Source organism: Nycticebus coucang, chromosome 3, assembly GCF_027406575.1.
Source record: "Nycticebus coucang isolate mNycCou1 chromosome 3, mNycCou1.pri, whole genome shotgun sequence".
Taxonomy (NCBI): Eukaryota; Metazoa; Chordata; class Mammalia; order Primates; family Lorisidae; genus Nycticebus; species Nycticebus coucang.
In genome coordinates, this window is record NC_069782.1 from 59,833,080 (window position 1) to 59,954,975 (window position 121,896).

Below are 121,896 nucleotides of genomic sequence, written 5' to 3' on the forward strand. Positions count from 1 at the left end.
CAGTTTTTTGGAATAATTTCTGCAGTACAGGAATCAGCTCTTCCTTGAAGGTTTGATAGAATTCTGGAGTGAAGCCATCTGGACCAGGGCATTTTTTAGTTGGAAGCTTTTTTATTGTTTCTTTGATCTCAGTGCTTGAAATTGGTCTGTTCAGGAGCTCTATTTCTTCCTGGCTAAGTCTAGGGAGAGGGTGTGATTCCAAATATTGATCCATTTCCTTCACATTGTCAAATTTCTGGGCATAGAGTTTCTGGTAGTATTCAGAGATGATCTCTTGTATCTCTGTGGGATCAGTTGTTATTTCCCCTTTATCGTTTCTGATTGAGGTTACTAGAGATTTTACTTTTCTATTTCTAGTTAGTCTGGCCAATGGTTTATCTATTTTATTTATTTTTTCAAAAAACCAACTCCTTGTTTCATTAATTTTCTGAATGATTCTTTTGTTTTCAATTTCATTGATCTCTGATTTGATTTTGGATATTTCTTTTCTTCTACTGAGTTTAGGCTTAGATTGTTCTTCTTTTTCCAATTCCATAAGATCTCTTGTGAGATTGTTGATGTGCTCTCTTTCTGTTTTTCGAATGTAGGCATCTAAAGCGATGAATTTTCCTCTCAAAACTGCTTTTGCAGTATCCCACAGGTTTTGGTAGCTTGTGTCTTCATTGTTGTTATGCTCAAGGAAGTTAATGATTTCCTGTTTTATTTCTTCCTGCACCCATCTGTTATTCAACAGAAGATTGTTTAATTTCCATGCCTTTGGGTGGGATCGAGCATTTTTGTTAGAGTTGAGTTCCACCTTTAGTGCCCTATGGTCTGAGAAGATACAAGGTAAAATTTCAATTCTTTTGATTCTGTTGATATTTGTTTTGTGTCCCAGGATATGATCAATTTTGGAGAATGTTCCATGGGGTGATGAGAAGAATGTATATTCTTTGTCTTTGGGGTGGAGTGTTCTATATGTGTCTTTCAAGCATAGTTGGTCTAAGGTCTCATTTAAATCTCTTATATCTTTGTTTAATTTGTGTTTAGAGGATCTGTCCAGCTCTGTAAGAGGTGTGTTAAAGTCCCCTGTTATGATGGTATTATCAGATATCATATTGCTCAGACTGAGTAAGGTCTGCTTCAAGAATCTGGGAGCATTTAAATTGGGTGCATAAATATTTAGAATTGAAATGTCTTCCTGTTGTATTTTTCCCTTGACCAATATAAAGTGACCATCTTTGTCTTTTTTGACTTTAGTTGCTTTAAATCCACATGTATCTGAAAATAAGATTGCAACTCCTCTTTTCTTCTGAATTCCATTTGCCTGAAAAATTGTCTTCCAACCCTTGACTCGGAGCTTTAATTTGTCTTTTGAAGCCAGGTGTGTTTCTTGCAGACAGCAAATGGATGGCTTGTGTTTTTTAATCCAGTCAGCCAATCTATGTCTCTTCAGTGGGGAATTCAAGCCATTAACATTTATGGAGATAATTGATAAGTGTGGTAGTATTCTATTCGTCTTATTTGGTGAGAGTCCATTGCTTAGTTTTATCTTTTGCATCAGTGTGGAGGTTAGGTTCTGTCCTTTGATTTCTGAGTTCTTAATTTGCTGCTGATCCATTGTGGTGGTCAGTGTGCAGAACAGGTTGAAGTATTTCCTGTAGAGCTGGTCTTGTTGTGGCGAATTTCCTCAATGTTTGTATATCCGTAAATGATTTGATTTCTCCGTCAATTTTGAAGCTTAGCTTAGCAGGGTACAGAATTCTGGGCTGGAAATTGTTCTGTTTAAGTAGATTAAAGGTAGATGACCATTGTCTTCTTGCTTGGAAAGTTTCATTAGAGAAGTCTGCGGTCACTCTGATGGATTTGCCCCTGTAGGTCAACTGGCGCTTACTCCTGGCAGCTTGCAGAATCTTTTCTTTTGTCTTGATTGGACAGGTTCATCACAATGTGTCTTGGAGAAGCTCGGTTGGAGTTGAGGCGACCTGGGGTCCGATATCCCTCTGAAAGCAGTGTGTCAGAATCTTTGGTGAAGTTTGGGGAATTTTCTTTTATAATATGCTCTAGTATGGCTTCCATTGCTCTGGGGCATTCTTCTTCCCCTTCTGGAATTCCTATAACTCGTATGTTGGAACGCTTCATAAAGTCCCATAATTCTGACAGTGAACGTTCTGCTTTCTCTCTCTTCTTTTCTGCCTCTTTTACTATCTGAGTTATCTCAAAAACTTTGTCTTCTACCTCTGAAATTCTTTCTTCTGCATGGTCTAACCTGTTGCTGATACTTTCCATTGCATCTTTAAGTTCCCTGATTGACTGTTTCATTTCCTTCAGCTCTGCTATATCCTTTTTATATTCTTCATATCGTTCATCTCTGATTTGATTCTGTTTTTGGATTTCCTTTTGGTTATTTTCCACTTTATTAGCAGTTTCCTTCATTGTTTCCATCATTTCTTTCATTGTTTTCAACATGTGTATTCTAAATTCCCTTTCTGTCATTCCTAACATTTGTGTATAGGTGGAATCCTCTGCAGTAGCTACCTCATGGTCCCTTGGCGGGGTTGTTCTGGACTGGTTCTTCATGTTGCCTGGAGTTTTCTGCTGATTCTTCCTCATGGGTGATTTCTTTTATCTGTTTCCTTGCCCTAATTTTCCTTTCACTTCCTCTTGCTCTTTAAGTTCTCGTGCCTGTGGACTGTGCTTTCTGTAAAAGGTCAAGCCTCCTCCTGGTGGCGCCTGCAGCTCAAAGGAGTAGGGCGCCAGCCCCATATGCCGGAGGTGGTAGGTTCAAACCCAGCGCTGGCCAAAAACCGTTTACACAGCAACTTCCATCTCTGGGATGGTAATATCAACCATAATCCTTCTCACCCCATATGCCTTTTGTATTGATACAGAGTTCCCTATTCAGGACTGGACAGGGACCCACATTTTCTAGGCCTGAGCAAACAGACTATTTTTCCAAACTGCACTCTCTGGACACAAGCAGGATTTCCTTAATGGAGATTCTTAATTTCAATATAGTTAAATGCATCTTTTCTTCTTTGCTTGTATATCAATCTTAAGAAATTTTCCTGGTGGTGCCTGTGGCTCAAGGAGTAGGGCGCAGGTCCCATATGCCGGAGGTGGTTGGTTCAAACCTACCCCTGGCCAAAAACCACAAAAAAAAAAGAAAGAAATTTTCCTGTGAGTGGGGCGCAGTGGCTTGTTCCTGTAATCCTGACACTTTGAGTGGCTGAGGTGGAAGGACTGCTTGAGCTCAGGAGTTTGAGACCAGGCTGAGCAAGAGCAAGAAAATTTTTAAAAAAATAGCTGGATGTTGTAGCGGGCATTTGTAATCCCAGATTCTTGGGAGGCTGAGGCTGGAAGGTTGCTTGAACCGAGGAGTTTGAGGTTCCTGTGACTTATGCTGATGCCATAGCACTATATAGCCTGGGCAACAGAGTGAAGCTGGGTGAAAGAAGGAAGGAAGGAAGGAAGGAAGGAAGGAAGGAAGGAAGGAAGGGAGGGAGGGAGGGAGGGAGGGAGGGAGGGACGGAGGGAGGGAGGGAGGGAGGAAGGAAGGAAAGAAGGAAGAAAGGAAAGAAAGAAGGAAGGAAGGAAGGGGAGAGAGACAGAGAGAGAGAGAGAAAGAGAAAGAAAGAAAGGAAGGAGACATTTTCCTACAACCATGGAACACAAAGATAATTGCCTACATTTCCTTTAATTAGCCTAATTATCTTTCATCTTTATCTTTGAGATACACCTGAGTCCACCTCTGTACATGGTGTAAGGGAGGAGTTTGACATATTTTTTCTTCATATAGTGAATCAGTTTTCCCATCATTGTGTTCTGTATCGTCTAGTTATGTCTTTTTGTTTTTTCCTATTTAACCTGGTTGCCTCTTTCTTCAACAACTCCACACTATTTTTTAAATTAATGTTTTGTTGTAGTATGGTTTACTAACTGGTAAGGTGAGTCTTTTTATATTTATCCCCCCCCACAAAGTTGGCTTACAATGCATAGAACTTTATATTTCCATATAAATTTTAGAATGAATTTACTGAAATCCTCAAAAGTTTTGAATTGGAATTCTTTTTTAAATAAGTCATTTATACATAGATCATAAATACATTTATGCATTATGGGATTCAATGTGTCGATTATTTGTACAAATTGTAGTGCTTACATCCTACTAATCAACATAGCCTTCACATTTACCCAATTACAGCATTAAGATATTTGTATTCTACACCTGATAGATCCAACTTGTACTTGCAAATGCTCCATAGGTGTGGTCCCCCTACTAACCCTCCCTCTATTGATCCACCCTTCCCTGTTCCCCCTCCCTCCCTTTCCTTCCTTCATCCTAGGCTATAGTTGTGTTTCATTTTTTATATGCAAGAGTGAGTGATTATAAATTGGTTTCACATAGTACTGAGTACCTTGGATATATTTTTTTCCATTCCTGAGATACTTTACTAAGAAGAATATTTTCTGGGGTGGCACCTGTAGCTCAGTTGATAGGGTGCTGGCCCCATATACACAGGGTGGTGGGTTCAAACCCGGCCCTGGCCAAACTGATAAAAAGAAAAAAGAAGAATATTTCCCAGCTCCATCCATGTAAACATAAAAGAGGTAAAGTCTCCATTTTTTTAATGTTGCATAGTATTCCATGGTATACATATACCACAATTTATTAATCCATTCATGGGTCAATGGGCACTTGAGCTTCTTCTATGACTTGGAAATTATGAATTGAGCTGCAATTAATGATCTGGTGCAAATATCTTTATTGCCAAATGATTCGAGAACACTCAGGGATCTAAATGTAGACCTGCTGTTTGATCCTGCAATTCCTCTTCTAGGTGTATATTTAAAGGACCAAAAATCATTTGAACTGGAATTTGTATTATGGCTTGTAATGAACTTGTATATTAAATTGTGAAGACTTGGCACTTTTACTATTTTAATTCACCTAACTTCTGGGACTATTAGATATCACTATTTATCTAAATGCTTTCTAAAATAGCCTTTAATATAATTTAATTTTTTTCTTGGCAAAGGTCTTATACCTTCTTGATTGTGTTGGTTCTTAGATATGGTTTGAGTTGCTAGTTTAGAGGTATTCTTTTCTATTATCTGTCTAGTTTATTGTTTCTGTTAATGTTAGTAAAATGACCACTCAAATTATATTAAACACTATTTTTAGTTGCAATGTTTACATGCATACTTCAATGTTACTGATCGTACTATTTAAAAATAATAATGGTTTTCTCTCTTTATTTCTGATTCTTACACCTTTTACACTCTTTTCATGACTTATACCTTTTGCTAGGATCTCAAACACTATTCTAAACAGTAGTGGTCATAATAGCTTCCTGATACAAATCCTGTCCCACTGTGCAGTTTGCAGGTAGAGAGAGATTGGGGTTAGCCCAGCTCTCAAGCAAATTTCCTTAGAGTTGGTGCCTGCCTATTGACCCTCAAGTGTTGTAGAAATCAGAGCAGTAAACAAAGTTAAGAAAGTGGTAGAAAGGCCAGGTGCAATGGCTCACGGCTGTAATCCTAGCACTCTGGGAAGCCAAGGTGAGTGTATTGCCTGAATTCACAAGTTTAAGACCAGCCTGAGACCTCATCTATAAAAATAGTCTGGAATTGTGGTAGGCATCTATAGTCCCAGCTACTTGGGAGGCTGAAGCAAGAGAATCATTTGAACCCAAGAGTTTGAGGTTGCTGTGAACTGTGACACCACAGCACTCTCCTGAGGGTAACAAAGTGAGACTCTGTCACAGAAAAAAAAAAAGTGGTGGAAAACAAACTAAGACCTCTCCAGTCAACTGGAGAGTTGATATCAAAAATCCTGAAGCAATATAAAACCAGGAATCTAGGAATCATGGAGAGACTATAACACTGACTGGGCCATGTGCCTTTTTTTGAACATTAGTTCTTCTATCACCTTTGTATTGTCTTCTTGGTTATTGTCTGTTCAGACTTTCTATTTTTACTTGGGTTATGTTTTGTCAAAAAAAAACCTATTTCTTCCAGATCTTGAAGTTCATTATAAGCACTCACAATGTTTTCTCAGTGTTATTTTATTTAATAATTCCTGCACTGTTTTCCTGTACTTCCATTAGATTCTCTCCAGCATCTCAAAATTACTGCTGCTTGAAACATGCTAAAGCAACTCCAGTCATGGTGAAAATCATTTGCTTTGAATTCAGGCCACCAGCTTTTACTAAAACTGTGCCCGGCCATGCAGTCATATACCCTTGACATACTGGCAGAAAACCATACTGTAGTTATGGAAATTTTCATGAGGACTTGCTCCTACATGTCCTCAACAATGCTTTGAAAGAATTCATTGTATGTCACCAGGTATCTGACCTTATTTCCTGTTGCAACAAGACCAGTAGATGTTTTTATGGAATCTGGTCCCCTGGTCTGAATTTTGTTACAAGCCCAATCTGTTAGATTTATGTTCCCATCCTTACTTTCATTTCTACCTTTATCTTCCTTTTATTTTTTTTTATTAAATCATAACTGTATACATTGATATGATCATGGGGTATCATACACTCGCCTCATAAACCATTTGACACATTTTTATCACAGTGGTTAACATAGCCTTTCCGGCGTTATCTCAGTTACTGTGCCAAAACATTTACATTCTACATTTACCAAGTTTCGCAAATACCCCTGTAGTATGCACCACAGGTGTGATCCCACAGATCCCTCTCCCTCTGCCCACCCCCCCTTTCCCACTTCCCCCTATTGTTAAGTTGTAGCTGGGTTATAGCTTTCATGTGAGAGTCCCAAATTAGTTTCATAGTAGGGCTGTATACATTGGGTACTTTTTCTTCCATTCTTGAGATACTTTACTAAGAAGAATATGTTCCAGCTCCATCCATGTAAACATGAAAGAGGTAAAGTCTCCATCTTTCTTTAAGGCTGCATAGTATTCCATGGTATACATATACCACAATTTATTAATCCATTTGTGGATCGATGGGCACTTGGGCTTTTTCCATGACTTAGCTATTATGAATTGGGCTGCAATAAATATTCTGGTACAAATATCTTTGTTATGTTGTGATTTTTGGTCTTCTGGGTATATGCCCAGCAGAGGAATTACAGGATTGAATGGCAGATCTATTTTTAGATCTCTGAGTGTTCTCCATATATCTTTCCAAAAGGAATGTATTAATTTGCATTCCCACCAGCAGTGCAGAAGTGTTCCCTTTTCTCCGCATCCACGCCAACATCTCTGGTCTTAAGATTTTGTGATATAGGCTAGTCTCATTGGAGTTAGATGATATCTCAAAGTAGTTTTGATTTGCATTTCTCTGATGATTAAAGATGATGAGCATTTTTTGATATGTCTGAAGGCCGTGTGCCTGTCTTCTTCAGAGAAATTTCTCTTCAAATCCCTTCCCCAGCCTGCGATGGGATCCCTTGTTTTTTTCTTGCTGATGCATTTGAGTTCTCTGTGGATTTTGGTTATTAAACCTTTGTCAGAGATATACCCTGCAAATATCTTCTCCCATTCTGAGGGCTGTCTGCTTGCTCTGCTTACTGTGCTCTTAGCTGTGCAGAAGCTTTTTAGTTTGATCAAGTCCCAGTAGTGTATTTTTGAAGCTGCTTCAATTGCCCGGGGGGTTCTCCTCATGAAATACTCACCCAGACCAATTTCTTCAAGGGTTTTCCCTGCATTCTCCTCTAGTATTTTTATAGTTTCATGTTTTAAGTTTAAATCTTTAATCCAATGAGAGTCTATCTTAGTTAATGGTGAAAGGTGTGGGTCCAATTTCAGTCTTCTGCAGGTTGCCAGCCAGTTCACCCAGCACCATTTGTTAAATAGGGAATCTTTTCCCCACTGAATGTTTTTAATTGGCTTGTCAAAAATCAAATAGCGGTAAGTAGCTGGATTCATCTCTTGGTTCTCTATTCTGTTCCAGATATCTACTTCTCTGTTTTTGTGCCAATACCATGCTGTTTTGATCACTATCGATTTGTAGTAAAGTCTGAGGTCTGGTAGTGTGATTCCTCCTGTTTTGTATTTATTTCTGAGTAATGTCTTGGCTATTCGAGGTTTTTTCTGATTCCATATAAAATGAAGTAATGTTTTTTCAACATCTTTAAAATATGACAGTGGAGCTTTACTAGGGAGTGCGTTGAAATTATATATTGCTTTGGGTAGTATGGACATTTTTATAATGTTGATTCTTCCCAGCCATGAGCATGGTATGTTTTTCCATTTGTTAACATTTTCAGCTATTTCTTTTCTTAGAGTTTCATAGTTCTCTTTATAGAGATCTTTCACGTCTTTTGTTAGGTAAATTCCGAAATATTTCATCTTCTTTGGTACTACTGTGAATGGGATAGAGTCCTTAACTGCCTTTTCAACTTGACTGTTGTTGGTGTATATAAAGGCTACCGATTTATGAATGTTGATTTTGTAACCTGAGACGCTGCTGTATTCCTTGATCACTTCTAGGAGTTTTGTAGTAGAGTCCCTAGTGTTTTCCAGATACACAATCATATCATCTGCGAAGAGCGAAAGTTTGATCTCTTCTGACCCTATATGGATACCCTTGATCGCCTTTTCTTCCCTAATTGCGGTGGCTAAAACTTCCATTACAATGTTGAAAAGCAATGGAGACAATGGGCAGCCTTGTCTGGTTCCTGATCTGAGTGGAAATGATTCCAATTTAACTCCATTCAATATGATATTGGCTGTCGGTTTGCTGTAGATAGCCTCTATCAGTTTAAGAAAAGTCCCTTCTAGACCAATTTTCTTGAGTGTTCTGATCATGAAGGGATGCTGGATATTATCAAAAGCTTTTTCTGCATCAATTGAGAGAATCATATGGTCTTTGTTTTTTAATTTGTTTATGTGCTGAATTACATTTATAGATTTACGTATATTCAACCAGCCTTGAGACCCTGGGATAAAACCAACTTGGTCATGATGTATAATTTGTTTGATGTGTTGCTGGATTCTGTTTGTTAGGATCTTGTTGAATATTTTTGCATCTATATTCATTAGTGATATTGGTCTATAATTTTCTTTTCTTGTTGGGTCTTTTCCCGGTTTGGGGATCAGGGTGATGTTTGCTTCATAGAACGTGTTGGGTAGTCTTCCTTCTTTTTCTACATTTTGGAACAGGTTGAGTAATATAGGTACTAATTCCTCTTTAAAGGTTTGGTAGAATTCTGACGTGAAACCATCTGGTCCCGGACTTTTCTTTTTAGGGAGGTTTTGTATAGTTGATGCTATTTCTGATCTTGATATGGGTCTGTTCAACATTTCTACTTGATTCTGGTTAAGTCTTGGAAGGTGGCGTGCTTCCAAGTATCGGTCTATTTCCTTCAGATTTTCGTATTTCTGAGAATAAAGTTTCTTGTAATATTCATTAAGGATTTTTTGGATTTCTGATGAGTCTGTGGTTATTTCGTCTTTGTTGTTTCTGATTGATGATATTAGAGATTTTACTCTTTTTTTCCTGATTAGGTTGGCCAGAGGTTTATCTATTTTATTGACCTTTTCAAAAAACGAGCTTTTTGATTTATTGATCTGTTGTATTATTCTTTTGTTTTCAATTTCATTTAATTCTGCTCTAATTTTGGTTATTTCTTTTCTTCTACTGGGTTTGGGGTTGGAATGTTCTTCCTTTTCCAGTTGCGTGAGATGTCCCATTAAGTTCTTAACTTCCTCTCTTTCCGTTCTCTTGAGGAAGGCTTGCAGTGCTATAAATTTCCCTCTTAGAACTGCCTTTGCGGTGTCCCAGAGGTTCTGATAGTTTGTGTCTTCTTTGTCGTTTTGTTCCATAAAATTGGCGATTTCTTTCTTAATCTCATCTCTGACCCAGCTATCATTCAGCATAAGGTTATTTAACTTCCATGTTTTTGTATGGGTATGCAGATTCCTGTTGTTACTCAATTCAAGTTTTATTCCATGATGGTCTGAGAAGATGCATGAAATAATTTCTATTCCTTTAAATTTACTGAGGTTAGACTTGTGACCTAAAATGTGGTCAATTTTGGAGTAAGTTCCGTGGGTTGGTGAGAAGTATGTGTATTCAGTTTTGTTTGGATGAAATGTTCTGTAGATGTCTGCTAAATCTAAATATTGGATGGTTAGGTTTAAATCTAAGATTTCTTTGCTCAGCTTCTTGCTGGAGGATCGATCCAACACTGCCAAGGGAGTGTTGAACTCTCCGACAATTATGGAGCTGGAGGAAATCAAGTTACTCATGTCTGTTAGAGTTTCTCTTATAAATTGAGGTGCATTCTGGTTGGGTGCATAGATATTAATTATTGAGAGCTCATCATATTGAGTATTACCCTTAACAAATATGAAGTGACCATTCTTGTCCATCCTTACTTTTGATGGTTTAAAGCCTACTGTATCTGCAAATAAAATTGCAACACCTGCTTTTTTCTGATTACCATTTGCCTGAAATACGGATGACCATCCTTTCACCCTGAGTCTGTATTTGTCTTTTAAGTTGAGATGTGACTCTTGTATGCAACAAATATCTGGCTTGAGTTTTTGTATCCAGTCAGCTAACCTATGTCTCTTTAAAGGACAGTTTAAGCCATTCACATTGATGGAGAGTATTGATAAGTCTGGTGGAATTTTGGGTATCGAGTTTTTCAAAGGTCCAGTGGACATTTTCAATCCTTTCGCCAGTGTGGAAGTTGGAGTTTGATCCGAAGTTTCTGAGTGAGTTTACTTTTGTGGTGTAGGATTGGGTTGGTCATTGTGGAAAATAGGTCTGAGAACATCCTGAAGAGCTGGTTTACTTATGGCAAATTTTTTCAACATATGAATGTCATTGAAGTATTTAATTTCTCCATCATAGATGAAACTCAGTTTAGCTGGATACAAGATCCTGGGTTGAAATTTTTTTTGCTTTAGGAGATTAAAAGTTGATGACCAGCCTCTTGTGGCTTGAAAAGTTTCAGCAGAGAGATCTGCAGTTATTCTAATATTCTTACCTTTGTACATTATAGTTTTCTTTCGCCGGGCTGCTTTGAGAATCTTCTCTTTCATGTTAACTTTAGTGAAGCTAATTATGATATGTCTGGGGGATGACTTATTGGGGTTGAATCGTGCTGGGGTTCTGAAGCTGTCTGCTATCTGAATTTCAGATTCTCTAGGCATGTCTGGAAAATTTTCTTTCATAATTTCATGCAGAAGGGCCTCTGTGCCCTCGGAGGCGACTTCATCGTTCTCAGAAATTCCTATAATCCTTATGTTGATTTTTTTCAAATTATCTGAGAGTTCTCTGAGTGAGTGATCCATTTTTGCTCTCCATTTCTGTTCCTCTTTGAGAGATTGGGAGCGTTCGAAGACTTTATCTTCAATGTCAGAAATCCTTTCTTCTGCTTGCTCCATTCTGTTACTGAGGGATTCTACTGTATTTTTCATATCTTTGAGGGCTGTAAGTTCTTGCTTCAGTGTGTCTAAGTCTTTGGTGGTTTTGTCTTTAAATTCGTTAAATTCTTGAGACAATTTTTGAATTTCTCCTCGGATTCCTAATTCCATTTTATTAATCTTGTCTGCCATCAAAATTCTGAATTCGATTTCTGACATCTCAGCCAATTGTTTATGAATGGGATCTTCAATCACATCTGCCGTATCTTTTCTTGGGGGGGTTGATCTATTCTGGTTATTCATGTTACCAGAGTTGTTCCGCTGATTCCGCCCCATGGTTATTTTACTCCCTTTGGTTTTTCCCCTGGGGTTTTATCGAGGGCCCGTACAGTGTTGTGGCCTGAGAAACTGGGGCCCTGTCTGGTGTGGTGGAGCAAAGTGGTTCTGTCTTGTTTTCAGCTGGTTTCTGTTCGATCCTATTGCAACTTCTACTCTGGCTTGAAGTCTCAGCTGTGTGGAAAAATCAGCAATTAAGTCACCCCGCCTGCCCACCTCTGGCCCCAGTTGGAAAAGGAGAATCAACCTTCCTACAACCGTACACCCAGGGCACTGCCTGAAAATTCCTCAGTCTATTAGCCCAGTTCAAAAGGTCCAAATCAACTGTCTCAATTAGCACTTGTCTCGGGTGAAAGAGTTCAAGAGGTCTCTGGGAACTGGATCACAGGGGCCTGGTGACTCCTCTGACACGGCTCACCCCAGTGCAGCGTGGAGTCAGGAGGAGCCACCCAGCAAACAGAGCAGTCTAGGAAGGTTGACATCTCCTTCCCCACTTTGCCCCTTCATCAGACCCAGTCACTGGTATCTCTGCAGATGGCTAACCCAGTTGCCTGCAGTGAACAGACACTCCAGGGGTTTGCACCTGCCTGAATCGCAAGGAAGTCTGCCAGGCCCCCGTAGACTGCCGCTATCTAGCAGGAGGAGATGGGGCCTGACATATATGAGTGTTTGAGGCAGGTGATGGGAGGGAGGTGTTCACTCAGGCTTAGCCCCGTCCCTGATGGATGCTGCTAACAGAACAGAACAGAACAGAACAGACAACTTTGCGGGGTTCTGTCTCTGTTCCTGTCGAAATCGCCTACAGAAGACGAGCTGTTTTGAGTTCAAACGTCTTTGGTGTTGGAGGTTTGAGTCCGATCACCTCTCTGGTTCGGCCCCGCCCTGGAAGCTTCCCGGGTTTGTGAGCGGTGTCAGGAAATCCCCCGCTCACCGGTGGCCTCCTCTGGTTGCCCAGGGAGACAGGGGGTGTGGCCTCAGAATATCCAGAAGTGAGCGTTCTGCCGTTAAAGAAAAAAACGGCTGTTGATCTACCTCCAAGGGGGTTCCGAGCCGTAGGGAGCCCGGTCGACAGCGAGCAGATTCAGTTTCTCCCAGTCTCTCGCCCGGTTGTACTGCCGCAGCTCAAGCCTTCAGGCTTCAGAGTGGGGGCGGGGTGGGAGGGAGCGGCTGGAGCCCAGAACGCTGGGCAGCGGACAGACTCGGCTATCCCCAGTTCCCTGCCCAGCCACATGGCAGGCGTTCAGGTCTCCAGACCACAGAGTGAGGGTGGGGGAGCGCCTGGAACTCAGAGCCAGCAGGGACTCCAAGCCGTAGGTAGCCTGGTCGACAGCGAGCAGATTCAGGTTCTCCCGGTCTCTGCCCCGCAGCTCAAGCCTTCAGGCTTTAGAGTGGGGGCGGGGTGGAGGGAGTGGCTGGAGCTCAAACCGAGCAGTTCTCCGGACCCCAGAGCGAGGGCGGGGTGAACGCTGGGAGCCTGGAGCCAGAACCCAGTCTGCAGCGAGCAAATTCAGATTCTTCTGGTCTCTTGCCTGGTTATACCGCTGCAGCTCAAGCCTTCAGGCTTCAGAGTGGGGGCGGGGTGGGAGGGAGCGGCTGGAGCCCAGAATCCCTGGGCAGCGAACTATCCCCAGTTCCCTGCCCAGCACACGGCAGGCGTTCAGGTCTCCGGACCACAGAGTGAGGGCGGGGGAGCGCCAGGCACTCAGAGCCAGCAGGGGCTCCGAGCCTAGGGAGTCCGGTGGACAGCGAACAGATTCAGATTCTCCCGGTCTCTCGCCTGGTTGTACCGCCGCAGCTCAAGCCTTTAGGCTTTAGAGTGGGGGCGGGGTGGAGGGAGTGGCTGTAGCTCAGAACCGAGCAGGTGTTCAGGTCTCCGGACCACAGAGCGAGGGCGGGGTGAACGCCGGGAGCCCAGGGCTCTCGGCAGCAAGGAAATTCAGATTCTTCCCGTCTCTCGCCTGGTTGTACTGCCATAGCTCAAGCCTTCAGGCTTCAGAGTGGGGGCGGGGTGGGAGGGAGCGGCTGGAGCCCAGAACCGCTGGGCAGCGAACAGACTCGGCTATCCCCAGTTCCCTGCCCAGCCACACGGCAGGCGTTCAGGTCTCCGGACCACAGAATGAGGGCAGGGGGAGCTCCAGGCACTCAGAGCAGCTGGTAGCGAGTTCGACTCAGCTATATGCCTGGAGGTATTGTTGCCCAAGGAGGGCTGCTGCACCTCGCCTCAGGGAAGTGCCACCCTGGTGAGGGTCTCCCTCCGCTGACTGTCCTAACCTCTCTCCCGTGCCCCAGAATCAGCTTTGACCAGCCACAGCTCAGGGACTGTCCTCTCCCCTTTAGGAGCCACCCAAGAATCCGAACTCCTGGGGGACAGGCTTTCAGACCTCAGAGAGAGTGGAGGGAAGTGCTGGGTACTCAGAGTCACCGGCAAAGGAAATTTACAGATTTATACAGTTTTATGCCAGGCAGGATAACGCCTAGGCCTCCTAGTAAGGGAGGTAGGTCTAGTTTGTAGTAGGTCTTTCCCGTGAAGTGTAGTGGGATGGCCTTTGATTTCTGCCCTTTTGTTTGTGGGGCCCTTAAGCCGATCAGGTGGGGAGGGGGGACTCCCGTCCGCTTGGTGATGGGTTTTGTACCTTTTGTTTGCTTCCTTGTGATCGCAGCTCTCCTCAGCGGGGTTGATGTGCGTTCTTCAACTTTCTCGCTTGGTGTTGCTGGAATCCATCAGGTTATTTGCTAAATTTTCGTCCCCTAACTCTCCTTCAGGACAGGAGCCTCTATGGAAAGCTGGCTTCAGTCCGCCATCTTCCCATCATCCCCTATCTTCCTTTTTTATTAAAAAAAAATCTTCTTGTTTTTTCATTATATTTCATCACTGATTTCTGTCTCATTCCTGGAATAAGATGAGAAAATAGGCATTGAATAATTTTTTTAAATAAAACATGGATAATGTATTGAGAGGTTTAAGAAGATAGGGTGTGTTACTGTATCTATAGGAACTAGTCAATGCTCCATTAAAAAGATAATAATAACATTTTGCCTTCTCACCCAGGCTCACCCTGGCCACCACACTTTCTGCTCACTGGCTTATCTCAGCCCTCCCCAATCCCTGTATCCTGCCAAACGTTTTCTTTCCTTCGTTTTTCTTTTCACTAGCACTTAGAACTTTTCATATAATGTACTAAGGTTCACACTCTTGGCACTATGGACATTTGGGGTCAGGTCATTCTATTCTATGGGGTCCTTCCATGCATTGCAGGGCTTTGAGCAGCAACCTTGGTCTGTACCCCACTAGATGCCAAAATTTCACACACACACATCCCAACTTGTGATGGTTGTCTCCAGGCATTGCTGAATGTTCCCTGGTGGGCATAATTGCCCCCTGCTGAAAACCACCATTCTATACAACTTACTTTTAAAATTAAAAAAATATATGCTCATTATGTTTAATATGGGGTCTGCCTCCCCCCATTCCCCACTAGAACGTTTGCTCCCAAAAGAGAAGAATTTACTTATTTTTCTCTCTGACTTAGCCCCAGTCCCAGATCAATGCCTGGCACAGGGTGGGTATGCAGTATCTGTTGAAAACATGTAAGAATAGTTAGTATTTCCAATGTGCCTGAGCTGGGGCTAGGTGGACATGCACAACCTCATGTCTTATTCACAGTGTCCCGTTGAGGGAGGCCCTGTCACTGTCCTCCTTTTCACAGAGCAGAAAACTGAGGCTTCTAAAAGCTACCTATTACACATACCACCATCTACCACCTACCTATGGTACAGAGGTCAGCTTAGCTTAACACCACCTCCAATAACATCTGCTTATTCCCTCCTGGGAGAGAGGGACTGAATTAAGGGCAGGGTCAGACCCAGCCTCTGGCAGGCATCTGCAGGGGAGCTGAGCTGTCCTGGGGGTCATGCCTGCAGGGGCTTTCTCAGGAAGAGCAGGGGTCAGAATTTGGTTGGGTTCAGTGTGTCCCTATCAAAAGGAATCCCACCCTATGTCCATAAGAAGTGCGGACCTCTCTAGAGAGAAGCCCCAGCACCAGCCTGGGTTGTACATATGAAGCTACAGCCACCAGGCCAGGGAAGCTGGAACTGCCCCCCTTGCATTCAGCCCAGGCCAGAAAGAGCCCAACCTTGTAATTGTTACTAGGAACTGAGGCCACGGAAATGGGAAGGAAGGAAGACAGAGTGGGTGGGGCCAGGATGGGGGCGGGGGCCACATTTATATCTCTCCCCAGGGCTAGGCGCACACCACCATGGACACTAGCAGGTACAGGTACAACGGACTGCCTCACCCAGCCTCTTGGATTTCTCCTTTCTCCAGTATAAAACTCAACTAGGGTTTTATGCAGGAGGGCAGGAGAGGGGAAGACCCAACAGGGGTCCAGGTAGTAGGTCCTAGAAGGATACCATAGTCTGTGGAACCAGTCAGGCCAGGATCCAAATTCCAACCGCCACTTAGGGGCTGTGTGTCCCTGGGAAAGTTACTTAACCTCTCTGAACAAACCATCCATGCTTGCCCAGGGCACTGGGGTTGCTGGAAGCAGAGGAGCCAGAGGTCCTGTCTCCTGGCCCTGGCTGTCCTGGTCGCCGTAATCCTGTGGGCTCTCATTTTGAGCATCCTATTGTCCAAGGGTGAGTGTCCCCTCCGTGGGAAGAGGTGATGTAGCATATATGCTCGTGTGTGTGTGTGTGTGTGTGTGTGTGTGTGTGTGTCCCCGCGTGTTTGTCTCCCATAGCACGTGTGCACATCGGAAGTACTGTAAACCTACCTGCCCGCCTGCCCCTTCTGCGGTCCGAGGACCGGGAACCCCGCATCCCCTGAGCCAGGGGAAGGTTCCCAAGTGCCTGGCCGCGCCTACAGCAGCCTCTCTCCGCAGCCTCCATGGAGCGCAGGGCTCTGCTGAGCAGCCAGGACCTGCTCAAGATAAACGGTGAGTGCACAATGGGCCGGAATAGCCTGGGACCCGGGAGACAGGGCAGTTAGAGGCTGTGTGGAGATCCCTCGGTCCCTGGCGTGGGAAGAATGTTCCCTGATTTCTCCCAGGTGACCCGTTGTTGGGGGTGCGGTGGGATGGTGGGGGTCATTCCAGCGACGAAGCAGACAGTGACGCTGGAGACCTTGAAGGAGGAGGTCGGAGCCTGCAGCAGCTGCTGTGAGAGGGGGCTGGGCCCCGGCCGGCGGACAAAGGGGTTGGGGCTGGTGGCTGGGATTGGCGGAGGCAGGGGCGAGATTTATGATGGCGGGGTGGGGCTTGGGCTAGCAGGGGTGGAGTGAGGCAGTATCACACATCCCGCCCCACCTTGGCTTTCTCCGTCCCTTCTACCCCATCCCACCGCCACCCAGGTTCTGGGACTCAAGCGCAGCTTCAGGCCACGCGCGCGGAGCTCGGGGAGACGCGGGCTAAGCTGACCCAGCAGGAGAGAGCCCTGAAAGAACTGCGTGAAAACGGTGAGGGCCGGACCTACCACAACCCTGATCTCGACCCATCCTGTGGTGTTGACTTCTAACATGTCTCCAGCCTGACCTCTGGACTCTGACCTTGACTACAACTCCTCCTCGACCCTGATGTCAGTCCTGTCCCTGTCACCAACGGTGAACTGACCATCAAACCCCTGTTCCTGCTTATAGCTAACCCAGTTATAATCTCCACGTCTTTAACTCCGCAGCGACCCAAGGTTTGGCTGAAGCCGGCAGAAACCGCGAGAATGTCCGCGATGAGCTGTTCCGGGTGCTGGATGCTGTCAAGCTCCAGAACAGTGAGCAGGGGGTGGGGGGTTGGGGACAGGGTTAGGTGGGCCCTGCTCTTGGACCTTGTGTTCCTGGACCCACTTGGCTTGACTCTTTGACCTTGGCCTGAGGCTGCACCCCTGGCCCCCCAGAGGTCCAACCCCACCCTCACCCCGCAGACATCCTCCTCTCTCACCCTCACCATCCTGCAGGCTCCTGCAACCCATGTCCTTCGTCGTGGCTGTCCTTTGAGGGTTCCTGCTATTATTTCTTGGTGTCCAAGGCTACGTGGACAGAGGCTCAGGCCACCGTGCAGATGCAGGCGCACACCTGGTGATTGTTGGGGGCGTAGATGAGCAGGTGTGCACAGGGGAGATGGTGTTCCCTTGAGGGAGGCGTAGCACACTCTGCTGGCTCACTGTCTGCCCTCCTTTTCAAATTTTCCTGACTCAGAATACACATGGCCAAGGTTACTGGCTGGGCCTGAGGGCTGTGCGACACCAGAGCAAGATTCAGGGATACCAGTGGATGGAAGGAGTCCCACTTAGCTTCAGATGAGAGAAGGGGCTCTGGTGAGACTTGGGGAAAGAGGCAGATTAGATCCAATTCCTGGAAAGTCCTTGGGCCAGATCTTATAGACTCTTCAGCTCAGGTTCTATGCTTAGCAAGGGGCAGGCTAGACTCCAAGAACTGGCTTAAATATTGAGCATTAGAAAGTAATATCCCCTGAAGACACTTGGACCCTAGCCCATGTGCACCCCAACTCCTGGTGCCTACTCAAAGAGCCTTCAGAGCTGGTGGCTTCCCCCAGTGTCCAGCCCTGCCTAGTGGGCCTGCCTGCCCAGGCAAGAGTCCCTCCTTCCCACTGCTATAAGCACTTGTGACAGTCTCCATGTTGTCCCTCTTCTCAGCCTGGATCAGGCTCCAGGGATGGCTCCGGGGAAGGTTGGTGCTCTGAGATGCCCAGAACTGCCTCTTGGCCACGTCTGACCACTGTGTCTCTGACAGTGGGTGACAGAAGTGGCTTACCTCCAACTTACCAACTGTGTTTGTAGGGCTTTTAAGCTAAGAAGGTCTTAACATTTTTAGACATCTCAAAAAGAACCAAATAAGAAATTTTGTAACATGTCAAAAGTATATAAAACTCAAATTTCAGCCTGGAAAAAAAAAAGAAAGAAAGTAATATTTCAGGTGCATGTTAAGAGTTAGGCCCAAGCAATATATAGGCTAGAGCCTGGGAAGGAAGGTTGGATCCCAAATCAATCCTCAGCCTACATTCCTTACAACACACTCCCAACTTTTGCAGCCCAATCATTGGGGAGCCCAGTGACTCTCGGGGGCTTGAGGACTGTGTTATGCTCCTGTACACAGGGATGTGGAATGATGCACAGTGTGACAGTGACAAAGCTGGCTGGATCTGTGAGAAGAGGCGAAGATGCTGACTCTGCCCAGTGCCCCAGAGCCACGCCCACTGCCTCCCTTGGAAACCAGAGTGCTGAGCACCAACCAACCTGACTTCTGGTGCCCAAGGCCAAAAATAATTTCTTCCCTGTCTACCACTACCGAGCCCTTTCCACTGCCTGCACTCTGGACCTTCACTCCAACGTCACTATAACCCCATTCACAGGCCTAATCTTCATCAACTCCAAAATCCCCTGTTCCTGGGTCCAGGGGCTCTGTCCCCATTTCTCTCATTGGCCAATGTCAGTTGACTAAGGGGTGGAACTGTTTGATTTTCCTGGATTCTTCTCCAGACTGGGAAGCTGTCTTTACAGGCTGATGTTGCATCAATAAATGTTTCAGAAATGAATGTAGGCTCCTGGATCTGGTGATTTTTTTTTTCTTTTCAGATAGTCTCAAGCTGTCACCCTAGGTAAAATGCTGTGGCATCACATCTCACAGCAACCTCCAACTCTTGGGCTTAAGCGATTCTCTTGCCTCAGCCTCCCAAGTAGCTGGGACTACAGGCACCCACTACAACTCCTGGCTATTTTTTGGTTGTAGTTGTCATTGTTATTTGGCAGGCCTGGGCTGGATTCGGACCCGCCAGTTTCGGTGTATGTGGCTGGTGCCCTAGCCACTTGAGCTACTGGTGCCAAGCTAATCTAATGATCTTTTAAAGCTTTATCCCAGAGACCCTGGTGTGATCCCTGTGAGCGACCCTTAACTTCTCTAAGTGAAAACTGCGAGGCCAGGAGGAGTTGAAAGTAGGGAAATCTTCCCAATTAGTACCACTACTTCCTCAGCCTCCGAACTAGCACCAGCGTGAAACTTGGTTCAGAGAGTGCTGGGGACATAGAAATGGACTGATCCAGTCCTTACTCCTAAGACCTCCCCATTCTGATCTAGCTGAGCACTGACTTAATGGAGGGATGTATGGAGAGGATGCATATGGAGGAGCCACTTTTGTCTTTTTGGAAGGAGGTCTGTGCTGAGATATTACAGAGGAAGCCCCATTCCTTGAGAAGTCTATCACTCTTAGCAGCCTGAGACAAGGTCCTGAGGCAGGCAGGGGAGGGCTGCCCCCATTAGATGAGCAGGTCCCTTCTGCCCGAGGTACCTAGAGCATGTGACCATTGGGTGGGGTGATCAATAGATATATTTCAGAGAAGGTGTTCTTCCAAAGGACAATGGAATTTCAGCAGATGAAGCTGAAAAGGGAGGGCTTTCATCATGCCTGTGAATTGCCACTGCATTCTACTCTGGGCTACACAGGAGACCGTGTGTGTGTGTGTGTGTGCACATGCATGTGAGAGAGAGAGAAAGGGTGGGAGGTTGGAAGGTATGGAGATGGCTGGACTCACACAAGGGTGTAGATTGCACAGAGCCTGGCTTTATCAATCAGGGACTTTTGTTGTTGTTGTTTTAATGTAAATATTTTTGTTGTTGTTTTTTTTTTGTTTGCTTGTTTCCTCCCTCCACCCTAACCTCCCCCTCCCTTCCCTTTCCTTGGCCCTTTCCTTATAGTCTTGTGCTATACTTGAGTTGTAGCCTTCATGTGAAAGCTATAATTTAGCTTCGTAGTAGGGCTGAGTATATTGGATACTTTTTCTTCCATTCCTGAGATACTTTGCTAAGAAGAATATGTTCCAGCTCCATCCATGAAACATGAAAGAGGTAAAGTCTCCATCTTTCTTTAAAGCTGCATAGCATTCCATGGTGTACATGTACCACAATTTGCTAGTCCATTTGTGGATCGATGGGCACTTGGGCTTCTTCCATTACTTAGCAATTATGAATTGGGCTGCAATAAACATTCTGGTACAGATGTCTTTGTTATATTGTGATTTTTGGTCTTCTGGGCATAAACCTAGTAAAGGAATTATAGGATCGAATGGCAGGTCTATTTTTAGGTCCCTAAGATTTCTCCAAACATCCTTCCAGAAGGAATGTATTAGTGTGCATTCCCACCAGCAGTGTAGAAGTGTGCCCTTTTCTCCACATCCACACCAGAATCTCTGGTTTTGGGATTTTGTTATGTGGGCTACTCTTACTGGGATTAGGTGGTATCTCAAAGTAGTTTAGATTTGCATTTCTCTGATGATTAAGGATGATGTGTTTTTTTTCATGTGTTTGTAGATCGCACGTCTATCTTCTTTAGAGAACTTTCTCTTCAAGTCCCTTGCCCACCCTGAGATGGGATCACGTGTTCTTTTCTTGTTAATACTTTTGAGTTCTCTGTGGATTCTGGTTATCAGACCTTTATCGGAGGTATGACCTGCAAATATTTTCTCCCATTCTGAGGGCTGTCTGCTTGCTTTACTTACTATGTTCTTGGCTGTGCAGAAGCTTTTTAGTTTGATCAGGTCCCAGTAGTGTATTTTTGATACTGCTTTAATTGCCTGGGGAATATTTCTCATAAAATATTCACCTAGGCCGATTGCTTCAAGAGTTTTCCCTGCACTTCCCTCAAGTATTTTTATAGTTTCATATCTTAAGTTTAAATCTTTTATCCAGTGAGAATCTATCTTAGTTAATGGTGAAAGATGTGGGTCCAGTTTCAATCTTCTACAGATTGCCAGCCAGTTCATCCAGCGCCATTTGTTAAATAGGGAATCTTTTCCCTACTGAATGTTTTTAATTGGCTTGTCAAAGATCAAATAATGGTAAGTAGCTGGATTTATCTCTTGGTTCTCTATTCTGTTCCAGACATCTGCCTATCTGTTTTTGTGCCAATACCATGCTGTTTTGATCACTATCGATTTATAGTACAGTCTCAGGTCTGGTAGTGTGATTCCTCCTGCTGTGTTTTTATTGCTGAGTAATTTTTTGGCTATTCAAGGTTTTTTCGGATTCCATATTTAAAAAGTATTATTTTTTCAAGATCTTTAAAATATGACAATGGAGCTTTAATAGGAATTGCATTAAAATTATATATTGCTTTGGGTAGTATAGACATTTTAACAATGTTGATTCTTCCCAGCCACGAGCATGGTATGTTTTTCCATTTTTTAACATCTCCAGCTATTTCTTTTCTTAAAGTTTCATAGTTCTCTTTGTAAAGATCTTTCATATCCTTTGTTAGGTATACTCCCAATTATTTCATGTTCTTTGGCACTACTGTGAAAGGAATAGAGTCCTTGACTGTTTTTTCAGCTTGGTTATTGTTGGTATATATAAAGGCTATAGATTTATGGGTGTTGGTTTTGTAACCTGAGACATTGCTGTATTCCTTGATCACTTCTAAAAGTATTGTAGTAGAATCCCTAGTGTTTTCCAGATCTACGATCACATCATCTGCGAAGAGTGAAAGTTTGATCTCTTCTGACCCTACGTGGATACCCTTGATCGCCTTTTCTTCCCTAATTGCAATGGCTAAAACTTCCATTACAATGTTAAAGAGCAATGGAGACAATGGGCAACCTTGCCTGGTTCCTGATCTAAGTAAAAATGATTTCAGTTTAACTCCATTGAATACAATATTGGCTGTGGGTTTGCTGTAGATGGCCTCTATGTGTTTAAGAAATGTCCCTTCTATACCAATTTTCTTAAGTGTTCTGATCATGAAGGGATGCTGGATATTATCAAAAGCTTTTCTGTATCAATTGAGAGAATCATATGGTCCTTATTTTTTAGTTTGTTTATGTGCTGAATTACATTTATAGATTTACGTATATTGAACCAGCCTTGAGACCCTAGGATAAATCCCACTTGGTTGTGGCGTATAATTTTTTTTGATGTGTTGTTGGATTCTGTTTGTTTGGATCTTATTGAGTATTTTAGCATCAATATTCATTAGTGATATTGGTCTATAATTTTCTTTCCTTGTTGGGTCTTTCCCTGGTTTGGGGATCAAAGTGATGTTTGCTTCGTAGACTGTGTTGGGTAATATTCTTTCTTTTTCTATATTTTGGAAGAGGTTTAGTAATATAGGTACTAGTTCTTCTTTAAAGGTTTGGTAGAATTCTGACATAAAGCCATCTGGTCCTGGGCTTTTCTTTTTAGGGAAATTTTGTATAGTTGATGCTATTTCAGAACTTGATATAGGCCTGTTCAACATTTCCACTTCATTCTGGCTAAGTCTTGGTAGGTGGCGTACTTCCAGGTATTGGTCGATTTCTTTCAGATTTTCATATTTGTGAGAGTAGAGTTTCTTATAGTATTCATTAAGGATTTTTTGAATTTCTGAGGGGTCTGTTGTTATTTCATCATTACCATTTCTGATTGATAAAATTAGAGATTTTACTCTTTTTTTCCAGGTTAGGTTGGCCAAAGGTTTATCTATTTTATTGATCTTTTCAAAAAAACCACCTTTTGGATTTATTGATCTGTTGTATAATTCTTTTGTTTTCAGTTTCATTTAATTGTGCTCTAATTTTGGTTATTTCTTTTCTTCTGCTGGGTTTGGGGTTGGAGTGTTCTTCCTTCTCCAGTTGCTTGAGATGTCCCATTAAGATAGTAACTTCCTCTCTTTCCTTTTTCTTGAGGAAGGCTTGCAATGCTATAAATTTGCCTCTTAGGACTGCCTTTGCAGTATCCCAGAGGTTCTCGTAATTCATGTCTTGGTTGTTGTTTTGTTCCAAAACTTTGGTGATTTCCTTCTTAATCTCATCTATAACCCATCTATCCTTCAGCATAAGGTTGTTTAGCTTCTATGTTTTTGTATGGGTATGCAGGTTCCTGTTGTTATTGAGTTCAACTTTTATTCCATGATGGTCTGAGAAGATGCAAGGAATAATTTCTATTTGTTTAGATTTGCTGAGGTTAGATTTGTGGCCTAGGATGTGGTTGATTTTGGAGTATGTTCCATGGGCTGATGAGAAGGATGTGTATTCAGTTTTGTTGGGATGAAATGTTCTGTAGATGTTTGTTAAGTCCAGATGTTAAATGATTAAGTTTAAATCTAAAATTTCTTTGCTTAACTTCTTTTTGGAGGATCTATCCAGCACTGCTAAAGGGGTGTTAAAATCTCCAACTACTATGGAAGTGGAGGAAATCAAGTTGCTCATGTCTGTTAGAGTTTCTCTTATAAATTGTGCATTCTGGTTGGGTGCATAAATATTAATAATTGAAATCTCATCATATTGAGTATTTACCTTTAACAAATATGAAGTGTCCATCCTTATCCTTCCTTATTTTGGTTGGTTTGAAGCCTATTGCATCTGCGAATAGGATTGCAATGCCTGCTTTTCTCTGCTTTCCATTTGACTGGAGTATAGATGACCATCCCTTCACCTTGAGTCTATATTTATCTTTTAATGTAAGATGAGATTCTTGTATACAGAAGATATCTGGCTTGAGTTTTTGTATCCAGTCAGGCAACCTGTGCCTCTTTAGAGGACAATTTAAACCATTCATATTAATTGAGAATATTGATAAGCCTTTTGAGAGTCTGGTGGACATTTTTAATCCTTTTGCAACTGTGGAAATTGGAATTTGATCAAAATTTTCTGTGTGGGTTTACTTTTGTGGTGTAGGATTATGCTGGTCTTTATGGAGGATAGGTCTGAGAATATCCTGGAGAGCTAGTTTAGTTATGGCAAATTTCTTCAACATGTGAATGTCATTGAAGTATTTAATTTCTCCATCATAAATGAAACTCAGTTTAGCTGGGCACAGGATCCTGTGTTGAAATTTATTTTGTTTTAGGAGATTAAAAGTTGTTGACCATCCTCTTCTAGCTTGAAAGGTTTTAGCAGAGAGATCTACAGTTATTCTAATATTCTTGCCTTGTAGCTGATGGGTTTCTTTCATCTGGCTGCTTTCAGAATTTTCTCCTTCATATTAACTTTAGTGAAATTGATTATGATGTGTCTGAGGGATGTCTTATTTGGGTTGAGTCATGCTGGAGTTCTGAAACTGTCTGCTATCTGAATTTCAGATACTCTTGGCATGTCTGGAAAGTTCTCCTTCATAATCTCATGGAGAAGAGACTCTGTGCCTTGTGAAGACACTTCATCGTTTTCGGGGATCCCTATAAGACGAATATTGATTTTCTTCGAATTATCCCAGAGCTCTTTGAGAGAGTGATCTGTTTTTGCCCTCCATTTCTCTTCCTCTTTGAGAGTTTGGGAGCGTTCAAAAGCTTTGTCTTCAATGTCAGAAATCCTTTCTTCTGATTGTTCCATTCTGTTACTGAGGGATTCTACTGTGTTTCTCAGATCTTTGAGGGCTGCAACTTCTTGTCTCAATGTGTAAAAATCTTTGGTCATTTGGTCTTTGAATTCGTTGAATTCTTAAGATATCTTTTGGGTTACTGCTGGAATTCTAATTCGGTCTTATTTACTATCCAGATTCTGAATTCAGTTTCTGACATCTGAGCTATTTGTTTGTGCATGGGATCTTGTGCTGTGTCTGTTCTATTGATCCTTGGGGGAGTTGATCTACTCTGATTATTCATATTGCCAGAGTTTTTCTGTTGATTTTGCCTCATGATTGTTTTTCACCATTGCCTCTGGCCATCCTCAGAGTTGGGGAGGTGTCTCTCCAAGGTTAGACCCCAGCAGGATCACTCTGTTGTTGCTGGATCTTTGTAGGGAGTCACTCTGTGTAGTTCCTCTGGGGCTGCCCCAGCCAGGGAGTTCTGGTTGTGGAAGCAGCTCTGGAGTGTGACACACCCAGATCCAGCAACAGGGCGGGAGGTGGTGTGCCTGGTTCTGGGAGTGCCTGGCACCCAGTAACTTTGGCACAGAGAACTGAAGGCTCCAGCAGTCTCTGGCCGGGAGAAGGGCTCTGCGCAGAGGCAGGGAGGGCTCCTTAGGGCACACAGCTACCAGAGTCCCTGGCCAGACAAGTGGTCCAGTGTGAAGGCAGAGAGGGTACAGGAGGGAGGACGCAGGGTTGCACAGCTCCCACAGTTCCTGATCAGGGCATGCGGAGGCCTGGCAGGTGTGGGTAGGGGGTCACGGCACACCTCTTATGGAAGTCTGGGCAGCACCAAGCCCAGGAGTTTGAGGTTGCTGTGAGCTATGACGCTACGGCACTCTACCCAGGGCAACAGCCCAAGGCTCCAGTGTGCCAAAACTCACTCTGACCTGAGGGTTAAGACCGTAAGGCAGCTCAGTCCCTGCCTTTAGGCTGTTCAGTTACTAGGTTACTAGCTCCTGCCCAATCCTTGCTCTGCGACCCTGAGCGGAGCTTGCCAGGGCAGTTCTCTCACAATGGCTCCCTGTGGCCCACAGCTGAACACTGTTAGCTCTGTCCAGCTCAGCAGCTCAGTCTGGGGCCCTAGACAATGCCCAAAGTTCTCCACACTCCTGCTCAAGCTCTCCCCAAGGCAGTTCAAGTGAGTGCCAAGTCCAAAAACACTGAAACAGTTCACAGGTAGGGCCTTTCCAGTTTGCAGTCTCACTGCTGCTTGTACTTACGGCTGTCGGCGGGATTAGGTCGATCAAACACACACAACCACTTGCAAGTTTTCCACTGTTTTTGTCCTCCTCTTGGGGTCCAGAAGTTCCTTGCTGACTCCCTGTATCCTCAGTGGGATGATTATAGGCAGATCCCACCAGCCAGAGATGCCTGGAGTCTTATCTCCTCAGGCTCACCATGCCCAGTTGCAAGAAAGCTGTTACTCAACCACCATCTTGCTCCACCTCCATCCAACCAGGGACTTTTGATGTGAATTCACCTTGCACTCCCAATCCTGAGGAGCTAGGGGATCTCCAAGGATTTCCCATGGAGACAGGTCCAATTGAGGAGAGTTACAGACTGGCAGCTTCTAGCTCTATGCAGAACTGAGTTCAGAACTACAGGCAACTGGGAGCTCCCTGGCTACCAGGCAATTACAGCATCATCTGAGCAAAAAGAGGATACACTTTCCACATTTCCTGGCCTGGAAGACACCTCACAGTGCTTTAACCAGCCAACATCCAGAGCAAGCACTGAACAAGAGCAGGGACTGCCTGACCCACCTAGTAGACTGAACACCACAATGATGGATTTCCAGACATTTCGTTTGTAAGATGGTATGAGTTTCTCACTGATGCTATAACAAATGTCACTGTGCCAATATCAAGGTGTCACCAGGGACAGGTTCCTTCTGATACCTCTGAAGGAGAAACCATTTTGTTGGTTTTTGTTTTCTTCTGGCTCCTGGAGCCATGGTCCTTGTGTTCCTTGGTTCCTGGACCTTTCGTCCATCTTCAAAGCCACTAGGGTAACATCTAGCTTCAGTGGTGACAATGTCTTCTCCTGTATAAAATCTTTCTGCCTCCTTCTTATAAGAACATTTGTGATTGCATTTAGGGTCCAATCAGAACATCCAGTATGATCTCCTATAATTCTGTAGCGCAATTCTCTCACTAACCACCCAGAGCTAGTAGAGGTTCCACCTGTAGATTAAAGACACAGTACCCTTCAAGACTGTTCTCATTTCATACCAGCCACAGGTTCCAGGGTCTCCAAGATGCCACATTTCTGACCAACTGACTGTGAATTCAAGGGTTCTTATGGTACACTTCAGATTCCATAATTCACTGGAATGACTCCCAGGATTTAGGGAAGTACTATACTTAATGATTATAGTTTTATGAAAAGTAAAGTATGAGGAGACACATGTGACAAGGTCTGGGAAGGTCCCAAACACAGAGCGCTCATATCCTTGCCCCATAAAATACAGACCCATCATCCTCTCCCCACAGCGATGTGTTTACCAGCCAGGAAGCTCCACCAAACTCGCTGTCCTGAGTTTTTATTGGGGTCTCAGTATGTAGGCACAGCAGGATTGATCCAATCATAGCTTTGGAGTTTCAGGAGTTTTTATTGCGGTCTCATTACATAGGCACGATTGACACTGGCCACGTGATTTAACTCCATCTCATCTCCTTTATCTCCCCAGATGTCAAGTGGCCATAACTCTCAACCCTTGTGGTTGGTGTTTTTGGCATAAACAGTCCCTTTCTTAGGGCACCTCCTCATTATAACTTCACATGTGGTCCAGGGTCCCACAAGGAATAACAAAACACTGCTATACTTTGGAAATTCCATGGACTTAGACCAGTGATTTTCAACCAGTGTGCTATGAGAAGATCTTAGGTGTACCACAAAAATTTTTAAATGTCATTAATTAAATAATTTTTGAAAGAATTTCAAAGCACAGTAAATATATTTTTTTTACTCTTTTTTTTTTTTTGATCAACGTAAGTGTGCTGCAGAAGTTTAACTATAGGTTCAAGTGTGTCATGAGATAAAAAAGACTGAAAAGCACTGGTTTAGACACTCCCTTCCAGGAACCAAGAACAATAACCAGACCAAAAAAAATTTTTTTGAGATAGTCTCACTATTGCTGAGATAGTGGTGTGATAGCTCACTGCAAACTCAAACTCCTGGCCTCAAGCAATCTTCCCATCTCAGCCTCCCCAAGTGCTGGGATTACAGGCGTGAGCCACTGCACCCAGCTCAGACAAATTCTTTATCATTCCCACCAGCAGTGTAAAAATGTTCCCTTTTCTCCATATCCATGCCAGCATCTGCAGTTTTGAATGCATTTGCATTCTCTTTTGAGAATGAGAACAATTAATAACTTAGTACATGGTGGGGGGGGAGAGGGAGTACAGGGGAAGGGAAGGAGAGAGGTGTTGGGGGGTCATGGTGTATGGCACACCTTTTGGAAGTGGGACACAATTATAAGTGGGTCTTTGTCTAACAAATTCAATCAATATAACCAGGTTGTTTGTACCCTCAATGAATCCCCAATAGAAAAAAATAAAAATATATTTTAAAAAATTATTTATCATACAACATCTTCCCGTCTTGAAATCCTTAATCACATCAGCAAAGTCTCTTTTACCATATCTAACTTCCAGATACAGCACAAGGAGTAACCACTTGACAAAGACTCCCAGGTGGGATGATATCCAGAATACTTACCTGGTGGCCTAAGCGCTTGGTGCCTTGGGTTAACTGATGGTCTGCAGGACTCACAGACAGATCTGTTTGAACTTACTGACAATCAGGTGGAGACTCCTGCCCAACTAGACAGCAACATAGGCAGAACGACTTCAACAGCACAGACCCTGAAAGGTTGTAATGACAAAGTACAACAGCAACACAGGTGAGCACAAGAAGCCATCCAGTCTCTTCTGGGGATGGAGCTGAGAAAGCTTCATTCTAGGCTTTGGGTAAAGCAGAAGGAAGAGGCCTCAGAGTTAAGCTAGAACAGCCCTGGGAACCTGTCCGTGGAATGAGCATGCTCTTAGCTCTTAGTGACCCATGCTTAGATGCTGGGGCTACAGGAGCCCAGAGAGCCAAGGGACTGGCCTGAAAAGCCCATCTTCCCCTCACTGCCTGCCACGAGCATCCCTAATCAGCCACAGGTGCTGCTCCCAGCTACCTGGCCTCAAACAAACTTCCTCCTTTTGGCCTCCCAGAACACTGGAATTATGGGTGTGAGCCACCATGCCTGGCCTCCACATCTCTCTTATGAGGGCACTAATCATCTCCCAAAGTCCCCACCTCTTAACAGCATCAACTTAGGGATTAAGCTTCCACAAATGAATCCTAGGAGGGATGTTCAGACCACAGAAGCAACTTCTACAAGTTAGATAAGGCAAGGAAATGGATCAACACCCCTAAAGCCCCCCGAAGGATGCAATTCTGCCCACATCTTGATTTTATCCCAATGGGATCAGTGTCAGACTTCTGATCTCCAGAACTATGAGGTAATAAATCTGTGTTGTCTTAAACTAGTAAATTTGAGGTAACTTTTATAACAGCAAATTAATATGAGATCTGACCTGGAACTCTCCCATAACTCAATGGTAACCATCTATCACATTACAGTGACAGGTCATGACTATTTCATAACGTGCCTTAGTAGCTCTATAAGTAACTGAATATCCCCATAGAAGTAACTCAACAAAAGCCACTGGAAACAACTTAATTAACTTTTAACAACCACAGCATGGCATACACCACTTAAGATAGCAATAAAAGTGACCATTCCCTCCTTGCTTAATAAACATACGTAACTTACTTTATCTAGGTAATATGTCTGCCTCAAACAATCCTAATTTACACTTGTCCCAGATATAATTCTTTTCTTTGTAAATGTTTTAAAATCAGTCCAGGAGTGGTGGCGCTCATACCTGTAAATCCTAGCACTCTGGGAGGCTGAGGCAGGTGAAATGCTTGAGCTCAGGAGTTTGAGAACAGCCTAAGCAAGAGCGAGATCCCATCTGTACTGAAAATAGAAAAAAAAATTAGGCATTGGGGTGGCGCCTGTGGCTCAAGGAGTAGGGTGCCAGCCCCATATGCCAAGGGTGGTGGGTTCGAGCCCAGCATCAGCCAAAAACTGCAACAACAACAACAACAACAACAACAACAACAACAACAAAAATTAGGTGTTGTGGTGGGGGCCTGTAGTCCCAGCTACTCTGGAGGCTGAGGGAGGAGGATCACTTGAACCCAGGAGTTTGAGGTTGCTGTGAGCTGTGATGTCATGACACTCCAACCTGGGGCAACAGAGTGAGACTCCGCCTCAAAAAAAGTGTTGTAAAATAAATTTTATTAAGATATAATTTTTATACAATAAAATGTACCCTTTTTTCAGGACCCTTGGTTAGGACGTGGTACAATTGAAATCCTTGTGCACTGTTGGTGGGAATACAAAATGATGCAGCCATTATAGAAAATAGTCTGGCAGTTCCTCAAATAAATTAAAAATTTGAAAGGCTGAGGCAAAAGGATTGCTTAAGCACAGGAGTTAGAAGTTGCAGTGAGCTGGCTCGGCGCCTGTGGCTCAAGCAGCTAGGGTGCCAGCCACATACACTTGAGCTGGCAGGTTCTAATCCAGCCTGGGCCTGCCAAACAACAATGATGGCTGCAACCAAAAAATAGCCAGGTATTGTGGTGGGAGCCTGTAGTCCCAGCTACTTGGGAGGCGGAGGCAGGAGAATCGCCTGAGCCCAAGAGTTGGAAGTTTCTGTGAGCTGTGATGCCACGGCACTCTACCCAGGGCTACAGCTTGAGACTCTGTCTCAAAAAAAAAAAAAAGAAAAAGTTGCAGTGAGCTATGATGAAGTCACTGCACTCCATCCTGTGTGATAGAGCAAGACTCTGTCTCTAAAAAGGATGGTTAAGATAGCAAATTTTATGTGATGTGTATTTTTCTACAATTGAAAATCATAAAAAAATTAATGTGCATATTTCAAGCTTACAATTTAATGAGTTTTGACAAACATATACAGCAGTGTCACCTCCAAGACATTCAAGATATGGAAAATTTCCATATCCCATAAAATTCCCTCCTGTCTCTTCCTTTTTAATCCTAAACCCCAGCCCTGACCTAGGCACACTGATCTCCTTCTGTCACTATGGAGTCAACTTATCTTTTGTAAAATTTCACAAACATTGGATCACACTGTACACAGATAGTCCTTTTGTCTCTTGACACTTTATCTTGGCAGGTTGTTCTGAGATGACCCAGGTTGTGTGTATCAATAGTTTTTTCTCCTTTTTATTACTGAGTTGTATTTCGTTATGTGGCCAAACCACAATTCCTTTATGTGTTCATCCGTTGATGAATATTTGGGTTGTTTCCAGTGTGAGTTACTGAGCTAAGCTTCTGGGAATATTCTTACACAATTCTTTGTATGATCTCATACATTTTCCATTCTCTAGGGTCCTGTGAGTGGGTCCTATAATAGGTGAACATTTAACTTGATAAGAACCTTGCAGATATCCCCAAAAATAAAAAAAAAAAGAACCTTGCAGATAGTTTCCCAAAGAGGAGACACCCATTGTCCAGTCATGTCAGCAACATATCAGGGTACTGGTTGCTCAGGGAGGATCTTTTTTGGCTCAGGAGAGTCTCCAGCAGTTCTAAGTCCAGGTGGACAAGCCATGTTTTGGAGCAGAGAGCAGGAGGGATGGAAATGAACTGGAAGTTCAAACAGATAATGGGCAAAAGCCAGAAGTTGAAAGAGATAATGGACAAAGGCTAACCACGTGTGTACCTTGATAACACATCTTTTCATGGGATGAGATTAGGGGCTGGCAGGCAGAGTCAGACTGGAAACAAGGAGAAGAGCCATGGACTGCACTGCAAAGAGGGGTTCTGGAGGCAATGATAGATGAATGGAGGAAGTTGGCTAGAGAGAAACTGAGGTTCATAGATCTTGGAGGTAGGTGAGCAAGACTCCAGGGGACAGGGGCCCTTCCATTCATGCAATCATTTTCTCCTCCACAGACATTTCTTGAGCACCTATCCTATATCAGGCTCTGGAGTTACAATGGAATACAAAGTCAGGGTCACTCGGCACAGAGGAATCTGAAAAAACCTAAGGCTAAATGGAAGAGGCCTTCCTCAAATGAGTATAGACTAAATGAGCCTGTTTCTATGAAGTTCTAGAACAGATAGCACTACCCTGGGGAGGGGAAAAGGCAGGAACAGTGGTCACCTGGGAGCGGAGGTAGAGAATGCCCAGGAAAGGCCATGAAAGCACTTCCTGGAGATGTGCTCTGTGTATTGACGGAGTCTGGATCATACAGTTGGATGCATTTGTCAAAGCTCAAACAAAATGCACTTGAGAAGTGCATTTCATTATACATAATTTCTTTATTTTTTTTAATTAACAAATAAAAAATTGAGCCAAGCACAGTGGATCACGCTTGTAATCCTAGCACTCTGGATGCTGAAGCAGGTGGATTGCTTGAGACTAGGAGCTTAAGACAAGCCTGAGCAAGAATGAGACCCCCATCTCTACTAAAAATACAAAGATTAGCCAGGTATTGTGGTGGGCACCTGTAGTCCCAGCTACTGGGGAGGCTGAGGCCAGAGGATCACTTGCGTCCAGGAGTTGAAGGCTGTGGTGAATTATGATGACACCACACTGCACTCTATCCCTGGTGACAAGGCAAGACATCTCAAAAAAATTACATATATATCGTGGGGTACAACATGATGTTTTGATATATGTATACCATACAGAATGCTAAACCAAGATCATTAACCTATGGAACACCTCACATATTCGTTTGTGATGAGAACACTTAAAATTCACTTTCTTAGCAATTTTCAAGTATATGACATCTTGTTATTAACTATAGTCACCATGATATACAAAGGATCTCTTGAATTTGTTCCTCCTGACTTAGTGAAATTTTGTGTCCTTTGACCAACATATTCCAACCCACACCACCTCTGGTAACTATCATTTTTATGGCATTTTGGCTCAGAAGAAATAAGTTACGAGAGTGAAAAACAAATATTGGACTTTAGTTAATGTTCTGTTCACCAGAGGCAGGAGTGAACTCACTTCTATAATTTACTCTGAAATACATTATTAAAAAACAAAATGAATTGAGGGGTGGTAGAAGGATGGATGAAGGGGTAGATTTATGATAATGGAAGTGTGTGTATATATATATATATTATATAATATATATTATATACATATATATGTATATTATATATATTATATATTATATATGTATATTATAATATACATATATATGTATATAATATATATTATATAATATATATTATATATATTATAGACAGACTGGAGTGCAGTGGCATGATTGCAGCTCCCTGAAGCCCTAAACTCCTGAGCTGAAGGGATCCTCCAGCCTCAGCCTCTGAATAGCTGATACTATATAGGTGCATGTCCCCACATCCAGTTAATTTTTAAATTTTTTTGTAGAGATGGGGTCTCTTTATGTTGCCCAGGCTGATCTCCAACTCTTGGCCTCAAGTGACCCTCTTTGGGCCTCCCAAAGTGCTAGGATTACAGGTGTGAGGCACTGTGCCTGACCTGGAAAATACTAATTGTAGAATCTAGGGATGGGTTATTCATTCCAAGATTCAACTTTTCTGTAAGTTGCTTAAGAGTTTTCATAGTGGAATGTTGGGACTCAGTCATGGCTCTGCCCTCCCAAGGCACACAGTCTGGCAGAGAGGAGGAGGAGGTGGTAAGGACAGAGGTGTGGGTCTGTCCATGTGGTGAAGTTGGACATGGAGAATTCTGGAAAAGCACTCCCTCCCCGCATTTCTGGAAGGTGGGGTACAGGAGTGAAAGTAGGGTCTGCTTTGGAGAGGCCAAGGACAAAGCAGGGGTTCGAGGCAGGTTTCATCAGGTGCCCCCACCAACAGCACCCTGAGTGATCACAGGACCACCCTCTCTGGGGCTGAGTCAGCAAATCATTGGTGACCTTGGAGCCCGGCCAGAGTTTCCTGGATAGACCAACCCTACTGCTACCCCACTTTCCAAAGAAATGGCTTAGAGACAGAGTAGTCTGTTTTTAACAGCCTCTCACCCCCTCCCCCAGTGTCAGGAAACCCCCTCAAATCCCAAGCGCTTCTTCCTAGGAAAGCTGAGAAGTCTGGGGGAAGCCAGGGAGTTCTCCAAAGACAAGCTGTATTCTGTTCTCCAACCCTTCCCTGCCAGACTTATCCCCCAAAACTCCACGATGACTCTCACTCCCCCCCACATCCCCACAGCCAGACACAGTGGCTCAAATGGACAGATATGGCAGACACTGAAAGAAAGCTCAGAATTTGAAACCTGTTCTTGCCACTTGCCAGCACTCTCTGACCCTCATTTTGCATCTGACAGGTGGGAATAATGATAATGACATCATCTCCTTCCTAGAGGGTATTGTGTGAGGTGATTAATGACCCCCAAGAGATATCCATGCCCTAATTCCCAGAACCTGTAAAATCTATTCCCTCACAGAGCAAAAGGAGTTTTGCAGGTGGGATTAAATTAAGGACCTTGAGATGGGAGATCATCCTGGATTACCCAATGTCATCACAGAGTCTTTATTATGAGAGAGGCAGGGCTGGGCATTGTGATGGGTGCCTATAGTCCCAGTTACTCAGGACTGCAGGGTTACTTGAGCCCAGAAGTTTGAGGTGACACCACTGTACTCCAGCCTGGGTGACAAAACAAGACCTCATGCCTTAAAAAATAAAAGAGACACTGGAAGATGCTGCACTGCTGGTTTTGAAGGCGGAGGAAGGGGCTAGAAAAGACAAGAAACAGGTTCTCCCCTGGAGACCCCTAGGAGGGACGAGTCTTGCCCACACTTTGTAGCCCAGCTGAGACTCATGTTGGACTTCTAATCTCATTCATGGCTATGAGATCATAAATGTGTATTGTTTCAATTCACTAAATTTGTGGTGATTTGTTACAGCAGCTGTAGGAAATTCACAAACATCTGTTCTCTGTAAAGCACCTACTGCGTGCCAGGCTCTGGACCATGGGCTGGGGACTCGTGAAAGTAGAGACCCTCCTACCCTCCTGGAGCTCACATTCTGGTGGGATATGCATGCACAAGAGACAAGCAGACCAGGCCGAGCATGGGGGCTCACCCCTGTAATCCTAACATTCTGGGAGGCTGAGGTGGGAGGAGCACTTTAAGCCAGGAGTTGGAGACCAGCTTGAGCAAGAACAAGACCACATCTCTACAAAAGATAAGAAAAATTAGCCAGGCGTCATGGCACTTGCCTGTAATTTTAGCTACTTGGAAGGCTGAGGCAGAAGGATCCCTTGAGCCCAAGAGTTTGAAGCTGAAGTGAGCTGTGATGACTCCACTGCACTCTAGGCTGGGAATGCAGAGGGAGACCTTATCCCAAAGAAAAAGCAGAAAACAAAAACAAAAATGAGACCCAGAAAAGCAGGCAGAAGGGCAGAGAGGGAGGGGAAGGTGCCAGCTACGCAGGGCCTTGCTGGCTGCAGAGTTTGGATTCTCTTCTAAGAGCCTCTGGGTAGGAAGCTGATTCATTATTTAAGCACACAAGAGGCTCAGCCCCTCACAGATCTTGGAAGCCAGGACCCATGAAATCGTGTTAAAAATGCTTGCATAGCCGGGCAAGGTGGATCACGCCTGTAATCCTAGCACTCTGGCCAAGGCACGCAGATTGCCTGAGCACAGGAGTTCAAGACCAGCCTGAGCAAGAGTAAAACCCTGTCTCTAAAAATAGCTGGGTGTGTGGCAGACACCTATAGGCCCAGCTACTTGGGAGACTGAGCAAGAGGATCACTTGACCCTAGGAGTCTGAGGTTGCTGTGAGCTATGACACCATAGCACTCTACTGAGGGCAAGAGAGTGAAACTCTGTCTCAAAAAAAAAAAAAAAATGCTTGCATGTATTGAAGGCCATCTTAGATCCAGAACCATGCTGCAGCCTGTCCACACACAACCACTAATGGGAGACGGCTGTGCTTATCCCCGATTCACAGATGAGGAGACTGAGGCCTGGAGAGGATGGTCACATAGCAAGTAAAGAGGTGTAGCTGAGACCCTTCCTTCAGCCTTTACTTACCCCCAACAGAGGCTACCCCTTGGGGGGCAGGAACCAGGTGTGTCTAGAAAGGAACATCACCACCACCACCCCCACTGTCCCAGCAAATGTGGGGAACCAGCAGATAAAACAGCAAGGAGGGGCAGTAGAAAAACCCACGGTCCCACACCAAAGTCCCTAAGTGGCTAGGGGTCTAGGTCCCTGAAGGGCAGGGGCCTGAGGAGCCAAATTCCTGGGTCTCTAGGGAGGTGAAGTTCCAGCTCCCTGAGGTCTCTGAGGGCCCACACTATATTGCATCCCTCTCAAAGCTATGGGCATTTTGAGAAAAAAAATCTCCAAATCCCCTAGATCTAGCCTGGGATCTCTCAGAAGTCCCAGAAGGAGCTGGCTCAGCTCCCTGGTCCCTGGGGGCATCCTGAAGGCATAGGGGTTGGCAAGGAGGGAATAGGCAGTGGGCCCAAGACTCTTTCCCTCAAGTAGCTCATGTGTGGGGGGTGGGGGGGTCTCCTGAGGCAAACGTGCGGGACTAGCTCGCCTCTGTGTCCCCATCATCCTGAGGACTCTTGGCCACATATCCCAATTCTCCCCAACCTCTCCCCACCCTATCCTCAACAACGCACAACGGAAAGCAACCCAAGCTGGACTCCAGGAAGGCAAAAGTGCAGATCCAGTCACTTCTAGGCCCACACACCACTTTCCTCTTCCTGTTGACCAGCTATTTTGCCTGGGTGAAGGTTGGGGGTGTACATGGACTGTGACTCAGGGCCACCCCCTGGAAAGGAGGTTACAAGCCCTGCCCTTGGGGAGCTCCCAGTTGCATGGAGGAGCTCAGGCTGGGGGAAGGGGGACTGGGAGGACTATGAGAGCTCAGAGGGGTCCCTGGCCCAGCCTCTGTGATCAGGGAGGCTTCCCTGCAAAGTGGCAATGCAGATCAACCTAGCGCAGAGGCCTGGAGGTGAGAGAGGGCATGCATGGTGCTGCCAAAAGTTCTGTGCACTTTAGGCACTTGAGTGAGGGTCTCTGAGGAAGTGGGATAGGTGTAGCTGGGGAGGCCAGCAGACAGCTAGATCTGAACAGACAGGGCTGAGGACATGAGCTGGAGCTTTAGACCCAGGGCAGAAGGGAGCCATGGAAGGTTGTAAGCAGAGGAAAGATGTGTGGTCAGGTGGCTGCTATGAAGGGAAGGGACTGAGGAGGGGTCTAAAAAGGGCTGCTATGGCATCCTGGTAGAGATGGGAACCCTAAGAGGGGGACTGGTGTGGGGACCAGGGGGTGAGAGAACAGGGAGTTGGTGTCTCACCAGGACAGAGATTCCGTTTGGGAAGATGAGAAAGTTGTGGCAAGGGAGGGTGGTGATTGTTGCACAATGTGAGCGTGCTTAATGCCGCTGAGCTGTGCACTTAAAAATAGTTAAGATGGCAAGTTTTCAGTTATATGTATTTTACCACAATTAAAAGAGAACAAAAAAAACAAAAAAGTACCAGTCCTGGCCAGGCACAGTGGCTCATGTCTGTATTCCCAGCACTCTGCAAGGCCGAGGCAGGTGGACTGCTTGAGCTCAGGGGTTCAAGACCAGTCTGAACAAGAGCAAGACCCCGTCTCTATTTTCAAAAATAGAAAAATTAGCTGAGCCTTGTGGCAAGTACCTGTAGTCCCAGCTACTCAGAAGGCTGAGGCAGAAAGCTCGCTTCAGCCCAGGAGTTTGAGGTTGCTGTGAACTATGATGATGCCACCGCACTTGACTCGGGGACAGAGTGAAATTCTACCTGAGAATAAAGAAAAAAGTGTACCAGTCCTTTCTGTGCATCTATGAATCATGCTTAGAGGCAGTGGTTCTCAAGCTGGGGTGACTCCGACCTTGTAGGTGGAGGTTAGGGCTGTTGCTCAGCACACCCTCAGCACAGGACATGCACATGCCCCAACAAGTAATCATCGGTCCCAATGTCAAGAGCACAAAAGGTAAAAAACCCAGCTGCAGAGCTACCACCTCCTGGAAGCCCCCCCTGAATTTGACATACTGACTGCCCTTCCCAGCTGCACCTCCCCCCCCACACACCCTTCCCTTTTTCCCCTCAAAACACTGGGAGAGGTTGAATAGGTGGGAGTGGGGTGAGCCCATGACTGTCAGGGTGAGGTTGGGGTGGGAGGGACACTCCTTGGTCATCCAGTTGGTTTTAGCACCAGGCCCTGTCCCAAATGCTGAGGTTCAGGGGTTCCCACCATGGACATGGCTCTGCCCTGTACAGAGAGATTAGGAGCGTTGCCGGGTCCAGCTGCCATTGACTTGGGGTTAAGGTCGGTTAAGGAGGGGATCCGAGCCGGGGATTGTTTAGGGTGGTTATGGTTGGACAGCCCCCCCACCAGGATCTCAAACCTGAAAGAACCCACACCCCGAGATCTGGAGCCCACATCCACATGGTTTTTTGGTTTTTCCCCAAAGGGACCAAGAGGTATGTTGATACCACAGAGGGGAAGGGGTGGCATAGTTGCATGACTGGGTCCCCTGGGTCCCTTGGGTCCCTGAAGCATCCTCTTATCTGACTGGAACCTTGGCAGGGACCCAGAAAGCAGAGCTGCAGCGCCCAGAAAGGACACAGTGGGTTCGTGGTGGCCTTGGGTTGGGGACTCACAGAGCTCTCAGAAGCTCAGGAACACCAAACTGCATCCCGGCCTTATCCTGGATCCAGACCTCTGTCCTTGTGTCCTCAACACAGCCTGACTGGACTTATTCCCAAGCTTCCTGGTCCTCCTCTGTGAGGACAGCCCCACTGTGCACCCAAAGCACTCTCCAAGCACGTGGCAGGCCCCCAGGTCCACACCCTACACATTGCGGAGGCCGAGCTCTTCTCAAACCCACTTGCTTTTCCCTGTCCCCACAGTCGCTGCCCCAGGCTGTGACCTCTGTCCCTTTGATCCAGGAACAGCCCCCTCTTAGGGGCTGCCTTCATCCTGGGATAGTCTCTTCCTGGAACTTCCGCCTTCCTAGTCCCCAGGACGGTCCCCCTCAGGGGCTCACCTCCTGCCCCATCCCCCAAGAGAACCCCCTCTATGCCCCCACACCTTTGTCCACTCAGCAGCCCCTCTCTTCCCCTTAACATCTATTTCCTCAACTAGTAGCTCAGATCAAGGTCAAGAGAGACAACTGGAGGCCTAAACTGAACAGCCTCGGACTACCAGAATCATTCACTCAATAAACATGTACCAAGGGCCACTCGATCCAGGGTGACAAGCAAGCCATATGGTTTCTGCTGTCCTGAAGTGCATGGTCCAGGAGACGTTCCTGCCAGGCCCTTCCCCAAAATGGTGGGGACAGATGTTCAGCCTCATGGCTGGGCCAGTCCATCCCAGTCCCAGTTGGGAGGTGGGGTGAGGGATATAGGTGAGCCTCCTCTGGTGTAAGAAGTGTGGGGGATGGACTACTCAGGAGTGAGAATTTGAGAACCCCTACCTAAAGTGGGGACAGAGGTTCAGAACCAAAGTTTTAGGGAAGGCAAAGCGGGCAAAGTGCCAAGGGAGTCTGTGTAAATAGAAGGCTATGTAGCAACCTATAGGCTGCAGATGCCCAACCCACCCAGCCTGGGTTCAAATCCCAGCTTTGCTGTTTACAAGCTGTGTGACCTTGGGCAAGTTATTTAACCTCTCTGTGCCTCACATCCTTCATAAGACAACATTAACTAAAGCATCAACCTTCTTGAGTGAGCATTAAAATTAAATGTGTTAAGAGTTACGCTGCTACTAAATTAAATTCATAGCTGTCAATATCTAACCTGAATGTTACCTCGTGTATCCTTCTTTTCTCTTTCTCTTGCTCTTCCCTCTTTTTCTCTCCCTTTTTTTTTTTTTTTTTTTTTTGTAGAGACAGAGTCTCACCGTACCGCCCTTGGGTAGAGTGCCGTGGCGTCACACGGCTCACAGCAACCTCTTAAGTCTTGGGCTTCCGCAATTCTCTTGCCTCAGCCTCCCGAGTAGCTGGGACTACAGGCGCCCGCCACAACTCCCGGCTATTTTTTTGTTGCAGTTTGGCTGGGGCTGGGTTTGAACCCGCCACCCTCGTCATATGGGGCCAGTGCCCTACTCACTGAGCCACAGGCGCTGCCCTTGTCTCCCTTTTTTTATTTAATTAAATGTATTTACTTATTAATTTTTTGAGACAGAGTTTCACTCTGTTGCCCTGGGTACAGGGGCATGGCATCATAGCTTGCAGCAACCTCAGACTCCTGAGCTCAGACGATCTTCCCTCCTAGTCCTCCCAGAGTGCTGGGATCACAGGTGTGAGCCACTACGCCAGCCTCTCCTTTCTTTGAAATCTCTCTCTCCTCTTCCCGCCCTCCTTGCCCCAGTGGCATGATGATTAGTGCACAGTGACCTCGTTTCAAATCCTGACTCTATCACTTGCCTCCTCCTCCAGCACTTTGGGGACATGGCTGAGTGTCTCTGGGCCCCACTTGCTTTGCTTATCTTAGAAAAGGAGATAATAATAGCACGGACTTCACCGGGTTGTGGGGAGCATGAGCAGAGGCCACGCGTGCAATGTCATCTGGGTGGCAGGCCTGTAGTTAGGTCAATGAAAATAGCAGCTGGCGTGGGTCTGCTTTCAGAAGAGTGTCTCTCTCACTGCTTCAACCTCTCTCCCTGACAGCCCCTAGCTACCTCTCCAATCAGCCCCAAGTACCAGGAGGACAGGGACGCACTCCAAACTCATGTGAGTGGCTGTGGGGCTGTGTGTGTCGGGGGCCCAGCAAGTGGGGAGTGGACATCAACGACTTCTTAAAAGAAACAACCTTGGTCTGAGGCTCAAGGGACGGCCAAGAGGAGGTGGTAGCAAGAGAAGGGAGGTGGGCAGTGAGTGCATGGGGGCAACGATGGGGAGAGAACCTCCAAGCATATGGATACCTTGTTTGGGGAAGTGAGAGCTGGCCATCTGGCATAGCAGAGCAGAGGCGGAGAGCATGGCAAGTGCACTGGAGCTGATCACAGGGCCCTGGGGAGCCATGGAGAGCTGTAAGCAGAGGCAGGATGGGTGAGGAAGATGGCCTGACGCTTACCAGCAGACACCCCTTCACAAGGCCATGTCTCCCTATGGTTGAGCAAATAAGCTCCCAGGTCAAACATCACACCACCGTGTGACATGGACAAATCACTGCCCTTCTAGGTCCCTCCATTCCATTGAGAGAGGCCTCACAGAGTGAGGACACTCCCCCGGCACCTTTTACTGGCTCTTTGCACACTCTCAGTGTACAGATGAGGTAACTGAGTTGTTTGGCCAGGGAGAAGCCGGACTCAGGCTCAGGGCATGTCCAGATGCCTCACCTGAAGTTGTGGCTCCAGGATGGTGACTCCTCTGGACTCCTCCCACAATATTGGAAGGGCCAGCTTGAGCTGCTGCTAACCAGAGCCTGGCCACCTCACGCCTCCTCCTTCCTAGGCTCAAAGAGGGAAAGGGACTCAACCATAATCAGGCTGCAGAGGGTGAGTAGCTCGTGCCCTCAGGATAGTCTGACCCCAAGGCCCATGCTCTTCAGCACACAGTGGGTGTTGGGCTAAAGTCAAAGGGCTTTACGGATGCCCTGGCCCATTGGCAGAGGAGAAAGCTGAGGCCTGGGTGATGAAGTCTCAGCGTTTCCCAGAAGGACATGGCAGAGTAGAGGCTAGATAAACATTTAAGACCCGAAGGCCTACTATGTGCAGCCCCCCTCCCACTGAAGGCCCCATATGTATTATGGTCTAATTTGATCCTATCATGACTTCATTATTGGGAGTAGTCATCAGCTTATTTTACAGAGGGGGATACTGAGACTCAGAAAAGTTGAGTGCAGCATCATGGCAATATTTTTAGAGTTTATTATATGCCAGGCCAAGTTCAGAGCACAATACATATTTTCACAGACTAGTGTAAGGTATTGTTAACATCATCATTTTATAGATGAGGGAGGAAGCTCTGCGGTTAATTAGGACATTTGTCAAGATCTCAGGTAGATGAAGGGATTAATAAATTGTAGTATATGTATACCATGGAATACTATGCAGCCATAAAAACGATGGAAACGTCGCGTCTTTTACGTTTACGTGGATGGAGCTGGAACATATTCTTTTTAGTAAAGTATCTCAAGAATGGGGAAAAAATATCTCAGGCGGAGGGACACATTTGCTGAGTACCTGTTGTGTACCTCACATATGATGGGCTCCAGGCTGCCTAGCTTCTGTTCCCAAGCTGGTGTTTCTCTAGACCAGCTGTGCTTCCCATGTAACTAACCTATTCATTACTGGTTGTGGACTAAGCAAAATCAGCAACTGGTCACCAAGCCCCCAGAGTCCCAGATCCTGTCCTGTACCAGTAAATAAAGCTGGATGCCTCTCCCTGGCCCTCTGTTAAAACCTAGATTCCAGGCTAGGCGCCTGTGGCTCAAGCGACTAAGGCACCAGCCACATACACCTGAGCTAGCAGGTTCAAATCCAGCCCGGGCCTGCCAAATGACAATGACGGCTGCAACCAAAAAATAGCCGGGCATTGTGGCAGGCACCTGTAGTCCCAGCTACTTGGGAGGCAGAGCCAGGAGAATCGCTTGAGCCCAGGAGTTGGAAGTTGCTATGAGCTGTGATGCCAGGGCACTCTACCCAGGGTGACAGCTTGAGGCTCTTCTCAAAAAAAAAAAAAAAAAAAACCTAGATTCCAGCCAGAGCTGTGACTGTGACCACTGAGTGGACTGCCTTGACAGATAGTGAGTTCCCATCTCTGGAAGGATCCAAGAAAGACCACCATGGAGGAGAACCTATACTCAGGTGGGAGGATTTTCTGGTGATAACACTGCAAAAAGCAAGAATCTTCACCTCCTCCCTTTCATCCAGGAGAGGAGGGGGATCCCCCAGTCCTTCTCTAGAAAGGAGAGAGAATTTCTAAGAAAGGCCCCAAGGGTGGGGGCAAGGAGGTGAGCCCTGAGTGACCTTCCTGTCACAGAGCCAGGCAAGAAAGAAAAGCCGGCGGCTCCTCCTTTTTCTGACTCAACACTCTCCTGACAAAAAGCAGCTCCAGCTAAGGAGCTAGGAGCCTAATAGAGTTGGAGGCCAAGTGGAATGGGAACTCAGAAGTGGAATTCAGAACAATGAATCCTCAGAACCAGGGTGAGGGGAGGGGGCTGAGCCCCATGGTGTGGCACCAAGGTAGAGATTTAGGGGGTTCAGGTGTTGGGGGTGAGGCATAGTCTGATCTTTAGGAAAGGGGCAGGGGAGTGGCTTGGACATGGGAGAAGAACTGGGACCTAGTCTCCTGCATTTACAGAAGAGGCTCAGTGTTGGGGACAGGCGTCAGGGTAGAGATTGAGGGTCCAGAGGTATAAGGGTGAGGGCCAGGGGTCAGACGGGAAGGGAAGAGCCTTCTGGACATGCAGCTGGCTGACGGGGGGCAGACTCAGCTTCTGACTCCAGGTATGTCTCACAGGACAATGACTTGGACCCTAGTGAGGAGGAGATGGTGTACAGAGGGAGCTGGGGGTCCACTGAGACCCTCTGCTTCAATGTGGGCTTCAGTCAGGCTCCTAGGAATACTGGGGGCCTTGGGAGATTGCAGGGATGGGCAGAGCCTGAGCCCAGCCTCAGCCTGTGCCTCCCATCACCTCCTCCACGTACCCCTGGAAGGGTTCTCAGAGCTGCCCAGAAAGCGATGCTGCGAGTGGAGAACACAGCTCCTGCTGGTGGGGCTGGTGACTGCCGGCCTCTGGGCTACACTGCTGTCCCTGCTTCTCCTGTGGCATGAGGACACCCCCAGCCCTGTTTGGCCCCTCACCCACTGAGTCCTTATGTGTTTCCTCCCAGACTCCCTTCCCATGTCCCTTCCCCTAGAGCACCCCCCCACCCAGCACCCCGTCTCCCACCCTCTCAGCACCTCCCATGGGGCACACCCAAGACCTCATCCCCAGCTGGCAGGAGGGATATGGGAGGGTGGGATCACAGGACGATCCCCCCTTTACACCCTTTTCTCCTCCCCTCCACAGACTGGGACACCCTACAAAATTTGAAACAGCTGGAAGAGACGGCTGCCCAGAACAGTATGGAGAGGCCAATCCAGGGGGTGGGTTGAGGTGAGGGTTGGGACACCCAGCTCTTGTCCTGTTTCTGCCAGTGACTGCCATGGGAATACCCCTCTCTGGGCTTCGAATCCCTCTAGGAACTGAGGGTCAGCCTATGGTACTCCCTACGCTGGGCAGGGGGTACCCAGCAAGGCTTGGAGAAATGCCCAAAAGCATCTTTTTGGGGGTGGAAAGAGTCTCACTCTTTCACCCCTGAGTAGAGTGCCATGACATCATAGCTCACAGCAACTCAAACTCTTGGACTCAAGCAATCCTCTTGCCTCAGCCTCCCAAGTAGCTAGGACTATAGGCGCCTGCCACAACACCTGGCTAGTTTTTCTATTTTTAGCAGAGATGGGGTCTCTTTCTTGCTCAGGCTGCTCTCAAACTCCTGAGCTCAGGTAATCCACCTGCTTTAGCCTCCCAAAGTACCAGCCAGGATTACAGGCTTGAGCCACCTCTCTTGGCCCCCATAGCATTTTCCTCAGATGCTCCTCAACTTATGATGGGGCTACGCCCCCTGCCCTGATGCCCCCATTATACATTGAACATATCATAAGTCAAAAAGGCATGGCTGGCTGGAGACTTATGGCTCCCTGCCATGACCCAGAATCTCAAGAGAAGGTCCATTTCTGCTGAATGCATATGACTTTGGCACCATCCTGAAGTCCAGACACTGTGAGTTGGGCCATTGTAAGTTGGGGACCATCTGTATCTGTAGATGGCATAAGTTATATAATCATTTCATGCCTCAGTTTCATCTGTGAAATGGGTGCATTTAGTGCCATGAGCAGGCTAAGACTTGTGAAGCGCTCACATAAATACCTGCCGGTTTTATATTTAATCCTGGGTGAGTGAAGGGTACATATGTTCATTTCATTCTTGTCTGTACCTTCCTGAGTACATTCTCCCCAACTAATAAAAAGAAGAGAGAGAAAGAAGGAAGGGAGAAAAGGAGGGAAGGAAGGAGAAAAAGAAGGAAGGAAGGAGCAGCAGCAGCTACTGTTCAAGGACCTGGCTTCATAATTCCTGAGGACGCATTCTCTCTCTCTCTCTCTCTCTCTCTCTCTCTCTCCCCCCCCCCCTTTTTTCTTCAGTCTCTCAAATTTCCAAGGACTTGCAAAGACACCAGCATAATGAGATGGACCAGAAATCCCAGGGTGAGTGACCTCTAGTTGGCTTCTGGAGCAGGAAGTGGGAGGTCTTGGCTAACCTCAAGGACACAGAATGTTAAGCCAACACCTGTGACCTCTGACACCTGTGAACTGCAAAATGAACAAGTGACCCTAAGAACACAGGCAAAGAGGCCTAGGGTTGGGGTGGGGGGAGATGGCAGAGGCTCCAAGGACTTGCTTACTAATAACACCGACCCTCCCTGCAAACAGCTGCCCAGATTTTGCAGAACATGGAGGAACTCCAAGCTGAACAGAAGAGAATGAAATCTCAGGGTGAGAGGCTGGGGTAGGGGTGTGGGGTCAGATTAGCTGGGAGGGAGTGTCCCACGGGGAACCTCCAGTCTGTAACCAGCCCTGCCCACCAATGCCTATCAGACTCTGAGCTATCCTGGAACCTGGATGGACTCCAAGCAGATCTGAACAACCTCAAATCCCAAGGTGAGGCTTAGAGGGGAATCGAGTGTGGGGAACAGGAAAGGGGCAAGAAGGGGGCCAGCTGGTCAGGCTCTGAGCCTTGCTGCCCCACCCCCACCTTTCCCCCAAGGTTTAAACCAGAGGCCAGAAGCCTCAGACATGCTGGAGAGACTCCAGGAGGAGGTGGCGAGACTTTGGATGGAGCTGAAGCTGTCACAGGGTGAGCGCGTGACTCTGCATATAGATGGGGCATGATGGGTGTGCCAGCAAGCGCAAGTGACAGCGTGTGTGTGTGACACGATGCAGCGTGTCACTGCATGTGTGTGGCCCGAGTGTCACTGAGACACAAAGGCAAGCGTGCGAGGGGTATGTTCGGTGTGCAGAACAGGTGTGTGCAATGCCGGGATGGGACTGAGCTGGGGGACAGGACGCGTGGGGCCCCTTCTGGCTCCAGCTGCACCCTTTCACCTATCTGGGGGGCTCCCTCATGATTCTCCCGCTCCAGGTCAAAGCAGTCCAGTGTTGCCCACAGCTGGCTTCTCTTGCCACTGTCCTTTCTGCCTGACACGGCTTAGTGGGAGGTTACCAGTAGGAGCCCATTGGTCAAAGCTCTCATGGAAGATTGTCTTCCCAGGTCAGGGGCCAGATAGGGGTAATGTCTGCAGCATTGGGACAAAGAGGATGGTGGCCTCTTGCCCAGGGGTGGTGGTGATGGGTGGTATTGGGTCCATGAGGCCAGCAGGCTGCAGAGAGGGGAGACATTCATTCAATCACTATACCTTTAATGTGGAATGGGAACCAGGTTTTACAGCCCTGCTGCCTGATCCCAAACCAATGCCCTTGTCTTTGAACTGCAGTCTCCCACCTTCTGGAAGAGAGAAGGATCTTTGCCTGTGGGAAGGAGTCTTGTCTCCTTGGATGTGGGAATCCCAGCAAGAAACCCCACTGTGGTCTCTCAGAGAGAGGCAGGGGATAGGGGATTCTGCTTCATGCTCACTTCTGATAGATCACCTCCCAGTTCCTACCCAGTCCTTGGGGTGCCCTCCAGCACAACCCTCTGGCCCCAAGGCCTGGCATCTGAGTGTCTGGATCTGAGGCTGTGTCTAGATGCCCGTGTAATAAGCAGCCAGGAGACCATGTCCCCAAAGTTTGCTTTATGGACCCAGACATGTCCCCTTCCTGTTTTAATGCCACACCCCCAGAGGACCAAGTTCTGGTTACCATTTCATAAGCAAGAAACCTCCAACTCAAGCTGTTGTGGCCCCCAGCCCCCTTAGAAAAATCTGAGCGAAGCTATGGAAACCTCCCTACACGGCACTATATGAAATCCTATTTTAAAGCAATCCAGTGACAGTGGGTTTAACACCCCCACCCGGGGTGGTGACGGCAATAATGCCTATGTCCTTGGGGTAGGCAGAAGAAGACAAAGCTGGCCCCACATCAAGAGCTTGGAGACCAAATCCTGCAGTCCCATTTCCCCTCCCAATTTGCTCTCCTGACCAGTGCCTCAAACTGGAAGAAAATCAGCCCAATTTCCCAGAAAGTGGTCAGGAAGTGTGGTTTTGGGGGGTGCTGCCAACGATGTGAAGACAGTGCTGGGGAAAAGCAGTGCCAGTGAACTTCATCACAGCACGGCCCCATCTGCTGCTCTTGGCACTGATGAGGACACGGCTGGTGTAGGAGAGAGAGACAGCATTGGCTGTGGGGTGGGTGGTGGAGACACGTTACTGGCAGTAGCAGGTGTCTGTGTAATGATGCTGGTGATGATGCTGTTGACCTTAGAGGTGTGCAGGGAAATGGTGTTGGTGGTCCAGGTTGAGAAGCCGCTGACTGGAACTGACAATGCGGAGGTCGTGCTGGCCATGGTGGCGTCTGTGGGGATGAGGTGGCTGAAGTGGTCTGGACATGAATGTTTTTGTGATGGTGGCGTTGGCGATGGGAAGGTGGTCATGGCATTGGCAAGTGCCCCTAGCCAGGGCTGGATTTAAGGTGATCATAATTGTGATTGAGGCATTTCCAACCACGGGGGTGTTTGTGTAGTGATGGTGGCTCCACCATTACTGGATGATTGGAGGTAGGTGCGCCTGAGGTCCTGGTGCTGTCAGCTGAAGGGCTGCCCACCACCCTTCAAGGGCTGCTTGTCATGGATGTATTTATGGCAGGAGTGTCTGACTGCTGCCTGTGGACCACATGCTGATTTTGTGAGGACATACTTTTACCTGTGGTATTGGGTATCATGAAAATTATGCACAGACCTTTTATTTGTTCATCAGCTTTCATTAATGTTTGTGTTTTTACTGTGTGGCCTAAGACAGCTCTTCTTCCAATGCACAGCAGAAAAGAAAGAAGGTTGAACACCCCTGGTTTATGGTGGTGGTGTTGGCCATGAGGTGTCTGTGGAGATGTCTGCCAGTGGTAGTTGAGGTGCTGCTAACCATGTAGTGTTGGCAGTGATGCTGCTGGTGGCTGTCATTCTGCTACCCATAGAGGCACTTGCCACGATGGTGCCAGTGGCTAAGCCTCTCCTGTCATGGAGCTGGTCAGTGTCACAGCTCCAGTGAAAAGGCGGCCTGCAAGACTGTCTATCGGGCAGCCCTAGGGTAGGTCAGTTTTCATCTAGGACCCCAGGGGAGACGCTGCCCCCAACCTGCCTGCTGTGCCCATGGCACCTACCTGGGTGTCCACTGCCCCCCTGAGCCCCTCCTCTGCCCCAGGCACCACATGCAAGACGTGCCCCAAGAAGTGGGTCCACTTCCAGCAGAAGTGCTACTACTTTGGGGAGGGTGCCAAGAAGTGGCTCCACGCACAGTATGCCTGCGACGCCGTGCGAGGATGCCTTGTCAGCATCCACAGCCCGGAGGAGCAGGTGGGTGGGCTCTGCCAAGGCTGAGAGCAGCATGCTACAGGGGGAGGGGATCCCCACACCACCCCAACTTCCCACAGTGTGTGGGAGGAACCCTGGTACATCTCCCTGGTCCTCCAGTTCTGTCCTGCCCCCGGGACTTCCTGACCAAACGTGCCAATTGGAAGGGCTCCTGGATTGGCCTCCAGGACCTGGACAGGGAGGGGCAGTTTACCTGGATGGACGGGAGCCCTGTGGGCTACAGGTGAGGAGGCAGCAGTGTCACAAAGCGGGGAGCTCCCACAGGAGGGTCCAGGGCTCAGGGAGGTGACTTCTGGGGTACAGATGAAAGACTGAGGCCTGGGAGGGGGAGGACAAGGAGGGACTAAAGCCAGGGATCAGGAAGGACACTGCAAGCACAGGTTGGGAATGCAAGTCTGGTGTTCAGGGGAAGTGGTGAAAAGGGGGGAAGGGAGTCCCTAGGCTTAGACCCAGAAAAGGAGAGCTGTGCTAAGGAGGGAGGGCCTGGGCTCTGACAGGGCTGTGTCCAGATTGCCAGAATGGAGCCCCCCAGTTCCCCCAACCAGCCTCTAATCTGAAGCTTCTCCCTGCAGCAACTGGTACCCTGGGGAACCCAACAACCAGGGCCAGGGTGAGGACTGCGTTATGATGAGGGGCTCGGCCCAGTGAACAATGCTGCCTGCCAGAGCAGGCTGGTTGCCTGGGTGTGTGACCAGCTGGCCACATGTGGGCCGCCTGCCACCTTGGTCCCTGCAGGGGGGAACTTCTCCAAGCCCTGAAACTTGATAGCCACCTGCCTGCCCCTCTGTAGTCCTCTCTCCCACCCTTCGTGAACATGGAAACAGCCAGGCCCAGAGTGGAACTCTGAGGACCCTCAGCCAAGGCCTGAACACCTCCATGGCTGAAGGGACACTGTGATAATTTCACCCACCCCCAGCTCCTCTGCAGCCCCTGCCTTGTTGGACTGCTTCCCCAGATGCAGCCCTACAGGACAGAGACCCCAGCCCAGGCGGCAAGAACTCCTGCCCAGCCTGCATTAATTAAATGGGGTTGCAAGGCCCCCACACCCTGGTCCCCTCCTGAGGCCTGGCTGGGTCGGGTCTGGTCTCTAGGTGCAACATGTGGCAGCTGGGAATTCCAGAGCCTGGTGTCTAGACCACCTTTAACTACTGTGAGCCAGCAAAGTGCAATCCATACCTTCTCCACCATTTGCATTCTTTTCCTACTTCATTACAAGAAGAATGTACTAGGTGCAGCTTGGAAATGAAGATCTGGGGCCAAACAGGCCCCCTGAAAATACTGCAGGAAAAGGCAGTGGACTGCCCTGCACTGAGTTCCTCAGCCTAGGGCAGCAGGGGTGGGGGTGGGGTTGACACATGGCAGGTATCCAGAACAGGGCCTGTACACAGAAAAGAGCCCAGTAAATGCTGGGCAGCTAGACAGGAGGATGGGAAGTTGGTCCAGTCACCTGGAAGTGCTGGTCCCAACCCCAGGCTAGGCTGGGGTCAGACTGTGGCCCCAGCCTGTGCCCTCCTATGAGGCCATAGGAGGGAGGGTAAGAAGGTAAGACAGTCCGCATCAGACTCCTCTTTGCTCAGGCCAATGCAGGTGTCATTCATGCCTCCTCCCTTTCTTTTTGATGCCACCTCCAAGCCCCATGCACTCTACCCTCAGGCCATTCTCATGATTGGCCAACAGAAAAAGCCAAAGTCCTACAGGGTCCCTTGATGGTCACAGAGCCTGTCCCACCAGCCTCCTTGCTATTCCTTGGACATGAAGGCTCATTTCCCACTCCAGGGCCTTTGCATGTGCCATTTACCCAGTTGGGTCCATCCTCCCAAGTCTTTGCTCTTGGTGGGGCACCCTGAGAGCCTCTGCACCCTCATCTGCACAGAAATCACAGGCTCTGACTCCCTGTTCCCAGTCCCTGCTGTGCTTTCTCACCACAGCATATGCTCCCTTTTAACTAAATCTGCCATTGACCCATTTCTCTGTCACCTGGCTGGCCCTGAAGTTAGAATGTTTGCCTCAGGCAGCACCTTTGTTCTATTCTCAACTGTGTCTCCAGGTCCTGGCACATGGTAGATGTTTGATAAGTGTTTGTCAAATTAATAAACCCCTGTGACCATGGACAAATGACCTGAACCTGGTTCAGAACCTGGTTCATGGCCAAGAAATCAAGGTGATGTTGCTTGCCTGGCTTGCTGAGGGCTGATACTGGGGTCTCTGTCCTCACTTTCCTCCTCTTCCTTCTCCCCACCTGGGGCCTCCAAGGAAGACTTGACTTGAAGCTCAAAGCACCCTAAGTCAGAGCCACTGTGATCAGAAGCTGCTCTTCTTCCTCTCCATCACTTGCCCTGAGCTGGGACCCAGCCTCACAGTCCTATAGCTTGCTCAAACCCTTTCCTTCTCCCACAAGCCCCTTACTCAGTAGGTGGGAAAAGATCCTGGGCCCTCAAGCTCCTGCTCTCCAACAGCCCCTCCCTCCGCTTTTCTCTGGCACACACCTCTGGGCAAAGCTGGCCATCCCATTCCAGCTTCCTACCTCTGGCCCCTGCCCCAGCAGGCCCTGAAAGCCACCAGGGTCCCAAGAACCTGCTGTGTCCTACATCCCTTCACCCCAGACACCAAACTCATCTCCTTCTGTTACCCAGGGTTCCATCCAGCTTCCTACCAACATCTTCCAGGCCTGCAGCCTCTCTCCAGACCCCAAATCCTTAGACCTGTGCACCTGTTGTCACCCCAGGTAGTCCCCCCTCATTCCAGATTCAGGCTGTCACCTCTCCCAAGCCTCTTCCCAGCACCCTTAGGCTCCTCCCCTCTGCCAGCCAAAAGCTTTTCCATGATCAGCCCCCTGCTGCATGTGACAAGTACCCAAGAGTTTCACGTGCCCTATTGACACTACCTGCTTCCCAATGTGCTAAAGTCCACCCCAGCTCATCACCTCTCTCTGAGATGACCAAAACTATCTACCCCCTCACCAAATCTGGGAACCTAGGCCACCAGGCAGCTGGATGAAGTGTCCTAAACAGCAAATTGGAAAGTAACACCCATTCTGCCCTTAAACCTTCCTCATAAGCAATAAAGGGGACCCAGCCCAAAGTCCCTGCAATTCCTTTTCAGAATAAACTTGTTCAGGTCCTCAGGGCAGAGGGGAAAAAAGGAAGTAAGGAAGAGCTGATCATGTTTCCCAAAAATAATGTGGAAGGGTTTTTCTTGGGGAGGGGCACCACCAAGCTGATGGGAAAACAGGGAAACAAAGGCTGCCCAATGAACAATTTTTTTGAAACAGAATCTCACTCTGTTGCCTAGGCTAGAGTGCCATAGTATCAGCCTAGCTCACAGTAACCTCAAACTCCTGGGCTCAAGTGGTCCTCTTACCTCAGCCTCCCAAATAAATGGGACTACAGGTTCCCACCACAATGCCCAGCTAATTATTCTATTTTTAGTAGAGACAGGGTCTCGCTCTTGCTCAGGTTGGTCTCCAACTCCTGAGCTCAAGCAATCCACCTGCCTCAGCTTTCCAGAGCACTTCATGAGCCACTGTGCCCAGCCATATATATATATATATATATTTTTTTTTTTTTTTTTGAGACAGAGTCTCACTTTGTTGCCCTCAGTAAAGTACTGTGGCATTACAGCTCACAGCAACCTCAAACTCTTGGGCTTAAGTGATTCTCTTGCCTCAGCCTCCCAAGAAGTTGGGACTTCAGGTGCCTATACAACACCCGCCTATTGTTTGGTTGTAGTTGTCATTGTTGTTTGGCAGGCCCGGGCTGGATTTGAATCCGCCAGCTCCGGTGTATATGGCTGGTGCCCTAGCTGCTGAGCTACAGGCACTGAGCTCATATTTTAATTTTTTAACAACAAAAACATATACTTGTATTTAAGAATTAACTTTAAAATATTTTAAGCAGCCAGACAATTCTGAATTCTTCCCTTTTGAGAGGCAGGTCACTAGAGCCATAATTCTCAAGGTGTGATCCCTGGAGCACCACTATCTCCTGGGAATTTACCTAAAATAAAAATTCTCAGTTTCAGATTGTATATGAAACCTGCACATTGTACCCCTTGATTGCACTAATGTACACAGCTATGATTTAACAATAAAAATAAATTAATTAAATAAAAAATAAAAAATAAAAAAAATTCTCAGGCACGCCCCCAAACTGCAGAATCTGCAAACCTTGGGGTGAGGTCCTGCCACAGGAGATAGAACAGGCCTCTAAAGCACTGCATCTCAAGCTAACGTACAAAGACACCCTGGGAATCTTCCTAAAATGCACACTTGGACCCAGCAGGTCTGGGTTAGGGCTGAGATTCTGCATTTCAGACAAGCTCCCAGGTGACACTGAAGCTGGTCCCAGGACCACACTTATGAGTAGCCAAGGTGTAAAGGAGATAGAAAGACAACCACTTATTTCATAGGCACACAGCCAAGACCACTTTTATACATACTGTCTGCGGCTGCTTTGGATACATCAGCAAAACAGAGAAGTTGGACAAGGTGGGGCATGACAGCTCACGCCTGTAATCCTAGCACTTTGGGAAGCAAGACAGGAGGATCACTTGAGGCCAGGAGTTGGGGACCAGCTGAGAAATACAGCAAGATGCTGTATCTACAAAAAGAGAAAAAACATTAGTCATATACTTCAACTACAGGTGAAAAGCACCTGTAGTTACAGCTACTTAGGAGGCCAAGGTCAGATCATTTGAGCCCAGGCATATGAGGTTGCAGTGAGCTATGACTCACCACTGCACCCAGGCTGGGCAAGAGAGTAAGATCCTACCTCCATTGGGGGGGTAGGGAGGAGGCCCAAAAGACCACATGGCATGAACTATAACATTTGCCAGCCAGTGTCTAAAGGAGTGTTTTACCCTAAACCCTCTACCAGGATTTCCCCCAATCTCCAACTGTGGTTCCAGGAGGTGCCAGCATTGCCCACCAGCTCCTGCCTGGTTCATCTCCCGACCACCTCTGGGAGTGGCCTCACCCCACACCCAGCCCCATCTGAAAGGCCCACTTTGGCCAGACAGCACCCCCTCCTCAAGGTGTCCAGTGAATCTCTGAGGCCCTCACACAAGACACAGACACACTAGTAGAGGGGGTGATCTGCATCCTTTATCGCCCATGGGGTCAGCGACCCTCCAGGGCCCGGTCTCGGGTGATGACTGCCTCCTCGAACTTGATCATGAGAGTGGTGCCCTTGTGCCAGTGTGCTGTGACCTTGGCAGGGAAGCCACTGTGCGTGAGCACAGCCTCTACAATGCCTGCCGTAAAGCTGGCACAGTTAAGCGTGCTGTTCTCCTTGGGCACAGAGATGTAGGTGTTGATGAGCGGCTCGCGCTCAATGATGTAGAAGGTGCGAGCGTCGTCGTTGGCCTGCTCCAGCTTGTCAGCCTCCTTGCCAAAGAGCGCCTTCCACACGGCGCCCTTGACGAAGAGTAGTGCGCCCAACACCTTGGTCTCACGCCGGGCACCCTTTTCGCGTGCTACCAATGCATCTAGCACGCGAGCGCCCACCTGGCGGCCCAGCGCAGCTAGGCGCGCCTGCAGCTCAGCCACCGAGAAGACACGGCTCTGACAGTGCTGCACCAGCTCAGAGAAGAGCAATGCAAAGGCGCTCAGGCTCACTTCGGTGCGCGAACGCGCCAGCGCGCGCTCCAGAAGCATTGACTTCCCGCGCGTGAAGCGCGCCTCCATACCGCCACCCTGCGGAGAACAAGAGGAAACCAAGGTGTCAAGGACAATAGGAGGAAAACATGGCGGGAACCCCAGAGGAAGAACCCAGAGGGGCCCTGGGACAACCCTCCTCTAGCCCCTCGCCATAGCCACCAGGGTGCACTCTAGCGCTGACCCAACCTGGGAAGAGATGAGGGCAAAGAAAAGGACCCAAGCTACACGAAAACACTCCAGCCCAGCAAGAGAGAGGGTTTGGGGGGTAAGGTAGGAGAAAAGACATTAGGGCCACCACAAGCGGGTGCTGGAAACCACCCCACCCTCACCTTCGTATCCCCTCCACCACCTATGGGAATAACTAGGAAACTAGTGCAAGGGGGGAGAGAGGTCAGAACTAGGGCAGAGAGGGTACACAGGCATTTGCCCCTCCTCTGCCATGCGCTCCAGCAATGATACCCTCAGGAAAATTTCTGCTCACTCTACATTAAGACAGAGTAAGGCTAGGGTGGGTGGGGTAGGAGTGTATCAAGACCAAAGGCCAGGAGGGATGGAGAACAAGGAAGACTCATGGAGCAAGCCGAGAATCTTGGGGAACCTCCTACCCCCATCCCTCTCAGGCTGCTCTGATTTGCCACACAGGAAACTCCAGTCCTTTGCAATGTGGATGGGCCTGATTTCTCAAGGCTGGGAGGGGCCCAGAGAAGATGTCGGGAGACCCCATCATACCCATGATCTACAGAAAGGTAGCAGGGCGAGGTGAGAAGCTAGAGACCATCAGTCCGGGCAGGTGGGGAAGCCACGGGAGGGCGTAGTGGTCCTCCCATCCCTGAGCAACAAGCTACAACTGTTGGTCGTGGTAGGAGGGCGTTGGGGAGGAGGCACTGAGATACTCCCCAACCCCCATCCTCGCCCAGTCCGGTGGCCGGGTCAAGAAGAGCTGAGAACCCCGCCCCTACCAAGCACGGACCGGGCTACAGCGTTCTGGGGCTGCAGAGGCGGCCCCCGTGAGGTCTGCCTGGCGGGGAAAGGGCTAAGACCAGCCGAGGGAGGCGACCTGCGGGGGGAGGGGAGCCAGGGGCTCCTGGGTCGCCCCAGCACACAGAAGCTGGGCCCAGAGAGCGCGAGATGAGAAGGGGAGTGTTGAGACTCCCAAGCTGGGCTGCGAAGAGGGTCAATGAGCTGAGCTGCCGAAGGCCAAGACCCCGAGCCCCCCCGCCCTGGACCTCTGAACCGGAGAAGAGCCTCCTCCGTTGCATCCCGGGGCGGAGGACTGGGGGTTATGGACGCCGTGACCCCGGCCTAGGCCCCACAGGCCCTCGGGGAGAGGTCGGGGAGCAGACCAGGCCCGTCACCGGTAGGGGTCATGGGTTTACAGGGTCTCACCGAGAACCGCGACCGTCGGCTCGGTTGAGCTGCTTTACGGCGCCGTAAAAGGCACGGCGTGCGTAAACTCGCGTCGTGCCGGGCGTGTGGGTGGGCGGGGCGCGAGGCGGTGCCCGTGGGCGGCCGCAAGGGGGCACACGTGTCTTCTTGGCCAGACCGAGGGGCACGGCGATTCGCTAAAATAGCTGGTCTCTGTGTGGCCTGTGATCAGAGAGACAGTAGTACGCGTGCTCAAGGGCACGCATGTGACGTGGGTACATATCTGTCATCTCAAGGGCACATGTATGCCCTTGGGCACCGACACGTGCTTTTGTCTCTAGGCACCCCTATGTTCATGGGCACGTGTTCTCTTGTTTCAAGTATGTCCATAAGCTGTTGGCATGGAACATTTGGGGTCATGTACATTCTTGGATATGTGCTCAGTGGCACGAATACATTCACAGGTACAATTACACTCATGGGCATTCAGGCAGACGTGATAGATTCAGGCCACTCACATTTGGGGGGCATGTGTGCTCATGGACACCTGGACTTAGCTCCACATTCATGGACACACAAGTACTCACCCACCCTGGTGTCTCAGGGCTCCCATCTGTCCCGTCCCCAAGTCCAAGCACTTGTAGACTCTTCCTCCCTCCAGGTTCTAAAACCCCTTAGTTGCCCAAATAACAGATCCCAAAGCCACATAGTTTTCCTTTGACTTTGTTTATCTTCACCAATCACAAAAGGTTGAGTACAGAAATGAATGGACAGGTGCATGTGGATGTATGTGACCTGAACACACAGGGTGACACCATTGAGCACATTCAGAATGACACACAGCTATTTGCTCTGGCACAGATAGCAACAAGGGACACACCACAGCACCCACATTTATAGCAGTGTGCACCACACATTCTCCCCCATGACATGTTTATGCACACAACATACCACAGTGCATTCATGCATGTTTACACAGAGAAGGAGGAGGGCACATGCATGTCACCAACACCACACTCACAATGACTGACAGCCACCCACCATGACATGCCTATACTCACATGTCACATGACATGAGCATGCACACCATTCACTGTGACTCCAACATTCATAGTCTCCCAGGAATGTGAATTCCTGGGGGCACATTGAAATGCCCACCCTCACAGAATGCTTACACACACGCACTCACACACACACTGGAGAGCAGCTCTGCAATACTCATTCACCACAACATGTGACTTTCTGTATTTGGGACAAGGGGCAGGATCACACTAGGCTTGCAGGCTCCGATTCTTGTTTTCCATCCTCTAAGCCAGTAGCTGTGGCTACTATGTCATCTCATTTGTTGAGGCTGGGGCTCTGGGGGGATGTGAGAGAGACCCAAAGTCAGGCAGATCCTGCTCCTGGGAGAGGAGTCAGGGCCAAATCCAAGGCCCCACCCTCATCCTCCATCCTGTGTCCCAACTTACATGCAGCTGGCTTCTTCTCTAGCTCTTGTAAGACTTTTTCTATGTTTCTACTGATTTTGTTTATTTCTGTTGGGGAGGGGGTGAATTGAGAAAGTGAAGCTGATGGAACCTCATACAAAACCCCCACCTTCCCGGGAAGCTCCTTCCCTGCCTGACCCCCAGCCTGGAGTGCAGCAAAACCTGTGTATTTGGGGTGCCCATTCTCAGCTCCCAAGCAACTCAGAGGGCAGCATCCATCACCCCTCTAAACCCTGAGCTTTGGGAGGGCAGGACTCCAGCTGTCTCCTTCTCTGAATCCTCAGGGGAGGATTCCATCCCCAGGCTGGCAACTGGCATCAAGACAAATGCACTACGTGGAGGATGGGGCTGCTCCGGCACCTGCTGGCTGCATCTCTAGCTTCTGCACTTTCTTCCTGATCTCGTCGATGCTCTGCTGGACAGAGCGCCAGCTCTCCTTCTGCTTTTCCTCACACTCCTTCATGAAGCTTGACACTGAGGGTGGGGAGTAGGGGTGGTGTCTGTGCAGCCACCCCTCTCCTGACCTCTGCCATGACCCCCTGGGTCTGCCCTAGGCCATCTCCGCTCACCATTCCAAAGCTCCCCTTTCAAGCCCAACAGCTCCTCAGACATCTCAGAATCTTTTAAAGAGGGGACAAGAAAATCCTTGAAACTCCTCTGTCAGGGGGAAAGGGAAAGAAACAGGGTGTGGAGGAGGGAAAAAATGGTGTAGTACATTTCTCTATGGAAATCTCTAGTACAATCTGTATGGAAACAGTATGGAGATTTCTCAAGGAACTGAAGGTAGATCTACCATTTGATCCTGCAATCCCAGCGCCAGGCATCTACTCAAAGGGAAAGAAGTCATTTTATCAAAAAGACACCTGTACTCGAATGTTTATTGCAGCCCAGTTCACAATTGCAAAGATGTGGAATCAACCCAAGTGCCCATCAATTCATGAGTGGATTCAGTGGAACCACGGAGTTCCACTCGGCCATAAAAAGAAATGAATTTATGTCTTTTGCAGCAATCTGGATGGAACTGGAGATCATTAAACTAAGTGAGGTATTTCAAGAATGGAAAAACAACACCACATATACTCTCTAATAATTTGGAACTAATCAGCAATAGGTACAGAAAGAAATAAAAAATCATTGGAAATTCATAAAGTGGGGAAGAGGAGGAGGGGAAGGGTAAAAATCTACCTAAGAGGTACAATGAACACGCTTTCGGTGATGGGCACACTTAGAGCCCTGACTAAAACATTGTAGAAGTTATCCATGTGACAAAAACATTTCTGTCCCCCTTAATGTTTTGAAATTTAAAAAAAGAGACAAGATGGCAAATCCAGGTTCCCTAGCGCCCCCTGCCCTCAAGAACACTCCCTCACTCTTCACCAGGACGAAGGCGGAGAGAATGATGCAGAACAGGAAGGCCAGGGAGAGGAGGACATACAGGCTCATGATAGCTCTGTACAACCAGTGGGGGACCTGGGCAGGGTCAAAGGGTGACCTGGGCTGGGCTAGAAATGGGGCAGAGAGACAAGCCGGTAACCTCCAGGACCCAACCTACCACTCAAGATTGTCCACCATGGACAACTCACTCTTCCCAGAACCATTGGCAGCTGTAACCATCCACAAAACTGCCACCAGCATTCACCCTCACCAATTATCCCTAACACTCTCAGACATTCTTACTAATTCCATCAACAGTTGCCAGTGTCAATGCCCATGTGTGTTAGTCCATTTTGTGTTGCTATAAAGGAATACCTGAGACTGGATGACTTATAAAGAAAAGTAGTTTATTTGGCTCACAGTTCTGTTTACTGTACAAGAAGTGTGGTGCCTGGGCGGCGCCTGTGGCTCAGTGGGTAGGGTGCCAGCCCATATACCGAGGGTGGCAGGTTCGAACCCAGCCCCGGCCAAACTGCAACAAAAAAATAGCCAGGCGTTGTGTCAGGCACCTAGGGCACCTATAGTCCCAGCTACTCGGGAGGCTGAGACAAAAGAATCGCCTAAGCCTAGGAGCTGAAGGTTGCTGTGAGCTGCAATGCCACAGCACTCTACCAAGGGCGAGAAAGTGAGACTCTGTCTCTAAAACAAGAAAAAAAGAAACATGGTGCCAGTACCATGGTTGCCAACATCGTCACTGTCAACTAACCTCATCAGCTTTATTCTTCCTGACCCATCAGCTAGTCACTTAAATTCACTCTCACCAAGACTGTCACCCAAACCCTTACCGACTCCACAGCCCCATTCCCAGCATTTCAGATACCTCATCCCATGACCACCTACAAAGCTACCCTGCCACTGTCACTGTCGCAATCCTTGGTGCCACCACACTACACACCACTCAGCCCCCCTGCAGTGCCCTCCCACATCCACCCCTTCCCAAGACTATGAGCAGGCAGACATCTGCTCACCTTGTCTATGGAACTGCGGGCCTTTTGGCTGGCTCTGGTTTCTGCAGGTCAAGGTGATATTCTCATAGTCAGGGTCATTGGCACCTGTGTGTGAGTCAGTGGAAGGGGGTGTGGACACCCTCCTAGAGCTCTGGGAATTGGCTGTCAGAGATCTTGGTTCACCCAACCTCTGCACACACAATTATGGGGGTAAAAAACCAGTGAGGAAATCTGGGTGTGGTGTGAGTCGCACCTATAATCCCAGCACTTCAGGAGGCCATGATAGGAGAGTTGCTTGAGCCCAGGAGTTCAAGACCAGCCTGGGCAACATACTAAGACCCCCATCTCTACAAAAGAAATATTTTCAGTTAGCTGGGCATGGTGGCAGCACATGTAGCCCCAGCTCCTCAGGAGGCTGAGGCAGGAGAATCATTTGAACTCAGGAGTTGGAGGTTGCAGTAAGCTATAATTGCAATACCACACTCCAGCCTATGCAACAGAGCAAGACTCTGTCTCTAAAATAAATAAATAAATAAAGATCAAGGAACTAAGATCTGCTTTTTGATTAAGCAGAGTGGGTATATGTGAGGGGCAGAGCAGGTGTATGTGAGGGTCCAGGTAATTCATTCTCTCTCTCTCTCTCTCTCACACACACACACACACACACACACACACACACACACACAGACACATCTTGGAGGGAAAAGAGGCTTCCAGTTCCCCCACCTCCAGCCGCTTACCTCTTCCCATCCCAATCTCTCCTTCCTCTCCATCCCCACCTGAGGTTCCTAACCTTCATGATTGGCCGGCCCTTCCCGTTTCTTGTCCTTGAAGGCAGCTGCCTGCATCTTGATCTTCTGTTGCGTGTAGATTTCCTCAGCTTCCATGGGTCACAGGTTTGCTAATTTGTTCACACACATCCCCACCCACCGGAAGGTATAGAGGCAAATGAGGAAATCTAGGGGACAGGGGCAGGAAAGAGGGGCCAGCCTCCTCTTCTTAGGGATCCATGACCCTCCTCCTACTCTGGGGCATCCTCACCCTCAGATCAAAAAGGGTCTTGACTCAGTGCCTGTAGTATAGTGGTTACAGCCACATACACTGAGGCTGGCCGGTTAGAAACCGGTCTGGGCCAGCTAAACAACGACAATTCCAACAAAATATAGCCAAGCATTGTGGCGGGTGCCTGTAGTCCCAGCTACTTGGGAGGCTGAGGCAAGAGAATTGCTTAAGCCCAAGAATTTGAGGTTGCTGTGAGCTGTGACACCATGGCACTCTACCCAGGGTGACAGAATGAGACTCTGTCTCAAAGAAAAAAAAGGGTCCTAAGAGATCAAAGGTCTCAGAGAGGGCCAAGAAGAGAAGCCCCTAGACATGGAAGCAGAATACAATGGTGGGAAACTTTATAGGAACGTGTGTGTGTGTGTGTGTGTGTGTGTGTGTGTGTGTGTGTGTGTACCTGGATGAACCTCATTCTCCTACTTCCTCTCCATCTCAAAAGAGAAGTTGTGGCACCTTAGAGTCCCAACTTTTAGGGTAAGGACAGCTGGGCTTGGAGACAGGACTCCTGGGTTCCCCCCACACCTCCCTCACCCAGGCCCTGTCCCACCCCTCAGCTCCACCCCAAGAAGTTCTACTTCTCCAAGGCCCCAGAGGGAAAGGCACGGATGTGAGGCAAGGGGAACTAACCACTGGGATGCCACACCCACACCTGGGACTGAGGGCAGGGTCACATCCCTCACATCTCTTGCTTTACCAAAAGCCCAAAGGTACAGAGTCCTGCTCTGCTATACCTGAAAGTGAAGGAAGCACTGAGAAAAGTAGACCTGAGAGGGAATCTGTGTCCTGGAGACATCATTGGAGATCCTGGATCCAGCCATACCTGAACTTGTTGTTCTAACCTTGAACTTATCAGCTACACAGCCGGAAACTTCCTTTTATTTTTGCTCAAGCTAGTGGGGTCTCTAGCATTTGCAACTAGAAGAATCTTTCCTACCACAGGAGCTAGGCATTGGCTGATGAGGACCACCAGCTCAAGTAAGGGGCTTGCCTGTCCAAGTCACATATGCAAATACAATCTCCAAGTCTGCACTCTGGGACATGAGGATGAGTGAGTTGAAATTGGGGGCTTTAAAGAGGCCTTTCTTGGGGTCTACATACAGGAGGACAGTTGAGCAGGCCTTGGAGAAAAGAGGCATTCCTTACACATACACACACACACACACACCCCAGTGAGGAGGGGGAACACTCAAGGCACTAAACTCATCCTATCTGGTCCTGACCACACTTCTGACTCAGTGGTTGCACCCTATACCCCATGGCCACAGTGATGTCAGGAGAGAGGGTCTGGGAAGGAAATCCCTGAGCTGAAGTCTGGGTGGGCTCCATGGCACCAGGAGTGTTTGTGATCTCCGCTTATGGCTTACAAGGATCAGACAGGGGCTGGACCACCGTAGGGAGTGGACTGCAGAGGGAGGAGAGTCCTGCAATCCAGAACCTCACGCTGTCGTCTGTTCTCCGGGTATGATAGTTGAATCTGGGATCCCTTTGAAGACCGAGTGCTAGAGAACCCAGTACCTACCTGAAGTCTGTGGTTGCATCTCTCAGGGTCTGAATGCAAGACTCCTCCGTTATGTCCCAGGGAATTCGACCCTGAGTCACCTGGATTTGTCTCTGCAGGGAGCTGGGGCAGGGATGCCAGGGATTTTCCTCTCTAGGCAGGAGTTGAGTCCTCCTCCTGGCTCTAGTGGTGACTTGATGTTAGAAGCACAAGAGTCTGTCTGGAACATACTGTGTCCAGGCATCTGCTCTCGCCACCATATGCCTGTGACCCTCTGTGTGCACTCGGGGGCCTTTCTCTGTGCATGTGTGTCTGTGGGCACATGGGCATGAACTGTGTGACCATGGCGAGTTGTATACTGTGTGTGTGTACACGCAACAGGTACAACTGGGCATTATCTCTAAGTGTATACATGGCTATTCATTCAACCAGACATTTACTCAGTGCCTACTGTGTGCCATGCTCTATTCTAAGCTCCCGGGTATCCAAAGAGCAAATAGTGCCCCTCCCCCCCATATTTTCCTATTCTAGTGAGGGGGAAGTAGCCTGTGCACCCCTGGTTGTAATTAAGTTTTTGCAATTGCATCTGCACTCTTGAAAACATGAGCTTACAATGCATGACTTCAGGTAGAAGTTCTGGCAAGCTCCTGCAAAGATTCCTTCTTGTCCCTGACCTGACTTTACCTGTGCCTTGGGAGTTCCTCCTCACCTGTGGAAAGGGAGGGGCGGGGCCTCAGGGCTCTGGGCTGAGAAGGATTCAGGGGCAAACTCTGATCCTGGGGCTGCCTGTTCCTGGGGTCCTGAAGTGTCTCATCCACTACCCAAACGGACCCAGATCCTGGATGAGGTTTCACTGTTGGGGGCGGGGGCAGAATGACCCAGAGATGTGCTGGGGAGGTCAGAGACCCGAGGGCGACTTTCAAGGTGGCCTCAAACGTGAGGCTCACTGCCCTTCCTGGAAGCGGCCACGAGCCTGGGGTAGGAGTGTCATGAGAAGAAACTGAGGCCCCATTCTCGGAGGAAAGGCAGGAGACACCAGGAGACCTATGAGGGTGGGGCAGAAGATAGTCGCGGAAAATTCCCCCTTCCTCCAGTATATGCGCCCGGGTTTTCCGCAGACGCTAGATCAGCCCCCCGCGTCCCAGTAAAGAAATCATTTAGGGCTCAGATCTGCTCCTTTATCTTCACGGTCTGCATCTCCCGGTTTATTTCCAGCCCCAGCCCCAGCCCGTACGGCGCACGCGCTCTCAGGCTGCAGTGGCAGCGCGCCGGCGGCGGCAGCGCGCTCCGGGCCGGTCCATGCCCGCGCACTGGCAATGGCATGTGGTCTCGGTGCGTACGTCCTACGAGCCACCGGTGGAGGCACTCGTGCAGCTGGTGATGGCGAAGCCTGAGGACCCGAACCACAGAGCGTGGACCCGGAGTTGCGGAGCTGCGAGGCTGCTGGGGTGGGGGTGTCTTGGGTGGCCGGAGGCTCGGACCAGGGAATGTGCGCGCCCGACGCATGGAGAGAGGGAGAGGCAGCTGGGACCTGGACACGAGGGTCCCGGAGCTGGGGTGGGCGGAGGAGGTGGGGGTTTCAGACCAGGACCCCAGAAAAGTAGAGACGGAAACTTAAGAAGACTCGGAACAGAACTAGCCTGGGTGACAGACTTCCTCACTCATCTGCGGGGCAAGTGGCCAGGTCCCCCCTGAAGGTTACAGTTTGGCAGTCCAGGCTCATCTTGCTTAATAACCCAGAAACTGTTGGAGGGAGCGAAGGATGGGCTATGAGATCAAACGGCCCCCTCTGGCCCTCCTGCTGTCCCACCCTGGCTATTTGGAGATAAGCTCCTCCTCCCAACCCACCTCCCACCCACTCCCGCAAAGACCTAGGTGGGCCCATGCCCTGGAGGACAGCTCCCCACTTCCCAGAATCTCATCTTGACTTGGGGTGCTTTGGAGTAAGGAAAGAATTGGGGTGAAAGCTGAGGCTGAGTTGGGAGCTGCTGATAAACTTCCTAGGGCATTGGAGATCTCGAGTTGGGGTTGGGACTGAGGTTGGATTTCAGGATGAGACTTGGTTGCACTGGGGGGGTCAGGTGGGTTAGGGATCAGAGAGGTCTCCCGGGCCCGTGGTGAGTGGCTGGCTGTGGAGGTCCTCTCTTAGGGAGCTGGTGCTCTCCTGGTTCTTCTCATTCATCCATGGGACAGTGTCCGGCTGGGTACCAGCAGCCCCAGGACAGGGAGGAGGACGGGAGAGAGCGCCTTCATCCTGCAAGTGCTGCAAGAGGGAAACAAAAGACCCTTTTAATGATGGGGCAGGGATGGGGCCCAGCTCTGATTCTGGCTGTGACAAGGGTAGGAGCAGCTGTCACTCTCGAACAGGGATTCCTGTGCCACAGCTCTCTCTGTCAGAGATCTCAGGGTGTGGCTAACAAATCCTTTGCCGCTACCCGCCCACATCCGGGCCCAAAGGAAGCCCCCTGAGCAGACTCTAAGGTTGGGGGTGGGGAGGGGAGCTCTACCCGCCTTCCTGCCACAGCCTCCCCCTTCCCCAGCCTGCCCTCCTCAGGTCCAGGGACAGAGGTGGTGTTCAGGAATAATTCCAGGGCCTGTGGTCTGCAGGCTGAGTAGAGAATGGGGAGTTTGCTCCTAGTGGGGTAGAAATAGTCAGGGTAGCTGCAATAGACTAGGGGTGGGCAACTTATTTTTTTCTGGAAATGGTTAGATAGCAAATGTGTTCGGTTTCAAGAACCATACTGTTTTTCAGCACTACTCAACTCTGCCACTGCTGTATGAATGACATTGATGATATATAAAACATGGGCACACTGTGTTCCAGGAAAACTTATCACACTGGAATTTGAATTTCACTATTGCCACAACCAGGCATGGTGGCACATGTCTGTAGTCCCTACTACTTGGGAAGCTGAGACAGAAGGATGGCTTGAGCCCATGAGTTTGAGGTTGCAGTGAGATTGCTACAATGATGCTACTGCACTCCAGCTGTCAATAGACTGTCAAGACTGTCTATTGACAAGACTGTCAATAGATAGATAGATAGATAGATAGATAGATAGATAGATAGATAGATAGAATGACAGCAATTTCTTTATGTATTCATTTATTTATTTATTTAGACAGAGTCTCACTTTGTCACCCTTGGTAGAGTGCCATGGCTCACAGCTCACAGCAACCTCAAACTCTTGGGCTCAAGGGATTCTCTTGCCTCAGCCTCCCAAGTAGCTGGGACTACAGGCAGCCGCCACAACGCCGGGCTATTTTTTTTTTTTTTTTAAGAGACAGGTCTAGCTGTTGCTCAGGCTGGTCTCAAACCTGGGAGCTCAGGGCGGTCTCAAACCTGTGAGCTCAGGGCAATCCATCTGCCTCAGCCTCCCAGAGTGCTGAGATTACAGGCGTGAAGATTGATAGCTCAAGTATTCAGTTTGAGACATTTCAAGAAATGTACATACCTGCATGCTGCATGTTTTGTTTTTCCCAAGTGTAGTTTGTTTTTTAAATTGGACTTCACTAAGGTATCATTTACATACAGTAAAATTCTGCATACAGTCATGTTAACTGTCACTACCAAATACTTTTACTTTATAGCTGGGGGAAAATGGGTTTCCCAAAGACCAAAGAAAAAGGCCTCCTTGTTCCCTGAATCTATAAGAGAGGATTGTTCTGCCCCACACAACCGATTTTCCTTGTGAATATTCATAACAGCTACCAGCTTGTTCCCCTGTTAATATATTACACATCTGTCCTTAAAGAATTGAAGGGGGCTTGTATCACTTGGAAGCCTAGGAACCATTGCCATCCTGTGAAACTGACCTCCAGAGGAAACCTGTGCTTCGATTAAGTTGCCTTATAAGATGATAACTTGTTGCCCTGGTGACAGCGTTGTAATGACTGGTGGCTCTGCCAGATAAGAAAATAATTACTGATACTTACTTCTTCTGCCATGTGAATAAGGGAAAATAAAAGTTCAAGCCTTGGGGCAACACCTGTGTCTCAAGTAAGTAGGGCACCAGCCCCATATACCAAGGGTGGCAGGTTCAAACCCGGCCCCAGCCAAACTGCAACAAAAAATAGCCAGGTGTTGTGGCAGGCGCCTGTGGTCTGAGCTACTCGGGAGGCTGAGGCAAGAGAATCGCCTGACCCCAAGAGCTGGAGGTTGCTGTGAGCTGTGATGCCACAGCACTCTACCAAGGGCAACAAAGTGAGACTCTGTCTCTAAAAAAAAAAAAAAAACGTTCAAGCCTTGGCTGGATTTCTTTAGCAAAGAGTCTGAGCTTCTGCCAGCAGTGAGGGGAGTGTCAGCAGAGGCCAGGCTGATGGCTCTGGCAGGACCTCCTGGGACCAGCACGGACCTTGGGGCAAGGGACAGTGAGAATCTGGAGAATCCCAGTGTTAAAGACCCTGGGTTTTCCTTTACAGATACCCACTCTTGCCTCTCAAGGTTCCTGCCAGGGGAAGGCAGCTTCTTACAGAAACTTACAAATCCTTCATGTCAGGGAGTTCTGAGATGATTTACATACATGACCTCATTTAATCACCCCAAACCAAACTGATTATTATCTCCACTAAAGGAAAGAGTGAGGCCCAGAGAGGCTAAGTAACTTTCCCTGGGTCACACAGCCAGCACATGAAGGAGTGATGTGCTAAAACCTTCACATTTCAGCCACAATCATGGGGGGAGGGCAGCTGCTTCTCCAAAACAGCAGCATTGTTCTTGTGAGAATATTCCTAAAGTTTTTTTTCTTTTACAAATTTTATAGCATATATTTAAGGTGTATAACATGATGTTTTGAGATACCTATAGACAGTGAGGGCCAGGTGTGGTGGCTCGCAACTATAATTTCAGCACTTTAGGAGGCCAAGAGAGGAGGATCACTTAAGGCCAGAAGTTTGAGTCCAGCCTGGGCAACATAGTGAGACCCCATTTTTTACAAACATTCATAAATGAACAGGGTGTGGTGGAGTGTACCTGTAGTTGCAACTACTCAGCAGGTTGAAGCAGGAGGATTGCTTGAGCCTGTGAGTTCAAGTCTAGCTTGGGTGCCAGAGCAAAACACCATCTCTAAAAAAATAAATAAATAAAAATGAAAAGTTAAAGAAATAAAGTACCCCCTTATTCTTAAAAGAATAAAAAAAGTGGGTGTTTCTAAAATAAAATTTCTTCTGCCTTCCTACTCCCTGGTACTAACCAAGAAATAGGGGGTAAGTTATGAAACAATCCACACCCTTAATTGAGTAACTGTGGATTGAAGGGAAGGGGTAGAGAAAGGGGGCCCTCCGGTCACAGTTTCCTAGAATAAAATTGAGCTACCAGCCTCCACAGTCTGCCCCAAGATTACTCACATAGCAGCTCCTAGGTTATCCCCCAATAGTCATGTGTAATTTTACACATGGAAAACTAATCCTAGGGAAGGTGGAGCCACATTGAAAAGGTCACTTTGTCACCCAAGCTGGCATGTGGTGGAATAATCATAGTTTACTGCAGCCTCCAACTACTGGGCTCAAGTGATCCTCCTGCCTCAGCTGCCAAGTAGCTGGTACTACAGACATGCACCACCATGCCCAGCTAAATTTTTAATTTTTTGTAGAGGCAGGGACTTGCTATATTGCCCAGGCTGGTCTCAAACTCCTAGGCTCAGGTGATCCTCCCATCCTAGCCTCCCAAGTAACTGGGACCATGTGAGCTATGAAGCTTAACTCTTGCCTTTTTTTTTTTTTTTTTGAGACAGAGTTTTACTCACCCTGGGTAGAGTGCTGTGGCATTATCACAGCTCACAGCAACCTCAAATTCTTGGGCTCAAGTGATCCTCATACCTCAGCCTCCTGAGCAATTGGGACTACCACAATGCCCAGCTAGATTTTACTATTTTTAGTAGATACAGGGTCTCACTTTCACATAGGCTGGTCTCTAACTCCTGAGATCAAGCAATCCACCCACCTCAGCCTCCCAGAGTGCTAGGACTACAGGCATGAGCCACTATGCCCGGCCTTTCCAACCCTTGGTTTTAACCAAAGCCTTGTCCCACCCTACCACAGCAGGCCAAAAGTTGAGGGGCCATGTGAAACTGCCCTTACAGACTGATGAAGAAGTACAAAGTAAAAACTAGAGTAAGAGCCCCACAAATGTTGTGAAGGAACAGATCTAGCTAAAACAATAATAAGGATTATTATTATCCTTGTCCACTGTCCACTCATTTGCTTGATCACAGTCACCGTCCCCTTGTTTGCTTCTCTATTGTTGCTACTCTAGAGGACACAGCTGGAGTGTAAAACTTCTTAACTTTCTCTGTTGATAATATCATCTGTTCCAAACCTAGGGATTGTTTTTGAGATATCTTCCAGGTCCACATTCCAGTGGATTGACTGACCCACCCAGACCAAGAAACTGACTCAATTGGTCCGAGACCCACCCATCCACCCAAGGAACTGCATTCCAAAATTGCCTGACCCATCCATACAGCTGCCCATACCAAGGGACCGATGGTTCCACCCCCAAACCAGCCAATTAGCAGACCTTGATTGCCCAACCCTCTGCCCACCAAACTATCCTTAAAAACTCTGTTTCTCCAGTTCTCGGGGAGATGGATTTCAGAAATTCCTTCTGTCTCCCCACCTAGTGCTATGCAGAATAAACTTTCTCTGCTGTGAACCCCTCCGTCTCTGGATATTGGCTCTCTGCAGGGCAGTGTGCAGATGAACCTGGCTGGGTGGCAAAGAGGGACAGATTTGTGGAGCCCCCTCCTGCCACCTAGGATGAACTGTCTCCTTCCTGCCTTACCCTGCCCAGGGCACCAAAACAACAAAAACAAAACCTCCAGGAGGTTCAAGGCATCTGGGAGATTATGCATAAGGAAGCTGGAGCCCCTTCCTGACTGTGGGGACTGAGCAAGTGGCTAAGCACTTCTGGGCCTCAGTTTCCCCATCTGCAAATTGGGAGCATTATTAGTGACAACCTCACAGAGCCATAGTGAGGACTTGGTGAGTGCTTTGTGGAAATTTACATCAACTGTACAGCACAGGGCCCTACACAAACATGCTTTGTAAATGATGCCGTTTATTATTATTTTCCCAGAACTTTCCAAGCCACCGACAGAGACTGAGACTCTGTTCTCTGTACCCAAGGTGGAGGGCTCCACTGTTAGGATTTCCCTTTCCTGCCCAGACCTGGGGACCACATTTCTGGTTCCACCAGAACAGAACCTTCCCACTCATGGGGAGATTTCCTCACCCTAGACACCTTTTCACAATGTTCTTGGCAGCAGCTGTTAGTTAACTTGTGTTTTAAGATTTTGAGCAACTTTACCAAAAAAAGGAAGCTCCCTTTGCTTCCCACGTCTGAGTTGCCCTGGGGACTCTGGCCTTTCTAATGCACTTTTCTCACTTCTAGGAGCTTTCTTTTTTTTCTTTTTTTTTTAGAGAGTCTCACTTTGTCACTTTCAATAGAGTGCACTGGCGTCACAGCTCACAGCAACCTCAAACTCTTGGGCTCAAGCGATTCTTTTGCCTCAGCCTCTGAGTAGCTGGAACTACAGGCACCCACCACAATGCCCAGCTATCTACAAGCTTTCTTTAGCTAATTGAGTCACATCATTTCCTTTTCCTGTCTGGAGCCACTGAGCCCCCTCTGGAGGCCTTGGGGGGCACTTCTTACATTGTCCCTGGTTTCTCTGCCAGGATTTCGGGTTTCACCATCTTACAACCACCTCTCCTGATCCAGCCACAAGCTCTAATTTACCCTGCACTCTCACTTTTTATTTTTAATTTTAATTTAATTTTCTTCTTTTTTAAGAGATGGGGTCTGGCTCTGTCACCCAGGCTGGGGTAGATTGGTAAGATCATAGCTCACTATAACCTCAAACTCCTGGGCTGAAGCAATCTTCTTCCTCAGCCTTGTAAGTAGCTGGGACTACAGGCACGTGCCATTTTGAGATAGAGTCTTGCTATGTTGCCCAAGGACTCAAATGATTCTCCTGCCTCAGCCTCCCAAAGCACTGGGATTATGGATACTAAGTCTCATACCCAGAGTATTTTTTATTTTTTCTTTATTTACTTTTCCTTTTTTTTTTTTTTTTTTAAAGCTGAGTAAGTTCAAGACCACAAACCTTTCCCTCTCACTGTTTCAATTTGTTATTATTCTAGGTAGGAGTCCTCAAACTGCGGCCCATGGGCCACATGAGGCGGTGTGACTGTATTTGTTCTCGTTTTGTGTTTTTACTTCAAAATAAGATATGTGCAGTGTGCATAGGAATTTGTTCATAGTTTTTTTTAAAACTATAGTCTGGCCCTCCAACGGTCTGAGTGAACTGGCCCCCTGTTTAAAAAGTTTGAGGACTGGGTGGTGCCTGTGGCTCAAAGGGTAGGGCGCCAGCCCCATATGCCAGAGGTTGCGGGTTCAAACCCAGCCCTGGCCAAAAAAAAAAAAAAAAGTTTGAGGACTGCTGTGAGGGTCACCAGAAGAATTCCCACCCTGTGATGCATATAAATACATATGATCACCATTGTTCTCACCTAATAATCATTCATTAACAACAATAGTAATTAATTATAGTGTAACCACAAATGCCCCTCAGACCATCCTCATTTCAGGCTTCCCTGCTAAGGTCATGTGTCTAGTTGCCTCTGTAAATCCTACAAATAACACATTTAAAAAAAATGTATCAGGGCTCAGCGCCTGTGGCTCAAGTGGCTAAAGTGCCAGCCACATACATCTGAGCTGGCGGGTTTGAATCCAGCCCGGGCCTGCCAAACGACGACGGCTGCAACCAAAAAATAGCCAGGCGTTGTGGCGAGCACCTGTAGTCCCAGCTACTTGGGAGGCTGAGACAGGAGAATCGCTTGAGCCCAGGAGTTGGAGGTTGCTGTGAGCTGTGATGCCATGGCACTGTACCCAGGGTGACAGCTTGAGGCTCTGTCTCAAAAAAAAAAAAAAAAAAAAAAAAAAAAAATATATATATATATATATATATCAGATTGTTACTTTCTGTACAACTCAAGCGGAAGGGATGATAAAGTTGGAAATAATCCTCAAAGAATAATAGGTTGAGAATCAATGCCTGCTGACTTTTTTTCTTTTTTGAGATAGGGTCTCACGTTGTTGCCCTGAGTTGCTGTGTCATCATAGCTCACAGCAACCTCAAACGCTTAGGTTCAAGAGATACCCTTGGTTTAGCCTCCCAAGTAGCTGGGACTGCAGGTACCTACCACAACGCCCAGGTATATATGTGTGTGTGTGTGTGTGTGTATATATACACACACACATATATATATATAATTTTTTTCTTTTTTTAAGTAGAGACAGGGTCTTGCTTTTGATCAGACTGGACTTGGAACTCCTGAACTCAAGCAATCCATCCACCTTAGCCTCCCAGAGTGATAGGATTACAGGAGTGAGCCCCTGCGCCTGGCCCCACCTCAGCCTCCTAAAGTGCTGGGATTACAGGTGCCAGCCTATGCTTGGCTTGATGGCTGCTAACATCTTTGTGTGGAGAGTTACTGGTGACTGGGGACACCTCCCATCAATTGTAGTGAGGTGTCATTATGGATTCCCTAATGTGCTGCAAACTGTACCTGACCCCACCAGCAAGATAGTATTCTGGCTACAACTGAACCCCATTCTAATGGAGGCTGTTAAAGGAGAAACATGGAACCTACTTATAGGAAAAACACGAAGGTGGGAATGGTGAGAAGAAGCAACCAGCCAAAATCAGAATAGGGGCCATTTCCCAGGACTGGAAAAGAACCCCCCCCAAAAAATACACCAAGTAGCAATAACTACCATGAGAAAATAGAGCAGAAACCTCCCTAAGGCGGGAACATTAGTGCTGAAAAAGGATGGGGAGGAGGAAGGGATACAGAGATTTGGAGGAACAGCATGGCAGGTAAGAATGGCAAATGCAAAGGTCCTGGGGCAGGAACAGTGTGGTGTGTATAAGGAACAGCATCAAGGCCAGCCATGAGATGGGAAATGGAATTGGGGAGGGGACCTGGCAGGAAGTAGAGGAAGTTGGATTTTATTCTCCTAGGATTTTTGCTGTTGTTGTTTGAGACAGGTCAGGGCAGCCCCAAACTCCCTAGCTCAAGGGATCCTCGTTCTGAGACCAGAGATGAGCCCCCAGGATTCTGCCTAATAAATGTGGAGGGCTTGACGTGATGCCCCGTTAGAGCCTGAGAAATATCAGCTGCAGCCCCTCATAAGTACTCATAAATATTTGCAGAATCAATTTTTGTCTTTAGTGCAGATACTAAGTCATCCAGGAATAAATAAGGGGCAGAGGCAGAAGAGGAGTTTTAAGCAACAGTTGTGTTCCCGCAGCGAAGCACTGAATAACAACCCCTGACCTACTTCCCTATCACCTTTTTTTTTTTTTTTTGTGGTTTTTGGCCGGGGCTGGGTTTGAACCCGCCACCTCTGGCATACCCGCCACCTCTGGCATATGGGACCGGCGCCCTACTCACTGAGCCACAGGCGCCGCCCCCCTATTACCTCTTATTAGGGTCACCACAAAGCCAATTACAGAAGGGAAAAGATCAAGGAAACCGGAAAATTGAGCCACAGCGGCCCCTGGTGCTCACACCACGTAACTACCCGCGTGGGTCTCCGAGCGAAACTGCCGCTTCCCGGAGGGGTGAGCTTAAAATATTAAACTTCAAAATCATCTCCCTCCTACTTCCTCCATCTTCCGCCTATTAAAACGTGTCCCTAACCAGGCTGAGGTCGGGAAGCAGCGTATTCAGAAAGATCATCTCCGTGGTCCATGCCAATCCCCTTCTGCCCCCCGCACCCCATCCACCCTCGACAGTTGCGGGCCTATCTTTCCGCGCTGCTGGAATCCTAATAGAATAGTTAAGTCAGAGGGGTTTGCGCTTTTCTGAGGCCCCGCCTGCAAAATTGTACGTGCAATTTTTTTTTCCTGTAAAGTATCCTTCGATTTCCTTGAATTCTCAAAAGGAGAATTGACCTAAAATCGGGAGGGCCCCCTGTCCCTGTCCAGGGTTTTCCTGGTCGCAGCCCGGATGGACTACATCTTCAGAGGTGACTGGATGGGAATAAGCAGCAGTCCTCCAAGGGACCCTACGCCCCGGCTTCCCCTCGCGCCGCCCCTCCTCCCACCCCCGCCAGGTCCGGGTGGAGCTGCACTACCAACGTCACGTGTGGGCGTCAGGCCCTTTCTATTGCACCTGCGAGGAACTGGAAATCCCGACTGCAGACTGCAAGGATCCATGTGGTTCTCAGATAGCGTCTTGGGTCAATATCCTTTTCTCTTTCCAGCTACCTGGGGGATCTCCCTCTGGATTTTGCCTCCACTGTGCCCTCTCCTCCTTTCCCTGATTCTTTTTTTGGTAGAGACAGTGTCTCACTCTGGCTCTGGCTGGTGTCCAACCCCTGAGCTCAGGGCAATCCACCCGCCTCAGCCTCCCAGTGTGCTATGGTCACAGGCGTGAATCACCACCTGGCCTACCTGATTCCTTTTATCTTTCATTCTTTGCAGCCGTGGTGGCTCAGACTTGTAATCCCAGCACTCTGGGAGGCTGAGGCAGGTGGACTGCTTGAGCTCACAGGTTCCAGACCAACCTGAACCAGAGGGAGACCCCCCCCCCTCTAAAAATAGCCAGGTATTGTGGCAGGCGCCTGTACTCTCAGCTACTCCGGAGACTGAGGTAAGAGAATTGCTCCAGCCCTAGAGTTCGAGTTTGCTGTGAGCTAGGACACCATAGCACTCTACTGAGGGCAACAAAGTGAGAATCTGTCCCCCCCCCAAAAAAAGTATTTTTCCTTTTTCCCATCTGACTTTGCTTCCTTCAGGAAGCCCTCCTAGATTGTCCCCAGACTGGGTAGATTAGGGTATCCTGTGGGTTCTCATAGCATCCCCTTGCCTTGAACTACCTGCCTGGCTGCTAATTTTAGCCAAGTGCTATGAACTGAACTGTGTCCCCACACCCAGATTCATATGGTGAAGTGTCAAGTGTCAGCCCCTGGTACTCTAGAATGTGACTGTATTTGGAGACAGTCTTTAAAAAAGATAACTCAAAATGAGGTCCTTTGAGTGGGTCCTAATCCAGTATCACTGATGTCCTTATAAGAGGAGATTGGGACACAGACACACACCCAGGGAAGGCCATCTGTAAGCCAAGGAGAGAGGCCTCAGGTGAAGCAGTCTTGCAAGCATCTTCATCTTTGACTCCAGCCTCCAGAAATGTGAGACAATACATTTCTATTGTTTACGCCACCCAGCCTGTGGCTCTTGGCTATAAAAGCCCTAGCAAACAAATACACCCCCCTAAAGGCTCTGATAAGTCCTGAAGTCAAGAGTCCCTGTGAACAGCCTGGGGCTGGGAAGGAGGATGAGCAGGGAGAGGGTCTCTGAGCACAGATTCTGACACAAGAAGCTGGACACAACTCCTGGCATCGTGTGGCTCCAGGCCCTGTTGGGACAGTTCTTGGGGATTGGAGAGATGAATACAGGGTCTCTTCTGGTTGTTCATTAAAATACTAACAGTCTTGTCAGAGCAGCTAAGATTTTTCTAGAGTGGCTGTGTGCGGTGGTTCATGCCTATAATCCCAGCACTCTGGGTGGCTGAGGTAGGAGGACTCGTTGAGCTCAGGATTTCAAGACCAACCTGAACAAAAGCAAGATCTCATCTCTACTAAAAATAGGAAAATTAGCCAGGCATTGTGGTGGGTGCCTGTAATCCCAGCTACTTGGGAAACTGAGGCAGAAGGATCCATTGAACCCAGGAGTTTGAAGTTCTATAATCTATGCTGATGCCATGGACACTCTAGCCTAGGCAACAGAGTGAGACTGTGTCTCAGAAACACCAAACATAACACCCCAAAATACCCCCAAATTATTCTAGTGACAATGGAGTAATTACTTTTATCACACTTCCTTAAGATTAGTTTTCCTGCACCCTCCCTCTCTTATCTCTCCTGCAAAACAGCTACTGTCATGGCCCCAAGTTTTTGGATAGGAACCCTGCAAATTGGCCAGAGCCTCACTGCTAGTAAATCCTGCAGCCAATATTCAAACTAGAGTCCAAGTTGTTAACCTCCACAGGAGCTTGAGATTCCCTTGGGAGCCGGGGAAGGTTCTGGGAGGATGGTAGAGTGTAAAGGGGCCTGAGGCTCAGGTCTAGCTTAGCACAGTTCCTGAGGACTCCCTTGGAAAGAAAGTGAGGTGGGTGCTGGCTAGCAGAGAGAAGGGGAGAATTTATTTCTCTGGAAAGGAAGAGAGTGGAAAGGGTCAGAGTCAGGGCAGAGAAATGTCCTCCAGCTTCTGGTCCAGCATCTTGAGGTCATTGAGGAAGCGAGTTGGGGTGAGGATGTGCGAAGAGCCTGGACAGGAGGGGAGAGTTGGCTCAACAGATTGGGATTCCCAACATACCCCAGCCAGACCCTCAGCAAGCCAGGTCCCTGACTCTAAAGCCTCAGGAGTCTAGAAACCCAGAACACAGCAGTCTAGCGCTCCCTCCCCTTCCCTGGGAACCCAAGTCCCAGCCTGCTGCAAGGACCCCAGTTCTGGCTACTCACCAATGAGTACTTCCCACTTGCCCTCAGTGGCCCTGGTCACCTCATAGGCCGCCCTCATCTCTGACATGGCCACACCGCCCACGATGTAGACAATAAGGCGGGGCCCCGCCCGGGTCTCAACAGTGGCCTTGTTCTTATGCCAGTGGCCAAAGCGAGCGCTGTGTGCGGAAAGGACAAAAGTCAGTCTAGGAAGGCTCAGTGCCCGTAGCTCAGAGAGTAGGGGGGGCAGCCACATACACCGAGGCTGGCAGGTTCGAGCCCAGTCTGGGCCTGCTAAACAACAATGACAACTGCAACCAAAAAATAGCCAGGCATTGTGGTAGGCACCTGTAGTCCCAGCTACTCGGGAGGCTGAGGCAAGAGAATAGCTTAAGCCCAAGAGTTTGAGGTTGCTGTGAGCTGTGACACTACAGCACTCTACAAAGAGCAACATGGTGAGACTCTGTATCAAAAAAAAAGTCAGTCTAGGAAGAAAACCCCCACTGCCATGCCCCCCCAACTAACATGGGTCTGGGTATGTGGGGAGGGGGCTGCCCCAGCGCCCTCACCTGACAGCAGCCTGGGAGCTGGGTATAGGGGCAGGGTCAGACACAAAGGGCCACAGCTTTCTGTTCAGCCGGTCCTCTACAGCATCCTGGGGCCAGAGAAGGAGGTTTAGGGGAGGAGCCCCAAGCCATGGGGCCCAGGATCTAGAGTCCCCTCCATGAGGGTGTTCAAGGGCCCAGTTCCTGGCAGACAGGAACTACCATCTGAACCCTCTGCCCCCTGAGGAACCAGTAGTGTGGACACCTAGCCCCTAATGGACCCCAGAGTCTGAGTTCTAGCCCCTCAGGGCCCTAAGAACGCAGGCATCCAAGGCCCACAGGGTGGAGGAGGTGCCAGGAATCAAGGACAGACTGGAAGCTAAGCCCTAGGCGTTTCCATCTGATGCTGCCATTTTGAGGTCCTCAGAAGGTCAGGGGCTGCAGGGGAGGACTCCTGGGGGCAGAGGAAAGGACACAGAGGGACACACAGAGGCGACCGACAGGCAGGGGCTCCTCTGCTGCCCCAATTCCATGGCTGTGGGCTTGGGATGCCCCCCTTGGCAAAGCAGTCAGTGCCAAAGGAATGCCAGTAATGAAGGATTTTCCCTTAAGCCCTGAGGCTTAGCACCATGGGCAGGAGGGAGGCTGAGCTGCCTGGATCAGGGGAGGACTAGGGCCCCAGCCCCTGCCCACTCAGTACCTCCATCACATCCTTGATGACGGGTGTCCAGCGTGACAGCTGATAGGTCGGGTCTGTGCGCTCCCTTCGCTCCAGGCGGCTGGAAGTCCCTGAGCCCTATGGGTGGGGTCAGGTAGGGCCAGTGGGGGATTGGGGAGGAGATGGGTCACAGATGGGGCTGGCTGGCAGGAGTGAGGGTGGCAGACAATGATGGAGAAGTGGAACAGAATAAGAGAAGGAGAGAGAGAGAGAATGAAAGACACAGAGAAAGACAGGATGAGAGAATGAGAGAATGAAATAGATAAGAAAGACAGAAAAGAGAAAAAGATTGGGTAAGAAATGAAAGAGAGACCAAGAACACAGAAAAGAAGGAAGATAGAAACATGAGAGGCAGAGAGATGAAGGACACAGAGAAATGGACAAGGGACAGGGCGGGGCATACAGGGGAGCCACAGAGCCAAGGTGGAGGCAAGGCCAGGGCAGTGGACATTCAGGGCCAGAGAGAGACAGCAGAGGCTGAACCAAGAGCTGAGCCCACACAGGAAGTGGTCCTGTGTGGATGCTGGGTAGTTGGGGGTGGTGTGGGGGCTCCTCAGAGACACCAAGAAAACTACATCAATTGTGTGCCCTCCCTGCCATCCTGGGGGCCCTTCTACCCATCACATGTCCTATACACACCACCGCCAGGGCTGGTGTGGCTGTGACCACACCTCACAACTCCCTACCCTGCCTTCTGTGAGACCCAGGATTGGGGATAGCCCTCATGCCTCTGGTCCCTAAACCAGACAGTGGGCTCTGTCCCCCTGGGAACCACACTATGCTCTCCACCCCACAGGGCCCAGGCTCTGACCCCAGGGCTGGATCCTGGCATACCCCAGGATTGGTGACAGTGCCCCCCAGCTGCTCCAGGTTTCGGATGAGGCTGCTGTGTGCCTGGACGTTGGCATGCTGGATCAGCTTGGCCAAGTTCTCCTCAGTCACACCTGGACAAGGGGTGAAGAAGGAGGCTGCACTCCTGGGTTTGGGGGGTGGTTCAGGTGCAGAGAGGAGGCCTCAGGACTCTGATGGGCAAACTCTGCAGTTGGGGGTTCTTCAGGACAAAGGGACCCCCTAGAGCTAGATTCATGATGCTGGGGGCCTTCTGGGTGGGGATTCCTGGGGGTCAGGTTGCAGGGTGCTCTAGAATTAGTTGAGGGGAGTTCCCAAGTCTGTAGAAATCACAGATTTAGACATGTCAATGGGGGGATCCCAGTTAACAGAGAAAGGTCTCAGAATCCAGGGGGCATATCTGTGGAGTGTGCAGTGCCTCCTGAGTGGAGGTGTCCCACCTACAAGTGAGTTGTGGGATTGGTAGTTTCCCAGGATTTCTGGATATATCAGTGAATGGGAGCATCCCAAGACCCCCTACACATTGCACCCACCATTTCGTAGGATGATGTAGAGTAACAGGACCCGGATCTTGTCATAGGCTGGCACTGCTGCGTCCAGCAACACCGGCACAATCAGCTTCATGGCGTCCTTGATTTTCTCACCCTCTGCGTCAGCACCCAGGGCCAGGTCCTGTGAGCATGGGGTCAGCTGTCTAGTCTGCCGCTATGTACAAAGGGTAGAGGCAGGGCATCTCCAGAAGACAGGCAAGCCAAGGCTCTCAAAATGCCACTGCTGGCTCACCGCCTATAGCACAGTGGTTACGGCGCCAGCCACATACACCGAAAGTGGTGGGTTCAAGCACAGCCCAGGCCAGCTAATCAACAATGGCAACTGTAACAAAAAATAGCAGGGTGGGGCGGCGCCTGTGGCTCAGTGGGTAGGGCGCCGGCCCCATATACCAAGGGTGGTGGATTCAAGCCCAGCCCCGGCCAAACTGCAACAAAAAAATGGCCAGGCGTTGTGGCAAGCACCTGTAGTCCCAGCTACTTGGGAGGCTGAGGCATGAGAATCACCTAAGCCCAGAGTTAGAGGTTGCTGTGAGCTGTGTGACACCACGGCACTATACCAAGGGTGATAAAGTAAGACTCTATCTCTACAAAAAAAAATAGCTGGGTGTTGTGGCAGGCATCTGTGGTCCCAGCTGCTTGGGAGGCTGAGATAAGAGAATCACTTGAGCCCCAGAGTTTGAGGTTGCTGTGAGCTGTGATGCCACCACACGCTACTGAGGGTGACATAGTGAGACTCTGTCTCAAAAAAAAAACAAATGCCACTGCTATCCAAAAGCAGCCAGTTGGTCAGGCACAGTGGCTCAGGCCTGTAATCCTAACACTTTCAGAGGCCAAGGAGGGTGGATCACCTGAGCTCAGGAGTTCAAAACTAGCCTGAGCAAGAGAAAGACCCCATCTCTACCAAAAAGAGAAAAATTAGCCAGGCATTGTGTAGGGTGTCTGTAGTCCCAGCTACTCAGGATGGTGAGACAAGAGGATCGTTTGAGCCCAAGAGTTTGAGGTTGCTATGAGCTATGAAGCTTCAGCACTCTACTAAGTGCGACAAAGAGAGACTCTATCTTAAACTCAAAAAAACAAAAACAGAAAAGAACAAAAACAGCCAGTCCACAGCTTAACCCATTACCCAATCCCACCTCTCTAAGACCTCCACCTATTTTGCCAAGGCTCCGCCCCTCACCAGGGTGCACTCTAAAGCCCCAACCACGTCACCAAGGCTCTGCCCTTCCTGCAGATCCCTTAGTTTACTCCAAAGCTTTGCCCACTTATGCACAGGCCACACCCCTGACCTGGGACCACCTCTCCCACCTCTCCACAGACGTATCCCCCCATGTCCCCACAAGCCCCACTCCTCACCCAGGCAACTGCCTGTCTGGCCCTGCCCACCTGTTCTACACCGCACAGCTTCTCCACAGAGCCCTTGAAGTGCTTCATGCAGTCATCTGCTAAGTGCAGGTGGGTAGAATACTGCAGGGTAGGGGGCAGAAGTTGGGGTTAACAGAAGCTAAGGCAAGACAGGGAGCAGACTGAACATCCAAGGGTAGAAGATCCCTTGGATGGAACATGGGGTTGAGGGTCCTGGCATCCAAGGTCCGCCTCCTCTAACTCACCTTGTTCAGCTCCTTCTGGTACTGGGGCATCTTTTTCAGGATGTGGGACAAGTCTTTGATGTTGGCCTAGGGAGTGGGGGAATGGGCAGGCATGAGGCCAGGCCCTGCCCAACCCAGGCCCATCTCCAGGCTTGGGAGATCCAGACTGCAGCCCTGCCAACCATGGGGAGATGGCTTTTCCCGAGACTCAGGCTGACACTACCTTGTCTGTAGTCAGCCTCTTGCTCTCGCAGAAGGTCTTCAGGAGCTCCGTGACCCTCCTAGCCATGAGGGTGGGTGAGGGTGAGGGTGGGGGCTAGTGGTCACACTGCCAGGCATGGGAGTCAGGGGACACAAGTCCCTGCACCAGGCTATGGGTAAATCCTCCCAGGGGTGAGGTCAGAGGCCAGTCCAGAGTCCCAGTGAGGGGCACAGGTGCAGCCCGGGGTCCCATGGCCATGTACCAGGCCCACAATGGCAAAGAGAACAGGGGATGGGGGGTTCACACACTTGGACACATCTGCAATGTGCATGTGCCGGAGCTCCACCCACAGGTCATCGTCCTCGTCCAACAGCACAGCCTTCTCTCGCGCCTCGCTCAGCCCAGTGGTCTCGTACCTGTGGGGGAGGAGGGGAAATGGGGAACAGAGATCTAAGCTGGTGGCAGTATAAAGGGGGAAGAAGCAGTTCCTAGATCTCCCACCTGTATGTGTCCTGCTCGATGTCCAGCAGGTCATAGGCCATGGCCTGGAATGTGAGCTCATGCAGTAGTGGGGACACAGGGTCGGCTGCCCGGTCTATGATCAGCAGCTGGGAACGGGTTTTCTCAGGGCCCTGGAGGTGAGGGTGGGGGCCGCCACCTGATAAGGACACTGACCCTGACCCTGACCCTGGCCAGGCCCCACCTTCCCAGAACACACCCTCACCTCGCCCAGACTGGGAATGTCGGCTTTGAAGGCGTTCAGCTTGGCCAAGACTGAGTGGGCCAGCTGGGCTGTGTCCTCTGGGCCCCTGGGGGAGGGGAGGTGTCAGACACAGGGGATATCAGAGTGTGGGGATGGGACTGGAGTGAAGACTAGGGCAGGGGGCAAAAGAGAGGTTAAAGGTTGGGTGGCCAGTTGGGGTCAAGGTAGGGGCTGGGCAGGGTCCCCACTTGCGGTAGCGGATAGCTGGGTACTCCTGCAGTGTGGCGCACAATGTAGCGATCTGCTGAGCCAGCACCTCAAGCTGCTGTGCCCGCTCTCCTGCCCGGAAGGGGCAGTAAAGGTTGTAGGTGCTGTGGGGGGCATCCAGGGAAAACACCTGGGGGACAAAAGTGCCAGTGGCCACTGCTATATGCACACACCACCTGCTTTCCTGGTCCCAAGTCTGCTTTGCCAGCCTTGAAGCAGGCTGGGGGGCAGCTCCTAACCAAAGCCTGGAGGAGTCAGCATATAAATCCCTAGCCCTTGCCCAGGACTAGCCTGGACTGTACCTGGGCCTCATAGGGGAGGAAAGCAAGGTGAATCTCTTTCAGTGTCTTCACCACCTTTGCCAGACGAGAGCGGCTCAGCTCACTGAACAGGGAATCAGGGCAGGCTGGTGGGAGGAGGAAAGGGGTGTTAGGGCAGAGCACCCTCATGCCCCCTTGCCCCAGCTCCCATTTCTCCAGTTATCTCACTCACTGTCAGTGAAGAAGACATGCGCAGCTTTGTAGGTGAAAGTCAGCGTCCCCTGGAAGTCTGCAATTAGGGCCTGAACTGACTGAGGAAGGCAGATCATTGTCCAGGTCTGGCCTTACACCTCCAGACCCTTCCTCTGCTGGGCCTCCCAGCTGCTGCCTGTCCCCAACCACATGCAGACATGCACAGTCATGCACACACGTGCACACATGCACAAGCTCACTCATGTTGTCACCTTCTCCGTGGGACTCAGCAAATAAATGGCCTCCAGGCTGGGGATGGGCTCTCGCCGTTTGTTGATGTCTTCAACAACTGGAAAGGACAGAGTAAGGGGCACAAGTGGGGGGCATAGGGCAGGGGCACATAGGCATCTTGGGTTTGGGGAATTGGATGCTTGGGGAAGAAGGTTAGATGCTTAAGGTGTCTACAGGAGGTACACACCTAGCAGTCCCACAGCTAAGAGAAACACAGGCAGTATTCTGCACGCTTGAGGGTCAAGTTCTAGGGGCTCCAATTTCAGAATCCTCCCTATGAGTCCTACATGGGGCTGCACAGTCAGGGAAGCTGACCTCTTAGGAATCAAAGCTGAGAAGCATTGCACACTGTGGGCTCCCATACTCAGCTTGCAAGTTCAGGAAGTGTACTTGGTCACACACTCTGGGCTATGTGTCCAGAGTGCTGCATACCTGGGTGTTCTGGACAATCTGAGGGGAATTCCATACACAAGGGCTGTACACCATGGGGGCTGTCGATTGAGGGTCTGGGTAGTGTGAGATGGGATGCGGTGCCACTTACTAGTGATGCCCTCAGCCAGGATATCTGACATTTTGCAGCAGGAAGACAAGATACGCATGCTGGGGTGGTCCATGATGAGCACCTGTCCAGGCAGATGGAGAGATGGACTGACAAGTGGGCAGAGGAAACCACATCTAGCCCTAAGAGGGGCCAAGGCAGCAGGTGGGGTAGACAGTTTCAAGGGCAAGCCATGCAAGAGGGCCCAGAGCCCATCTACCTGACTCCATTCCTGTGGACCAGCAGCCTCCTCAGGGAGCTCTTTGGGGAAAGGGGAATCCCACATTCAGGGCCCTCCCTTTGGGCCTGGACATGATAAGAAGCTGCCCCTGGGGTCCTTAGATATCTGCCTCACCCCTACCTTCCACTCCCCATCCTTCTTGACACTCCGAATTACTCCACTCATTATTTCTGCAGGGAAAAGAAGAGAGAGCTCCAGGTGCTGGTCCTCTGGTCCCATCACACCCCTAAGCCTTGTCTGCCTTGAGGCTACACCCCTCTTTCTAACTCCCACTTGCCTGTACCCCTAATCCTGTGAAGTGGCTCCTGGCATCTCCCCCACCATTCAGGCAGGGAAACTGAGGTTCTGTTAGGACAGGCCAACTTGCTTACACACCCCTCAAGGGCCTAAGCAGCATGTGAGGAGGGCGACAGCAGCTACTGGAGAAATATTTAGAAGAATGGAAAGCTGGAAGCAGCATCTCACCCACAGGCCTACCTGCTTCCAGGACTGGGCCGTCAGCTTTCCCAGCTGCTACCTCAAGTTCCCCACAGTGGGGGTTTCAGCCAGACCTCCACTCCACTTTCTGGACCTCCTGGACTAAAATGCAGGACCCCTGGTTCCCAGCTCTGATGCATACCTGGCTATAGGTACCCTACCGACTTCCAGGCTCAGTTTCCTCATCTGTAAAATGTGATCACTGGTTTTTCCCATCGCCCCATTAAGCCCTATGGTAGGTAGGTCTTCTTTTATAGCTAGAGTGCTGGGAGGTTGAGCCCCGATTGCACTGGCCAGAGGAGGGAGTGGGGAGAAGAGATCGGGTGGCCCCGCCCCACCACGTCCACTGTTATCAGGACCGCCAGGGCGGAAGAGGCAGCTGAGGCCGGAATTAACCGGGGTGGGGGAAGGGGCGACCGCCACCCCTCCCCCCAAGAACCCGGCCCGATAGGCTAGGGTCTCCTGGGTCTTCCCGTTGAAAAGGGAACCCTGGGGGTGTGTGGGGCAATCAAGAAAGCGTCCCTTTCGCCACCCCCGTGGGGCCTGGACGCTCCCCTTGAGCCTCACACACCCGGTGATCGCTAACCAACGCACCACGGGGCCCCAGGACTCCGCGAACTCAGACCGGCTCAGAGACCCCGCAGTGCAGTCATCTAGCTGAGTCCTCTGTCCCCCCACCCACAGGCACCTGCTCCAGCCTATGCCACCCACTACGTGCCCCTAGGGCTCCCGAAGTCCAGTCCCCCAACTTTGTTCCCCTGCAGCACCAGAGCCGAGGTGTCCAGCTGGGACTAAGTCCTCCGACGCCCCCTCGAGGGTCAGGTGGCTGGTTCCTAATTCATTCCAACCATCTCCCAGGGTCCTGGAGTCCAAGCACCCCCGCTCCCCAGGGAAGCACTCAGGAGCCCGGCCCAGAGGGCCACTCACTTTCCCCCACCACCGCCTTCAGCCCAGAGGGCGCCATCTTCCCCCAGGGGCGCCGCCGCCGCTTCCGGGTCTGTCCCAAGGTGGGGGGCGTGGCACCGCGCGTCGCTCACGTGAACCTGGCCCTGCCCCACGCGCACCTGGCCCCGCCTAGGCCAAGGCTGACCAGTCCCTCGCTGGGCGGCCCGGCGGGTGAGTGCGCATGGCCGTTGGAGGGGCACCCCCCGACGACACGCTCACAGAAGGGGAGCTCGGAAACACACACTTCTTCGGCTCGTGTGTGGCGAGAAAGCGAGATTGCCCCTTCCCCAGGCCTTTCTGTGTCTGCCAGCTACACTGTGCCCACTCGAGGCCACAAACCTCCGGGCCTAGGATCGTGACCCACTTGCCTTCTGTACCTCAAAGTTCAGGAGTAGCTGCCTTCTGTACCTCAAAGTTCAGGAGCAGAAGCTACCGGCTTGGACATTTGGTCGATTCAGGAGGAGACCTACGGTGTGCGGGCACCTCTGCTGTACATTACTCTCAGAAGAGGAACAGAGGCTGGGCAAGCACACATGAAGAGTGAGCCTCCTGGGATTTGACCAGAGCCTGTCCCAGGAGGAATGCTTGTCACAGCCTTATGCCTTTTGGGGTGGTACGCACTTAGCTTCATGGGCCAACAATTGTATTCCCATGCTGATACACACATCAAAGGCTTACACGCACTCACAAACATGTTTACACTCTACTTGGAATTTCAGGGCCTGGTCCTGCTATATGTCTGCTAATGGCTGAGGTCCTATCTCACGCCCAGAGGCGTGATGTACGTGTGCAAATACATAGACTCTTCTCCTTTACCTGGCCCTGATGACGTGTTGGCAGATGCCACACTCTCTGCCACTGACATGGGACATACATAAGTGAATCAGACGAGATGGCTTGCATTTAATGTTGATTGGGGGAGAAAAAAGTCATTTTGCACAGAAGGAAATAAAATATGATGTGATAGTTAGTGACACCAGTGTAGGGTGGTCATTTTATTGTGGGTGGTCCCATATGGCCTCTCTGAGGAAGTGACTTTTAGACTTAGCCCTGAATAATATTAAGAAGCTGGCCTGTGGGCTGTGCACAGTGGCTCATGGCTGTAATCCTAGCACTCTGGGAGGGTGAGACAGTAGGTGGTTATTACTTGAGTTCAGGAGTTGGAGACTAGCCTGAGCAAGAGCAAGACCGGGTCTCTAAAAATTAGTTAGGTATTGTGGAGGGTTCCTATAGTCCCAGCTATTCAGGAGGCTTTAGACAAGAGGATCACTTAAGCCCAGGAGTTTGAGGTTGCTGTGAGCTATGATACCACAGCACTCTGCTGAGGGTAACAAAGTGAGACTCTGTCTCAAAAAAAAAAAAAAAATGGGCTGGGCATGGTGGCTCACACCTGCAATCCCAGAACTTTGGGTGGTCAAGGTGGGAGGATCACTTGAACCCAGGAGTTTGAGACACTAGACCCTATGTCCACAAAAAAATTTTTAAAATGTGGCTGGGTGCCCAAAGCTCAGTTGTTAGGGCGCCAGCCACATGCACCAGGACTGGTGGGTTCAAACCCAGCCCAGGCCAGATAAATAACAACAACAACAAAATAGCTGGGTATTGTGGTGAGGGCCTGTAGTCCCAGCTACTAGGAAGACTGAGGCAAGAGAATCCTTGTGCCCATGAGTTTGAAGTTGCTGTGAGCTATGCCACAGCACTCTACAGGGGGTGACAAAGAAAGACTCTGTTTAAAAAAAAAAAAATTGGGGGCGGTGCTTGTGGCTCAGTGAGTAGGGCACTGGCCCCATATACAGAGGGTGGTGGGTTCAAACCCAGCCCCAGCCAAACTGTAACAACAACAACAACAAAAAAAAAATAGCCAGGCATTGTGGCGGGCGCCTGTAGTCCCAGCTACTCAGGAGGCTGAGATAAGAGAATCACCTAAGCCCAAGAGCTGGAGGTTGCTGTGAGCTGTGACACCACAGCACTCTACTGAGGGTGATAAAGTGAGACTGTCTCTACCAAAAAAAAAAATTGTTTTTCTAATTAGCCAGGCATGGTGGCATGTGTCTGTAGTCCCAACTACTCAGGTGGCTGAGGTAGAGGGTCACTTGAGCCCAGGGTTTGAAGTTACAGTAAGCTATGATGATGCCACTGCACTCTAGTCTGGGCAACAAAGCACCCTCTCTCTGTAAATAAAAAAAAAAAAAAGAAGAAAAAAAAGGCAGTAGCAGCCACCATACAGTGTTATCCAGGTAAAGAAGGGGTTAGCAGGATGAGATTAAGGTTAAGGAGGCTGTGCAATTGGAGGGAGGGAAAAGAGGTGAACAGGGTAGGAGGTGAAGTTGCAGGTGGGGGAGGGGGACAGACTTCTGCAGAACAAGGGAGGAATAACCCATCCCAGAACCCTGGGGCAGCAGAATTTTCATGCTAAAAATAGGACAGTCACAGGCAAACCAAGGTGATTGGCCATCTTAGGTAGCAATTTGGGCTCTTTCCATCTTCTTTTCCCCCTCCTCCCCTCCCTTCTTTAGCATCCTTACTGAGACATAACTCAGGTACCATACCATTCACCTACCTAAACTAGGAGTCTGGTATATTCTAGCTTCCACTGTAGTATATTCTGAGTTGTGCATCCATCACCATCACCCATTTTATGGTATTTCCATGACCTTAGGGTGTTGGGCTAGGGGCCAAATGAGTAATTTGGGGTTTTGGGGGGAGGGGGGTTCTTTTTTTTGAGGCAGTCTTACTCTGCTGCCCAGGCTAGAGTGTTGTGGCCTCAGCCTAGCTCAGAGCAACCTCACACTCCTGAGCTTACGCAATACTCTGGCATCAGCCTCTCAAGTAGTTGGGACTACATATACCCACAATGTCCAGCTACTTTGGGGGGAGTTTTTTGCAGTTTTTGGCTGGAGCCGGGCTTCAACCCACCACCTCCGGTATATGGGGCCGGCGCCCTACTTCTTGAGCCACAGGCACCACCCCCAGCTAGTTGTTCTATTCTTAGTAGAGACAGAGTCTCACTCTTGTTCAAGCTGGTCTCAAACTTCTGAGCAGAAGGGATCCTCCTGCCTCAGCTTCCCAGAGTGCTGGGATTATATGCACGAGCCCAAATGAAGAATTTTGAACAGGTGAAAGTAGGAGGAGGTTGAGTCAATAGGGCCTGCCACCCCCACCCTGTGCCCTGTTATTCTCGGTGGGGGTGACCAGTGTCTTCCAATGTTATTGACAGCATTATGTTCCCCACTCCCCAGAGGCCGCCCCTCACTGAAAAGATACGATGTCCTAATCTCCAATGTCTCAGAATGTGCCCTTATGTGGAAATAGGGTCATTATACATAGTTAGAACAAGGTCATAGTAGAGTAGGATGGGTCCTTAATCCTACTGGTGTCCTTACGAAGTCACCATGTCTGCCTTTCTGTGTAGGTGGGGGAAAAGAAGCCATTTGAAGACAGGGTCACAAATGGAGCGTGTCATGTGACCACAGAAGGAGAGACTAAAGAGCTGTAGTGACAAGTTCAGGGACACCAAGGACTGCAGGTGACCACCAGCAGCCAGAGGCAGAAAAGGACTCTAAACCTACAATCTCTGCCAACACCTTGAGTTTGAGCTTCTAGCCTCCAAGAATGTTAACATGATATATTTCTGTTGCTTAAAAAAATCCATGTAGTTCATGGAAAAAGCCCAAGTGCCCATCGATCCACGAATGGACTAATAAATTGTGGTATATGTACACCATGGAATATTATGCAGCCTTAAAGAAAGATAGAGACTTTACCTCTTTCTTTTTTTTGGCTGGGTCTGGGTTTGAACCCGCCACCTCCGGCATATGGGACCGGCACCCTACTCCTTGAGCCACAGGCGCCACCCGAGACTTTACCTCTTTCATGTTTACATGGATGGAGCTGGAACATACTCTTCTTAGTAAAGTATCTCAAGAATGGAAGAAAAAGTATCCAATGTATTCAGCCCTACTATGAAACTAATTTATGGCTTTCATGTGAAAACTATAACCCAGTTATAACCTAAGAATATGGGGAAGGGAGAGAGGGAGGGGAGGGGGGGGAGGAGGATGGGCGGAGGGAGGGTGATTGGTGGCATTACACCTATGGTGCATCTTACAAGGGTACATGTGAAGCTTAGTAAATGTAGACTATAAATGTCTTAACACAATAACTAAGAAAATGCCAGGAAGGCTATGTTAACCAGTGTGATGAAAATATGTCAAACTGTGTATAAAACCAGTGTATGGTGCCCCCGATTGCATTAATGTACACAGCTATGACTTAATAATAATAATAATAATAAAAAGCCATGCAGTTTGTGGTACTTTGTTCCAGCAGCACCAGGAAATGGAAACATCTGATGAGGAACAGGACATCTCCTTGACATGGAGGGAGAGGGTGTGAACTTGGGTCTTTGTGGGGTGGAGGAGCCTCAGCAGGGCTGTGAGAATGCAACCCGTTTATTAGAACCTTCTGACTGGTTTCAAGGAAGACATCTTGAGCAGTTGTGACCTCCAGTGGCATCCTCTTCTAGGCACTGAAGGAAAGCCACAGCAGCTCAGGGGAGGGGACAGGGCCCTCCTTTCCTCCCTCCCTCCCCAGGAGTCTCAACTCTTGTTCCCACACAGGGCTGGGGTGATGATCAGAGATAGCTCAACTTGGTATTCGGTTGGCTCAGGAACAGAGATCTTGGAATTTCTCATCTTAGGGCCTGGAGTGGACAACTAGGCCCCAGGGACAGTGAGTAGAGGAAAGGGTGACAGGGAAACACCTTGAATTGCTGCCAAGAAGACAGAGCTGGTGCTAGGATGACCAGTGGTGACCCTCAGAGTGGGAGGGAGGCCTGATCTTCCTCTTCCCCTGCCCACTACAGGTGGCAAGTACCCTTCCAGCAGGAGGCCACAGGAACGGGTCGGGGAGACCCAGGTGGCTTGGATGGGGGCAGCTTGCACTGGTTCCCCTGGTGAGCTGTAGACCCACCCAAACTGGCCACTGCTCTACCTTGCTATCTTTTCCAACCATAGGGACATTGCTCTGGCCTCCTGTGACAACCCACCTGAGAGTTATTGGGGCCTTCTCATTGCTGCTGGGCCCAGCAAGGTCCAACGGTCACCCTACCTCCCTACCCCCCCACACCAGATCCAGCATAACTGTGGCCAATTATCTGGATCATCTTTATGGGGCTTAAGCTTGGGTGGGAGCAGATGGAGCATGAGCTGGGGATTTGGGGTGGAGGGTGGATCCATACCCCCACATCCTGGTCATTTAAAAGGCCCTCTGTGGCACAAGGCTGGGACAGAGGCCAGCAGGAAAGTAGACAAACTCCAGAGGTAATGATGGATCAAGAAGAGAAGGCAGAGGAGGGGGGCTCGGCCCCCTTCACCAAGGTAAGAGGGCCCTGCCCCACCCTACCCCCAGCTCTTCAAGGTACCAGAGCCCATGATTGACAAGATGAATCTGTTTGTAGGGCACCTAATTAGCAAGCCAGTCTCCTAGGACCCCCTGACCCAGTTGCCACCATAATAAAGTGCTGGTAGGCTTGAGTGTCTATGTGGCCAGCCCTGGCCCCAGGGTTGAGGGTAGGGCTCTATGTGCTGACTCTGGGAGATAAAGGATGCTGAGACTTGGGGGAGGCCCCTGGCTGTTTCTCTGATGCATGTCCCAGATCCCAGGCCACTTGCCCAGCAAGCCCCAATCTAGAACAGCAGAATGCTGGCCCCAAAGCTTGTCCCATGGGGCTGTACCACGTGAGGTGGCATGGCTGGCCAGAGCCTGGGGTGGGGGCCGGGACTGGGAAGGAGACTCATGCCTCATTTGGAGCAGCAGATTGGCAGCAGCAGACACCATGGTGAGAGCTCAGGAGCCAGGTGGAGGCTGGCAGACTGGGAGGGGAGTGGAGGGGTCCTAAAGCTGAAGGGCCAACTAGACTAAGTAAGTTCTGTCCCCAGGAAGGCTCCCCGGACCAGGAGGGCTTCTTCAACCTGCTGAGCCATGTGCAAGGTGACCGGATCGAGGCACAGCGCTGTTCACTACAGGCCGGGCCAGGCCAGATCACCGAGAACCGTGAGGGTGGGCATGAGGGTGCGGTCTGGGGCAGCAGGGCAGGAGTGCTGAGGTACAAGGTGAGGGTCTGTCCGGTATGCCCTGCGGGCACAGGGTGAGGGAGATGATGTGCATCCCAGAGGACACGAGTGAAGGTGAAGGAGTGGGGATGGGGGCCCCAGCCAAGCTGTTTTCTCATGTCTGCATGTGTACAACTCCACGTGCCTCTGCTCCATGCAGAGAGTGGCCCCACGCCTGAGATGGACAGCCTCATGGACATGCTGGCCAGTACGCAGGGTCGCCGTATGGATGACCAGCGTGTAACAGTCAGCAACCTGCCTGGCTTCCAACCCCTGGGCCCCAAGGTAGGTGATGTTCTGCCACTCTTGAGCATGATCCACCAGGCCCTGCTCTAATCCTGCCTCCCATCCCAGCCAGGAGTGAGTGAATGGGGCCTGCCATCTCTGTCCATCACCTACCCACACTTCGGATGGGAGGGGCCCGAGGTCACGCAGGGGCCATGCTAGTCTCAGAGCTGTGGCTGGAACTCATGACTCCCGCCAAGATTTTGGGAAGGTGGGAGGGAGAGAATAGCACCCATTCCTGGGAAGATATGCCCAGAGAGGAGACATAAGCTCACAAATGAGATGAACACATTTGCATCCTCATACGTACTGATGTCACACATACTCATACACAGCTTGGATTCTGATCAAGACCCCAACAAAAGCTCCAAGGCACACGATCTCACATCCAAATGTCATCCAAAATAGTGGATAATGAAGGTTAACAGACGAATGTGGGGCATGGGTTCACATCTGTACCCTCTCTGTAACATCTGTCACCTCTGGCATGGCTGACCCCTCTCAACATTCACAGGATGGAGTGCAGAAACGAACTGGGACTCTCAGAACCCAACCCCTGCTCACTCTTCAGGACCCAACCACTCTCAGCTTCCGTCGCAACAGCAGCCCCCAGCCCCAGACACAAGCCCCCTGAGGGCCCATTCTGGGCCCTATGAAGTCCTCGAAAGCAGACAATAAAACATTTCCATGAGTAAAAAGAAATTATGAGTATGTGTTATTTCATGGGGAGGGAGCTAGGTCTCAAGCACTTGGAGGGCTCAGGAGTTCTGCTGGGCAGCGTGAAGGAGCTTCTCCTTCTGCTGCTTCCGTATCCTTTCTTTGAATTCTTCTATCTCTTGGTGCTGGTAGCGAGGAAGCAGGTGGGAAAGGAAGGAAGGAGGGGGTACACACCTCAGGGACTGGACCCCTCTCCCATCACCCTGGCCTTTACTCCCAAGAACACAGCTTCTGAGTTGTGTCTACACTTGAAACCCTATGCTAATTACAACCAGGATCAGCTTCATTCTTCAGGGAGAAGGCAGTAAGGAAACCAGATGCTCCTCTGCTCTCAGTTCCCTATTCATGGCTACGGGTAAAAGTTTCATTTGAAATTCCCTGCAACCACAGGAATCCAGCTTCCTCCATTCCACTAGTGGGAAGAAAAGTATATCACTTACCTGGCCCTCCTTCTCAGGTGGCCACAGCTCCCTCTGTGGAGACAAAGTCACAGCTGGGGGATGAGCCAGCTCTAGAGCCCCACACTCAGAACAGGATCAGCTCATGGGAGGCAGGCATTGGTACTCAGTAGATTGGTTACCTACCCCTAACCCCTATCCCTGGAATGAACCTGTGAACACTCTCTTTATGCCCACCTTGCGCAGTATGATGTAGTCCTCAAACCACTCAGCCTGATTGGAAATCCAGAACATAGTCACAGGGAAAGTGAGGTACAGTGCCATCTGGAAAGGCAGAGGACAGGTGAACAGAGCCAGGGATTACCCCAACACCTGCAATGTGCAGAGATTGCTCATTGCTTGGGGGGTCCAATCCTCCTGGACAGCCTGAGAACTCCCACTAAGGTACAGAGCCGTATACCTTAAAACCTAGCTTTCCAAATCCAGGAGGTCTTATTCCTGAAAGCCCCTTGGAACTGGGAGTCTCAAGGAAAGACACACATATACAGGCCCTAGCAGCACAAGAACACCTACCACAATTAAGACACTTCCTCGAGACCTCATTACCCACCTCCCCTAACCAGATCCCCCCACAAACCCAGGAGGTCTCATTCTTCAAGTCTACTCCCCTAGGTCCAGGAGTCTTCCTGTCTGAGAAAGAGAGAGAGACACACACACTATGCACTGGAGAGCTTCCCCAGGATCGGAAGCCTTTCTTCTTAGAGCTCCTCGTCGGCTCACCTTCTCAGGGGCCCTTCTTCAGTCCAGGCTTCTCTGAGCACCCAAACCCTGAAACCTCACTCCGAGACCTCCCACCGGAAAACCTCTTCTCCGGGTTTCCAACTGTAAAGGTCCCTCTCAAATATCAAAAGCTCTCTTCCAGGAACGCCCCTCTCTTTAGAGTTCCCCCCTATTCACAGTCTCTTCCTCAGATCCACGAAGATACCCTGTTCAGCCTCCCAATGCACGCATTTCTGTGTTCACTGACCCGAAACACCTCTAGTTTCACACCCATCTTGCTTCTCCAGGTCTACAAAGCCACTTCTGCCCAAAGTAGGCCCTCCAGCAAGACAGCAGCTCATTGGTGTTTAGCAGAATCCACTACTAAAGCTGATTGGTTGATGACCTCCAGGATGACATAATCTTCCGTCGCCTGTTCTCTGGTTCCGTTTGCGGGCGGCATCTAAACGAAAGTCAGCAGCGTGAGCCGTGCAGTAAGAAGGATTCAGCCAATAGGAAACAAATATGGCACGGAGAGGCGGGCCTTTATTCCTAGACATCATAATTCCGCGACTCTAGCCTGTTCTCCGAGAGCCACGAAAATGGTGGTAATGGCGCGGTTATCGCGGGCCGAGCGGCCGGACCTTGTCTTCGTGAGTCTATGGCGTGGCCGGGAGTGGCCTGTGTGAAGGCATTGAAACCTGGAAGCAGCAGGGGGTTGGGGCCAGGTCACTTAGGTTATTTAGGTCACAACTCTGCCAGGCCACGGGGTGGGGAACTCTAACTGGCCAGAAGCCGGATCATGATATCCGCATTTGGGTGGCCAGGGATAAAGATCTGGTGTCGCATCTGACTGAGTAAAGAGCTGTGTCGACGTTAATGAAGGCGCGCGGGGAATGGGAGAGAAGGGAGTTTGCATAAGTGAATCTTAACAGGTAAAGACCCTGTGTTTGAAACGAAGGCATGTTGACCAGGCCAGGGCTCTGCTTCTAGGGTAAAGGCCTGGGGTTTTGGGCAACAGTCTAGTAGGTCAGGTTTGGAGAGTTATAGTTTCTGTGGTAAAGGCTTTGTGTCTGGGCTAAGAGAAACTTGATGACATGGATCCTGAAGAGCCAAGGATACGGTGTCTAGAGTAGGGGTCTGGCATCTTTGTCAAATTTTTGGTGTCCAGAGTTAAAGGCATGGTGTCTGGTATGTTACTTTTCTTCTGAGATAAAGGCCTGTCTTCGAAGTTCTGGGGCAGAGTTGAGCTAGATTCTGGCCAATGGGATCCTGATGGGCCAGTGACTTGGTATCTGGGCCTGAGAGCCCTAGTAACTGAGGTAAAGTTTTGGTCATGTGGGCCTAAGGTGGAGATGGGTCAGATGGTTATTGGGAGCCTAAGGGGCCAAAGGCCTAGTGTCTAGGAAGAAGCTTTTTTTTTTTGAGACAGAGTCTCAAGCTGTCACCTTGGGTGGAGTGCCGTGGCGTCACAGCTCACAGCAACCTCCAACTCTTGGGCTTAAGCGATTCTCTTGCCTCAGCCTCCCAAGTAGCTGGGACTACAGGTGCCCGCCACAACACCCAGCTATTTTTGGTTGTAGTTGTCATTGTTGTTTGGCAGGCCCAGGCTGGATTCAAACCCGCCAGCTCTGGTATATGTGGCTGAAGCCCTAGCTGCTTGAGCTACGGGCCCCGAGCCTCCTTTGAAGCCCAGTGAAGCCCAGTTCCTGACAGGCCATGGACCAGTATCAATCCTTGACCTGGGGCCTGGGGATTACAGGTGTAATAATCAGGTGATGCAGACTCATGTCTGGCCTGGAACTGTATTGACTGAGCAGTCTGATGATCAGGGTATGATTGTGGGCAGTTGAATTCTGAGGGGTAAAGGTCTGAAGTAGTGTCTTGGTGTCTTGTGACATGGTTTCCATGGTGGGGAGTGCAATGTGAGATCCAGGCAGAAGTCTGGAGTTTGGGCCAGAGTCACGGTAGTGGGATAGTGCTGCACTCAGGCTCTGAGCCTAGGTTTCTTCTCTCTCCCATTCCTTGGTCCCTGCAGGAGGAAGAGGACCTCCCCTATGAGGAGGAAATCATGCGGAATCAGTTCTCTGTCAAATGCTGGCTCCGCTACATCGAGTTCAAGCAGGGTGCCCCAAAGCCTCTGCTCAATCAGCTATATGAGCGGGCACTCAAGCTCCTGCCCTGCAGGTAGGAACCGCTCCAGCTGCCCTGCCTACTAGGGCAAGGCAAATGGTTCTGGGGGTTCATTAAGCTGACCAACCAGTGTCTGTTCCATCCCATTCCCTAGCTACAAACTCTGGTACCGATACCTGAAGGCACGCCGGGCACAGGTGAAGCATCGCTGTGTAACTGACCCGGCCTATGAAGATGTCAACAACTGCCACGAGAGGGCCTTTGTGTTCATGCACAAGGTGGAGGCTGGGCGAGAGGATGAGGGGAAGTTGGGCTCAGTCCACAGAGGTGGGCCAGACCAGGGGGCCTGGACAAGCATGGGAAGGGTAGGAGTCCTGCTGCGTTTAACCAGAAGTCCCATGAGTGGCTCATCCATGGGACGTCTAATATCTATGTCTGGGCCATGGAGCCCACAATTCAGACGTAGCTGCCTCTCCCCATACTTCTAGATGCCCCGTCTGTGGCTCGATTATTGCCAGTTCCTGATGGACCAGGGGCGTGTCACACACACCCGCCGCACCTTCGACCGTGCCCTCCGGGCACTGCCTATCACGCAACACTCTCGCATCTGGCCCTTGTACCTGCACTTCCTGCGCTCACACCCGCTGCCTGAGACAGCTGTGCGAGGTTACCGGCGCTTTCTCAAGGTAAGCCCGGCAGGCAGGCTAGTTTTTCATGTTAGTTTCCAGAAACTGATGCAATGGGACACCAGCCCCATGTGGGATTTCACTCAACTCACAGGATGTGGGAAGATACACAGGCTTGATTTGTGATTCGTGTCTTTATTTCCCAAATAGTTTGCTAGCACTTGTTTCACATCAGGCATTAGAAATGGGAACCAGGGCTCAGCGCCTGTAGTTCAGGTGGCTAGGACACCAGCCACATACACTGAAGCTGGAAGGTTCAAATCCAGCCCGGGCAAAAAAACAGCTGGGTGTTGTGGCTGGTGCCTGTAGTACCAGCTACTTGGGAGGCTGAGGCAAGAGAATCGCTTGGGCTCAGGAGTTTGAGGTTGCTGTGAGTTGTGATGCCACTGCACTCTACCCAGGGTGACAGCTTGAGACTCTGTCTCAAAAAAAAGAAATGGGAACTGGGCATGGTGTCAATAAGATAGTTCCTGCCTGTGTGGAGCTTTAAGGTAGACAAATGCACATGAGCTGTGTAAACCAAAGTAAAACCATATGTTTGGTGAGGCAGGAGTGAGAGATGACAGACTATGGGAACATGTGATAGGCAGATCAAGAGAAGAGGTGCCAGCTGGTCGGGGATGGGGTGCAGTTAGTTCAAACTTGTGTCTGTTGTATGTAGTGAAACCCTTAGAACAGTGTATTTTGGGTTTGGTGTGGTTGTGGTGGACACAAGGCTTGGCCTGTGCAGTCTGGACCATTGGAGTCTAGGTCAGACCAATCAGGAGTGGGATTGGAGCAGTGGAGTTGAGGCTGAATGGAAGGGTCCAAGGCCAGACCAGTCAAGGCTGAGGCTAGAAAACTGTGGTCAAGACTGGACCAAGGGGGCCAAGGCAAGGTCATCTGGGTGGCAGGAGGTCCATAGCCATTGAGTCGGGAGGAGGTATGGCCCTACTGCCCCACTAACTGCCAATGGGGGTGGGTTGGTCCCCAGCTGAGTCCTGAGAGTGCAGAGGAATACATTGAGTACCTCAAGTCAAGTGACCGGCTGGATGAAGCTGCACAGCGCCTGGCTACTGTGGTAAACGATGAGCGCTTTGTGTCCAAGGCCGGCAAGTCCAACTACCAGGTGGGCTTATGGAAAGATGGGAGCCAGGTAGGGTGGGAGGTGGCTCCCCACCCTTCAGGACTGAGACTGACACTCTTCCCTGCTTTCTGTCCACCTACCACGCAGCTATGGCATGAGCTGTGTGACCTCATTTCCCAGAATCCAGACAAAGTACAGTCCCTCAACGTGGACGCTATCATCCGTGGGGGCCTCACCCGCTTTACTGACCAGCTGGGCAAGCTCTGGTGCTCCCTGGCTGACTACTACATCCGCAGTGGCCACTTCGAGAAGGTGCATGCTGGCACACGGGCCTCTGTGTGTGGGGCAGGTTCTCCCTTCCCTACTTTGATGTTGTTTGTGACAGATGTACATGTCCACGCACGAGTTTGCTGTCCCAGGGTTGAGGAGAGGCAAGACAGCCCTGCCTGCAAGCATGCCAGCCTTGGTGGCAGCCAGACCTGTCTGCCAACCCCAGTTGTGTAGCCTGGGCCCTGCTAATCCCAGGTGTCACCATTTACAAAATCAGTGATACTTCCTAGCCCACGAAGAATCAGCAGTGATGCTGTCAGAGCACCAATCAGGTGCCTTATGGGAGAGCTACTCCCTCATGTGTCTGTGACTGTCCTTGTCAGCTGGCTTTTGTCACTCAGAGGAAGGAGTGGGTGGGGCTCTAAAAGTCCCTAGAGGGCTGACTGGTGCAGTTGTGGCCTGAGGGCAGATAAGAGCTGGGTACAGAGCAGAAGTGGTGAGGAGCAGGAGCTGAGGGCATGGACAGGTAAGAACCTCATAGGCTGAGGAGAGGCTGGCCATGCTCCCTGGGTAGGAAGCCACAAGTAGGGTCTGAGCAGGGGTGCATTTTTTCAGTGCCCCTTCAAGCAAAATGAACTGGCCAAAGCCACAGAGACAGCAGGGCACACCCAGTCAGGCTGGGCAGAGAGGAGGTGGTGAGGGCAGGGGTTGGGGGCTGGCTGGGAGAGTGTAAATTTGAGGAGTTGGGCAGGCAGAAAGAACCTCCTTTCTGTAGGTGAGCTGAGGGCCAGATCCCTGCAGGCTGAACTGGTATGAGCTGGTCTAAGTCAAGCCTTGAGGTGCCTCTGTGGTGCTATTGCCCACTGTTTACTGAGGAGGCCCTGAAGCTCCTGAGACCACTCCAGCAGCACAGGGCAGCTCCATCCCACAGCTCCATGCTGGGGTCGCTACCCAGAGCCCAGCAAACCCTGCAGGCCCTGCAGGGGCTCCAGTTGAGGACTGGTGCCAAGGGTTTTGCTGCCTGTTCCCCACATCACTTTCCTTCCGCACCCCTCCTTCACCCCCACAGGCTCGGGATGTGTACGAAGAGGCCATCCGGACAGTGATGACTGTGCGGGACTTCACGCAGGTGTTCGACAGCTACGCCCAGTTTGAGGAGAGCATGATTGCCGCTAAGATGGAGACTGCATCAGAACTGGGGCGCGAGGAGGAGGGTCAGTCTCAGGGGAGGGGTTGGGCTGGGTGGACAGCACCTGGTTAGGGGGATGTCCCAATGGGGCTAGCCCAGGAGGCTCAGCCAGGGGCCATGAGGGGTGGGGGCTGGGAGGACTCGGAAGAGTCAGGGTTGGAGACGGTCTCAGACTTGGGTTGGAGAGCGATGGGAATCAGAGTGGTCCATAGTCATAGGGGCTGGGTGGGCATCTGAGTGGACAACCAAGCCGAGCCTCTGAGGCCCAGAGTACTTGGCTGGTGGCTGGAACGGAGAAGTGGATGTGGGCACCCTCACCAACTCCTTTGCGGCTCCCAGATGATGTGGATCTAGAGCTGCGCCTTGCCCGCTTTGAGCAGCTCATCAGCCGGCGGCCTCTTCTCCTCAACAGCGTCTTGCTGCGCCAGAACCCGCACCATGTGCACGAGTGGCACAAGCGTGTGGCTCTGCACCAGGGCCGCCCTAGGGAGGTGTGTGAATGCCATCCAGCCCCTCCCCTGGGTAGCCAGGCTTTGCTCTGGTCCTGCCCCCCACCCGCAGCTTTCTAGGGCTCCATTCTGGCCCTGCCCCTCTAGCCACACCCGCTCAGAGCCATCACCCTACCCTGGCCCTGCTGCCTCAGAGCCCTGTTTGGCCTGATCCCACCTTCCTAGAATTAACTGTCCTGTGGACACCTATAGGGAGAGCCCTTAGTCCAGCCTGACCTCCACCCTCCTGCCCTCAGATCATCAACACTTACACAGAGGCTGTGCAGACGGTGGACCCCTTCAAGGCCACAGGCAAGCCCCACACGCTGTGGGTCGCATTTGCCAAGTTTTATGAGGATAATGGGCAGCTGGACGATGTGAGTGCCCTTGTGTGTGTGCCTTTGCATGTATGTGTTTATGCTTGTGCGTGTGTGCATGGACACAATTACATTTCTGACCCCTGGTGGTGAGGGCTAGCCTGGCAGGCAGTGTTTTAGTCTGGCCTCTGCCTGCCTCTGGCAGGCCCGCATCATCCTAGAGAAGGCCACCAAGGTGAACTTCAAGCAGGTGGACGACCTGGCCAGCGTGTGGTGCCAGTGTGGGGAGCTGGAACTCCGCCATGAGAACTACGATGAGGCCTTGCGGCTGCTGAGGGTAAACACAAGCCCAGGCTGGTGGGGAGCTTTGGGCTGTGCAGCCAGGACCAGGACAGCCCTCAAGAGCGGCCCCCATACTGTCTCTCCCGCAGAAAGCCACGGTGCTGCCTGCTCGCCGGGCCGAGTACTTTGATGGCTCGGAGCCCGTGCAGAACCGTGTGTACAAGTCACTGAGGGTATGGTCAATGCTCGCTGACCTGGAGGAGAGCCTTGGTACCTTCCAGGTGAGCTACCCGTCGCAGGGAGGGCCAGGCCCCAGACACAGCCCCAGAACATGCCCTGACCTGCTTCCCGTCCCCTAAGTCCACCAAGGCCGTGTATGACCGCATCCTGGACCTGCGCATTGCCACACCGCAGATTGTCATCAACTATGCTGTGTTCCTTGAGGAGCACAAGTACTTCGAGGAAAGCTTCAAGGTGAGGGCAGCTCCCAGGCAGCAGGCCTCCTCAGGACCTTGGGCACTAGGAGAGTTTTCTAGGGCCGCTACAACCAAGTACTGTGGACCTGGCAGCTTACAGTTGTGGAGGCTGGAAGTCCAGGTCATGGTTTTGGCGGCATTGGCTCCTTCTGAGCCTCTCCTTTGTTTGCAGACAACCATCTCTCCTGTGTCCTAGTGTGGTCTTTTCTTTGTGAGTGGTAGTATTCAGATCCTCTTAAGAGGACACCAGTCCTAATGGATTGAGTCCACCCTAATGACCTCACTTTAACTTAGTGGTCTTATCTTCAAATCCATCTGCATTCTGAGGTGCTGAGGGCTAGCAGGTACCAAGTTCTGAGGCTGGGGGAGGTGTGTGCAGGCTGTCCCCACTCCCTGCTGCTCAGGTGACAGGTTGTAGGTCTGTGGAGTGTTTTATGTGTCCCCTGCCACTCTGCCTGGGAGTGTGAGCCTTCCCCCAGGACACTGGGAGCTGTTTATCTGCAGAGCACCCCCACCTCTACCCATAATGTCACTTTCTAGGGGCCAGGCCCTGGACTTAGGAAGTCTTACTGTACCTTTGGCCTTGGAGTCCTTGCAGTCTGGGGAGCGCCAGAAGAGAGACTGACAGGCTGGGTTCCAGGTGATCCCATCTGTGGACTAACACACACAACCCCCTTCTGGGACAGGCATACGAGCGCGGTATCTCACTGTTTAAGTGGCCCAATGTGTCAGACATCTGGAGCACCTACCTGACCAAATTCATTGCCCGCTACGGGGGCCGCAAGCTGGAGCGGGCACGGGACCTTTTCGAGCAGGCACTGGATGGCTGTCCCCCCAAATATGCCAAGAGTAAGACAGCAGGCTCAGTGGAGGGTGTTGGGAGGGGTGGCCTGGCACAGGCTGGGCCTCTGACTGACCCCCACTCTTCACCCTTCCCTCCCCACTGCAGCCCTGTACCTGCTGTATGCGCAGCTAGAAGAGGAATGGGGTCTGGCCCGGCACGCCATGGCCGTGTATGAGCGGGCCACACGGGCTGTGGAACCCGCCCAGCAGTATGACATGTTTAACATTTATATCAAGCGGGCGGCTGAGATCTACGGAGTCACCCACACCCGGGGCATCTACCAGAAGGCCATCGAGGTGCCTGCCACAGGGGGCCGGGTGGGGACTGGAGGTCCCTGCGGGCAGGAGGGGCTGGGAGGATGGCCATGGTGTGTTGGGAGCCCTGTGAGCTGCCCCTGGCCTCACGTGCATCCTGCCCTCCTTGACCTCACGGTCACCAGGTGTTGTCGGATGAGCACGCCCGCGAGATGTGCCTGCGGTTTGCAGATATGGAATGCAAGCTTGGCGAGATTGACCGTGCCCGGGCCATCTATAGCTTCTGCTCCCAAATCTGTGATCCCCGGGTAGGGCAGGGTACTGGGAGAGACATTGTCAGGGAGGCTGTGTCCCAAGTGGCCAGCTCATCCCCTGCCTCTGTCCCCCACAGACGACTGGTGCATTCTGGCAGACATGGAAAGACTTTGAGGTGCGGCACGGCAACGAGGATACCATCAAGGAGATGCTGCGTATCCGCCGCAGCGTGCAGGCCACGTACAACACACAGGTCAACTTTATGGCCTCACAGATGCTCAAGGTGTCAGGCAGCGCCACAGGCACTGGTGAGCAGTAAGGCCACCCCTGCCCCCGCCTGGCATCCTGGCCTCGCTTACCATGGTTCCCAGGTCTAGGGGAGCACTTGGAGACTGGGAAGGGCCCGGTGCTGACCCCTGCCCTGACCCCGCAGTGTCTGACCTGGCCCCTGGGCAGAGTGGCATGGATGACATGAAGCTGCTGGAGCAGCGGGCAGAGCAGCTGGCGGCCGAGGCTGAGCGGGACCAGCCTCCACGGGCCCAGAGCAAGATCCTGTTCGTGAGGTGAGGACTGAGGACTGGCCTAGAGGGGAGGCGTGCCCCACACTGGGAGTAGTGGAGGGCCAGGGGGCAGGGCCACTGAGGCAATGAGCCCACGCCCTCAGGAGTGACGCCTCCCGGGAGGAGCTGGCAGAGCTTGCCCAGCAGGCCAACCCTGAGGAAATCCAGCTGGGCGAGGATGAGGATGAAGATGAGATGGACCTGGAGCCCAATGGTGAGGGGCTGGCCCAGTGTGGGTGGGCAGGAGGGGGCGGTCTTTATAGGAGAGTGACTGTTCCTCCCCCACAGAGGTCCAGCTAGAGCAGCAGAGTGTGCCAGCTGCTGTGTTCGGGAGCCTGAAGGAAGACTGAACCCCATCCCTTCCCCCGTGACCCTCCCCCCTTCTGCAATACAGGCTATGTTTGTAGGCCCTGGTCTTAGCCTCTTTCCTGCCACCCAGGTGCCCGGAGGCATTGCCAGCTCAGGAGTGCCCTGGCCCTGTGCCCAGATTGGCTGCTGTGTGAGGTGGGGCAGCCAGCCTGGGCCAGATAACTGCCCCCACCCTGCAGAGCCAGTTCTGGACACTGAACAGCCAGTCCCTTTGCTGCTTGGGGCCTCAGAGCAGATCCTGCCCAGAAGCCTCCTTGAGCCACCAGGCAGGGGCTATGCAGCTCCTGTCAGGGAAGGCCATTCTGCAAGGCAGGTCCACCCTCAAAGCCAGAGTTGGGCAGGCCCAAGGTCAACTCCCTGAACTTATTAGTAAGGTGCTCTTGTCCCTGGAGAGGCCACAACCAGGGCGTGGTCCTTAGTCCTAAGCTCTGGGAAGCCATTAGCAGGCTCTAAGCTATTAAAGGGCTTTAAGCATCAAGGGATATAATCAGATTTGTACTTTGAACAGGTCACACAGGCTGCTCTGTGGTCAGGAGGCAGCTGGGGACATGGGGAGGCCTAGGCTGGTGGCTTGGGGGTAGGGGAGCAGGCAGGTCTCAGAGCTGAAAAGAAATGAGACAGGAGGGCATCAGGGGGCTGATCCTAGCCTGGCCTGAGGTTGGGCTGTGGGCCCTGCTTCTGAGATGGCCAAGGCAGCAACTGATCCTCAGATGTAGAGCTCAGAGGAAGGGAAACAATATCCCTGGCCCAGAGAGGAGGCCATGCCTAAGAAATGTAGGCAGCCTGGCCAAGGGAGACAAAATCAAGTTAGAAGTTGGCCTTGGCCCAAAGGCCAGGGAAGGCAAACAGCCATAGAGGAGGAAATCTAGGGAGTAGGGGTGTTGGAGGCCGGGGAAGAGCCAGTCAGAAACCTCTTGCCCAGGAGGTGGGTTCAGAGGCAGTTGCGAAGCACGTCCAACGGGTGGTGGTGGCAGTTAAGACCTCTCTAAACCTCAGCAGAAGCCATACTGGGTGGTTGAGAGAACAGAAGGGATACCAGAGTTGTTTCCAGAAAGAACGAAGGAGTAAAAACACAGGCAGCCAGCGTGGAACCCCGGCCAGCCTCAGGGAGGGGACAAGGCTCAGCTTCTCTTTAAATTATTTTATTCAAGAAGGTAGAGAGGACAGACAAGGGGACTGAGCTGAGTCCTGAGTCCCTGAACCTCCCAGCTCAGTCCCCACAGTAGGACTGGACTCCAACTTGTGGGGTGGGGACTCCAGCCCCACCCAGACAAGGTTGGGGACAGACAGGACCCAGGAGTACCCACTTGCTGTCCTCTAGGGGGCCTGTGGACTGCCCATAGTGGGGCTATTTGGGGGTGCCACCACCCTTCTTGGGAGTGGTGGGCTTCTTGCTCTGCCAGAGGTGTCCCTGGATGGTGAAGGCATCAACGCTCATCGACATGGTCTTGGCAGGGATCTGGGTAAAGCGCTTGCGGTCTGAGTTGTACTTGTAGATACCCTCGACCATGGCGGGTGTGACAGTGCGGGGGCCATAGCCTGCCAGCCGCGACAACTCCTCCGTCTCCCCAGACAGTGTGTAGAGTGCTCGGAACTGGCAGCTCGAGTCACGAAAGAGGATCAGGAAGTGGTTGGCCTTGCTCTTCTCAATTTCCTGGAGGGGTGATGGAAGCAGTCAGCTGGCCAGGCTGGGTTACCGCCCCCCTACCAGCCTCCCAGACCAGGGCTCAGCACACCTCAAGAATGCGGTTCTTCTGTGGTTCGTTCACCTTGCCTGCCAGGCAGCAGTGAGACAGGGCATTGTGAATGATGAACTTGTTGGACTTGGCACTGGGCTCCTTATACAGTCGTGGACCTGTGAGAGCGTGGCAGTCATCAGGGATGACCAGGAGACAAGGTCATGATGGCCCCAGCGCTCATGATGTCCCCCAAAGCCCCATTTACCTGTGTACTCGGGCACTGATGCCGGGGAGGAGGCATTGCTGCCATTCTCCCAGTCGCGTTCCCGGCTACCAGGCAGGCGGCTTGGGGACATAAGGCCTGATGGAGATGGAGCCCTGCAGGGGGAGAAGGATGGCATAGAGGTGGGTGGGGTCAGGGGTAGGGGAAGCCTTCCAACCTGCAGAGAGACCTCCAGGAAAAGCAGGCCCAGCGCACTACAGGAAAGGTGTGTGTGCATGCATAGCCTCAAGTCCATGCCTGCCTGCCTGCCCTCCTGCACATGCTCAAGGCTCAGGCACTCAACACAGGCGCACAGAGGCACATCCTGGGGTCTCATCTGCCAGGTACAGACTGTCCCCCTCCCACGTGCGTCTTTCCCTTTCTTCGGGGTGCACACACACCTGAGCTACACCACACTCTAGATATATGCACCCCTAATTGGCCAGGCTAAGCTCACCGAGATGTGGGCCTCTTCACACCGAGGTTATTAGGGGCCTCATTGGCCACAGTAGACAAGGACAGGGTGGACTGGGAGTAGATCTTGCTGAGCCGAGAGCCTGGGAATAGAGAGTAGGGTCAGTCCCCACCTTAGTTCCACAGATACCCGCCTAAGAGGACCTGGCTCAGCAAGCTGGAGGTGGGGGCCAACAAGAGCTCAGCCCCCACTGGAAATCCTCACCGCCAAGTGTGCCCAAGGGGCCCTCACCCTTCACCCTCACAGCCCCATGACAGTCTTTACCTAATGGGCAGGGTCAAACCTCACTTGAGATCCCTGCCACACCATGTCCCTGTCCTTGCACCCCTGCATACCTCCCCTCCCCACATCCCCATGGGGGCTTACCCAGCAGGCCCTAGAAAGGACACTGGGCAGGCCCCACCCTTTCAGGGTCCTCACCCAGCAGGCCGCGGGCTGGGCTTCGCGCCAAGGCCGAGTCATCACAGCAACCAGATCGGGGCCGGGGGGCCCTCCGCCCGCCCCGACCCGGCCCCCCGGCCCCCGCAGCCCGGGGCCGCAGCACCTTGTCCAGGTCATCCATCAGCTTCAGCTGGGCCCTGCGTTCATACTCAAGCCGAGTGAACTCCCCCCGCCGGGGGCCCACCTCCTCCTCAGCTGGGGCCCGAGTGGCAGGGGCTGGGGCCAGGGCTGCTGAAGGGGCTGCAAGGGCCCCAGGGACTGGGCCAGGGGTCTCCTCCTGGGCCAACCTGTATGTGAAGGGGACACGGCTGTCAGAAGAGATCACAGGATCGCTGGGGCAGGAGCCCTAGCTGCACCAAGCTTCACCTCACAGCCTCCTCCCTCCGCTGCTCCTTCTCTGCCTCTTGCCATTGCTTGCGCTGCCGTGCCTCCTCTGCCCGCCGCTGCTGCCGCTCCAGCAGGCTGGCCCGCTTTTGGGCCATCTCATCCTCAGGCTTGTCTTCATCCTGAAGAACAGACACTGAGTCCAGCCGGCCACCCCTCCCCTGATACAGCTGGATTCCCATCTTCCAAAACAAGCCTGTTCTCTTGTTTTTCCAATTATTTAAGACATTCGGTTGATTCTTACTTTCTGCACAGCCCCATGTCACTGGGCACTGGGACACAAGAGGGTTGGAGTAGACCTGAGTGCTGCTCACATAAAGTGATTTGCCATATGGGGAAAACAACCAAATATTGCATAAATGGCAGTGAATACTGGGACATGCACACCTGTCCACACTTCAGGGACTGACCCACCCTGGGCCTGGGGCACTGAGGAAGTCTTCCTACCTAGAGGAAGCACCCTAGAGAATGAGGAGGATATAACCAGGTGAGCATAAGGAATGAGCAGAGTGCTCCAGGTAGAGGCAGAAGCTACCCTGTTTTCCCAAAAATAAGACATCCTCTGAAAATAAGACCTATTTACAGGAAAGATAAGACGTCCCCTGAAAATAAGACCTAGCATATCTTTGGGAGCAAACCTTAATATAAGACACTGTCTTATTTTCGGGAAAACAGGGTACTGCAAAGGCCTTGGGGCAGAATAAACTTAGCAGGAGGTTTCGGAACCATGAGCCAGGCTGGCACGCAGAGATAGGTGAATGGCCCAGGACCAGGTGGGAGGCAAGCAGAGCTTAAAGACCTGGGGAGGACTTTCATCTTAAGAGTAGGAGGAAGAAGGCACATTCCTGACTTTTGGTGGGAGATGGCCAGAGGTTGAGGGGAGATAACACAGATCTGTCAGGGAGTGACCGTAGGTGTCCAGATGAGAAATGATGGAGGCCCAGTCCAGGTGGCCATGAGGATGGAGTGGATGTGAGACAGTGCCAGAAGGGGAACTGGTAGGGCCATGCTAGGGGGAGAGGAGGTCCCGTAAGATCCTAGCCCTGTCTGTCCTTCCATCAGTCTACCCAGCACCCCTCCCACCCCCAACTATCTGTTCATCTGGCCATACACACCTGGTCTGTCTGCCTGTCCAGTCACCTGCCTGCCCACATCACTAAAGCCCTCTGCATCCACCCATTGGTCAATCCGTTCCCAGGAAGTCCTCACTTCCCTAGCCCTCCACCTGCTTGACTGTGTGACTCTCACCTTGTAGAAGAAGCCCAGCCCAGCCCGGGGCTCTCCCTCTGAAGACAATTCTTCCTCCAGTGAATCCTCTGCACCAGGGGGGCTCCCATCCCCCTCATCCTCCATGGGTGGCTCTTGTAGGCTGCCTAGCGGGATCTCAATGAGGCCAGGCCGGGGGGCAGGCTCCTCGGGAGGTGACCCTTCTGCTAGGAGGATGGAGGAACAGGTCTGAACAGGCACCTGGCTAGGTGAGAACTTGCGCAGGTGGGGGAGACTGTCCACATCATGGGGTGGTGTGAGCACCCTGGTCAGTGGTGTGAGCCGAAGCTCAGCAGGCCGTGCATGCTTCGGGCTGCGGGGTATTGGGGCTGGCCCTGGCCCAGGGCTGCGTCTGGTGGCTGGGGCACGCCGGGCAGGGCTGGGGGATGCAGCTTTGGGCCCCATTGTGGGGCCAGGAATGACCCAGGCAGCAGGGGGTGGGGCAGGTCCAGGGGCCTCAGGCGGGGCCAGGAGCCGCTGCTGCTGGTCTGTGAGCCTCTGCATGTCCCGCTGCAGCGAGCTTAGTGCAGCACTCAACTTGCTGACTGCTCGGTTGTACTCCCCCAGCCCCTCGGGGGGCACTGGACCCAGCTCTGGGGAGAAGGTCACTGACTTGGGCCTCAAGGTTGGTTCGCCCTGGCCCTCGCCTGCTGGCCGCTCCCCAGCAGGAACCGTGCCAGACTCTGTCTCCACAGAGACAGGCCTCGTCTCTCCTGAGGCCTCCCGGGGCTGCACCTGCAGGAAGGCACTCTTGCCCAGTCGCTGACGATGTTTAGCAAAGATGGCCTCAATCCGTCGCTTTTGAGCCTCTATGGCCCTGCGCTTCTCCTCCAGCCGGGCTCCAAGCTCACTCATCTCTGAGCTCAGGGCCTCAGGTGGGGCCGGGTTGGACATGAGGGATCCTGCTCCGGCCTCAGCCTCCACCTTCACCAGTTGCTTCTTGCGTTCAGCAAAGCTGGTCATCTTCACATCGGAGTTGGTGGCTGCTGGGGATGAAGGTACTGCCTTCGGGGACCCCTCAGAGGGGGCAGACGGTTTCGATACCTCCCCCACAAGACAGGGAGACAGTTTTGAAGGGGCCTCAGGGTGCGGCAAGTAGAGGGGCACTTTGGTAGGCCCATCAGACAGTGGCTTGGATGCCCCCTCGGGCAGGTAGGGGGAGGCCAGGGCTGGCTTGCAGGGTCCCTCTGGAGAGTGGAGGTAGAAGCTGCCATCAGCAGCCCCGTCTGGGAGCAGCCGGGGCTCGGCACTGTGGATGATCTGCAAGGCCTCCTCAATGGTAGGCAGGTCACCGGACTCTGGGACCGGCTGGGTGGGGGTCCGGGCTGGCACGGGACGGGGAGGCCCCAGACTATCAGAGCTGACTGAACGTAGGAGGACCGGGTCTCCCATGACGACATCCACGTCGCTGTCCAGGCCAAAGGGGGTGCTGAATGACACAGCCTGGGAGAGTGGACGGCTGGGCAGCCAGAGGGAGGATTCAGCTGCTGGGACCAGCCTCAGCCCCACCCCACCCTCGCTGCTCCACTGCCAGCCCAGCCCTGGAGGTACGCTCACCTGAGCTGCCGGTTCCAGGCCTTGCCGAAGGCTTCCATATGGGACATGGATGGGGAGGACTTCAGGGAGCCTGGGGAGGGGTGAGTGATTGCTATGGGGACCCTGGGGACCCTGGGTGGGGTTGGTCAGGGTCTAGGGGCAACCTCTGCGAGGTCATTGGTCGAGTCACTGATGGGTCATTATGTGGTCTAGGCAGACCAGAGGTTTCTAATATCACTAAGGAGTGCTACAGAGTCATTGTGGGGGTCACCTTGGGACCCAAAGGAGGAGTCACAGAAGACAACATGGGGTCTGCTGGGGCCATCTTTGGCTAGGGGTTCCCAGTGTCAGAAGCCAGCCCTCTCCTCACCTGTGGATCCTCGAAGCGGAGACTGGGGGCCTCCTGGGGATAAGAGTGGGTGGCGGAAATTGAAGACAGGAGAACTGCCAAGAGATGCATCTCAGCATCAAGACCTCCACTTACCTCTCCCCAGAGGTGGGAAGAGGAGCACCCCCCGGCAGTGCCCAGTGCCCAGGCCAGAGAAAGAGGAGACCCCCATGGTGCTAGGGATTCTCCCAATGTAGAGAGAGCATACCTGCTGCCACCACCACTGTTCTGAGATGGGGAGGCCTCGGTGCCCTGGGGTGAGGCAGCTGCAGCACAGAGAAAGGCATCAGGAAGAGCTTGGCCCCCCAACCCCCAACCAGACCCCAGGCCCAGACTTCACCATGACCATCAGGCAAGTCCTTGGCTTGCACGAAGTCCGGCTTGAGCACCTCAAAGCACATGAACATCTCAGCCAGGAGCACCACCAGGTTCACCTGGAGGTGGGAAGAAGGGTCACCCAACAGGACACCCAGCCCTGGAGCCTCAGCCCATGAGGCCCCACTATGGACTCACCTTGAGTGGTGGTGGGACATACAGCAAGTCCTCAAGGGAAAGTGGGCAGCCACGTGGAAGGCGGGAGGCACAGAAATCCTGCACTAGCTGGAGGTTGTACAGGCTGTCTGCCACAGACATGGGGTCCTTGAGGCACACCTCTGTAGGGACAGAATGCCTGGTTGACTCTATGAGGAAGAAGGTACAGGCCCCAGAGAGGACCTCCTACAGGCTAGGCCTTGGCCAGCTGCCCTCTGAGAGGTGGACACCATAGTAGAATGTTCTCAAGCCTTTGCATTTTTTTCTGGAACACTATTCTCCAAGAACTAAACTCCAAAAGCTCTTCCTGACCACCTATTACCCTTCAGCACACTTAATAGCAATAAGGTACTTCTGGATAAACAATGTCTAGAAGTAGACAACCAGAATGGTCTAGCCGCCTATGAGGTCAGGAATGTGTTTCTATTTGTTCTGGCTGGATCCATGGCACCTATAAAAATGGGGTCTGGCACCAAGTCTGCCCTCAATGCATTTTATCTGCTGCAGGAATGAATGAATTCTATGAAGCAAAGAGAGGTTTAGGTACTTGGGTGAGGTCACACAGCTAACTGGGGGGAAAAAATGCAAACCCACTTCTATTGATTCTGAAAGCTGCATCCATAACCACCACATCATTACTGATTGTGCAGACCTGGGGACACAGGCCTGAAGGCTGCAACATAGGTCTTCTGTCTCACCAGGATGGGGTCTGGCCCAGGCCCATTCACTTACCCTCAAGGCGCAACAACTGGGGACAATAGCAGTGGATTGTGGCAGCCAGTGCAGCCCCACTGGCCAGGTCCTGAATGCTAGTCACAGTCGGAAAGCATGGCGTGCGTCGGGCCACAGCACGGTCCTTCCGGTATCGGATCTGCAAATGGGAGGCAGGTCAGGTGAGTGGACAGGCCAGCCTCCCAGGTCAGTGGTCGTGCAGGCTGGGCAGGGAGGCCTAGGGTTTCCGCCATGAGGGGGCAGGAAGCTGAGGGTCCCTGAGCCAGAGTGAGGCGCCAGCCTGGAGCAGGGGAGGGACAGCAGCAAGAGGCAGAGGAGGTATCTTGGAGCAGCCAGGCCAGCAGCAGGGGGCTGGGAACAGGGACTCCTGGAACCCCAGGGTGGGGAATACGTTACCATGGGGGGTTTGCTCCCCGACTCCTTCAAACAAAAGGCAATTGCGTGCTGGGGGGAGAGGAGCAGCCATCAGCAGGGCAGAGGGATGGTGACCTGCTAGGGCCCCAAGCCCACCTCCAAGGGAGGGGGTGGCCCTCACTGATCCTGGTCCTGAGCTCTGGCCATACAGCTCCCTGTCTATGCACTGGCTGGCTTTGGGGACCCCAGTTCCTCCCAGCCCCAGAGAGTAGTCTCCCATGCAAGGAGTGCTCTTCCCACAAAAGATCTAGGCCCTCAGCTCTCAGGGAGAGGACGCAGAGGAAGCAGGCAGGCAGGAGAACGTCCCCCCAACCCAGGTCCCCAAGGTGGGAGAAAGAAGTGAGCAAAGGAAGGCATCCCCACCAACCCCAAAACTTCCCCTACTTTTTCCTTGCATATCTACTGCAGGAGTAATTCACGTGAAGCACAGAGAGGTTTAGACACTTGTGCAAAGTCACATAGCTAATTACGGGAAGAGAGAGATTCAAACTTCCAGCTTTAGGGAAAGGCCTCCTCCTCCCCAAAGCTGGGATTTTTCCTCAGAGAAGATAGGGCTATCAGTTAGGAGGGTTCTTCCATGTTCTGGGTTTCAGGGCCTTCCTCTCAGCTAGGCAGATCTCTTCCATGAGCCTGATGGGCTAGGGGGCCCCCTTCAGAAATACTGGGGGTCTCTCCACCTCAGCTAAGTGGGACAGACTCAGAGGGTCTTGCCCTCTTGGTTGATAGGAACGGGGAGGGTTTGCCCTCTTGATTCATGGGAAGAGAAGTTCACCCCCTCAGCTCACTGGGGAGGATCTGCATTCTCAATTAATGGCCGAGACTCTACCATTCTCTTGGTTCACAAAGGGGTTTCTCCCTGGCTCTCAGGGCTGGGATCCAACTTCCTTTGCTCACGGGTGGAGAAAGGTGGAAGAGGGTGCAGACAGGCTGGCAAAAACAGCACAAGCAGGGCAGGCAGACGGGGCAGACAGACAGCCCCACTTACAGGAACCAGCTTCCAGTACCAGCGCGTGGGGCACTGACGCCAGAGAGGTAGAGAGGAGCGCGGAGGGCAGTGGGTGCCGGCACAGGGGACAGCACAGAGAGAGAGGGAAAAGGGAAGAAAGGGAAAGAAGAGTGTCACCTCCACCCCCCACTTCAGCAACGGCTGTGAGACACAGCCCCGCCCCGCCCACCCAGCTCTCCGTCAGGTGTCCTTCTGCCCCATGTCCTGGCCTCACCGAGGGCTGAGATGGGGCTGTTCCATCCGTGGGGGCTGCGGGAGAAGCTCGCTGGGCAGCTTCCTGCTCTGTCTTTTCCTGCAGTCGCCGGACGGTCTGGGGATGCATGGAAAGGTCAGTGCTCTGGTCACTGTATGATGCCTGGGGACCAGGGGTGCCCCACCTCATCCTGGTCCAACCTCACCTACCGTGTCCACCCAGAAAAGGAGCTTGTGCTCCAAGCTGGTCAGGGCCAAGGGACCCGGCAGCGTCTTTGTCCACTCGAAAGCAAAGACAACCATGAGGGCGTCGATGACAGCTAGGTGGGCTCCCTGTGGGGGAAAGGTCTGGAAGGTGAGACCCAAGTGCAGGGTGGAGGCTCCCCTCAGCCTCCAAGGGCCAGAGAAGAGGTAGAATGTGGAGGTGGGGAGGCTTGACAAGGGCGGGAATGAGGAGAGGAGCCAGGCCTGGTAGGCAGACCCTACTGGGGGGGTGGGGTGGGGCCGACCTGGCAGAGGCGTGGCTTACCATGAGAATGGGCTGGTGTCTCAGGTCTGCCTCACGCACTGGGCGTTCCGGCAGTGAGGGCACCGTGCCCCTCCGTGCCAGCAAGGCCAGCAGTGCAGAGGGGCTGGGGGGTATTTCAAGCTGCGGCAGTGCCTGGCGCCAGGCCCGGCAGTAGAGCTCGGCTGAGAGCAGCAGCCTCGTCACTGGGGGCTTCACGTGTTCCTGTGCATACTGGTCCGTATAGAAGGGCTCCCACAGCTCTGGGGGCACATGCTCTGTGAGGGCAGGTAGGTGAAATACCGTGGGTCAGAGTCACCAGACACATCCCCACACACGAAAACACACAATTACATGGCCCTAATTAAGGGGGCATCTGGACTAGGGAGGTTGGCACCGAGAAGGGAGGAACGCGCAGGTGTGCAGCAGTCGGCCGGAGGAAAGGATGGTGGTGGTATCCCAGGTAGAAGAGACTGAGAAGGCTGGGAAGTGGGAGAGAACACCTGAGGGAGATGGTTGACTTAGACCAGCAGGTAGGGAATGGAGGCTTCCCTTCACCCCAGGCTGGCTGGATGGGGTGTCCTAGGCCCCATGGAAATACAGCAACAATAACTTCAATGACAACAGCCTCTTCACTGGGGGCTTTCTCAGATAGCCACCCAGAGAGCCTGAGTGATCACCCTCTGGAAGTGATTTCCAGAAAGCCAACCCTGCTTTCTGCCCTGGCTGGATTTAGACTAACCCTTGCATCAACTCCAGGAAGCAGATAGGGCACAATTGGTAACTCCACTGTACATAGAAGAAAACTGAGGCACAGAGAGGGAAGGTACCCTGCCCCAGGCCACACAGCTCTTCAACACCTGCAGGCAGAGATTCAAACCCAGCAAACTGGACGCCCTCTCTCAGAGTGCATGTGGGGTAGAAGGAGCTATGAAGAATGGGGAACTGGCAGGCAGGGCATGGAACTGGGGAGGTGCCCTGCTCAAAGGGACCTTTGAGAGAGTTAAGTGTAACCTAGACTTGGTGACTGAAGGGAGGAAGTGGGAGACAGAGAGAGAGGTACCCAGCACCTTGTTGGGGGCTAAGTGGGGAAATGGAACAGAAAGGGCAGTGACTGAGCTGGGGGTGGGGCAATGGCTGAGGACACAGAGGGGTGGAACAGCCAGGAGACCCCTGAATAAGAATGTGGAAAGAGACCTAAGGAAGCCTCTTAGATGGTGGGGCAGAGCCTGGAATAGGACCCAAGAGTGGAGAGGAAAGAGCTAGGAAGATCTGGGGAGGTCAGGGAGAAGGTGCTGAGTTCTAGCTCCAGTCAGCCCAGCTGTTTTGAACATTGGATTTCCATACTTGAAGGAATGGGGGAGAGTCTCTTGTGTTTCACAATGAAACTGAATGTGGCCCCAAAGACCACACCTTCCCCAGGTATCCCTATTCACAGCCAGGCTCCCAAGAAACTCTTCGACAGGAGGATCTAGGCATCTTTACCTGCCTGCTGTCTCCTCTCTGCACTGGCTCCTTCTCCACCCCTCAAAACCACACTTGACCTTCCCACTTACAGCCCCACTCCCACACAGAGTTGTGCCTTCTTCCTGCAGCCCTCAGCTAAGCTCCTTGAAGAAAAGTGATTTCCAGCTTGCTTGCACCCAGGCCTCCCTTCCTCAGCCTCCCTGACCTGGCTTCTGCCCTCCTTGCTTCCAGCTTTGTCCCCAGCACCAATCTGTAGGACATTCTCCTGGGCTCCGTGCCCAGCACCTCCATCCAGAAACCTTCTGGCCTCTGGCATCTCCTTGTATGTGGAAATGCCCCACCCACCCCAGGACAGCTTCAGTGGCTATCTGAGGACTGCACCTGCTGCACCTTGCTCCTCCTCACAAGCACCGCCCACCAAGCTGGGCCAAGAATGCCACGGCCCTCCCCCAGTTCCCCCACATCTCCCACAACTCTCTGCATCTTCCTTTATTCCTGCTCCTCCTCCTTGTCCTGCAGTGAGGAATCAGCATACCTCTCTCTCTTTACCCTCAAATCCCACATGCAATCAGTCCTCTGGTTTCAACCTCCTGGCATCTCCCAAATCCAAACACTCTTGCCTACCTCCCCTGTCCACCCCACCCCCAACCCCACTGGAGTATAGGCCCCAAGCATTTCCTGCTCTTGTTAGCAACATTGAACAACTTTCTTTACTGCTGTACTTCTCAGGACCTTCAAGATGAAAACATGTGAGCTAGGACTACTGATTGCTAGCATTTTGATTTTTTGAGACAGGATCTTACTCTGTCACCCAGTCTTTAGTGCAGTGGCACGATCATAGCCAATTGTAGCCTCAGACTCCTAAGCTCAGGCAATCCTCTTGCCTCAGCCTCCTGAATAGCTGGGAATACAGACATGTGCCACCACAACTAGCTAATTTTTTATTTTTTTATAGACAGCATCTTGCTTTGTTGCCCAAGGTGAATCAATAATATTTATCAAGCACTTATTCTATACCAGTGATCTTCCACCTTGGCACTGTTGGGATTTGGGAGAATTCTTCGTGTTGGAAGAATGCTGTCCTGTACATTGCAGGGTATTCAGCAAAATCCCTGATCTCTACTTACTAGATGCCAGTAGCATGACCAAAAATGTCTCCTAAAGGGCAAAACTCTCACCAGTTGAGAACCATTGCCCTATACCATAAAATGTTCATTGAACATTTACTGCAGAGCAGTGCTGTCTGATAGAAATCTAGTGAGAGCTCACTTACGTAGTTTTAAGTTTTCTAGTAGCCACATTAAAAATGTAGAAACTAACATGAGTTTAGAAATGTATTTTATTCAACCTAGTATATATCCAAAATATTTCAATGTGTAATCAATATAAAAACACTATTAATGGGCAGCGCCTGTAGCACAGTGGTTATGGTGCCGATCACATGCACCTAGGGTGGCGGGTTCGAACCCAGATTGGGCCAGCTAAATATCAATGACAACTGCAACAAAAAAATAGCTAGGCATTGTGGCAGGCGCCTGTAGTCCCAGCTATTTGGGAGGCCAAGGCTAGAGAATCGCTTAAGCCCAAAAGAGTTTGAGGTTGCTGTGAGCTGTGACACCACAGCACTCTACTGAGGGCGACATAGTGAGACTCTGTCTCAAACAACAACAACAACAACAAAACACTATTAATGAGATATTTCACATCTTATTTTTTGAACCAAGTATTTGAAATCCAGTGTGTGTATTTATGTATTTTTTTTTTTTTTTGTAGAGACAGAGTTTCACTTTATCACCCTCGGTAGAGTGCCGTGGCCTCACACAGCTCACAGCAACCTCCAACTCCTGGGCTTAGGCGATTCTCCTGCCTCAGCCTCCCGCGTAGCTGGGACTACAGGCGCCCGCCACAACGCCCAGCTATTTTTTTTTTTTTTTGGTTGCAGTTCGGCAGGGGCTGGGCTTGAACCCACCACCCTCGGTATATGGGGCCGGCGCCCTGCTCACTGAGCCACAGGCGCCACCCTGTATTTATGTATTTTTAAGATGAGATCTTGCACTGTCACAAGGCTTGAGTGCAGTGACACAATCACACCTCACTGCAGCCTTGAATTCCTAGGCTCAATTGATTCTCCTGTCTCAGCCTTTGAATGGCTGGGACTATAGGTGTGCACCACCATACCCAGCTTCTTTTCCTATTTTTTTGTAGAAAAGAGACCTCACTCTTGCCCAAGCTATTCTCAAACTCCTGACCTCAAGTAATGTTCCTGCTTTGGCTTCCAAAAGTGTTAGGATTTCAGGTGAGAGCCACAGCACTGGCCTAGAACCTTTTCTTTTGAATAGCTGGGACTATAGGTGTGTACCACCATACCCAGCTTCTTTTTCTATTTTTTTTTTTTTTCTGTTTTTGGCCAGGGCTGGGTTTGAACCCGCCACCTCCGGCATATGGGGCCAGCACCCTACCCCTTTGAGCCACAGGCGCCGCCCCTCTTTTCATATTTTTTGTAGAAAAAAGGGTCTCACTCTTGCCCAAGCTAGTCTTAAACTCCTGACCTCAAGTAATCTTCCTGCCTTGGCTTCCAAAAGCATTAGGAGTCCAGGTGAGAGCCACAGCACTGGCCTAGAACCTTTTCTTAATCTTATCTCCAAGGTGTGTTCTGCTGAGCCCATCTGCCTGTATTTCTGCCCAGCCTTCTCATACCTGTGCTTCTAGCCACCAAAACTATGTCTTCCACTATTCCCATGGGGCAAATGCATACCTGATCTTGTCAGTCTTCAAATACCTCCACAGCTCCCTAGTGCCCTCAGATCCCCACCCATGGCCTGAGAGGCCCTCATCAATTTTACCAGCCTCCTTAATCTCCCACCTCCCACAGCCACCAGGGGACCTGCATGTTCTTCTCTGAGAACTCCCTGTGGGTCCACACACTAGGCCTCTGCACACATGATCTGTTCTCCATGGCAAACTCCTACTCATCCTTAAAGACCTGGCACTGGGGAGTCCTTTTTCCTCTGGGGAGCCTTCTCTTCCCTCTATGTAAGAGTTCATGAATGTCCTCCTAACTAGTTGCAGTGGCTCATGCCTATAATCCCAGCATTCTGGAAGGCCAAGGAGGGAGAATTGCTTGAGCTCAGGAAGTTGAGACCAGCCAGAGCAAGAGCAAGAGCAAGAGCAAGAGCAAGGCCCCATCTCTTCTTTTTTTTTTTTTTTTTTTTTTATTTTGGCCGGGGCTAGGTTTGAACCCGCCACCTCCGGCATATGGGACCGGCGCCCTACTCCTTGAGCCACAGGCGCCGCCCAGGCCCCATCTCTTCTAAAAATAAAAAAAAATAGCTGGGAGTAATAGTGAAGCATGCCTATAGTCCTAGTTAACTGCTTAAACCCAGGAATTGGAGGTTGCAGTGAACTATAATGACACCACTCTAGCCTAAGGCGAAAAGAGTGAGACCATGTCTCAAAAAAAAGTCCTCCCTCCAGATCTGCCCCGCTTTGCTTCCAACCACAGACCTTATCACTCTAAGCAGTGAGGATCTGGTTTCATGCCATATCCACTCTCCTCTCCTCTACACCTTGGGTGCCCAGCACCAGCCTGGCACGTGATAGGCACTTGTCAATAGTCCCAGAGTTCATGAGTCTGCCAGATCTCTGCTCCTCCTTTCCTTCAACCCCCCCTTTTAAAGAGGAGGCAGTTAGGGGACATATTGAACTTCACCCTCAGCCACTGGAAGGTGTCACACAGCGGCGGAAGCTGTGTCAATGAGAACAGACACTGGGTGAATCAAGGGACTGGGATTTTATAAACCCCCCCAAGGGACTTTTCTTTCTGAAAACTGGGATGGTAACTTCCGCTCTATCTCTTGGCCAGGTGGTAATGATATTACTATTATTAAATGATAAAAATACCACCAGATTCACACCAGCAGCAAATGTGAGCATCTGTTCAACATGCACAGTGTGCCGGACGCAACATGAAGGATTCTGTATTCCCTACCTCTTCCATACCTTCCAGCAACTTTGCAAAGAACATACTGAGATCTCAGTCACCCGAGTCCTGCCCTGGCACATAGCAAGTAGCCCACAAACATACAGGACATGGATAAATAGTGCACAAATGCCTTCTTTTACAGTTCAGTAAACTGGGATAATCTGTCCACATTCTGGTGGAGGTAGGACTCAAACTCAATTCTGACTCCCAAAGTTGAGCTATGGGCTCATAACCTTGTATGTGAGGAGCTGGGGCAGCCCTGGGTCCCAAATCCCAATCCCTCTCTTCCTCAAGCAAATCCTGGGGTAGAGGGGAGGCCTCAGCATGGGCCACACACATGGAAGGGTGCAGAAAGAAAGACTGGAAGAAAGAGGAAGGTTCAGGCTTGGGCGGAACCAGGAGACCCACACCCAGAACAGGTTGATCTAGGAAGGCCACTGAGAGGGGGGATGGGCTGTGCCCAGTGGTGCTAAGACCAATGGACAGAGGAGTGGGAAGGGAAGTTCATCCTCCCCCATGGCTTCCCCCAGGAAAGCCCAGACCTTAATTAAACCCTGTCTTTTCCAAGGCCAGGCCCTGACTTCCAGCTTTGGCCTGGGGCCACGGAGCTGCCCAAGGCTGGGACTGAGCGTGCTCAGGGCCTCTAATCCTGGGGAACCACTGGCATGCTCCCCATTGGGGCGACAAGAGTGGGAGCCAGCCCATGCGGGCTTTGGGGAGGAAGTGGAGCATCTGCCTTAATATTAGGGCGAAGATCCTGCAGAGGGGGCTTCCACTCCTGTGGGGTCCTGGACAAGCCATTTCGCTTCTACTGGGCTTGCCCATCTCCTCAGTAAAACAAGGGAATAAGTCCCAGCTGCCAGCCGCTGGCTGGACCATTGAGGCAAAAGAGGGGCTTCCAGGAGCTCCCCAGCCGCCGACCGCAGCGCCCGCAGGGCCAACGCCGGGTGTGTGTTCCGCGCCAGGGACGCGTGGACCGGAGCGTTTAAGGCCCCGCGGCGAAGCCGGGGACCAGAGGAGGGGACGAGGGGGTCCTCGCAGGCGCGATGTGGGCGTGCAAGGGAAGGCCCTGTAGGAGGGGACTGTGCGGGAGGCGGGAACCCGGAGGCCTGCACCGGGAGACCAGACCCGGCTCCCAGACCCCGCCCCGCTCACCTGGGGGCTCGGATGCCCAGGTCCACGAGCGCGGTTGGGCCGCCAGCCCTACCCCCACCGCGCTCCCACAGCCCAGCGGGCAAAGTCCACGGACCAGTCCCAGCCGAGCAGGAAGCCCAGAGGCCCGGAATGGCAGGGAACCCGGGCCCGGGGACCCCCCGCAGCTGGCGCTATTGTTCCCACGCCCCGGCCTTCTGGGCCCGGCGCCCCGCCCCCCGCACCTGCCGCCCCCGGGCGGGGTACCTGCGCCTCCGTATGCGGCCCGCAGCACCCACGCCAGGCTGGCCGCCGCCTTGGCCCGCGAGTAATCGTACTGGTCCAGCGACTTGATCTCGGGCACCAAGAAGGTCCTCCGCAGCGGCCCGGGCCCGGGGGGCGCCGCCTCCACCATGGCGGCGCCGGGGCTGCGGCCGCCGGGTCCGCGCTCGGGCTGGGCAAGGCTGGGCTGGGCTGCGCTGCGCTCGCGTCCCGGCCGAGCCCGCCGCCGCCGCCGCCGCCTCTGCTGTTGAGCCAGGTGCTGCCGCTCGCGCTAGCTACGCTGCGTCGGCCCCGCCCCGAGGCGGAGCCCAGGTGCGCCCGCCCCCGGACCCCGACTGGACCCCGGAGAGCACCCTGGCTGGTCCAGACCCCCAGCCGTCGGGTGCCCGGGGTAGGCCAGGCCCGGGCTGCGGCGATCGCAGGGGGAGGCTGCGGCTGAGAGTTCGTGTGCGCGCATGGGATTGATTGTGCGCGCGCGCCTGGGGCCCTGGACAGGATTAGGGACCCTCTGCCAGTGAACGTGTGTGCAGGGCTGCAGTGTCCAGCCCCTTAGGCACAGGAGCACTGTGCGAGTTTGCAATGCCTGACCCAGAGTCATGCACCTATTTGTGATTGTGTTCGTGATGGCCACAAGAATGAGTGCCTCTTCCTATCTGAGTACATCTCGGAACGTATTCGGGTGGTGGTGACCCAGCGTAATGGAGCGTGTCTACATGTGCGTATCTGGGCGTGAGTGTGACAGCACATGTGTGTGTGAAGGGGTGTGGGTCCGTGTTTTTAACGTGTGCGTGTACAAGGATCTGTATCCTGAAGATAGAAGTGGTCAATGTGTGTGTGGATATGAATATGCATGTTTCTCTCCTGGTGAAAGGGAGTGTGATTGATGTCTCTGTCAAAGCAGGAGTACTGGAGAGAAATTTCAAGTATGAGTTTTTATGCAAGAGCGTGACTGTGGCTATCAGTGTGGTTGCATGCCTATTACTGGATGTGTTTGTAGATGTCTGTGTATTTGTGGTATCTGCAGAGCTCTGATTGCCGGCAGGTGAGGATGTATTTGTGTTCAAGTGGATTTGCATACAAGTATATGAATGTGGTTGTGTGCGCGGGGATTTGTGGATGTTAGCAACAGTTTCTGAATGTATTGGGGGACATATATGTGTGTTTATATATGAGTGCATTTGTGAGTTTGAGTACATGGTGTCAGCCTGAGAGTGACAGGTTGTGTAAACTGTGAAACTGGACATAAGTGTGTGCAATAATGCCTATTTCTGAATACATTCATGAGAGTGTGAGTGCACGTATTTATCCCGCAATCACATATTTGTGTGTAGTAGGAACCTGATAGTTGCATCAGTATGGAGGTGTGTATGTGAATGCGTTATGAGTACAGGTATTTGTGTCCATGAGTGCAGTTGTATGGATGTTGCTGGGCATATTTGCAAAGTATAAGCCCCTATTTGTGGATATTTGTTTAATATTTGTGTGTTCCATTGTGTTTTGTGTCAATATATCTGCATGCCTCTTAGCTGTGTGTAATCATGAGAGCATAAGCGTTTGTGTTAGTGTGAATGTCAGATTTTTATCTGTGTGAATTTTTGGACATTTGTGCGGATCTAGGTGTGAGCATTTATTCGTGCTTACAAAGTGACAAGGTGCACATGTGTTTAAGTTACCTGTTTTCTGAATGTAAACTGAGTATCTGAATCTCTGTGTGTGAGTGCATTTATGGGTGTCTGCATGTGCCTGAATCTGAGTATATGACCATGGTTGTGTGCGTAAGCATACGTATGTGAGTAGTTGTGCTTTGAACGCCTTTGCATGTGTGTAGATGTATTTAAGTGCATCAAGATGCGTTTGTATGTTTATGACATGAGTGAGACCTCATGGGTGGCTGAATTCTGTCTAAGGGAATATAATGTAAGTTTGTGCATTTACAACTACAGAGGAGATTTCAGTCTACACACACGTACATATACCTGATAATCTGTTTTCTTGACTATATAAAATGCTGTGAGGCTGGACTTGGCGGCTCACACCTGTAATCCCAGCACTTTAGGAAAATCACTTGAGTTGAGATTTAGAAACTAGCCTGGAATCCCCTCTAACCCCCATCTCTACAAAAAAAAATGAAAAACTTAGCTGGATGTGGTGGTGCACACTTGTAGTCCTAGCTACTTAGTAGGCTGAGATGGGAGGATTGTTTGAGCCCAGGACTTTGAGGTTATAGTGAACTATTATTGAGCCACTGCACTCTACCCTGGGCATCCCTGTCTCCTAAAAAATAATAAAAAATGAATGCTATGAGCCTCAAAGGCACTACAGCCTGCAAGTGCCCTAGACCCACAACCTCAGATGGTGGCCCCTGAGCCAACCCTTTCTTGAAATTCTAGGGTCCCCAAATATACATTGTACTTGTGTGTTTGGAGTATGGGCCTCATGGTCCAAAGCATGTGACTGAGCAAGGGTGGGAGTGTCTCAGAGGGTGAGGCGCTGGGGCATGGGCCCTCGTGTCTGGATATGCCCACACAGGAGTGGGTGTGGGCACACAAAGGGACCAGTGTATGTGTGTTTGAGCACACATGTGCGTGTGTATGACACACAAGCCCCTCTCCTGTCCCCATCCCCTTGGAGGATGGAAACAAGGTCTTTTCTTCACTGAGTCTCAATTTCCCCCATCTCTGGCACTGCAGGGAATCTGGGGCTCCTGGCATGGGGAAGCACCCATGGCAGGGAAGGGTGTATGTCTGTCATGCTTTGCCCCTCTGTGAGTTTGGCGTGTCCTGCCAGCTCCCACGGGTGTGTTTGCTTTTCCTGGGAAAGTTCCCATGACCTCTGTGGACCCCAAGGACAAACCTCACAAAGACAACACCTGCAGCTTACGCCCAGACACTCTGGGGACGTGTTTACCCCACCCTGGTAGGGGGCTACAGGTCGTGAGGGTCAAGGGAAGGGGTGTCCAGAGGTGTGCAAGAAAGGAACCAGGCTCAGTGCCCTTGTACAGGGCCCCAGGGGCCTCCTTGGGCCCAGCCCCCACACTGGGCAGACTGGAATGCCTAGCTGGCCTGGACCTCCCCACCCACACACACCCAGCAGGAATTGAGGACCCACCTGCCCCTGGGGGCCTGTTCCTGCGGCCCAGGCAGCCTCAGACATTCTGGCTCTTCCTGTATGGCCAGGTGGCCCTTCCTACAGCCCCTGTACACCCCTCCCCAGCCCCTGCCTCCGTCTTCCTCCCTCACCTGGAGACTCCTTGGGCTCTCACCTCCTAACTCTTTAGACAGACCCTGGTTGTTAAGCAGGGGGTTAGATGGGTGCAGGGATGACTTAGAGGTTTTGTAGGTTAGGAGTTTAGGGTTAGGCTTGGGAGAATGTGTGCACCCCATAAAATCATCTGCCAAATTCTGCCTGTGTGTACACTTCTTGAATCTTACTGACAGATAAAAATTTCTGAGTGTGTTATATGCTCAGTACTATTTATTTATTTAGACAGAGAATTGCTTTGTCCCCTGGCCTGTAGTGCAACAGTGCAATCTTTGGCTCGAGCAAGCCATCCTCCTGCCTCAGCCTCCCAAGTGGCTGAGACTACAGGCATGAACCAACACGCCTGGCTAATTTTTCTATTTTCTTGTAGTGACAGGGTCTCACTCTTGCTCAGGCTGGTCTTGAACATTTGCCCTCACACCACCCTCCTGCCTTGGGCCTCCCACAAGGCTGGGACTATAGGTGTGAGCCACTATGCCCTGTTCAAAAATAATTTTAAGAACAATATTATAGGTGCCAAGGGCCATTTCTGTCCACATGCCACTTGCATTTAGA

General features: G+C 50.6%; 9 protein-coding genes across 22 annotated transcripts; 4 read left to right on the top strand and 5 right to left on the bottom strand.

Annotated features, from left to right (window-relative positions):
* The first annotated feature begins 15,927 nt into the window (after nucleotides 1-15,927).
* Nucleotides 15,928-18,844, top strand: CLEC4G (C-type lectin domain family 4 member G). The gene is given in 10 exon segments (XM_053586621.1): nucleotides 15,928-15,946; nucleotides 16,196-16,306; nucleotides 16,552-16,605; nucleotides 16,765-16,827; nucleotides 17,019-17,123; nucleotides 17,342-17,431; nucleotides 17,615-17,704; nucleotides 17,707-17,763; nucleotides 17,842-17,965; nucleotides 18,715-18,844. Coding segments are annotated over 10 exon segments (843 nt in total).
* A 24,621-nt stretch (nucleotides 18,845-43,465) lies between these two features.
* On the top strand, nucleotides 43,466-50,041 carry FCER2 (Fc epsilon receptor II). Its single transcript, XM_053583430.1, is given in 10 exon segments — nucleotides 43,466-43,508; nucleotides 44,075-44,128; nucleotides 45,247-45,309; nucleotides 45,535-45,597; nucleotides 45,700-45,762; nucleotides 45,869-45,958; nucleotides 48,453-48,608; nucleotides 48,722-48,845; nucleotides 49,195-49,265; nucleotides 49,268-50,041. Coding segments are annotated over 10 exon segments (840 nt in total). The 3' UTR covers nucleotides 49,381-50,041.
* A 3,662-nt stretch (nucleotides 50,042-53,703) lies between these two features.
* On the bottom strand, nucleotides 53,704-55,759 carry TRAPPC5 (trafficking protein particle complex subunit 5). Its single transcript, XM_053586622.1, has 2 exons — nucleotides 55,665-55,759; nucleotides 53,704-54,314 (listed from the first exon to the last, which is right to left on the bottom strand). The coding sequence occupies exon 2, from the start codon at nucleotides 54,303-54,305 to the stop codon at nucleotides 53,739-53,741; it is 567 nt and encodes a 188-aa protein (XP_053442597.1). The 5' UTR covers nucleotides 54,306-54,314; nucleotides 55,665-55,759; the 3' UTR covers nucleotides 53,704-53,738.
* A 7,507-nt stretch (nucleotides 55,760-63,266) lies between these two features.
* Nucleotides 63,267-67,122, bottom strand: RETN (resistin). The gene is given in 5 exon segments (XM_053583431.1): nucleotides 63,267-63,735; nucleotides 63,738-63,977; nucleotides 64,061-64,139; nucleotides 64,263-64,334; nucleotides 67,044-67,122. Coding segments are annotated over 4 exon segments (798 nt in total). The 5' UTR covers nucleotides 64,325-64,334; nucleotides 67,044-67,122; the 3' UTR covers nucleotides 63,267-63,318.
* An 8,139-nt stretch (nucleotides 67,123-75,261) lies between these two features.
* STXBP2 (syntaxin binding protein 2) lies at nucleotides 75,262-84,031 on the bottom strand. 5 transcript variants are annotated; one of them, XM_053586617.1, is made up of 20 exons: nucleotides 83,144-83,747; nucleotides 82,645-82,694; nucleotides 82,504-82,544; nucleotides 82,287-82,368; nucleotides 81,727-81,803; nucleotides 81,495-81,573; nucleotides 81,305-81,408; nucleotides 80,984-81,132; nucleotides 80,757-80,841; nucleotides 80,534-80,664; nucleotides 80,341-80,448; nucleotides 80,054-80,111; nucleotides 79,852-79,917; nucleotides 79,628-79,708; nucleotides 78,227-78,398; nucleotides 77,679-77,788; nucleotides 76,827-76,922; nucleotides 76,151-76,236; nucleotides 75,603-75,760; nucleotides 75,262-75,407 (listed from the first exon to the last, which is right to left on the bottom strand). In XM_053586617.1, exons 1-20 carry the CDS (start codon nucleotides 83,215-83,217, stop codon nucleotides 75,322-75,324), a joined length of 1,893 nt encoding a protein of 630 aa, XP_053442592.1. In that variant the 5' UTR covers nucleotides 83,218-83,747; the 3' UTR covers nucleotides 75,262-75,321. The 5 variants fall into 5 exon arrangements, 4 of the variants coding, with proteins under 4 accessions (XP_053442592.1, XP_053442593.1, XP_053442594.1 ...); XM_053586618.1 differs by having other exon boundaries at nucleotides 78,227-78,365; nucleotides 83,144-83,745; XM_053586619.1 differs by lacking the exons at nucleotides 82,504-82,544; nucleotides 83,144-83,747 and adding an exon at nucleotides 83,929-84,031 and having other exon boundaries at nucleotides 78,227-78,365.
* A 5,749-nt stretch (nucleotides 84,032-89,780) lies between these two features.
* On the top strand, nucleotides 89,781-90,992 carry PCP2 (Purkinje cell protein 2). Of its 2 annotated transcripts, none has more exons than XM_053586623.1 (4): nucleotides 89,781-89,785; nucleotides 89,886-90,000; nucleotides 90,220-90,344; nucleotides 90,859-90,992. In XM_053586623.1, exons 1-4 carry the CDS (start codon nucleotides 89,783-89,785, stop codon nucleotides 90,976-90,978), a joined length of 363 nt encoding a protein of 120 aa, XP_053442598.1. In that variant the 5' UTR covers nucleotides 89,781-89,782; the 3' UTR covers nucleotides 90,979-90,992. The 2 variants fall into 2 exon arrangements, with proteins under 2 accessions (XP_053442598.1, XP_053442600.1); XM_053586625.1 differs by having other exon boundaries at nucleotides 89,886-89,937.
* Nucleotides 90,993-91,036: 44 nt separating this feature from the next.
* Nucleotides 91,037-92,626, bottom strand: LOC128582592 (protein PET100 homolog, mitochondrial). Of its 5 annotated transcripts, XM_053586627.1 has the most exons (4): nucleotides 92,487-92,626; nucleotides 91,697-91,783; nucleotides 91,502-91,534; nucleotides 91,037-91,186 (listed from the first exon to the last, which is right to left on the bottom strand). In XM_053586627.1, the coding sequence occupies exons 1-4, from the start codon at nucleotides 92,511-92,513 to the stop codon at nucleotides 91,103-91,105; spliced, it is 231 nt and encodes a 76-aa protein (XP_053442602.1). In that variant the 5' UTR covers nucleotides 92,514-92,626; the 3' UTR covers nucleotides 91,037-91,102. The 5 variants fall into 5 exon arrangements, 2 of the variants coding, with proteins under 2 accessions (XP_053442602.1, XP_053442601.1); XR_008379077.1 differs by lacking the exon at nucleotides 91,502-91,534 and having other exon boundaries at nucleotides 91,037-91,473; nucleotides 92,240-92,542; XR_008379075.1 differs by having other exon boundaries at nucleotides 91,037-91,534; nucleotides 92,240-92,542.
* Nucleotides 92,627-92,763: 137 nt separating this feature from the next.
* Nucleotides 92,764-101,444, top strand: XAB2 (XPA binding protein 2). Of its 2 annotated transcripts, none has more exons than XM_053586615.1 (19): nucleotides 92,764-92,871; nucleotides 94,257-94,405; nucleotides 94,506-94,629; nucleotides 94,840-95,037; nucleotides 96,011-96,145; nucleotides 96,251-96,415; nucleotides 97,443-97,587; nucleotides 97,902-98,053; nucleotides 98,308-98,427; nucleotides 98,573-98,704; nucleotides 98,799-98,930; nucleotides 99,010-99,123; nucleotides 99,812-99,974; nucleotides 100,075-100,265; nucleotides 100,409-100,531; nucleotides 100,615-100,786; nucleotides 100,912-101,041; nucleotides 101,143-101,252; nucleotides 101,327-101,444. In XM_053586615.1, exons 1-19 carry the CDS (start codon nucleotides 92,821-92,823, stop codon nucleotides 101,386-101,388), a joined length of 2,568 nt encoding a protein of 855 aa, XP_053442590.1. In that variant the 5' UTR covers nucleotides 92,764-92,820; the 3' UTR covers nucleotides 101,389-101,444. The 2 variants fall into 2 exon arrangements, with proteins under 2 accessions (XP_053442590.1, XP_053442589.1); XM_053586614.1 differs by having other exon boundaries at nucleotides 92,769-92,871; nucleotides 94,506-94,716.
* Nucleotides 101,445-102,533: 1,089 nt separating this feature from the next.
* Nucleotides 102,534-118,353, bottom strand: CAMSAP3 (calmodulin regulated spectrin associated protein family member 3). Of its 4 annotated transcripts, XM_053586610.1 has the most exons (19): nucleotides 118,066-118,345; nucleotides 111,243-111,496; nucleotides 110,924-111,046; nucleotides 110,736-110,831; nucleotides 110,501-110,533; nucleotides 109,498-109,545; nucleotides 109,102-109,240; nucleotides 108,352-108,491; nucleotides 108,179-108,272; nucleotides 108,047-108,104; nucleotides 107,821-107,894; nucleotides 107,472-107,541; nucleotides 105,897-107,373; nucleotides 104,631-104,770; nucleotides 104,244-104,551; nucleotides 103,806-103,905; nucleotides 103,352-103,464; nucleotides 103,144-103,262; nucleotides 102,534-103,061 (listed from the first exon to the last, which is right to left on the bottom strand). In XM_053586610.1, exons 1-19 carry the CDS (start codon nucleotides 118,211-118,213, stop codon nucleotides 102,756-102,758), a joined length of 3,840 nt encoding a protein of 1,279 aa, XP_053442585.1. In that variant the 5' UTR covers nucleotides 118,214-118,345; the 3' UTR covers nucleotides 102,534-102,755. The 4 variants fall into 4 exon arrangements, with proteins under 4 accessions (XP_053442585.1, XP_053442586.1, XP_053442587.1 ...); XM_053586611.1 differs by lacking the exon at nucleotides 110,501-110,533 and having other exon boundaries at nucleotides 118,066-118,344; XM_053586612.1 differs by lacking the exons at nucleotides 109,498-109,545; nucleotides 110,501-110,533 and having other exon boundaries at nucleotides 118,066-118,344.
* Between the last annotated feature and the right edge of the window lie 3,543 nt (nucleotides 118,354-121,896).

Coding starts and splice junctions, on each gene's coding strand:
- STXBP2 (XM_053586617.1), bottom strand. CDS start 83,217: ATGGGAAAAACCAGTGATCACATTTTACAGATGAGGAAACTGAGCCTG. Junction 81,133..81,304: donor TCCTCCCCTATGAGGCCCAG/GTACAGTCCAGG, acceptor TTTGTCCCCCAG/GTGTTTTCCCTGGATGCCCC. Junction 80,449..80,533: donor ATCGAGCAGGACACATACAG/GTGGGAGATCTA, acceptor CCTCCCCCACAG/GTACGAGACCACTGGGCTGA.
- XAB2 (XM_053586614.1), top strand. CDS start 92,821: ATGGTGGTAATGGCGCGGTTATCGCGGGCCGAGCGGCCGGACCTTGTC. Junction 94,717..94,839: donor CCTGGACAAGCATGGGAAGG/GTAGGAGTCCTG, acceptor CCATACTTCTAG/ATGCCCCGTCTGTGGCTCGA. Junction 101,042..101,142: donor AGCAAGATCCTGTTCGTGAG/GTGAGGACTGAG, acceptor CCACGCCCTCAG/GAGTGACGCCTCCCGGGAGG.
- PCP2 (XM_053586623.1), top strand. Junction 90,001..90,219: donor AGGCCAGATCACCGAGAACC/GTGAGGGTGGGC, acceptor TGCTCCATGCAG/AGAGTGGCCCCACGCCTGAG. Junction 90,345..90,858: donor TCCAACCCCTGGGCCCCAAG/GTAGGTGATGTT, acceptor CAACATTCACAG/GATGGAGTGCAGAAACGAAC.
- TRAPPC5 (XM_053586622.1), bottom strand. CDS start 54,305: ATGGAGGCGCGCTTCACGCGCGGGAAGTCAATGCTTCTGGAGCGCGCG.
- CAMSAP3 (XM_053586610.1), bottom strand. CDS start 118,213: ATGGTGGAGGCGGCGCCCCCCGGGCCCGGGCCGCTGCGGAGGACCTTC. Junction 111,047..111,242: donor GACACCAGCCCATTCTCATG/GTAAGCCACGCC, acceptor TTTCCCCCACAG/GGAGCCCACCTAGCTGTCAT. Junction 109,241..109,497: donor CGGGGAGCAAACCCCCCATG/GTAACGTATTCC, acceptor TCCCATTTGCAG/ATCCGATACCGGAAGGACCG.
- LOC128582592 (XM_053586626.1), bottom strand. CDS start 92,513: ATGGGTGTGAAACTAGAGGTGTTTCGG. Junction 91,784..92,486: donor TGAAACTAGAGGTGTTTCGG/GTCAGTGAACAC, acceptor CTGCCTTTCCAG/ATGGCACTGTACCTCACTTT. Junction 91,535..91,696: donor ACTACATCATACTGCGCAAG/GTGGGCATAAAG, acceptor TTGTCTCCACAG/AGGGAGCTGTGGCCACCTGA.